General features: G+C 41.9%; 2 protein-coding genes across 6 annotated transcripts; both read right to left on the bottom strand.

The window, feature by feature from the left end:
- Positions 1-55957: 55957 nt before the first annotated feature.
- MRPS6 (mitochondrial ribosomal protein S6) lies at positions 55958-122005 on the bottom strand. The gene is made up of 4 exons (XM_073804465.1): positions 121851-122005; positions 121513-121712; positions 72274-72413; positions 55958-56521 (listed from the first exon to the last, which is right to left on the bottom strand). The coding sequence occupies exons 2-4, from the start codon at positions 121555-121557 to the stop codon at positions 56332-56334; spliced, it is 375 nt and encodes a 124-aa protein (XP_073660566.1). The 5' UTR covers positions 121558-121712; positions 121851-122005; the 3' UTR covers positions 55958-56331.
- SLC5A3 (solute carrier family 5 member 3) lies at positions 87880-121651 on the bottom strand. Of its 5 annotated transcripts, none has more exons than XM_019922814.3 (3): positions 121513-121643; positions 100582-100664; positions 87880-99495 (listed from the first exon to the last, which is right to left on the bottom strand). In XM_019922814.3, exon 3 carries the CDS (start codon positions 99154-99156, stop codon positions 97000-97002), a length of 2157 nt encoding a protein of 718 aa, XP_019778373.1. In that variant the 5' UTR covers positions 99157-99495; positions 100582-100664; positions 121513-121643; the 3' UTR covers positions 87880-96999. The 5 variants fall into 5 exon arrangements, with proteins under 5 accessions (XP_019778373.1, XP_073660565.1, XP_019778372.1 ...); XM_073804464.1 differs by lacking the exons at positions 100582-100664; positions 121513-121643 and adding exons at positions 107037-107230; positions 107930-117508; XM_019922813.3 differs by lacking the exon at positions 100582-100664 and having other exon boundaries at positions 121513-121651.
- Positions 122006-144179: the final 22174 nt, after the last annotated feature.

Raw genomic sequence — 144179 nt, 5'->3', positions numbered from 1 at the left:
CTCCTATGTCTCCTGGCTTCTCCCTTGCCTCTTCAGAACAGTTGCTCAGTGCCATCTGAGAGGCTGTCTTCCGTTCTTCGGAAGGTCCTGGAATAAATCAAAACTCACAACTCTTAGGTTGTGTGGGTTTTTTTGTTTTTTCAGTCGACAGTTGCACGACATTGTGAATGTACTGGATGCCACTGAAATGTTCACTTTCAAATGTTTAGTTTTATGTTACATGAATTTCACTTCGATACAAAAAATGTAATGGGGCTAATGTAAGAAAACCCGACTGAGGATTAAGTGTGACATCTATGGAGAGATGTTAGAGCAAGTTAAACACCTTATTCTTTGATTCCCTCTACCTTATGCCCTGGGTCACATGGATCCGTGAGAACAGGGGGCTTCATGGTGTTGATCTAAGCCCCAGCGCCGGAGGCTCCACAATGGCCTGTCTTGCAGGCAGGAAAGCCTCAAGGGACCATGAAAACCACCGAAAAAGTGATAAATGCTGGAGAGGGTGTGGAGAAAAGGGAACCTGCACTGTTGGTGGGAATGTAAACTGGTGCAGCCACTATGCAGAACAGTATGGAGGTTCCTTAAAAAACTAAACATAGAGTTTCCATGTGATCCCACTCAGAAAACTATAATTCAATAAGATACATGCACCCCAGTGTTCATAGCAGCACTAGTTACAATAGGCAAGACATGGAAGCAACCTAAATGTCCATTGACAGATGAATGGATAAAGGATGTGGTGCATATATACAGTGGAATATACAATGGAATATTATGCAGCCATAAAAAAGAATGAAATAATGCCATTTGCAGCAACGTGGTTGGACCTAGAGATTGTCATACTGAGTGAAGTAAGTCAGACAGAGAAAGCCAAATATCATATGATATCACTTATATGTGGAACCTAAAAAATGATACAAATGAACTTATTATTTACAAAACAGAAACAGACTCACAGACAAAACAAACTTACCGAAGGGGAAAGGGAGGGGAGGGATAAATTAGGAGTTGCGATTAATAGATACACACTACTGTATATAAAATAATCAACAAGGTACTACTGCATATATACAGGGAACAATATTCAATATCTTGTAATAACCTATAATGGAAAAGAACCTGAAAAAGAATATATATAAAACTGAATCACTTTGCTGCACACCTGAAACTAGCACAAGTATACTTCAGAAAACAAATACAAAAACAAACAAACAAAAAAAACAACGAGAATGCTGAATGATAGGATAGGAGTCTTTAAAATTTTTCATACAGGTGCCTCAGAGGAACAACCACAGAACCGGGGCTGTCTCACCACTGAGGCTGGGAGCCTAGTGGCCTGGGCTGCCAGCCCTCCCATTGCCCATGCGTGGGACCCCCCAGCTAAGGAAGGCTTTTGCCAAGAGTCAGTTTCCTCATCTGAACAGTGGGGCTCATTGATGTACCTTCAGCATAGGGCTGCTGTCAGAAGTCAGCGAATTAACACATGTGCTGGAAATAGAGTATATGCTCAACAAATGTTAGCAAGGAAAAGGTAAGCAATGACCAAGAAACACTGGGCGTGTGGGCTCTGTTGGGGGGCTGGTGGGATGAGGCAGGCAAGGGGTTACTTGGAGCACTTAAAGCAAAAGGGGGCGTTTTGAAGTTGTTTTTGAAGTTGCTTTAAGCAATTTGCAGCACTGCCGGGTGGAAGGGAGTAGGGGAAATTGGGGGACAGGACAATGTCAAGAAGGGAGAGGAGAAGTCGACCATCAAAGGGATTATTCTGAAAATTAAGGAAGGAGGAGTTGTCAGTACTGGGAGCGGCTCAGAAGTGGGGATGACACAGAAACTCAGGCGTCTCCACAGGGCAGGGGACTGGCTATTCTGTTTTAACAGTGAGAGAGGGACTGGAATTTTGTCCCTTGCGACAGGAAACTGGGAAAGTGCAGCTCTCCAAGCAGAATCAGCTGTGCCAAACAGGCTCCCTCAGAGGAAAACCACTAATGAACTCAACTCAGTAGAGTCCCGCCATGCAGGCGTCCCTGAACTCATCTTGTTTCCACCAGAGTTGAAAGTCTCATCATGAGAGTGAACCTTTCTGCAAATCAGCCTTCAGCAGCAAAAGGGAGGGTTGCATGGAGCAGAATTTAATGGGAATTAGAACATCTTTTGGTTTTCTATGGTGCCCCTGGCTTAGCATCTGTAATATCAGCCATGGTCCTCATGTCCTACTTCCCTCACTGTAACTGGAGGCCTCCTGGCCTGGCCCACCCGTCAGTGATGTGTCAGTGTGAGAATCCAGTGGTGCCCCAAAGAAAGCACTGGCCTGCAATACAGCATGGTCAGCCCGTGTCCCCAAAGCCCAGTTCCCCCCAGTCATAGGGCAGGGCACCCAGTGAACCGGCGCTCCAGAGAAAACAGGTCACCAAGCCCCCAAAGTATGTGACGTTTGGGTTTTGTTGGAAAGCATTGTCTTCAGACTTTCTTCAGCCTTTCATGTGTCAACTGAAAAAAAAAAATAAACCACACAACCTAAAAGTTGGGAGTTGTGGTTTATTCGGGGTGCTTACTGAGAACTATAGCCCATGAGACAGCCTCTCAGATGGTTCTGAGGAACCGTTCTGAAGAAGTAAGGGAGGAGCCAGGATATACAGGAGTTTTTATATCCTTGGAGAAAACAGGTAGTCGAACATCAAAAGATTACAGCTAATCACAAACAGACATCCAAGTTAATAATTTTGGTGCTTTTCTATATATGGGAAGATGCAAGAGTCTGGGCTCATCAAAATTATTCCTTTGATATGCATGTTAACTATCTAGGGCCAGTATCCTGTTCTCCAACCTGAATGCCCCTCAGGGTGCACCGCTGGGGTGACTGCAGTGGCTGATGGCTTGATGGCTGGCAATAGTCGTTGTTTACTGAAATGGCAGGCAACTTTTTTTTTTTTTTGTCCACACATGGATAAAAAGATAAGAGATAGCGATAACAAGTGTATCAATGCAATACATGTGCACACCTTAAACTTAAACAATGTTGTACGTCAATTATATCTCAATAAAGCCAGAAAAAAGATATAGGTACACAATACAGTTAACTGTTAACAGTATATAGATACTGAGAGCCTATGAAAGACGGAATGTAAAAAAGGGGAGGTGTCTGCTACTAGGAATAACTTGAAATCACAGTTCTACATGTTTCTTTTATGCCCATTGTATATCTCCCCTCGCGCCACCCTGCCACCCCCTGCCACCCTCCCTTCCCTTCCCAATCCTACCCCAGCCCTCTAACATTGACACAGGGAAAGTACTTTGCCTGGGATGGCAGGAAACTCATAGTTAAATGTACTAAGCAATTAAGAGGATTCAGTGATTTGGAGTCATAACTGATTTCAGGTGCATCTTAATTTTTTCAATATAAGTAATACATGTTTATTGTAGAAATTCAAAAAACACAAGTAAGCAAGAAAAAAAATTTTTAAACATTGAAGCACCCTGCCCTTGCCATTCGGGAATTATTACCATTAAAATTTTAAATTCTAATTTACATTGCTTTAATAATACTCGCGTGCATGTACATGTACTTTCACGCTTATGGGGGACCGACAGAGAAGGATGAGCTTGGGCGCCCCCATGAGCTCACCTGGGCGTGGAGAGAGCTATGAGGTTGGTGCTAGAGGCATGGAGGCATGGGGTCAGCCAGCATGTAGAAAATGAGGCCAGCGTGACTGCTGGCATGGCCACTGGTCCCCAGCCTGCCCAGAACCACAGCTCAGCCCTGTGGAACAGCCCCTGTTCATCTGCCTCCTTCTCTGCAGAACGCAGCTGACCCACCCTGCACAGGACCAAGGCAAGTGCGTGCAGCAGAGTGAGGCATGCACCTGTGGCAGACCTCTCTGAGGCACCAGCTGCAAGAGCGAGGGCTGGGACTGTCCTCGTGCACCTCTGCCCATGATGGAAACCCAGAGGCCAGAGAGAGAATTTTAGGGCTCATGGTCCTACTAGGTAGGAAACGCCCCTAAGCCCGCTCAGAGAGAACTGGGGGAGACTGAGGAGGAAGGTGCTACCATTATGCAAATGAGGTCACCAGCCAGGGGAATCTGAGTAATTATGATTAATGTGACTCCATTTTTTCCAAAGACCGGTGAAGCCTGGGAAAATTAGTGTATGTATATACTATATATATATATGTGTGTGTGTGTTTATATTGTATATAAATATAAAGTATATTTTAAATATGAAATTGGATCATACCATGATTTGATTGGTAAACTGTTTTCTTTGTTTAACAAGACCTCGTATTTTTTTCATGTAGATAAAGAGATAACTATAACAATGGTTTTCAAATGCTAGGGACTAGTGAAGGTGCTTCAGGGCCGCACAGAAGGGAGAGTAGATTTTGCAGGTGGAAGAGAAGATATGAGTTCCCACCCTCGGTTCACCCAGAATAGTCTACTTTTCTCAGTTCTGTATACTAGGATCCTATGAAAGACTGACTATTAGAAGGAGGAGGTGTCCACTACTAGAAATAATTTGAAACCACAGTTCAACCTGATTCTGTCATATGGTACTTCATTGCGTGGATAAATGATAATGTATTAACCAAAGCTCTCTTTTTGGACAGTTAGGTTGCATGTAAGTTAGGAGTTGTGTTCAGATGCAAATATCACATTCCTGAGACACCACAACTTAAACAAACTAGGATTTTTTTTCCTCATATAATGACAAATCTGGAAGGAGGAAGTGCTGACATTAGGTTAGTGGCTAATGGGTCTCCAAAATCCCATCAAGATAAAAGGGGGGAGGGGGGCAGAGTCATAGGTCAGAAGAGGGCTGGCAACTGAGCTGATTCCCCTCATAAAGGGCTTTCCTGGAGATGCCTCTGAATGATGTCTGCTTACACTTCATTGTCTACCTCTATTTGCAAAGAGTCCAGAAAACATTTTTAGCTAAGCACCTCACTCCTCCCCCCAAAAACTGGGGTTCTGTTACTAAGGAAGAAGATGAGAACAACTAAACCATTGTCTGAAAATCCTTTTTGCTATATCCTTGAAGCTACGTCACAACCTAAATTTTAACAAGATCAAGTCCCAGAAATGAAATTGTTCCCTTAAAGAACAATTCTGTGGTTTGTCCTAAAACTTCCCAGTGAAGGTACTGGTAACAAAAGTGACAAAGATATTGGTGTAATTTCTTTCTATTTTGAATCTTCGCTACTTTAATAAGCAAAATTTCTTCATGATTGTTTTTCCTAATTGTGAAAAATGTTTCTAAACAACGGAAGCATCTTGTTTCCATTCTTATCAATGGGACCTGAATGCTCTGGAGCAGTGCTTCTTACATTTTAATGTGTGTACAAATTACCCGGGATCTTATTAAGATGCAGGTTCTTATGCGACAAGGTTGGGGTCAGCTGAGAATCTGCATCACTAAGAAGCTGTCAGATGATGCAGTGCTGTTGGCCCACAGAACTCACTTGGAGTAGAGTTCCTAGTCGCCCCAGCATTGCAATTGCATCATAAGACAGCATACATCTGTATTGTTGAGTAAGAGCAGCTGTCTTCCCTTAGCAGAGAAGGGTCAGGACCAAACATCTCCAGTGGGGATTTGGTCCCCAAGTCAAATCTACACCCATACACTGCTGCAGAGGGAATAACTCAGTTCTGCTCAATTCAACAGGAGGTTTCTGAGTGAGCTGGGAGGTCCCTGGGAAAAGTGAGGGCTGCCTTAAACAGGTTAAAGTCTGAGCGGGCTGGGGGCAGGGTGGGAGGGGGCAGGGTGGATAAGAAACTCAATCACCTCTGCAGTTCTTGTCCAAACAAACAGAGACCCAGAGACTGGAACAGCCCAGAGCAGAAACCATGAGCGCCGCTGGTGGGCACCTGGGGATAGTGGCACGACATTACGGCAGGATCGGCTGTTAAAATACGAATTTGAGCCTGGTTCCCTTCTTCCCCACCCACAACCATTTCCAGCTGGTAGCCAAGCTTCACGCTTCCTGGCTTAGGGGATACAGGCCAGCTGAAAAGATTCTTCCCTGCTTTTGTAAAAGCTAAACCCCTGGATGAGATGATGCCAAGGGCCTGGAGGATGAGAGGAGGGAGAAAAAGCGGGAGAAGGAATCCAGAGTGGCGGGGCCGTGCAAGCACGAGCTGCGGGGTCTGGGGAGGCGATGGCACGTCAGAGGTCCTGCGGGGCGCAGTCAGAGGGGTGGTCCCAGGCACCGCTACCCAGATCCCTGTCCCTGTGGATGCAGCTGAACTGCAGGGTCTGAAGGACCCAGTGCCAAAGCGGTGAGGGTGCGGTGGGGTGGGTGAAGGGGGATGGGAAGGGAGCTTCGGGGGGCCTTACCTCTGTCTATACTCCTTATCCTGAAGCCTGCTTTGCTGGATCCTAAGATAGCCACACGAGCTCTCTATGTATGCTTTGAGTTTGCAGAGTACATAAGTATCCTTTTCATCAAAGAGAAACCAGAATATGGGTGAGAAACATTCCCTAGATTACAGGTTGAGGTCACAAGAGTGCAGTTCCCATGGTTACTGGATAACCTGCATTTCCAGCCAGGTGACCAATGTGGGACCTTTCAACCTGGGAAGTGTGTGTGTGTGTGTGTGTGTGTGTGTGTGTGTGTGTGTCCCCTGCCAGGTGGGCTTAGCCCTCACAATGCCTGTTTCCCTAACAGGACCTGAAAACAGTGAAGCCTCATCCCAGGGGCATGAGCACGCTTTAGTGGCCCTTATGCCACACCAACGAATATCACAGCACCACCTGCAGAGACAACAGACCCAGGATCCCAGGAAACACAGTCGAGAGACAGCTTCCATGTCTCAAGCTCAGGAGTTCTTGGCCCTGGCACCTTACAAGCCTCCACCTGAGAAGATTTTTGAAATGCTCACGCCCAGGCCCCATTCCCAGGTGATTCTATTCTGTGGATCTGAGGTGGGGCTAGGCATCTGAATTTTCTTTTAGTGATTTCAATTTGAATCAATATTTTTCAAGGCCACCTAGGTTCATCTAGTGTGCAATCAGACCCCTTTGCAGGCTGCAAATATTCCAGAAGGGAACCAGGTAGAAAGCCACCAATTTTATACAGCCAGGTATATGTTATTCTGTGCTGTTCCCAATGACACCAGGGCTGGCTGGCTGGAAGGACAACTCTGCCGAGATGGAATGTGACCAGGCAGTGCCAGGACCGTCCCGGCCAGCTTGGGAACAGCATCTGACATTGAGGCTCCCCGTGGGAGAGGATCACAGCTACCACGCATGGAACAGGAGCCCTGCTTGCCCCTCAGCAAATAATTAGCGCAGAACAACAGCATTACTTGATATCTATCTCCAAGGTCAATGTGAATGAATAGATCTCTTTGCTTGGTTTCTTCCCTCAAAGCAAATGTTTCAGTCGTCTCCATTTCCCCCTCGATTCAGAGTACATTGTCCAGCACATTTGAGTCACTCTGAAAACAAGCTTGTATGTGGGTATCATGGAAATAAAACCACTTCCATGAGACAGCGTTTCTTGTTCAACCCCCCTTACGAGAGCTTACTAAACTGGCAGAGAAAAAAGCAGCGATTTTCAAAGTATGAAAAACTACCCATTATTCATTAGAGGGAAGCTGGTGGAAGTCAAGAGCTTTGAGCTTCAGGCAGAACTAGAGTTTGAGGCTCATTTTCTAAATGGAAACTGCTCTTTTCTTCTTCGCTGCTCACAGCAACTAGTTCCCGGTATGAAGCCCAAACCAGACCTTTTGAAAATGATACTGTTCTAGGACTAAGGGGTTGGGAGAGACAGAGGTTTTCAAAGGATGAGAACTTTCTTCTGTCCTCTTGGCCAAACTGAATCCCATCCACTTATTCAGTCCAGGGATTCCTGCATTCATTGTCCCCAGGTGCGAACTTGCCAGATGTCATGAATTCAAACCAAAGCTCCCTGCTTGCAGGCACCAGGTCCCACCTGCTCTCCCATCTTTGCAGTATCGGTCCCAGCCCTTCCTTCCCAGCCACGCTTCTCTGCCACCAGCCTCTCGGCTCCTGCAGAACCAGAGGTAGGTGTGTGAGGGGAGTTGCACGCCTCACGGGGGTGCACCATTCCCCCATCCATTTCCTGCAGAAGTGTCAACACAAACATGCTTGGGATGGGAGGCTGGAGAAAGGGGGAGGGTCAGAGGATTGTGCGGGGATCTTGTGGCTGCTGAAGTCCAGAAGAGAATTCTCTGCTACTTAGAAACAGCAGTCAAAGGCCACAGCTGCCGCCTCCTGAACTTTTGACCACTTGATAAGAGCAGTTGAAGATGTTTAAACACTCCTTCACCAATCTTCCCTTCAATGAAGAGTCAGGATACATCTAAGTTTAACAGCTCAACTGCCAGCATGGACATTGGAAAGGCAAGAGGGGGCGGGGGCAGAACCCGAGTTCTCCTTCACTCTGAGACAAGGGTGGCTTGATAACACAGAAAGCCTTGAGAGAGAAGGGACTGAGTACTCACCAAGTGCCAGTGGTATCAAGGCTATGATACGTTGAACGGCCTTGGAGATTACATCCACTAACAAAGACAATGAGAGTTTGTCCTCGCCTACACAGAAGTTCTACTAGTCAGATATCCATGTCCCACTTGGGACTCAGTTTTTCAGAGAGTGATTTTATTCTCCAGCATCCCTTCCCTGTATTTACTGTGTGTGTCCAGGTGGGAGGTTGGGAAGTATGATTCCTCCCCTGTTGCACTGCTTTCTGTAGCCGGAATTTACAATGTGGAATTTGAAGAACAAAAAAGTTGCAGTGGCTCCTTTGTAGGGCCAGTACTCAGAGGCAGATCTTTCTGCATAAAAGAGGACTTGATGTCACAAGTCTGGAGATAAATGACTCTAAGTGACCCAGCTTTGCCACCCATGGCTGCTAGGTGGATGCCTTGGGGATGAAGCACTGAAAAGGCATGAGCAGACCTGGATTCTGATCTGTGTCCCAAAGTACGTGTGAAGTGTGTTGCGTACGTGTGTGTGCGTGTACGCGTGAACCTGCATGCACTCATGTTCACCTTCCAGGTGACAGTACCTGACCCACGCACCTCACAGGATTGTTTGGTAGATCAAATAAGAAATGAGTAGATTCAGGTCCTCCAGAAGAATAGAACCAAGATGATATAGAGATAGAGGTGGAGATGGAGAGAGAGACTTATTATAAGGAATTGACTCCTGTGATAATAGATGCTGACAAGTCCCAAGATCTGCAGGCTGAGTTGGCAAGCTGGAGACCCAAGAATGCCCATGGTGTAGCTCTAGTGTAAGTCCAAAGGCCTAAGAACCAGGAGAGCCACTGGTGAAGTTCCAGCCTAAAGGTCGGTGGGGTCAATACCCAGGAAGAGTTGATGTTTCAGTTCAAGTCCAAAGGCAGGACAGAGCTGACGTCCCAGCTCAAGCAGTCGGGCAGGAGGGGTTCTCTCTTATTCAGGGGAGGATCAGCCTCTTTGTTCTATTCAGGCCTTCAACTGATTGGATGAGGTCCATTCCTACTGGCGAGGGCAATCTTCTTACTCAGTCTACCGATTTAAATGTTGATCTCATGCAAAAACACCCTCTCAGAAACACTCAGAATAGTGTCTGGGCACCCTGTGGGCCAGTCACGTTGACGCATAAAATGAACTATCACAATGGAGCAAAAGGCAGCATGAGTTCTGAAAGAAGGCCCGTTTCTGGAGCCCAACAGCCCAAGGCCAAGCTCTAGCTTTGTCACTTGCTGGCAGTGTGATTTGCAGGTTACTCGAGTCTCTCCGGGGCTGCCGCCAATGCCTCTCTGGGAAGATGGGGGTAACGAAAGGGTCAGCATATGTACGTACATGACGCATGGCAGGCACCAAAGCATTAGTTGTTTTGGATGCAAAAAGGTACTGTTTAAAGGTTCGATTTGTCTCTTACATTTAACGTTTATTATTATTTTAGGCGAAAGAGACTGTTGGACATAGATAGGAGGAAAAGAGAGGCATTAATATCAAGAAAGAAAAATAACACAGACCTTGTCAGCACATCTTCACTGTTAAATTAGTAGGCCAGGATCTGGGGGTTTCAGGGAGACATCAGACCTACTGGACTGTGGGGCTCCTCTCCCTGAAGGGAAAATTCTTTATTTCCCCAGGAGGTTTGTGGGCTCATATTTACCATGGAGCCTAATGTTAGGATGGCTGTGGTCTTTGCAGGGTATGTATATGTTTTACATGACATACGTAAGTGTTGGTTGATAGGGAAACCTAATACATTTGGGACCTGATACCATCATCCTCCATAAAAGCAAAATATTTTCCCATCCAGAAACCAAGCTGGAAAACCTCTCTCACAGTTGGTTTGGAGTTTAAAATCACAGTAATGGCTGCAAAGATGGCCTGTTGGTCCAGATAAGACCAGAGCCAACCTGACACCTCATTGCAGGATTGGTCCCTCTTCCAAAGTCCTGTTAAGCATGTGGGTGGTGTTAACAGCATCCTTCTGGCAGCTAAAATGGACCAAGAGAACGGCCTAATGGTTAGAGAAAACCTAGATGGTACAGCAAGAAATGCAGTGGCTGGACCGGCCAGATGAGACTGCTGGGGGCCAGCAGGATGGCTGTCACAGAGTGTGAGATGTTTGGGGTTTGGCAAACCCTAAGAAGCTGGCTGCCAGACTCCACCGCCCCTTGTCCCCCTGGTGTATTTCAAAGGAAATTAAATCCACATGTTTCTGATTTTTGACACTTAAAGCTCATCCAAAGGTGGTTTTGCAAGAGTGGTTTGGACACGAGAAGCCTAGAGAAACTAATTATTATTGTTTTTTTCATTTTGAAATGCAGACCTGTATGCTTACATAATAAATGCCATGCCTACAAAATTGAAGCCCAGTTCTGCCTTACCCAAACTTTTTGTCCTGGGCCCACCAGAAACAGATAATTGGAGTCAACTAGAGAAGACAAACGGTGCCTCTAATATCCAATCTAGAAATCCATCTTGAAAATGGCACTTCCAATGACCCCTTTTGATGGGACTGCACTAGAACTGCCAAAGCTGAGAGCTCAAACATACAGGCACAGTGTGGACTGAGTCTATAGATTCAATTACTTCCTCAGACTCTGGCCAAGGGGACGAAAACCTAAATTCAAGATGGCACCCATCATACATCCTGGGAATCCGGGTCCAAGGATGTGGGGCATGAAGCCTCAGGGATAAGGAACCATCGCAAAGGTGTTCTGTGGAATGTTCTGAAATGTCCTGCCATGTACCTGAATGTAACCTAGACAAGCAGCGACCCAAATTCTACACTTAGAAAGAATTAGTGTTTCTGGATGTGACATGTGACCTCTCCAAGCTCAGTCACCTGAAAACTACTGGCCAGAGAGATCCAGGACCAAAGGGTCCTCCCCTTCTTAACCCGGGATTAACATTTTCGGTTTCTCCCATCTCTTTTTCTAGCCACTGCACGAAGCTTTTCCTGAAGATTCATCTCAGAGGCAGCCTTCTCCACTGCTCTGAGCTCTCCTGACCAAAGTCATGGCTTTGTTCTCTCCGGCTGTTCCCACCTCTTCCCCAGCCCTGGGCCGTCCACTGCTTGGTTGGCCGTTCACATGTTGGGCTCTGCCATTGGAACCCCCCAGCCCCTAGCTCGGGGTCTGGTACAGGTAAGTGTGCCTTAAATCTGTGATGGATGAGGTGGTGAATGCTGAGATGAATAACAGCTTAGCCCTCCCCCGGGTCCTCTCTCTGCTGCTGCTGGTGGATTTCTCTGGACATGCGGGGTACATTTCTTGCTCCCTCTTGCCCAAGAGCCTTCACGTGTGCTCCCCTCTCCCCATTTTTTTATCCAAGTAACCTTGCTTCACAGGTCAGCTCAGATGTCCCTTTCTCAGGGAGCCTTTTTCTTTCCAGCCCAGGTTGGGGTGCCACCCCCAGGGACGTGCCTTTTCCCCACCTCAGCACACTCGATAGAAATTCATAGTTAACTAATCAAGTACAAGGTCATCCGCGCTGCCTCCCTTCCCACCAGACTGCTGGCTCCCAGAGGCCAGGAACCAGGTCTGTCTCCCTCACCGTCTCCCCAGCACCTCGCCCTGAGAAATTGGTGCTTGTTCACTGACCAACTCCTCAGCCTAGAGCTGCATCCAGCCTTTGACACCAAGACAGCTCATGTCTATGAACTGTAAACACTAAGAACAATGAGAGGGTTTTCAGATGCTTTGAAACCAGTACCCACTTGAATTCGTTTGCAAGAGCTGCCGTAACAACATACCACAGATGGATGGCTTAGAACAGCAGAAATGGATTGGCTCAGAGCTCTGGAGGCCAGAAGTCCGAGATCAAGGTGTCCCCAGGTTGGTTCCTTCTGAGGACCACAAGGAAAGTGCTGCCCCAGGCCTCTCCCTTAGCTTCTGGAGGTTTGCCGGCCATCTTTGGCACCCCTTGCTTGTAGAAGATCACCCCAATCTCTGCCTCTGTCATCACATGGCATTCTCCCAGTGTGCACGTCTGTCTCTGTCCCAATTTCCCCATTTTATAAGGACACCAGTCATATTGGATGTGGGTCCACCCAGATGACCTCATCTTAAGCTGGTCATCTACAAAGACCCTAATTTCCCAATAAGGTCACTTTCACAGGTACAAGGGTTAGGACTTCAACATCTTTTGGGGGAACACAATTCAACTTATAATATCACTCTTCGGGTAGAGAAATAAAAGGCAGCTTAAAACTGACATTGAAGTATGGTAACTATTTATTTATAGTCCAAACTGGGATGTTTTATAAGAATGAAAGGGGGGTACCATTAATAATTTTGCAGGGACAACGGGCATAAACCAGGACTGTCCTAGGCGTGCAGTCTGAGACTTATGGCCTCCGTCTGTGGCGAGGTTCATTGTCCGGCCTTTCCTAGGCCAGGATGCACTGTACCTTCACTTCAAATCCCTCTTTGTTTGTGTTCCCAGCAAGTCCAGTCTGTTTTATACACAGACACAGCAATACTGAGGGATTAGCTGTATTCCAGCTGTAGTTAATTCACTGTTTCCAGTTACCAAATGCAAGCCCAATCTCAGCAATTAATTTGGCCAGATTAAATCAGGCCCTCTTACACCTGTTCCCCTGTTTAATTAGGCTCTAATCTTCCCAGGGGGTTGGAGGCACCGGGGACATTGACCTAAGCCTTAGATTAGGAGGGCAGCGTCAGACATCCCACCGTCACCATAATGGGACACCCCTGAAACAGCTCCAGCCCTCCAGTCCAGAAATTCGCCTTGACACCTGTGATCCCCCCAGCATGGCCGGGGAAGGATCCCCTCCTTTGTTACAGACTTCCTTTCATATCCTCCCAAGGGAAGGAAACGCTCCCGGTGGTGCCTCTCTCTGAGGTAATTGCTGGACAGGAGTCAGCCAGTTAAAGCTGCCCATTTAATTAACAGAGTCTGTTATGATTTATCGGGATAATGAGGTGGGGAAAAAAGACATCGATTTTTCTTTCCCTCCCTGATATTTTGGCCTCTTTTCTTCCTTTTGGAAGATGACCCAGCGTTAATGAGAAACGAGTCACTTATTGTTGGGGTGCAAATAGAGAGATAAATGACATCAGTAATTAAGTCTCAATCCCTCTTTGGTATACAGAGTCATTTGTCAGGCAATATTATTCAATTAATTAATTCTATTAGGGCTACCATACTTCCCCAAATCCAGCCATTCAACCATCAGCAAGGATAATTTGTATGGTACAAAAATAGAATGGTTAATAAATGGATATTGAACCCCCAAAGAAAGTATTTTAGCCACCACAGGAAACCTAGCTAGAAGCATTTGATTTGAGAACATGTAAAGTGCTCACAGCCAGCCATGTACTTCTTTCCATCAAGGATTGGACAAACATTCCGGCTATTTCTGAGTTCGAATGCCCAGAAGGAAAAAGGGGGACATCGGATTGGTCCAGCTCATCTTCTTGCACCGTATCAGTAGTCATTGTCAAGGCCTCTGGTCAGCTGCCCATCTGTGGCCAGAGACGGAACAAGATGACATGAAATGTGACTATTAAGGGCCAATTCTAAGGACAATATGACGGGAGGGAACACTTCCAGAACAGGAGCTCCCAAACTGTGTGGTCAGTTGGTCTGCTTTCTGTCTTCTCTCTGCCCATCCATCTCTCACTGCTCACAAGTTAATTTTGTCTCCGTTGATGCTCGTGTTAATAAAAAGCAAGCCCACATTCTCTTTGATTCCCTCACTCTTTCTCCTCTCCTTTTCAACTCTTGCCAACTTGTCTCGGCATTCTTTACCTCCCTCCTAGTGAGAAATTTGACTTCAGAAAAAGATAAATTAACGGTCCAGAACCACGTTTAAGACAAATCTAATGAAAGGAATTAGTCTCATGACATTCTAAAGAGAAAGGCCAGCCACTCCGTTATAATCTTGACAAATCCCCATTTACCTCTTCATCCACCTCCAAATCAACCTTTCCTTCCACCACCAATATTAGCATAAAGAAAATACTATCCCTGTTTCATTTATTGCCCTATTCTGTTTTGATTGGTTTCTAATGCTACAGGTGCATCGTGATCTGCCCTATTTCATTGTGATGCAGCAATATTTCAGCTGGATCCAGGATTAAATACGCTGGCATGGGAACATATCTATCACTCCCAGGAAGACAGCTCATATTCCAAGCAGCTGACTTCCAAAGTCCAGAGCATAATCTGTAAGTTGGGTAGCTGCCTACACAGCCCTAGCCCCTTTCTGATCTCTTGGCTAATCAAGTAATCTTTTGTTCCCTAAGCCCATTCTCGGGGAAGGAGTGTGAAATCAATATTGAAGACCACCAAAGCTCGATAGCCAGGGTGTGAAGGGAAAGCCCCGGGGCCATGGTTTTCAAACTTGAGCCGGCATCAGAATCACTTGGAAGGCTTATCAGAACAGATTCCTCAAGATCTGGGGTGGGATCCAAGAAGTGGAATTTTTAACCTCCCTCATGTGGAAATGTGCCTTCAGAAAAAGATGGTCTCTTCCAGGGGTCAGAAGTACTGTATTAGATCATACAGGTACAGGGAGGTAACTAGATTTTCAGAATCCCGAGTGTCCAGCCAACAACCTGGCTGATGCAAAGGCCACGCTTCCCTGGAATGGATCATGACAGAGGCAAAGAAGCCCTCCCTGACTGGGTCTCCTCCACTTTTACTTGTAGACAGACACCATGCCTAGAGTGAGATCAACAATTTCCTTCTAATAGGCCAGCATCACTTGCAGTTTTATAATTAGATCTAGTAATAGTGCAGAAGTCTACCAGGGTAGTGGGATTTCTGAATGTTTCTGCACTGTTTGGTTTTGTTCTCTGCTTCTCCTCGATGTCACACGTACTCACAGCTGTTCAACAGGCTTGACAAGGCTTGGGGATCTTCTCCTACTGTTCTTCGTGTAAGACTCAGGCACTCATGAACCTGTTAGAGCTGGATGGGGACCTGACAATTCTAATTTTACATGCCATGATTCCAATGGCCATCTGGTCCAGGGTTTCCCAGACTTCTCTTTGAACCCCATGCACAGACATACAGAACCCAACCAATCCCTTAGCAATTCGTCTTCTGTCTTCATTCTAGTGTATCCTAGCATCTTACTATACCCTGTGTTCTCTACAGAAAGCAGAGCTTTTGTAAAGGAAGGTTATTTTGGAGAGTGGTCCCAGCAGACAGGAGTCAAGGGCAGGAGGGAGTGAAGGGGGGAAGGGGGGAGATAAGGTGGCCATGTGGTCTATCATGTCTCTGGCAAGGACCCTCTAAGAAGCTGTGTAGAATGCACATCAGAATTTTCAGCCTGATGGAAGAAAAAGAGAAGCTTTAACCCATAGACTCCTATTCCCTTTCGGAACGTTGTCACATGAAGTGCTGACACCCTCACAACTTCCAGGTTGCACACACATGTATATCAGCATACCGTCCCAGAGAAGGCCAGGGCTGAAAGGGAGACACAGGGTGCAGCTGAAACAAGGCACCATCGGGTTGCACCTGCACAAAGCTGGTTCCCCAGCAACAGCTGGCATCAAAGGTGGGCCAGAAGGTGAGAGACATGCACAGAAGATGTCCAAGATGGTGTACTATCAAAAAGAAGAAACTAGGAGTAAAAAAACATGTTTATATTTTATCCACATATATTATAAATCTCATATTAGTATAATCTTTAATATTCAGCATATTTAAACATTTAATTAAATGGGAGGATTAACATTGGATTTCAGGAGTGTGTCTAAAACCCAGAAACCTTCCAGTGTGCCTACATGCCCTATTTCTAGAAACTTGTACCATTTCTGCACCCAGTGTCACTAGGAAACACTGACTAAACAGTACGTTTTCTGATCACCACCATCAAGACCATCAGATACAAGGAGGAAGTAAATAAAAGAGTTACTTTGTGTTAGCTGTTTGGCACTCACATTAAAATATAGGTTTGGAGCATCAAAACTTGCTTTCATGACCTCATGTCTGAAATTCTTATATTTTGTGCTTAAAAAATCAACTAGTCGCTATTTATAATCACTTCTGTATGATCGTTTGTTCTTGATTAAGTGAAAACCAAATTTAGACATAATTGTCACTGTCTTTTCTTTCTGTAACACTGTTGCTGAGGTCCAGGGGCCTCTTCAGAGGGACAGATTTTGACGCAAAAAAGACCATCTTTAGATAAAGTGAACATTATCGTCAGGCAATTTACTGAATTATTAACATGAATTTCAGCATCTGTGTTGCTAATGCTTCTAGTCTTTAACAAATGATCCATTCAGGATATGGACCAAAGAACATATGGCGAAGAATAAAGGCCATTGGAAACCGTATCAATACCTCCGTTAGAAGCCTTGTGGTGGGAGCGGGGGATTCAGCTCCCCGTGAAATCGGCCGAGGCCACTCCAGAGCGAGCATGCTCAGTCGAGCCCCCCTCCCTGCCGCGCATGTGTACATGATACCCACCCGCGGGCTCTGAGATCGCTCTGACATGAAAAATAGAAGTATTTACATACTTTCTAAAAACTTTCTCTCACTGAAATTTTCAAAAATATACAAAGTATTAGAATAATGGGTCCTCAAATACCTCACCCACCTCGATTATGGGCAACCTTAAATACGTTTTCTTTTTTAAAAAATTTTAACAGGCATCATTTTTGCTTCTAAAGACAGGAAACCCGGGAAGATTTTCATGACCCCCTGAGGGTTTGTGACCTGCTGGTTCTTTGGTTCACTGACCTCGTTCAATCCTCTCTTTATACAAGGGAACGCTCTGCGTCTCCCATTCTCTCTGGCTATCTCTCATGCTTGCAGCCAATTAAGTGGACTCTGTCTATGATTTCAGCAATGGTGACATATAATCCCAGTGTTAAAGCATGGAATTTTCCAATGCAAGAAGCAGCAGAAAACGAAACGAGGAAACGTTGCCATGAGCAAAGGCTTCTCAACACAGTATCTCCAACTGCGCTACAAAGCAACCCAGCTTTTGGATGAAGAGAAAAAAAAAAAAATCTGACAATGGAGTGATTGTTCTCCCTCCACAAGCAATCCTACTATTTCTAACCCCTCCATGAGCTGTGCTGGCAAAGGCAGACATCGCTTAGGTCTTCCTCAAGTGGCCGGTAACCCCAAAGGCAAAGGGGAAGGGACCCATTGTTTCCAGGAAACCAAAAGCCCACGGCAGGATCGGAGCCACCACGACCTTTCCTCTCCAAACAAAGAGGGGGGATGAGCAAGGCGCTACTCACCTGTCTCATTTGTTCAAAGAACCCAAAGCCAGCAACATGGATCCGTTTCTTGCTTTTTGTCCAACCACTTGCCTACTACTAGAAAAACAACCGAGGTCTGCCAAGAATCTGCAATCTTCTGAATCTCAAAATAATGACTAGCCTATCCAGTGTTTCCATCCAAGGAATTGTTGGTTCCTATACAAGAAAACCCTTTGGGGTGAGAGTCAGGAGTCCAAGAAGGCATGTGGTTATTTTTTGCCACACTCTGGAAAGAAAGGGAAATCTATTTTTGACATCAGCTTTCGGATTTCAAATAACATCAGCCTGTAAAGCATACCTAATTTAAATGTTGCTTCCAAATTTTACTTTAAGGTTTTCTGGTCTCCTCTAAGCTATTGCTTCAAGCGCACACACACACTCTCACACTTACATTCTCTTTTCTTGGCATATCTGAGCAAAAGTTTTAGAATAGGATAAGGAATTAACACCCCCATTTCCATCTGACAACTTTCATCTTTAAAAAAATAACAATAAACAGGAGTGGAGAGTTTGATTGCTTCATTCAAACTAAAACGCTTCTAAGTCTGGTCATGGCATTCGAGGCAATGAGTCGTTAAAGAGTATGTTTATGAGCTATGATGGGAAAACGAGCTGCAGAGGGGTAAGAGGGAAGCAAAGGACTCATACAGTAGTTTTGGAATATTCCAGCAGGTGTGTGAGTCATTACATGTCAACCCTGAACTGAAGGCAGAGATCAGACATGAAGTTCACTGAGGGTTTGTGAAAACTAATAAGGATTGTAATATCGCTGACAACCTAATCACCCCATTTGTATACAGACACGAAAATGACTTCTCCATGTGAGGGCCCCTTGCTGGAAGGGAAAGCCAAGAATATACGTTTCATTGTTTTATAAAGAAAAAAAATTATATATATATATATATATATATTTCCAATATTCATGAAAGCATTTGCAATCCAGAGTTCAGCTAGCCTTTTAACTGAAAAACAGAAGGCTACACCAAAATGATTCCTAACATGAAAGAATGGAGTTGTTTTTGCCATTAACTCATTTCAAAGGCAAAGAAAATTACTTTTCTTCAGAGATGTTGGTTTTCATTGTTTATCCAAAGTAAAATAAAATTACAAAATGAAAGCAGCTTTCCCTGTCCTCCTCATCTCTGCTCTACCAGCCACCCACCTTCTCTGAACCTCTGGAGACTGTGGTGGATGCTCTGTTAGGCTACCACCTTATCTTCCTCTAGCCATTTGTGGACAGGTCTTCTCACCCCTGGCAGCCACCTTGACCTGTCATTGTAGCCCCCTACAGGGCTTTAAGTAGGAACTTAATCAGTGTTGTTGAGTGACTGAATTGAATGGATTTAGTAACTATAAGATTTAAGTCATGTTTGTCAAATTAACCTCTTTCAAAGAAAATAGGAGAGATGGAAGTGAAAGAAAATAAAAGCCACAGTTGAAAGTTTAGTATCAAATTTAGACATGGAAATAGTAATGCAAATATTAAACTAAAAAGAAACAGAGTTAGAACCCCTATTGGGTTCTATCGGGTGAGCAGCCTTGCCAGTGTGCCTGGGAATGCTCGCTCTAGGACTGAAATTCCCACGTCCCAGGAGACCACCCAGTCCCAGGCAAACCTCGAAACAGTTGATCACCCTGCAGGCTATCAATGACTCTCAGAGACCAAAATTCAAATGTTGACTTAGTTGGAACTCAGCAAGATCTCAGAGAGCTCATCACAAATGCACGATACACCCTACCCACACCCCACCGTGAGTCTCCATCTCAACCCACTCCCGTTTATTTCCTTCGTTGCACTTTAAAAATGTGATTGTTTTTCTGTTTATTCATTTATTGTCTGCTCTCCCTACTTAATGTGAGCTCCATGTGGTCAAGGGAGTCCTCTAGCCTGTCTTCCACTGTAGCCCTAGAACATTTCCTGGCAGAGGACATTCAAGAAATGTGTCTTACATGGAAACAACCTAAATGTCCATCGACAGATGAATGGATAAAGAAGATATGGTATATATATATATATATATATATATATATATATATATATATATATATATATATAAAATGGAATATTACTCAGCCATAAAAATGACATAATGTCATTTGCAGCAATATGAATGGACCTAGACATTATCTTACTAAGTCAGTCAGAAAGAGAAAGATAAATATCATATGATCTCACTTATATGTGGAATCTAAAATATGACACAAATGAACTTATCTACAAAACAGAAACAATCTCACAGACATAGAAAATAAACTCGTGGTTGCCAAGGGGGAGGGAGGGTGGGGGAGGGATGGATTGGGAGTTTGGGATTAGCAGATGCAAACTATTATATACAGAATGGATAAACAACAAGGTGCTACTGTATAGCACAGGGAACTATGTTCAATATCCTGTGATAAACCATAATGGAAAAGAATATGAAAAAGAATATATATATATATATATATATATATATATATATAACTGAATCACTTTGCTGTACAGTAGAAATTAACACAGCATTGTAAATCAACTGTACTTCAAAAAAATAAATTTATAAAAAAGAAACATGTCTTAGGGGCAGAACTCTCCCAGATCATGGAATCTAACAAAATTGCTGTATTCTACTGATTCTAAGATATACAGTTTTGCAAAATTTAACATCTCTGGAATCCGGTGCATCTGAGTCAATGGTGCCTTTCAAAAGCCATCAGCCACCTGGCGGTCATGACATGGAGGCCATGGCCTTTGTGTATGCATTCACTTGGTCATAGCTGTTTACACTGTCCTCACTTCAGCTGAGGTATGTGCATCTGTTAACTTGTGCACTTAACTGTCATTCAGAATGTCGTCAAAAAAATTTTCACTATGATTCAGCATTGAAATGACAAGCTATTTTGTACTCAGAAAGGCACAGAAGCCAAGCAGTAGGATGTCAATGTGATATTAGTGAAGAGTACTTGTCATAGAGGAATGATCATAAGTCCACATTTTCTTGTAAAGGAACAACCAAGTACCTTAGAATCCGCAGGAAGGAAGATACCCACAAAGTCAGGGAAGCTGTGTTACTTTCTATTATCAAAATATTTGCTTCATTGCCAAATCCTTCAGAAGAGATGAAAATTAATTTCAAAGGAATCTGATATGATTGATTCATATGTCTCTCGGGACTGTTGTTAAAGGCACCTGTCATAGTCTATTGGAAGTGATTTTCCTTTCTTATTGGTGCATAAAATGATGGTAGAGCTTACAATCAAGGGCATCTTAGACTTGACTTAATGAAATGAGGTATTAGCCTCTTCCAATCTTTTATTCAGGTCTATGGATCACCAAGGAGAGTGTTGGTACATGATAGGGTCAGTGAAGTGTAGCAACTCATCCAGTCTGTGCAACTTTTCCAGAACCTTCTGGTGATTGAGTTCTCTACCAGCCCCTGCTACTGGCTGAGCAGAAGGGCTCTCCAGTTCCAATTCCAACTTTAGCTTTCAGGTCTCCAGAAATTTCCCATTGGAACCCCCCATGCAAAGTACCATGTGTGCTTGCTCAGTTCTGCCCCTCACCCAAGACTCCCTGTTAAGCCTGAATGATTCCCGTTTGCATTATTGTCTCAACACTGCATCTACCAAGTCTTGCCCTACAGGGCATGAGAAATCTCAAACACCAATTTCCATGTGTACTTTTTAAAAAATTAACTAATTTATTTACTTACTTATTTTTGGCAGTGTTGGGTCTTCGTTGCTGCACGTGGGCTTTCTCTAGTTGCAGCGAGCGGGGGCTACTCTCCGTTGCGGTGTGTGGGCTTCTCATTGCAGCGGCTTCTCTTGTTGCAGAGCACAGGCTCTAGGCACACGGGCTTCAGTAATTGTGGCTCACGGGCTCTACAGCACAGGCTCAGTAGTTGTGGCACATGGGTTTAGTTGCTCCGTGGTATGTGGGATCTTCCTGGACCAGGGCTCGAACCCGTGTCCCCTGAATTGGCAGGCGGATTCTTAACCACTGCGCCACCAGGGAAGTTCCCATGTGTACCTTTTTTGGACAGTTATTTACCATTTTGATGACAACAGCTGCATAATTCTGGAGAAACGATTTGTATATTTAACTATGGTCCCTCTACAGGATGGAAGAAGGAGATGCTCAGAAACAATGCAGGTACCACAACACAAGACAGGAGAGTCAGTGGAGAGGGTCCAGGGCATAGTTATCAAAAGTGAGCATATGTTGGGTTAAACAAAATATGTCCATTTTTCTTAAAGTCTTTAGAGTCTCTCAATGCATCGTTTTATGTTTAATAAGTCATTTCGTAGTTCATTCATTCATTTATTCTTTTATTCTCCAAATAACTGAATGCCTACTGTATGCCAGTCCACTCTACTAGGCTCAGGGCATAGAAGGATAAAAAAAAAGAGACACTTTTCTACACAGTATATAGCACAGAATGGTTTTTAACCTAGAGCCCACAGACCCTCTCCCAAAGTGGTTCATGAACTTGGATGGGAAAAAAGTTACAACATTGTCTTCACTAACCTCTGACTGCTGGCAAACACTGATTTGTCTCCATCACTATCATTTTAATTTTTCATATAAAATTCTTCATAGAATTTCATTTAAATGGAATCATGCAGTATGTAGAACTTTTGAGATTGGCTTCTTTCCCTCGTCATAACAACTTCAAGATTCATCCAAGTTGTTGGGTGTCAGTAGCTCATTCTTTTTTATTGCTAAATTGAGTAGTATTCCATAGGGATGTACCACAGTTTATTTACCCATTTATCCATTGAAAGACATTTGGATTGTTTCTAGGTATTTATGATTATGAGTAGAGCTGCTATAAACATTCATGTACAGGTTTTTGTGTGAACATACATTTTCCGTTCACTTGGGTAATTCCCTAGAAGTATGATTGTTGGGTCATAAGCTAAGTGTGTGTTTAGCTTTATAAGAAACTGCCAAGTGGTTTCGCAGAGTAGTTGTGCAATTTGCCCTTCCAAACTGGCGACGTATGAGAGTCCCAATTGGTTTGCATCATCCTGAGCACTTGGTATTGCCTGTAGTTTTTAATTTTCACCATTCTATTTTGCCATTCTAGGTATGTAGTTATATCTCTTCAGGATTTAATTTGCATTTCTCTAATGGTCAATGATACTGAGCATCTCTTCATAGGCTTATGTACTGCTGGATATTTGCCAATATTTTGTTGAGAATTTTTGCATCTGTGTTCATGAGAGATATTGTTCTATATGCTTTCTTTTATTGTACCATATTTCTCTGGTTTTGGCATCAAAGTAATGCTGGCCTCATAAAATGAGTTGGGGAGTGTTCCCTCCTATTCCATTTTCTAGAAGAGACTGTATAGAATGCATTGTATTTCCTCTCTAAATATTTGATAGAATTTGCTAGTGAAATTGTCTGGGTCCAGGGATTTCTTTTACAGAAGGTTTTAAATTACAAATTCAGTCTTCAAAATAATTTTAGGGCTATTCAACTGATCTATATTTCACCTTGAGTGAGTTTTGGTAGTTTGTGTTTTGGGCAGAATTTGTCCATTTAATCTAAATTGTCAAGTTTATGACCAGGGTCTGTAGTGATAACTCCTCTTTCATTCCTAATACTGGTAATTTTTGCACTCTCTTTCTCTGCAGTCTCTGTATAGATTTATCAATAATATTGAACTTCTCAAAGAACCAAGTTTTAATTTCACTGATTTCTCTCTATTGTGTATTAAATTTTATTCAGTTTCATTGCTTTAACTCTTACTTCTATTATTCCCTTCCTTTTGCTTGTTTTGGGTTTATTTTACTCTTCTTTTTCTAACTTCTTAAGGTAGCAGCTTAGGCTGTTGGTTTGATACCTTTCTTTATTCTAATATAAACATTTTAATTGTATAACTTTCACTCTAAGCACTGCTTTTCCTGCATCCTACAAATTTTGATATGTTATATTTGGATATTCATTCAGTTCAAAATATTTTTCTAATTTCCCTGAGACCTCCTCTTTGACTCATGGATTATTTAGAAGTGTGTTGTTTAATTTCCAAGGGTTTGGAATTTTCCCAGTCATTCTGTTATTGATTTCTAGTCTAATTCCGTTATAGTCAGAGAACATACTTTGTATGATTCCAACTTTTTAAATTTTAAAAAAAATTATCTTATGACACAAGATATGGTTTATATTGGTAAAGGTTCCATGTACACCTGAGAAGAATGTATGTACTGCTGTTTTGGGCTGGAGTGTTCTATAAATGTCAATTAGAACCAGTTGTTTATAGTATTGCTCAGTTTTGTATACTATATACTTGCTGGTTTTCTGTCTGCCAGTTCCATTGATTACTGAGAGAGGAATGTTGAAGTCTCCAGTTATTACTGTAGATTTGTCTGTTTCTTGTTTCAGCTCGGTTAGTTTTTGTTTCATACATTTTCAAGCTCGTTTACTTGGTACACATCCATTTAGGATTGCGTGACTTCTTGTGTGAATTTACCCCTTTATCACCATGTATTGTCCCTTTTTATCCCTGGTAATTATCTTTGCTCTGAAATCTGATTTCTCCGATATTACTCTAGCCACTCCAGATTTCTTCGGAATAGTGAAATATATATATTTCCATCTTTTACTTGTAACCTAGCTAAGTCACTATATTTGAAATGAGTTTCTAATAAACAATATATAATTGAGTCATTTTTGAAATCTGTTCTGACAACACGTCTTTTAATTAGTGTGTTCAGTTCATTTACATTTTATGTCATTATTGGTATTTAGGTCTACCGTTTTATTATTTGTTTCCTCTGCGTCTCTCTATTTTTAGTTTCTGTATTTCCCTTTTTCTTCCTTTCTTTTAGGTTATTTAAACATTGTTTAGTTTTCTGTTTTAATTTATCTGTTGCATTTTTACTATTTTGTGTAATTTTTTTCATTTTAATTTTTATATTTTTTATTTTTTTAAACATCTTAATTGGAGTATAATTGCTTTACACTGTTGTGTTAGTTTCTGATGTATAACAAAAAAAATCAGCTATATGTATACATATATCCCCATATACCCTCCCTCTTGTGTCTCCCTCCCACCCTCCCTATCCCATTCCTCTAGGTGATCACAAAGCACTGACCTGATCTCATTGTACTATGCGGCTACTTTCCACTAGCTATCTATCTTACACTTGGTAGTGTATATATGTCAATGCCACTCTCTCACCTCGTCCCAGCTTACCCTTCCCCCTCCCCATGTCCTCAACTCCATTCTCTACATCTGTGTCTTTATTCCTGTCCTGCCCCTCGGTTCTTCAGAACCATCTTTTTTTTTTTAGAATCCATACATATGTGTTAGCATATAGTATTTGTTTTTCTCTTCCTGACTTACTTCACTTGTATGACAGAATCTAGCTCCATCCATCTCACTACAAATAACTCAATTTCCTTTCTTTTGAAGGCTGAGTAATATTCCATTGTATATATGTACCACCTCTTCTTTATCCATTCATCTGTCGATGGACACTTAGGTTGTTTCCATGTCCTGGCTATTGTAAATAGAGCTGCAATGAACATTGTGCTACATGACTATTTTTGAATTATGGTTTTCTCAGGGTATATGCCCAGTAATGGGATTGCTGGGTCATATGGTAGTTGTATTTTTAGTTTTTTAAGGAACCTCCAAACTGTTCTCCATAGTGGCTGTATCAATTTATACTCCCACCAAGAGTTCAAGAGGGTTCCCTTTTCTCCACACCCTCTCCAGCATTTATTGTTTGTAGATTTTTTGATGATGGCCATTCTGACCAGTGTGAGGTGATACCACATAGTTTTGATTTGCATTTCTCTAATGATTAGTGATATTGAGCATCCTTTCATATGTTTGTTGGCAATCTGTGTATCTTCTTTGGAGAAATGTCTATTTAGGTCTTCTGCCCATTTTTGGATTGGGTTTTTTTTTGATATTGAGCTGCATGAGCTGCTTGTATATTTTGGAGATTAATCCTTTGTCAGTTGCTTCATTTGCAAATATTTTCTCCCATTCTGAGGGTTGTCTTTTCATCTTGTTTATGGCTTCCTTTGCTTTGCAAAATCTTTTAAGTTTCATTAGGTCCCATTTGTTTATATTTGTTTTTATTTCCATTTCTCTAGGAGGTGGGTCTAAAAGGATCTTGCTGTGATTTATGTCATAGAGTGTTCTGCCTATGTTTTCCTCTAAGAGTTATATAGTGTCTAGCCTTACATTTAGGTCTTCAAAACGTTCTGAGTTTATTTTTGTGTATGGCGTTAGGGAGTTCTAATTTCATTCTTTTACGTGTAGCTGTCCAGTTTTCCCAGCACCACTTATTGAAGAGGCTGTCTTTTCTCCATTGTATATTCTTGTCTCCTTTATCAAAGATAAGGTGACCATATGTGCGTGGGTTTATCTCTGGACTTTCTATCCTGTTCCATTGATCTATATTTCTGTTTCTGTGCCAGTACCAAACTGTCTTGATTATTGTAGCTTTGTAGTACAGTCTGAAGTCAGGGAGCCTGATTCCTCCAGATCCCTTTTTCTTCCTCAAGACTGCTTTGGCTATTTGGGATCTTTTGTGTTTCCATACAAATTTTGAAATGTTTTGTTCTAGCTCTGTGAAAAATGCCATTCGTAGTTTGATAGGGATTGCATTGAATCTGTAGATTGCTTTGGGTAGTATAGTCATTTTCACAATGTTGATTCTTCCAATCCAAGAACGTGGTATATCTCTCCATCTGTTTGTATCATCTTTAATTTCTTTCATCAGTGTCTTATAATTTTCTGTATACAGGTCTTTTGTCTCCTTAGGTAGGTTTATTCCTAGGATTTTTATTTTTTTGTTGCAGTGGTAAATGGAAGTGTTCCCTTAATTTCACTTTCAGATTTTTCATCATTAGTATATAGGAATGCAAGACATTTCTGTGCATTAATTTTGTATCCTGCTACTTTACCAAATTTATTGATTAGCTCTAATCGTTTTCTGGTAGCATCTTTAGGATTCTCTATGTATAGTATCATGTCATCTGCAAACAGTGACAATTTTACTTCTTCTTTTCTGATTTGTATTCCTTTTATTTCTTTTTTGTCTCTGATTGCTGTGGCTAAAACTTCCAAAACTATGTTGAATAATAGTGGTGAGACTGGACAACCTTGTCTTGGTCCTTATCTTAGTGGAAATGGTTTTAGTTTTTCACCATTGAGAACGATGTTGGCTGTGGGTTTGTCATATATGGTCTTTATTGTGTTGAGGTAAGTTCCCTCTATGCCTATTTTCTAGAGAGCTTTTGTCATAAATGGATGTTGAATTTTGTCAAAAGCTTTTTCTGCATCTATTGAGATGATCATATGGTTTTTCTCCTTCAGTTTGTTAATATGGTGTATCACATTGATTGATTTGTATATATTGAAGAATCCTTGCATTCCTGGGATAAATCCCACTTGATCATGGTGTATGACCCTTTTAATGTGCTGTTGGATTCTGTTTGTTAGTATTTTCTTGAGGATTTTTGCCTCTATGGTCATCAGTGATATTGGCTTGTAGTGTTCTTTTTTTTGTGACATCTTTGTCTGGTTTTGTTATCAGGGTGACAGTGGCCTCACAGAATGGGCTTGGGAATGTTCATCCCTCTGCTTTACTTTGGAAGAGTTTGAGAAGGATAGGTGTTAGCTCTTTTCTAAATGTTTGATAGAATTCGCCTGTGAATCCATCTGGTCCTGGGCTTTTGTTTGTTGGAAGATTTTTAATCACAGTCTCAATTTAAGTGCTCATGATTGGTCTCTTTATATTTTCTATTTCTTCCTGGTTCAGTCTCGGGAAGTTGTGCTTTTCTAAGAATTTGTCCATTTCTTCCAGGTTGTCCATTTTATTGGCATATTGTTGCTTGTAGTAATCTCTCATGATCCTTTGTATTTCTGCAGTGTCAGTTGTTACTTCTCCTTTTTCATTTCTATTTCTGTTGATTTGAGTCTTCTCTCTTGTTTTCTTGATGAGTCTGGCTAATTGTTTATCATTTCTGTTTAGCTTCTCAAAGAACCAGCTTTTAGTTTTATTGATCTTTGCTACTGTTTCCTTCATTTCTTTTTCATTTATTTCTGATCTGATCTTTATGATTTTTTCCTTCTGTTCACTTTGGGGTTTTTTTGTTCTTCTTTCTCTAATTGCTTTAGGTGTAAGGTTACGTTGTTTATTTGAGATGTTTCTTGTTTCTTGAGGTAGGATTGCATTGCTGTAAACTTCCCTCTTAGAAATGCTTTTGCTCTATCTCATAGGTTTTGGGCCATCATGTTTCCATTGTCATTTGTTTCTAGGTATTCTTTTATTTCCTCTTTGATTTCTTCAGTGATATCTTGGTTATTTATTAGCGTATTGTTTAGCCTCCTTGTGTTTGTATTTTTTATGGTTTTTTTCCTGTAATTGATATCTATTCTCATAGTGTTGTGCTCGGAAAAGATACTTGATATTATTTTAATTTTCTTAAATTTACCAAGGCTTGATTTGTGCCCCAATATATGAACTATCCTGCAGAATGTTCCATGAGCACTTGAGAAGAAAGTGTATTCTGTTGTTTTGGATGGAATGTCCTATAAATATCAATTAAGTCCATCTTGTTTAATGTATCATATAAAGTTTGTGTTTCCTTATTTATTTTCATTTTGGTTGATCTGTCCACTGGTGAAAGTAGGGTGTTAAAGTCCCCTACTATGATTGTGTTACTGTCGATTTCCCCTTTTATGGCTGTTAGCATTTGCCTTATGTATTGAGGTGCTCCTACATTGGGTGCATAAATATTTACAATTGTTATATCTTCTTCCTGGATTGACCCCTTGATCATTATGTAGTATCCTTCTTTGTCCCTTGTAATAGTCTTTATTTTAAAGTCTATTTTGTCTGATATGAGAATTGCTACTCCAGCTTTCTTTTGGTTTCCTTTATGCCTGGAATATCTTTTTCCATCCCTTCATTTTCAGTCTTTATGGATCTTTCTGGTTTTTGAGTGGAGCTGGGTCTTAGCGTTGAGATGGAGATCTCTGGGAAAGCTCTCGCCAATTGATATTATTTGGGTCCTGGAGGTCTCTGGTGGTCCAATGTTCTGAACTCGGCTCTCCCACCTCAGAGGCTCAGGCCTGACACCCGGCCAGAGCACCAAGACCCTGTCAGCCATACAGCTAGGTACGTGGGGAGTTTCTTGCCTTCTGGGATGTATGAGTTCTGTCAGCATTCAGTAGGTGTTCTGTAGGAGTTGTTCCACATTTAGATGTATTTTTGATGTATTTGTGGGGAGGAAGGTGATCTCCACGTCTTACTCCTCCGCCATCTTGAAGGTCCTCCTGAGTTAGTGTGCTGATGGATAAACTGGTACTTTGGCTGCCGGCAGCCAATGAGAGCTCAGCGACTGACTTGTTGTAGCACCAGATACTGTAGTACCGCAGACAGAAGAAGGGAACACCAGCAGGAAGAAGGGAACATGAGTTCCTTTTTTTTCTTCTCAATTGCATTTAGTCCAGTTTCACTTGCTCATAGGGTACCGCATACAGAGGTCTTGCCCTCAGCTTCAAACCAAAGATCCTTCAGCGAATAGCTATGCCCGATACCTCAGCTCACAGAAGTGCTGTGGAGACACTGCAATTCAAAATGGCTGGGGCCATGTACCACTCTTTTGTGTAAGTTTTAAGCTGCTGTTCTAGGGATTAAAATATACATACTCAACTTTTCGTAGTCTTTGTAGAATCAATATTTACCACTTCAAGCGATATATTACCACTGTGTAGGCACCATTACCCTCCCTCCTTTATGTTGCCATTGTCGTATTTGTTACCTTAACATACACTGAAATCCTACTAGACAATGTTATAATTTTGGTTTTTAACCATCAAACACATTTAAAGAACTCAAGAGAAGAACCGTCTGTCATATTTACCCAGGTATGTGCCACTTCTGTTGTTCCTCCTTCATTTTTGATGTTCCAGCTTCCATTTGGTGTCATTTCTCATCCTGAAGCAATAGAGCTGGTGACAATGAAGTCTCTCTTCCGTGTCTTTCACCTAAGAATGTCTTTATTTCATCTTCATTTCTGAAGGATATTTTTACTGCATATAGAATTGTTGGTTGACAGTTCTTTTAAAATATTCTTTAAAAATGTTCCATTTCCTTCTGGAGAAATCTATGGCTATTTGAATCATGTTATTCTATAAGTGAAGTGTTGTTTTTTTCTGGTTGCTTTACATGTTGTTTTTTCTTCTTTAGTTTTTAACAGTTTGGTAATGATATATCTGGGCATGGATTTCTTTGGGTTTATCTTCTTTGGGGTTTCTTAGACTTCTTGAGTCTTTAGATTCATGCCTTTCTACAAATTTGGCAAGTAGATTTATGCCTTTCTACAAATTTGGCAAGTTTTTAGCCATTGTTTCTTCATACATTTTCTATGCACCATATCCTTTCTTCCTAGGACTCCTAGGATAAGATCGTTAGAATATTTGACACTTTCCCACCAGTTGATGATACTCTGTTCTTTTTTACTTTAATCTTTTTTCTCTGTATTGTTCAGATTTTATAATTTCTATTGATAAACATTAAAGTTCACTGACTCTTTCTTCTGTCATCTCCATTCTGCTATTGAGCCCTATCCAGTGAGGTTTTTATATTGGTTGTAGTATTTTTCCATCCTAAAGTTTCCTTTTGGTTCTTCTTTATATGTTTTTTTTCTTTTCTAAGACTTTTAATCCCTCATTCATTTTAATAATGTTTGTTCTTACATGTTGGAGTGTTTTTATAATAGTTGCTTTAAATTCTGTGTCATCTAAGTATTGGCTTCTGTTGACTGTCTTTTCCCATACAAATTGAGATTTTCCCAATTCTTCATATGTGCTGAGTAATTTTTAATTGTTTCCTGGACATTTGGATGATTATGTTACAAGACTCTAGATTTTATCTAGATCCTATGGAGAATGTTGATTTTTTTTTTTTCATCAGAGTCTACCAGGTTGAGTTCCAACCAGTCTTCCATGGGTTATGATTCTAATATAAGTCCTGTTTTACAAGATTTCAGATCTGAAATATTTTACAAGATTTCAGCCTGTGTACAATATTCAGTAGCCAGTCTGAAACCTAGGCAGTGGTCTATTTTGTAGTTCTGTTCTCAAAATGTATGGTGTGCTATTTGAGGTCAGGTCTATTCTTGTGCATCTCAGGGGTGAGCCCAGAAGTTCATCAACAACTTTCTGGGGTTGCTTTCCCTAGCTCTTCCTTCCCTATGGTAGTTTCCAGTTCCCAGGGGCTCAACTTTTTGGTCCCCTGGCCAAAAAGCTGGGGCTTTACTTAGCCTGCTCTTCCATGTATTTTCCACAACTGCATCTGTGTCCAGGGACAGTAGTGGTAGCAGAAAGGGGAAAAAAAGAAAAAAAGCATTGGGAGTTTGCCCTATGCTCTTGGGACCACAGCTCTTCTGATCAGAGGGATGATTATCCTCCCTCAGTTTTAGGATCCTACAAGCTCTCATGCCCCTGACACCACAGGATGGCTTGGAGTCTGGGGCACAAGAGAATGGAGAAAAGGAAAACAAAACAGGGGATTTCTCCACCACTTCTCAGTATTAGGAGACCTCCTTCCTGCTCCCTATGGAAGGACCTGAGTGGGACTCTCTCTATAGGCACCAGTGCCCATTTCTGGGTTTAGCGCTGTACTTACTTTAGGCTGGGGGGTTCTGGAGGGGAAAAAATGGTAACTCACCACAAGTTTGGGGATTCTTCAGATTCTGTCTTCTTCACCAGTTTGCAAACTACCATTTGCTTTTCAGACAGGTTGGAATGTGCTTACTCCATCTTGCCCTGAATCATCTTGCCCTCCCCAATGTGTTTTATTTCATGCACTTAAAACATAATTTTGAGGTAAGATCCATAGGCCACATCAGCTTCCAAAGTGGTGCCTGGCATAGGTAGGATTTTTAGTCAAAAGGGAGAGACAGACATGTCAGCAACGACTTTCGAATCAGCATTATATATGCTCAGAAGGAGCGGCTAGGACCTTTGGGAGCCCTTGGAGAGCACGTAGGCTAGTTTGGGATTAGGAAAGGCTGCCCAGTGAGCAGGGGAGGAAGAGTGTTCTCAGCAAATGGAAAGTCATGCTCATGAGCCAGAAAAGAACCAGAGTGTGGAAAGTGTGGATCATAGCGAGTAGTTTAGAATGGCCAGGACATGAACTCTTCTTGGCTTTTGAGACCATGGCAGAAGAAAATCACATTGCTTCATTAGACAGCATTGGTAGACTATTAAATTCAATGAAATTCTAAGCCCATTGGAAGCTGTCATCCTGATGATATCCATGGTAGAATCCAACTCCAAATCTCCATCTCAGTTCTATACATAGACTCTGCTGTGTAGGCATTTCACATTTCAATAAGGAATCCATTCATTTTGTATGCTTGGCAACAACCTCTGTTGTGGATACATATACCATTGGATGGCTATTTTAAATTGCTCTTTCAGAGATCAAAAATTCAGTAAGGAGACTGAAAGCAAAATACAAAAATTAAGAATGCAAAAGAATAAAATAGCCAAAGGAAAAAATTTAAATTCCATCTTTTCATTATTATAAACTCAAAGAACAACCACAAATAACTGACACAATCAGTATAATACATTTCTCTGTGCTTTTTGAAAAATTCAGATTTGTCAGAGCTGGGGGCAGAAAATGGAAATAAATACGATGAAACAGAGATAGTATGCCAAGAAATAAAAAAGGAACTCAATTCCCAAGGCAGGTAAATCCAGCATGCAATAACACAGATTCAAATCCCCACAGACAAACACAGGCCTGTTGTGAGAAATTCAGTGGCTTTGCCACAGAGACTATGGGCTGAATCTGACCTCAGGCATAGAGCTCATTTCATTACCATGCAACAGCAGGATATTTTGGGGAAAAGAAGAAAAAATAAAGAAAGGACTGTATATTCACACCACTATAGAGGTTTTTTTTACATAAAATATGACTGCCTACGGATAAAATAGACAATAAAGAGGTAGTTCATTTAATTTATCTTAAGAAAGCATTTGCCATTTCATGCATAACAACCTGCTTGAAAATCAAAATAGGGAAAGAGAACACACTGGGAGACTTTCATTTAAGCAATAAACAAAACTTTACTGAGCATCTACTACAGACCGAGCCTGCACTAAGGTCCAGGGGTGTGTTAAGGACTGAATTGTGTCCCCCAAACTTATATGTTGTAGCCTTAATATTTAATACCTCAGAATGGGACTGTGTTTGGGCCTTTAAAGAGGTAAATAAGGTTAAATGAGGTCATTAGGGTGGGCCCTAATCCAATCTGACTGGTTCCTTAAAAGAAGAGGAAATTTGGACACAAAAAGAGACACCAGGAACATGCACACATAGAGGAAAGACCATGTGAGGAGGAAAGACCCTGCGAGGACACAACAAGAAGATAGCCATCTGCAAGCCAAGGAGAGAGGCCCGCCAAACCCCAACCCTGCCAACACCTGACCTTGGACTTCCAGGCTCCAGAACTGTGAGATATAAATTTCTTTTGTTTAAGCCACCCAGTTTGTGGTACTTTGTCGTGGTAGTCAGCTTGAGCTGACTAATACAGGTGGGAGGTGAACAGAGGACATTGGCTCAGGAGGAAGCTGACACAGGAACAAAGGATAGCAATACTCAGAACTCAGGGTGGGGTGATAAGCAAGCTTATGGGCCCATAACAGAGCACAGAGGGAGAAATGACTTGATTCCAGGAAATAATTAAGAAGCTCTAAGGATAAACTCAACTTCAAAATTGTCAACACTGATACTTTCTCTAGAAACTGGATTCATCCTGGGTTTGGTCAGACTGAAGACGACATCTGAATCTGAAGCTGCCCCCTTGCTGATGTAGTCTTCTCATCAAGGGGTTTTGGATCCTCCTGCCTTCCAGGTATAAACCATCCCCAAGCAATTAGTATAAAAAGTGCTAACAGGGCTTCCCTGGTGGCGCAGTGGGTGAGAGTCTGCCTGCCGATGCAAGGGACACGGGTTCCTGCCCCGGTCCGGGAAGATCCCACATGCCGCAGAATGGCTGGGCCCGTGAGCCATGGCCTGCGCGTCCGGAGCTTGTGCTCCGCAGCGGGAGAGGCCACAACAGTGAGAGGCCCGCGTACCGCAAAAAAAACAACAAAAAAAGTGTTAACAGTTTCTATCCATCCCTCAGCCTTCCACTTTCTCATGATAGTGCCAGTAAACAACTTGATCTGAATGATCAATGATATGATTGACCCCAGAACATAGAGTACAAATTCAATAAAATGAAAATCATGAATAAAATAGGAGAGCTGGTGAGTACATCTTCAATAATATTGCAAACTGAGAGAATATTGGCTATTGAATATTGGGAGTTTCAGAAAAGGAGAGAAGAATGATATGAAGAAGCAAACTTGAAAAGTAAATAGAAGAAAACACCCCTTAACTGAATAAAGACCAATTTTTGGACCGAATGTAAATACACTCCAAGCACCAAGCAAGATAAATAAGAATAATTTGAAGAAAAAAAAAACTCACACCCGGACAAAGTCTGGTGAATTCCCAAACTCCAGCTGCTAGAGAACAAAAGCAAATATTTACATAGGGAAGGAAATTTGAATGGCACCAGATCCTCACTGGAAGTAGCTAGAGCCCCCAAGCAGTGGAGCCAGACTTACAGCTTTTGAGAGATAAGGCTCTGGTCCAAGATCCCTCTGCCTGGCTAATATCATGCATACAGGAGGCCAGGGAAAGACACTTTGGCACTTTGCAAGGACTTAAAAAATTTCTACCCATGTTCCACTTTTAAGAAAAGACTAGGAGTACATGGGATTAGGAAAAATCAAATCATAAAAGAAGATACACAGTTGAACTTCCAATTACCAATGAGCATGGCGACAAGATGGGTAGGAAGAATTAAAATCTAAAAACAAAAACCTTGACTACTCCAGGAAAAATAAGGAAAGTAAAAATAAGACACAAGAAGAAACTTTAATAAATCGTTAAAAAAAAGAGGTAAGATGAAAAAATGACCAAAGATATTAGACATCTCAATAAATGTGACTAGATTAAATTCCTCCGTTGAATGAAAAATATTCTGAAATAGAGTTTTAAAGCACTATTGGTTATATGCTATTTATGAGAAAGAGCCAAACAAAATTCTAAAGAAAGCTTGAAAAGAAAGAGATAGGAAAATATACTGGGCAAGAGTAAACAAAAGAATGGAGGCAACATGAAGATCAGATAAAGTGGAATTTAAGACCAACAGCTTTAAATAGGACAAAAAGCAATATTTTATAATGATAATAGGTACAACTCCAAATAGAAAGAGTCATGAACCATTATATATTCCGTATGACATTATTTCTAAATACATAGGGCAAAACTTTTCCAAGATAAAAGAAACGGATGAATCCGCAGTCCTTGTAGGGTAACAGCTCTCTTTGAAATTACCAGATCAAGTTGTCAAACAAGAAGTGAAGACGTGGAGACACTGAATACCCAATAAGCCAAATGCCATCTGCGTAGAACTTCAGACTAAATTTAGAAAACAAATTCTCTTCAAACACTCATAAATGATTTCAGGCTGCTCTAACAGAATACCACAAACTGGGCAGCTTAAACAACAAGCATTCATTTCTCACAGTCCTAGAGGCTGAAGTCCAAGATCAAGGGCCAGTCAGGTTCTTGGTGAGGGCTGTCTCCTCATTGTAGGAGAGGAAGAAAGAGAGAAAGAGAGACAGAGGTCTTTTGTCTCTTCTTATAAGGGCACAAATTCCATTCAAGAAGGCTCTGTTCTTATGGTCTAATCACCTCCCAAAGGCCCCACCTCCTAATACCATCACACCGGGGATTAGGGCTTCAATATATGAACTTTGGGGGGAAACAAACATTCAGTTCATAACAATTAGGCCACAAAGGAAAAGGTAAAAATAGATATAAACATTCTGTTCAATGTGGAAGCCTGAGATGATGAGAAAGAATGTCCTGCTCCAAATGGATGGAAATATAACAGAATTTTGTTACAATGCTGAGCTCGAAACCAAACAGAGAGAGACCAGAAAAAAAGGGGGTGACATAAAGCAGTGAGCGATAGCAAAAGTATTGAAAACAGTCCAAGGCCTCCCAGAGTCAAACATAGGCCTGGACATCTGGGGTGGGATTGGGGGACCATACTGGAAGAGGAGCCCAGGCTGCCGTGTCAGGAGAGGTGGGGAGCTGAATGAGCCGCCAGCATGAAGCCAGGAGTTACCAAGAGTGACTTGTCTCCAGAAACCAAATGAGAGAACTCTCTACCCATGGATCCAGGAAGCTTGCCTCAGAGCCAGACCAAGCCAGGGATGGGAAAACAGTGACCCATGGGTAATTGGAGTGAATGAATGAATATGCTACAAAGTTTCCTCCTGTCCATGAATTCAGAACTGCTCCCACATTCATTATTGGGGTGCAGGTGCAAAATTACTTCCTGGTGCCTGAGTCTTTTACCTAATTACCAACTGGAACTGTACCCATCAGAACTACAGAAACTGCATGTGTCTGTGTCTTGCTTCTTCATCCCAAGAAATATTTGTTGGAAAACATGAAACCACACTGTAACTGGTTCTTTTCATCATTACCTCCATACTGCTCTGCCCGCCCGAGGTCAAGTGCATCCTGCAGGAGATGTCACATTTCTGAAAATGCCATCATTGGTGCCAGTTCTGTGGCAGGTGACAGACATTTCAGAAACTCTAAGAAGGGCAGGCTTTGGAGATGAAAGTGCTGGGGGCTGCAGAAAGTATTCTTGGAACCTCAGTTTCCTCGTCTGAAAATGGGAATGATAATATGTATTTTTGAAGGTTATCATGAGAATCAAATGAGATATGTAGAATAGTAAGTATAGTAAACAAATGAGTATTATTCTTATTATCATTATTATTGTTAGGTGTTTAGGTATAAATAGGTTCCTTGATCTGAAGTACAAAAAATTGCCCCAATGATTTATTTTTATTTTTGGTTTACATAGCTTGCAAAAATTCTTTTTTATTGCCAAATAATATTCCATTGTATGGATATATCACATGTTATTTATTCATTCATCAGTTGAAGGACATTTGGGTTGTTTCTACTTTTCGGCTATTATGAATAATGCTGCTATAATATCTGTGTACAAGTGTTTGTGTGGATATAAGTTTTTCAGTTCTCTTGGGTAGAATCCTATGACTAGGATTGCTGAGTTATATGGTAATTGTATGTCTAACTTTTTGAGGAACTGCGACTGTTTTCCAAAGCAGCTGCACCAGTTTACATTCCCACCAGCAGTATATGAGGGTTCCAATTTCTCCATGTCAGTAGGATGCTTTTTAAAGTAACCAGAGAGCAAATGAACTACAGAAAAATGGGATATTCAGCATCCCCACCTCTTTCCTGGAGAGCATCACAAGTTGGTAAAGATCTGCTTCCCTTTTATTTGTATAAATTGAAACAGAAATAGTAAAGTTCAAAGTCTTTCTCCTAAATTGTGGGGATTCCTGGCAAGGCAAGCACCCTCCCCTGTGATTCCATTTTCTCTTCTAGAAATGAAGACAGACGCAGAAGCATCTCATGAAGGTACCTATTTAGTCCAAAATAGGTAGAAAACATGGTAGGATTGAAACCTAAGATTTAGAACATGTAACAAGGCTTCACGTGATATACAAACAGATCTTTTGCAAGCCTGCTTGAGCAATGAAGGAACCTCCTTGATTCCAAGGAGAGACGTTTTTCTTATCCTCCTTCCAGGACTAAGAAAGCAAAGACCAGGGTGATGGAGAAGTGACCTGGAGAGCCAAGGTGGCTATAAGCAAAGGGCAGTAGCAAAATGCTTAGTTAAGTAATGTCTTCAACAGGTTTGAATAGAAAAAAGAAAAAAGGAATAGCATGCCCAGACTTCTCTGCAGAAGCCTAAACCTTCATGCTCTACAGCGCACTGCATCCTTGGAGAGCATCATCAGCCACAGAAGAGGAACTTCCCTGGTGGTCCAGTGGTTAAAAATCTGCCTTCCAATGAAGGGGATGCGGGTTTGATCCCTGGTTGGGGAACTCAGATCCCACATGCCGTGGGCGACTAAGCCTGTGCACCATGAGTACTGAGCCCGTGCCTCTGGAGCCCAAGCGCCACAACTAGAGAGAAGCCTGTGCGCCACAACTAAGACCCAAGGCAGACAAATTAATTAATTTTTTTAAAAAATTTGTTTTTAAACCATAGAAGAAATGGACTTTGGGTGTGATGCATGGGGTTGGCCATACTTGGAATCTTATCTCCTCCCATGTTGAATCGAAAGGGTTCCTACAGAGAATTCTTTTGAGTGTAAAATGTAATTTTGCTGGTCGGGGCAAAAAACCATCATGGTACAGGATGACTAATCGGATGCTACACTTTTTTCCACTATCAACTACAGGAGGAAAACACACACACACACACACACACACACACACACAATGGAGTATTCTCTGATGCATTTCTTTCCTCATGCAATTCAAAACATAAGGTGGTAGAGTAATAAAAGTACATATGCCATAATGGAAAAAATAATCCCACTATAAATAAGCTGTGTTATTCCATCCAAGAAAGAAAACAGGGAGCTGGAGAGTGTGTGCCTCTTCCCTTTCAAACCCGAATCGTAATCAAAAGCAAACAGGTTCAAAAACAGAACAGAGATAAACCTGGAATTTGCAGCTGTGAAGAGAGACGCCCATGGGGTGAAACAGGCCACAGACAATGAATGCGCAGAAGTGTGGTGTTTTGTTTTATTCGGGAGATGCCTATGAGGGGCTCCGATCCCTGGAGCCAGGGCCCCAGACACTCCACCGTTGAGACCTGCTGTGTGATGTGACATCTGAGCCTCAGGCAGGGACCAGATGAGCAGCCCCAGCATGGGGGGCGGGGCACAGAGTCTAGAAACTGCCAGCCCAGAGTGAAACCCAGCCCTGCAGGTCCAAAGCTTTCAGCTGCTGTGTGCTGCCTTCTAAGGCCTGAAAGCGTGGGCCAGCGCCTCCTCAGCTTTCCCCAGCCGTGGACCCTTGTGAGGCGAAGGAGGCCTTTTCTGAAAAAGGCCTAGAAGGAGATGTCAACACCGTACAAGGTGGTGTCTGAGGTTTACCTGCGTCTGTGCCTTGGGGCAGGGCCGGCAGCGACCTCACTTGGACACTCAGCCCCGCTGTGTCACCCACACAGTTTTTACGATGCTTGGGCCGCTCATGGCGGACTTCCTCCCCTCCCGCCCTCACCCCGGGAGCTGCTGGTACGGCCCGAATTGTTATTCCTCGGGTCGCCAGTTCTCTACTGGCCCCTCGATCCCCCTACACAGCTCTGCAGTATCCCCGCCCCCATTCTGTTTAAAGGGGCCTTTCCTTGTCATCCTCGGCCCCCCTGAGTCCCTCCACCTTCTGGCCATGGCTGAGGCCTGGCCCTCCTCCAGGTACCCCACTCCCTTCCAGCATCCCAGGGTCAGTGCTCCTGTTGCCACTGCCAGGGTCTGTCACCATCAGAGAGGAGTTCAACATCCCCACACGTGGCTCCTTTGGCTCCAGGCCACCTTCCGCCTGAACTCCTTGATTCCGGTGAATTTCAGTCCCCACTTCAGCCACCTTCTCCCACACTCACATCAGGACCTTGACCTCCCCTGAATCCCTCTGCCTTTGAAATCTTATTCTCCAGTTTGACGTCTGCATCCACCAGGGTTTTCATTTCAGACCCCTAACCGTTCTACTGCGCAGAATCCCCCACACCCAATCCTGCAGACCGCATTCTCAGCTAGCTGTCAAGGCTGGAAAAAATCCAGTCACCTCTTGCTCACCAAGGGTTGTCTCATCATGGATTACACGGAACTGACGAATCCTTTTCCTTCCAAGAATGACCACAGAAACATCTATACAGATGAGAACCAGTGTCATGCTCTTAAAGCTATTCTCCTAATGTTAGCTCTCCTCCTTCCTATCCAAGTATTGATTTTCAAAAAGTTAAGCCCATGACTCCCATAAAGACATAGAATGAACACGTGTCCAAGATTTATTTAACTCGTGAAAATGAGCCAACCAGTAGGACAGGAAAGATGGTTCAAAGAGCATTTGTGGAACTTACTGACCTTTAAAAAAAGAATGATGGTTGGATCATTTGTTAGATACAAAACTGGTTAATGCCCTATGTGAGAATAAAACCATAACCTTCGTGGTTATCTTTTCTAAGGGACAGAAATTGACAAGTTAACATGCAACTTTACTGTGTCTGGGCTTGTCAACTAGTAAATAGTAAAGTCAAACACAGGTACATTCTCCTCAAGAATTAAGTAATCCTTGGGTGAGCCTGTTTAACAATGCCTCTGTGTGACATGGAGAGGACATGCCCTTTTGCCTTATTTCTAGGCAAATAGTTTGGGATAATTTTTCTTAACAATCCCTAAAAGAAATTCTAAACTAGTTATCTCAAAATCTCCACATTTATTCCTTCTTGAACCTAAGAATAGAAACAAAGAAAACCCTAAGTGCATCACTCACACTCCATTGGGCTCTTGATGACAGAAGAATGATTGTCACCTGGTAGAACTTCAGACAGCATGACTCAGTGGGAGGACTGGTATTCTGGCAGCCTTCTCATCACATAGATGAGATCGCCACCAGCTCTCCCAAGACCAGTCCTAGCCAAGGACACAGACACGTCGAGTTCCAGGATAGGATGTTCAAGAATGGATTGGGTGAGCTTATACCTTCATTGAGACATCATAGGATTGGAACTTTAAGGAACCTTCTGGAAAGTCTCCCTGGATTTTCTAGGACAGATGGTGTTTCCTATATTTAGTCCTCCCAGGACTGAGAAAGCCCACGGTCAGGTCAGCCCATGCCAGGCTCTCAACAGCCTCCCTAGCAAGGATCTCTTCTTCAAGCTCTCTCTTAATCAATTTAAGGCCATTTCCTCTTCTGTCCTCTGTGAAAATGATTCATAATTGATCAGTGTCTTCATCTAAAACCTCTTTACTCACAATTTTTAAGCCCCAATTTCTTCTATGCTAAATAATCCAAACTGTTATCATCTTCTTAATTCTATTATTAGTTGTGTTTGCTGAGCCCTCTTGGGTCTCTCCTAAGACCAGGAAGAGCTTAATAAAGCCCCCAGAGACGATGACTTCACAAACCATTTCTACTATCCTCCGTGCCATATGAGCTTTCTCTGAATCATATTTGCAGAGTAGGAAAGTTGCTGTGATGACCCTTCAGGTTGTTTCTCGTGCTGTTTTGCTTGCTTAGTATTTCTTCGTTGTTCTTGCAAATATTTCTACTGTGTTCTTCAGCACATAGCCATCGTTTTTTAAAAATTAGCAATGATAGTTAACAAAAAAAAGAAAATCAAAAACACCATCATGACACTTCTCAGAGACTACTGTTGGTAGGGTGGTACTCAGCACTTCGGTCTTTTATCCTGAGTTTTTTCTTTTTTTAAGAAGAGATCAGACTGGACTGGACTGCTCTCAAGCTACTTTTTTCATCCAATAACAGACGGGGTCCCACGCTGTCCCCCTGCTCAGAGCCATCTCACTCTTTCCCGGCTGTTGGGTCACCATCACTACAACCCGCTTCAACACAAAAGCAGCTCCTAGTCTCAGAATCAGTCCTAGCAGCAGTCCAGATTGGCTTAGGAGGCAAAATGAAATGAATCTACCAACGCTGATTTATTTAACCTGAAGAGGAACCAGCCCAGTACATGGAGGGAAACACCAACAAGCACTTGAGAACACTTGGGCTGAGATATTTATTCAAACCAAAACCTCTCCTTTGTTCCATCTTCTGAGTCCACCCAGGTTTACACGAGAGACCTTCTCTGGGGCACTCTGGTCCCCACAGTGGGTTTACCGGGCTGCTCCATAAGGGCCCTCGCGTGAGCACCAGTGGATCCTTGCTGCTGAAGGGTTGGCTGTCGTCCTAGACTAGCTTGCTGAATGCCTACCCAGTCCTTCCTTGTGGGTGACCCTCAGGCTGGTTGCTTTTCTTCCAATTTGGTTGCCAACCTCATGCTGTTTCTGTGCTCAAAATTAGACCAGACACCGATTTTCTACCATATCCGTGAGCTCTCATTGATATTATATTGACCCATCTATGTATTTTTTCCTATCTTTGTCAATCTGGTTCTCTTTTTTGGGGCAAATCTGTTTTATTTTCATATTAAGCTTATGTATCTAAGATACCATTTCACTTTACTCCCATGGATATGTCATAAATATTTTCTCATGCTGTTATATGTTGATTCTTTTAATGGTGTCCCAGTAAGTCCATACACAATTTATTTCAATAGTCGCCTACTGCAGAACATTTAGGTGATTTTTCAACTTTTTGATTTTATCAAAGAACAATGTGGTGACCATGCTCATACCTTAACTCTGTGCGCCAATCATGATTCAAGGCAAATGCCCACAAGTGGAATTGCCGGGCCACAGGCCATGCATTTTTTGGTGTTTTTGTCACCTACTGCCAACTTTCTCTTGGTAGTTTGAGATTTTACATCCACAGGTATTTTGCTGTACTCATCCTTATTCATCTTTATCCAGTTTTTGACCAATCCATTCTGCCCCTTGGGACACATGGAAGACAGGGCCACTGACGTTGGCTCTCTTAGGACGGGAGGTTTCAAAGTCTAGGACACTAACTTTAGATCTATCATGTTCTCTTAGAAAAGTCCTCTTCGTTCATCCAACAGCAATGTGCCAGGCACCACCTCAGGCACTATTCATGCATCCATGAACCAGCCAGATAAAATTCATACCCCAACAGAGCTTACATTCCACCTGGGAGGAGACAGACACTATAGATACAAGTAAATAACACACGTATCAGATGGCAAAACACGTGCAGTGGTGAAACATACAGCAGAGGAAGGAGGTGGGCTGCATTTCAAAGCAGGGTGGTCAGGAAAGGCCCCGCTGGGAAGGTGATACTTGGCCAACCCCTCAAAGAGAGGTGGTGCTGTGCCCCCCTCAGGATCATGCACTCTGATCGTTCACACAAGCTGTGTGGCCTTGAGAGAGCAGTTTAACTCCTCTGTACCTGGGTTTCCTCCACTGTAAAACGAGGGGTGTCAGCCCCCATGGCAGAGGGATGTTCAGAGAACAAGAAGAATTAACTAAGTTAATGTTCATAAAATACTTAGAACTGGGTCTGGCCTATAATAAATGTTACATGCGTGTCTGCTAAATAGGAAGATTCGAGGAAGGGCCAGGCAGGCAGAGGGCACTGCCGGAAGCCAAGGCCTGGGAGCTGGTGTAGCTAAAGCGGAGTGGGGGAGGGGAAGAGAAGGAGGTCGGGTTTTAGACCATTAGAAGGACACTGGCCTTTACTCGGGTGAAACAGGAGCCTCTGGAGGGTTTAAGCCGAGGAGCCATGTGCCCAGGCTGTGGGCTGCAAGTCAGAGCAGGAGGTGCTGAGTAGGACGAGGGCACCTGAGACGAGGTGGAGTGGATTGAACAGTGTCTCCCCAAATTCACGTCCCCCGGAACCTCAGAATGTGGCCTTATTTGGAAATCGGCTTTGCAGATGTAGTTAAGGATCTTTAGGTGTGATCACCCTAGACTAAATGGTGGGCTCTAAATCAAAATCCGGTATCCTAAGAGGAGGGGAGGGGACACAGACACACACGGGGAAGGAGGCCCCATGAAGACAGAGGCAGGGATGGGAGAGATGCAGCTACAGACAAGGGACGTCGGGAACCACTTGACGCTGGGAGCATCGAGGAAGGATCCTCCTCTAGAGCCTCTGGAGGGAGTCACATTTTAAGCAATCATATTTTCAATTTATATATTGAAACCAATATATAATTTCTTAACAATATTTCTTAATATTATTTCTTAATAACATTATGACCAAGAATTTTATCGCATTCATTTTCAGGGCAGTTTGTTGTTTAAAATAATGTAATCATCAAAATGATACATATTGCCACACGGTTGTTAATTAGGCTTCCATATATCGGTGTTTATTTCCTTGTGCTAAATGTATACTTGTCAATAAAATAGCTGCAAACCTTGATTTCATACTTCCAGCCTCCAGAATTGTGAGACTAAATTCCCATTGTTTTAAGTCACCCAGATTGTGGTACTTTGTTACAGCAGCCCCAGGAAAAGAATAAGGGAATTGCTTGCTGTGGTCTAGCGGGGAGATGATGTGGTCTGGACCCTGGAGGCGGCTGTGGAGGACATGAGAACTGGTTGGACTCCAGATACGTTTTGAAGGTGAGAAAACAGGATGGGGACTGGATAGGGGATGTGGAGGAAAGTGAGGAGTACAGGATGTTTCCAAGGTATAGAGATGAATATATATTTAAAACCAGAAGCGTGGTGACATCACCCTGGAAGTGTGGGCGTGAGAGCAGCTGGAGGAGAGGTCTGGCCTGAACCTGGAACAGCCTGACGCTGAGTCAGGGAAGTTGAGGAGGAACCAGCAAAGTGCCCTCGGAGGAGAACAGAGTCAGGAGAAGCGGAGTCTGTGATGCCTTAGAAACCAAGCGAGGAAGGCTTTTCAAGGGGGAGGGAGTGAGCAACTGTGCCAGTGCCTCTGATGGGAGAGTGAAATGGGGCTGAGAGGAGCAGTGAGTGAGGCAGGGGGCAAAAGCGAGTTCAAGGGGTTGGGGCGGGGGATGTACTTGAATACAAAAGGCTGGGCTTCTTTTTGCTCCTTTCACCATTATCTTCATTGAGACTGAGAAGAAAGGACGAACGTGGATAACTCTTTTGAGAAGTTTTTTTCAGAGAGAATCAACAGCATGTTTTTGCTGATGGGAATGACCAGAAGACCGAGAAATCTGATGATGCAGGAGGGAGGGGGGAAATTTGCTGGGTGATGCCTCGGTAGGCGCGAGAGGACAGAACTCTGGGCACAGGGAAGGCGTGAGTCCTCTGTAGCATCACGGGCCGTCCACCCAGGACAGGGGTTGGAGGATGTGGTTACAGATGCCGGGAGGACAGTAGGTGTGGTTTGAGCATTTGTGGAACTTTTCTTCTAACTGCCTGAATTTTTTCAGTAAAATAGGGAGTGAGGTCATCAGCTGAGAGTGAAATTGGGCCAAAAGGACACTGGAAGTCTGACAAGGGAAGGAAGGAAATATCTGCCTGGGGGTGCAGAGTCAATGGACTAGGGGTGTGGCGCTGTGCCAGGTCTCTGAGACCGGTCAGCAGAGATGGGTTTTTCTCCAGCCACATTCAGCTGCACAGGTGCAGGCATAGAATGGGTGAAGCATTTGACTGTAATCAGCAAGAGAGGATCTAGAGACTTGAGGGGTGACCACAGCGATGGAATTTAAGCTGGAGTAGGGAGGAAAGTGATGGCGTGAGGGAGACGAGACACAAAGAAAAGATGGTAGGATCGGTAGGTCCCGGAGGGGTTGACAGAATGGATTGTGGAAGCTGGGGTTCAAGAGGGAGTGACCTAGAAAGGTAAGAAAGGGAAATTGAGATGTTGGGTGATGTAGCTATTGGTAATGACAAGGTCTAAGGTATAACCAGGGAGCAGGTGACAAAGGGAAGATGGATGGTATGACCACTGGAGCAGAGGAGATGATCAGGTAATGGAGAGGCCAGCGTATCAGAGAGGATCACCTAAGTGGATACTGAAATCACCCAGAATCATAAGAAATTGGGTGGAAAGAGTAACAGTGAGCCAGGAGCTGAATTCATCAAGGAACAAGAGGGTGTAGCCTGAGGTCCTCAGATGACAGAAGTCTAGGGAGTTTAGGACAGGACAGGCAATGGTCTGGATGGGGCAGAGAGCCAAGGAGGATGGCTGCTCTGCCTCTAGGCCAAGTGGGAAAGGGGTGATGGGAGAGAAAACAGTCACAATTGAGAGGGCTCCAGGGGAAGCAGGGGCTCAGGGGCGATCCCAGTTTCAGCTGGGGCAACAAGAAGAAAGAGATGTTTTAGAACAAGCTGAAGAGATAAGAGATCTGACTGATGACTGTGAGTCCCAGGGGCACAGAGAATAGGTTTTGAGAGTGGAGGGAGAGAGGTGAAAGACGGTACGTCCTGAGCTAAATGTGGACTGGGTTGCCGAGAGTGAGGGATGATCTGGAAATCCTAGCCTGCTCGTGGCGACTCTCATAAACCAGAATAAAGGGCATCGTAATATTAGTCCCAAATTCTCACAGCAGTAGCAGAGCCAGGCTGGGGGGAGGGGAGGAAGGGGGAAGGCAAGAATGAATGCGGGTGTTGCCAGAAGCATGTAGAATCTGGGATCTGGGACGCCCTTCTTCATTCCTGCCAGTGGTGGGGTGAAGCCAGGGTGGGGTCTTAGGCCTTCTTTTGAACTGCACTTGTATAGAAAGCATTGCCTTTGGTTTCTTAGGTTAGAAAAATGACGAAAAATCCAGGAAGGAAATTAACGAAGTATATGAAAAGGCAATTAACAAGGGAAAAAACAGAATGACCAACAGCGTGAAAATAAGCTCATGCTTATTAATAATAGGGAAAAATGTAAGTTTAAAAGAGAGACAGCTCTCGACACTTGATTGGTAAAGTTTTTTTGGTTTTTGTGGGTTTTTTTAAAATAACATGATCAATACCATGTATTGGGGGATGTTAGAAAACAGGGTCTCTTCAGGAATAAAGACACAGACCTACTAGAGAATGGACTTGAGGATATGGGGAGGGGGAAGGGTAAGCTGTGACAAAGTGAGAGAGTGGCATGGACATATATACACTACCAAACGTAGAATAGATAGCTGGTGGGAAGCAGTCGCATAGCACAGGGAGATCAGCTCGGTGCTTTGTGACCCCCTGGAGGGGTGGGGTAGGGAGGGTGGGAGGGAGGGAGATGCAAGAGGGAGGAGTTATGGAAACATATGTATATGTATAACTGATTCATTTTGTTGTAAAGCAGAAACTAACACACCATTGTAAAGCAATTATACTCCAATAAAGATGTAAAAAAATAATAATGACTAAAAAAAGAAAGAAAAACAAAGAAAGAAAACAGGGTCTCTCAAATCTGGCTGTTGGGTGTGTCAACTGGTACAATGACTTTGGAGAGAAATTTTTCAATAACTAGTAAGGATGAAAATGGAAATACCCAATGAGTCAGCAATTCAATGTCTAGTGAAACACTCACATGTATGCCCTAGTAGATATCTGCCAGCAGGTTCACTAGAGCTTTGCTTGAAACACTGTAAACTTAGACATGCCCATTAAGAGGCAAGTGGCTGGACTTCCCTGGTAGCGCAGTGGTTAAGAGTCCACCTGCCAATGCAGGGGATGCGAGTGCGATTCCTGGTCGGGGAAGATCCCACATGCCGCAGAGCAAATAAGCCCGTGCACCACAACTACTGAGCCTGCACTTTAAAGCCCGCAAGCCACAACTACTGAGTCTGCATGCCGCAACTACTGAAGCCCACAAGCCTAGAGCCCATGCTCTGCAACAAGAGAAGCCACCAGAATGAGAAGCCTGCGCACTGCAACAAAGAGAAGCCCCTGCTCACCACAACTAGAGAAAGCCCACAAGCAGCAATGAAGACCCAAAGTAGCCAAAAAACAAACAAAAAAAAAGAGGCAAGTGACTAAAGTGTGTTGTAGTCACACATGGTACCTTATAGAACATCAGAGATCAATGAACTAGATCTACATGATAGATCTCAAGATGATAGTGTTGAATGAAAACAAGCACGTTGCTGAAGCCTCCACATCCAGTTAGTTCATTAAAAATCCAGTTACTTCATTAAAAATCCACAAAGCTGGGCTTCCCTGGTGGCACAGTGGTTGAGAGTCCGCCTGCCGATGCAGGGGACGCGGGTTCGTGCCCCAGTCCGGGAGGATCCCACATGCCGCGGGGTGGCTGGGCCCATGGGCTGTGGCTGCTGGGCCTGCATGTCTGGAGCCTGTGCTCCGCAGCGGGAGAGGCCACAACAGTGAGAGGCCCACGTACCGAAAAAAAAAAAATCCACAAAGCACTATCATGAATTATGACCAAATATGTACATAATAAAACATAAAAGATGGATATAAATGATGCACACTGACTTGAGAATGATGGCTACCTCTTGGGAAGGAAAGGAAGGAATAGATGAGAAGAGAGACAAAAAAAGGACTTCAACTATATCTAACATTTCATTTCTTTAAAATAACTAAAAGAAATACAGCAAAAATACAATATCTGTTCAATCTGAGTGATAAGGACCTCAAGTTTGTTATAGTATCTTCTGTTCTTTTAGGGATGTTTGAGTTCTTTTTAAAGTAGGATGTTTCTAGTGTATCAATCCATGTGAAGGTTTTAAGAAAGCAAGCAGAGTGTGAATAGTGCTGTAAGGTGAGGACCACAGTTGTTAGAGCAATCACGTTTCATCACAATAGAGATTTAACCGAGAATCATTTCAGGATTAGGAGGGATAAGGGAGTATTGAGCAAACAGAGATTCCTTTAACATTTTGCTTAACCACACTAAGTAACTTATTCCATATTATTATATTTAGATCTGGTAAGAGATAAATGGAAGAGGAACAAGCTTTCAAAACATTGGCCATAACTGCCTACTTCATAAAATCAGCATCTTTAATTCCTTGTGATTCTGCTTTGTGAACAACTTTTTGCTGTTGTTTTAAAGGTAATTAAAATGTATTTGATTGGGACTTCCCGGGCGGTCCAGTGGTTAAGACTCTCTGCTTCCAATGCAGGGGGCACGGGTTTGATCCCTGGTCAGGGAACAAAGATCTACATGCCGGGGGCTTTCCTGGTGGTGCAGTAGTTAAGAATCTGCCTGCCAATGCAGGGGACACGGGTTTGGGACCCTGGTCCAGGAAGATCCCACATGCTGCGGAGCAACTGAGCCCATGCACCACAACTACTGAGCCTGCACTCTAGAGATTGCGAACCACAACTACTGAGCCTGCATGCCACAACTACTGAAGCCTGCGTGCCTAGAGCCCATGCCCCGCAACAAGAGAAGCCACAGCAATGAGAAGCCCGCGCACTGCAATGAAGAGTAGCCCCTGCTCGCCACAACTAGAGAAAGCCTGCATGCAGCAATGAAGACCCAATGCAGGCAAAAATAAATAAAGAAATAAATTTATAAAAACAAAAAAAGATGCCGCATAGCCAATAAGTAAATAATTTTTAAAATGCTATCTTTAAAAAAAAAAGTATTTGATTTGAAGAGTGTTATGAAAACCCTTGAGATATCACAGAGTCCTGGGAAGGGGTTGCTCCACTGCTAATCTAATTGTCCCTTAACTAAACCCACTGAATCGCCTGCTTCTAAGGCTGGGAGACAAGTGGACAGTGTCCAGGCTCTTTCTGGCCACATCACCAAACCTTTCTGTCAAGGTTCTTTGTGCTCCCCTCAAAGAGAAGGCCCCTGGCTCATGCAGACATGTGGCTCTCTAGTGGATGGGAGCTGGTGGAGGAGAATGAAAGTGATGACGGTGGGGGAGGCAGGATGGTGAAAGACAAACCAGACAAGCAGAATAAGAACAGTGGTGGGAATAAAAATCTCTGTTGCAAATAAAAGTTGGGGAATTATTGGAAGATGTCAAAGAGGTGCTCAGCAGAAAAACAAAGCACAAAACCCACGTCAAATACAGTCAGTTCTCGTCATGCCTGATACTTCTGTCATATACAGTTGCTGCGAATGCTGATTTAGAGAACAATAAAACCACTGCTCCTAGAGGAAATACAGGGTTAGGCGCCTGCGAGCCTCTGGGCACAACATCTGTGTCAACCCGTCAATACATAATCTTGCTTTATCTGTGTGTTTCTTTCTAATGACCCCTTACTTAATATATATTGTTGATCCTTTAACATTGAACAAGGCCTACAGCACCATAACTTGGGCCAAAACAAAGCTAACCTAAGACATGTATTTTTTACGTAAGACACATCCCAGCCTTTTTGTGCTTAGGGACAACAGATAGCATTTCAGCATTACACAGTGGGCGGGGCACACGGGTAGGGGCATTTTAAGCAGTAAAATCACCAACAAAAAGCACGCAAATGCAAAACACACGACACTAAATTGACCGAGAAAAAGACACGTGTCTACAGTGTTAAGACTTGCTCATCCTTGGCTACGAACAGATTCACCGGAGACTCAAAATTTTGCCACTGTATCTGTGAATGACCACAAAGACACCGTATGGATTTGGGGGCTACAGATAAATTTTTGCGAGTAGGCAAATTCACAAAAACAGAATCTTTGAATAATGAGAATTGGCTGTACCAGTTAATCTCTGTCCAAAAAGCAAAATCTAATCTTCCACAAAGAGGTGCTCACATTTGGGGATCCACATGGACGAACAGTGCTACATCCAAGTCACATCATTTAGCTCAATACAAGTTTATGGAAACAACGGAGTCACCCACTTATTTGGAATGGAGAGGTCAAGAGCCCATTTTGCACAATCCTGACTTCTGGCATTATCCACTGAACAATGTATCCTTGTCTTCACTCACAGTGCAATCATCTCGGGGCAAATCTCTGGGAAATGAAGTGAAATCACATTTCCTTCCCCCAGAGGAGACACAGCTTAGCCCCAGGTGTTCTGGAGAAAAGGGTTCAGTTGCAGTACACATATAATTCTGCCCCTTTGCAGCAACCCAAAGGTCTTGAGCACTTTGGACACTCAGTCTGGCTTCAGGAGTTTGACTTTTGTTAATCTCCCTGTTGGGTTGCGGGTAGCTGGGAGTGTGCAAGGTTATCTAGGTATTGCTGCTGTTACTATAAACTTAGGGGCTGATTTTTGGGGTCATGGCGCAGCTCTCCAAAAACAAGACCTCACCACCACCCAAGAACTTCCTGGTCACCACACCATTTTCCTCCTGTGGACTCACAGGATGCCTTGTGCCTATGTTTGGGTCTAAGTCCAGATGCCTTAAAACTCTGTTCTCAGAGCAAAAAGAATGCTGGCAATTCAAGCCCAGCAAATGACCATGCTGGCCTCTGGAGCTCCCTTTGCTGTTTTCTTGTGATCAAGTACAGCGCCTATTCTGTTTAGAATTAGAGTAAGAGCCTCACAGAACCCCCTGGCAGGCTGTGGAAACAGCTATCCTTACCAGAAGATGAAGAGTGTGCAAAGCCTCTGAGAAATTCTCTTAACCCTTCCCCATCTCCTTATCCTGCCAACCAGCAGGATGACTGAATAACCCTCCACCCAAAACCCCACCAAACTGGGGGGACAGTGGACCTGGTCCAGCGCCTGATAGGCTTGGGAAGGCTCTTTGAGACCAGCTTGTGCACTGGAGGCTGAGAGAAGATAAGAAACGGTCCATGATCACGTGGTCCATTGAGGAGGTCTCTGACCCAAAGTTCTACGCTCATCCCACTACTACGCTTTTTTCAAGGTGACTGAGAATCTCACAAATTGCCCTGGAAACTCCCCACTATCAGCACCACACTGGCCTGTTTCCGGGTGCAGAAAACAGGGCAGGGGGTGGCAGGTGGCCTTCCAGGTGGATGCCAGGTGCAGTCATCTCTCACTGAGCCCTCCAGACCACAAGGAGAGGATGCTGCGTACTTTCCAAATGCTCACTCACGCCATTTCAGAGCGCCCCCAGGTCAGGTAGGGGCCACGGGGCAAGCACTACACTGTCTAGTCCACTCTGTCTACTGCTGGGGGACATCTGAAAACCTGGCCTCAGCCCTCTTTGTACTTCTCCATGATGAGTCTGTATAATCATTTCGTTCTCACGAACATGTGGGCAGCATGGGGGGTTGGTCAATTAGGAGACACCTTTCAGAACAAGTTAATATGCATAGCACTCATTCTTGGTTCTTCAAAATGGTCCCTTCACTTCAAGAAACCCTTAGCAGCCACAAAATGTCTCTTCACCAACAGATGGTAACTTGGACCCTCCCTGAATTTCCAGGCTCTCCTGCACCCCAAGCCCTTTCCCGCCATCACACCATACCTGCCCGTTCCCAGGTGTTTCCAAAGCACACCTTAGCCACCTCCCATCTCCCACCACCCATGCTCCACACTAGTTGCTCCCATGCCAGCTTAAACGCCATCTCTGCTGGAAAACTCCCCACCTCCCCCCACTCCAAGTACTAACGAATCCGGTTCTCCGTTTCCACAGCACTTGGTATGAACCTCAGTGATTGTTTTTATTATGGCCTGTCTTCAGATGGCTGAATATTTCCACCTCCCCCATCTGTGAGAGGCTTGGGGTCAGGGACACAGCCCATTCGTCTTTGTATCCTGCCCAGGGCAGCACCTGCCATGTGTGTGTCCTATAAACACACCCCTGGGGAAATGTGGAGAGAAAAAAGCTCTGTGGGAAATTATGGAGCAGTTTGGAAAAACATGACAAAAGGAGGCCTGATCTCCAGGGTATGCTAACTTTTCTTCCAGTGTTCTCAGGACTTCCCTTTGAAGATCTGAGATTAAAAGCACTCCCAAGGAGTCCCAGATCCACTGTCTCCCCTCCTATAGTGATGAAGCCCGGGGTCTTGGTCCAGGTGTGGGACAGGAAGGGCACAGGGTACCAGGTCAGTCAGCGTGGCCCGGGCTGCAGGGACTGGCAGGGGCCACCTCTAGAAGGCTGCAGTGTGCCCAAAGTGGACATTCAAATTCCCAATCCCAACTCCTCCCTTGGTAGCTTTGGAGGAGTCACTCATTTTCTCTTAGCACTTGGGTGCCCCATTTGTAAAACGGGTATAACACTGGCCTCAGGGAGTTGTGAGGAGGGGAAAGGTATAATGTCCATGTTGAGCTTTTGCTGAAGGTGTGTGTGGTATCCCTCAGGTGTGTCAGGGTGGATAACTACTCTTCTAGACTCAACCAGAAGCATGGACACGCAGCTCATGCTTTCAGTGCTCCTCTATCTTTTAACTGGTATTTCATCTCAATCAACACAAACCTGGTCTTTCAGCAAAAGGCTCACTTGGGCCTAGTGGTCCTTCCTTGTGGACATTCCACGGGACAGGACTTCATCGTCTCGGGTTCAGATGCTTCCGTGACCTGACAACGTCTCCAGGAAGCAGCTTCCAAGGCACCCCTGGGACTAGCTTCTTGGGTCCACAGCCTCCATCTTTCTCCACCTTCCTGAGCCCACCTTATGCAGGAAAAAAAAAAAAAAAAAAAAGGATTTCTGGAAGCTCAACCCTGTTCCAAGTGGACCACAAATAGGGTAACAAATCTGAGGAAGAGGCCCCCAAAGGGAGCACTCTGGAGTTGCTGCTTCACCCCGACACCTGGCCTCTTATGCTTCTGCGTCTCCTTTCACTTCAGCAGACTCCTATCCCTTCGTGTTTACTCTCAGGAGTTTCCATCCAGTCTCCCAGATCTGGCCCCCCAATTCCTCATCCTGCCCGCTCCACCCTCTGGTCTCCAGCTCAGGACCTCGAGGCATCTGCACGTGCTGTGCCATCTGCCGACACCATCACATCATGGGACTGGCTCCGCATCCTGCGGGTCTCGGCTTCCCTGTCCCCTCCCGACCACGTCCTCTGCTCTTGCCCTTTGCAGCGCCCCCCATGTGGCAACACCCACACCGCTCTGCCTTCCCAGCTATCAGCCCCGCAGGACTGTCTTTGCCCACGCTCTACTCCCAGCACTTCACTGATAACCGTCCACTGAAGGGGCAAACCACCCAAACAGTGCCTCTGCCTGCCGCCAACCTGGGCAAGAGGACCCAGGGCAAAGAAGCAGCCCGGAGGTGACCTGCACATAGGCCCTGCTCAAACCCTGGCATCCCAACAGGCTGCAAGGGGGCAAGGGCCCCTTAGCGGCTGAAGGTCCAGCTATGAATCAGCGCCTCAGGGGGAAGGGACAGTGGCTTCATTTTGGAGCTTCCTTTTGGAGGGGAACTGGCACACAGCACAGCTGTCCTACTTAGCCAGCCTCCTTCCTAAGCCGCTCTAAACTGTGCCACAGGATTCCGAACACTCGATGACCTGGAATGCCCAACGGGGTCCGTCGATTTCCTAGGGGCTAGCAAGTGCAGTAGAAGAAAGTGTCCGCACCACACTCAGGACACGAGGACAACTGCTACTATCTGAGTGACACTAGCTCACCCCTGACACCCAGGTGCCTGGTTTAACCAGAGAGAACAATGACAACCTCAGTGCTACCGGATGGAAAAGACTCCATGGCGTCAGGGTCCCCAGCTCAAGATCCCAGCTGTCACTTGGTACTGGTGGGGTCAAGTTCAAATCTCTTGGAGTCTGTTTTCTCATCCAGAAAACAGGGGTAACACCACTCCCTCACGGAGCTGCTGAAAGGGCTAAATGAGGTAACAGATTAAGTGTGTGCAGCAGCACAGCATATGGCACGCAGCACGCACATAATACACCGTAAGGAAAACGCAAGACGCACCTCAGATAGCACCTGAGTGACAGTACATGGAGACCCAAGCCATTTGGTGGAGGAGCTTGTGATCCCTCGAGCCCTGGCTGAGAGCCTGTGCTTTCAGGAAATCCCTAATGAACAGGAAGAAGCATATTTTCCCCGATAATCTCCACTTTATCCCTTTTATTTCCAGTGTACAGTTCTTAATGACCCTCTTGACTGAACTATTGCTCTTCAAAGAGACTTTTTAATAGTTTTGCTTCTGGAGGAAGTTGAAGCTGGATGCTGCCCGGGCTCTTAAGAATAAGCAAAGGGCGGAATCTGATCGTCCAGGGCAGAGACAGGCAGCATCCTGGAGGGAGGAAGCCTTGGACTAGTTTGGAGCTGGGCTCCTCCTGGCTCTTGGGGCACCTCTCTTGCACATCTGTCTGTGCTTCAGTCTCACCATTAAAAAGAGGCAGAGGCCAGATCTCTGGGCTCCCTCCGGCTTCAATATGATCTGACTGTGTAATTAGTACAACCAGAGATTCGACTTAGTAACTGGCACCTCCCCCAACAACTTGTGTGCAGAAGCTTTGTCATTTGGGCTGCTGATGGACGCCCTATGCAGGGCCCCGCTGTGGGAAGATGGAAAGGCCGGTCAATTTCTTCCAATTCACCAGCTCTGAGGAGACTGAGGAGGAGATGCCAGTGACTGTTCCAGCAAAAAGCCTCATCCTCATCCACCACAGAAGCCAGCCCACTGCCAGGGACCCCAGGTCCTCAGCATCCCAGGCCTGGGGCAGAGACCACATATGGAACTTTTTAAAGGAGAATTCTCAGACTGTGGTGTAAATTCAGGCTCACAGAACAGATTATCTGGCACTGACCAGAAATGAAATTTCAGTTGGTTTCTAGATCAGTTTTCTGGTAGGTTGAGGGCACAAGGGTTTGGGGCACATTAAGGCACACCCACCGGGTTCTCTTCCATAACTTGCCTCGTTGCCAGTGTGGTCAGCTGAAGCCAGGATGCTGGATGTTGACTTTATTTTCTTCTCAGCTTTGCTGTCTCTGGCTTGGTATTGATTATTCCTCTATGTGAGTTATACCAAGGTTACCACATAAAATACAGGACACCCACGTCAATCTGAACGTCAAGTAGACAATGCATCATTTTTTGCTGTAAGTGTACTCCTTGCAACATTTGGAGCATACTTATGTGGAAGCTGACTCGTTATTTATCCAAAATTCAAATTTAATTGGCCATCCTGCATTTTTATTTGCTAAATATGATAACCCTAATTAAATCAATTTTAAGCAAAGACTAGCTGCTTCTTAGTCTCAAAGTACAACAACATTTCAAACCCAACTTTTCCCCTGCTAACAAAAATCTCTCAAAGCAAAACCTGTCTTTTTATTTCCAGGACATGTTTTTAAAAATATGTCTATGAGTATCAAATAAAAACAACAACAAAAAAGATGGATCTTCTTACAAGTCCCCCTAACTTAAGAGCTCAGCATGCCACTAGCCACAGGCATGGCGCCAGCTAGCTCTCTGGGCATCCCCAACTCAACAGCAATTGGCTTATGACTCATCAGGGTAACGGGCAGAAGGGAGGAGGTGCAGAGTTCACAGGTGGCCACTTCCCCAAAGAGGTCTGCAGGCCCGAGGGACAGTGAGAAAGCAGTGCTACTGGCAGAGGAATGACAGGAAGCAGCGCCACCACCAACTGCCACAGAACACACACGCCCCTCTACCAAGAGCAGCCCCCACCACAAGGACAAGTTAACTGTGAGAGGAAAGGAAAAGTGACTGCCCAGGAGTCAAGGGACAGACACATCCCACCTGCCCTCACCGTGGCTTCTCCCAGTCTTGAACCTGCGCTGGTAACCGGGAGCCCCGCCCACACGCTGCCAGCATTCTGGGCAGACCGGAGCTGTGAGGCTTTGGATGGGGCACAGTGCTGGGGGAGGTGACGAGGCAAAAGTTCTTTAAAATCACAGACTTTCACTCTGATCAAAAGTTACTCATATAATACGATGGTCTTAAATTTTTATTTTGCATGGTGGTATACAGTCTGAATGACTAGCGTGTAATCCAAAGTGGTTTTTATAATCTTTGCTCTTCAAAGCAGTGTTAGTGCTGCTGTAGGGCAAAGTCCTCACTGACAAATTACATTCGTGAAACGCAATCGAGCAGGGAACGCTGATGCCATATATTACAATGTGGCTCTAAGGAGGCCATTCCCCGACTTTTCACAGCAAAGGGGATCAAGAACTAAAAGTACCTTAGAAAAATCAAAGGGCACTGAAAGCACCCTCTTACATAAAGATCAGGCTGGTCAGTTATTAATCCATGGTGCTCAAAAGTGAGAGAATTAAACTGAAGGCTAAAATCTGGTGAATCTTCTCACTTCCTCTTCTTGGTGGAATACAGCTTTTCTTCAAGTGGGACTGGGACGATCCCTTCACACTCTTTCACTTCCTGGGTCAGAGGGTGTTTTACAATATTTGGTCTAATCACATCAATGTCTCGAGACAAATGCTCCATTATGCCTTCAACAGTTGTTGTCGGTGCGTAAAAATCCACCAAGAAATACCTGCAATAAAATAAAAATTTGTGAATGTGCTGCATTCTGAAATACAGTAATCTCACTATTTTGGTCTATGTTTTTGTTTTACTCCTCTCCACATACAGACATCAACTACCTACAAACACACATACACATCTTTGTCAAAAGAGAAACTGCGAGCTGACCAGCTGAACCCAAGTGTAGTGCTGTGCCTGACCTCCCTTTTCCTACGGCCTTTCCCATTACACTCCACTGAATTTTTCAATCCATTAGTTGATGATTTTTGTGAAAACTCTATGAGTCTTCTAATTTTCCAAAGGATTTTACAAGTGACTTAACGCACCTAAGAGATACAGTAAGCATCAGCCATACTTCACAAACTAGAAAAAGGTTAAGAAAGGCCTGGGACTCATCTAAGACTATCCAGCACATTCAAGAACTGACAAGGAACAAAAGAAAAGTACTTGAATCTTGGGTGACAGAAAGAATTTAACATTCATCTACTCAGACCAGACTAATACAGACAGACATCTCATACAGCTCACTGGTCTTCAGTCTTAATAACTTTATCAGTAGTTGGCTGTATGCCGATGCAAAGGAATAAGTGTCTCTATTCCCTGCCCACCCCACCCATGCTCTGTTGCAAAAGTTGAAGCCTCACTTGTACTGTTTGGTTTGGACCACGGTGCTGTTAAAGGACAGTTTTCAGCGCAGTATTTCAGAATTCTACAATGTTCCAGCTGGTTCAGATGACCTTTGACACCACTTATTTGATTCCAGCCACACTCTTCTCCCAAGCATATTCCCATCCTAGGTCTTTGCACTCTTTGTGCCTCTACCAGAAATATTCTTCACCCTAGTTCCACACAGTTCATCCCTCACTTCCATCACGTCTTGTCCAAAAGTCACCTTGTCAGACAGCCCTTCTGCCCCACCCACCCAGCCTCATCCCTCTTACCTCCCTTTCTTAATGCTTTATTTTTTTCCCCATAGCACTTTATCACCACTAACACAGTGTATATTTGTTTACAGTCTGTCTCACTCCACTGAAACATAACTGCCCTAGGAAGAAGGACTTTGTTGCTACATCCCCCAGCACCTTGAGCATAGGCTAACGTACATCAGGTCCACAGTAAATATTTCACAGTGGTGTGTTGGCATGAAAGGTGGAATTCTCACAGAAAGCAGGAAAGACCAAAGTAAAAATGAACAAATTCAGCAACGAAGAACGTTATTAGAAAAAGTATGGCATTTTGTGTAGTTCTACACAAGGAGAGGGTTCAAAACTCATATGAAAAATTCCCAACTTCCCATGTGACCATTCACAAGCCTAGTGGGAAAGTTATTCAAGTAAAAATAATTAAAAGTTAAAGCACAGAAAAATATATATCATGCAAAAACACTAACCAAAAGAGAGTTGAAGTGGCTACAGTAATATCAGACAAAGGAGACTTCTGAGCAAAAAAAAATTATCAGGGGAAAAAAGAGACAATACTTAACGATGGGTTCACCAAGAAGACGCAAAATTCCTAAATGTGTACTTAAAGATAACAGAGTTACAACATACAGAAAGTAAAAACTAACAGAACTGAAAAGAGAAAGAGACAAATCCACAATTATAGGTGGAAACTTTTAACATTCCTCTCAGTAATCAACAGACCTAGTATACAGAAAACCAGCAAGGTTAGAGAAGAAGCAAACACCACCCTCAACCAACTGGATCTGACATTTATAGACCCCTCCACCCAACAACAGCAAGATACATACTGGTTCTCAAGGGCATACAAAACATTTACCAAGGACGACCATATTCTGGCCATAAAATGAGCCCAGAATATGGGCTCATTTTCAATACATCTAAAGGGATTCGAGTCGTACAGAAAAATCTTGAGAAAATCCCCAAATACTTGGAAACTAAACATACATCTAAATAACCTATGGGTCAAAGAAGAAATCAAAAGGGAAATCACAAAATACTTTGAATTGAATGAAAATGAAAACAACACATCAAATCTGGAGAATGCCACTAAAGCAGTACTTCGCAGTAAACTTACAGCACTAAACATCTCTGTAAGACTAGAGGAAGGGCCTCAACTCAATGACCTCAGCTTCCACCTTAAGACACTAGGAGAAGAAGAGCAAATTAAATGCAAAGTAAGACCAAAAAAGAAAATAATAAAAATCAGAGCACAAATCCCTGAAGCAGGAAAAACAATAGAGAACATCAGTGACACCAAATACTAGTTCCCTGAGATCAATAAAACTGATACAATTCCAATCGGATTGATCAGTAAAAAGAGAGAAGATACAAATTACCGATATTTAGGAATGAGAAAGGTGAAACGACTACAAAGTTTACAGATATTAAAAGAATGGTAAGGGAATATCATAAAAAAAACTTTTGCAATAAACTGACAACCTAAACTGACAACTGAAATTCCTTGAAAAATACAAACTATCAAAACTCACTCAAAAAGGAACAGATGACCTGAATAGCCCTATATCTATCAAAGAAATTAAATTTGTAGTTAAAAACCTTCCCCCAAGGATAACTATAGGCACAAATGGTTTCACTGGCAAACTCTACCAAATGTTTAAGAAAAAAATACCAATTCTGATACAAATTGGTCTGGAAAGTAGGACAACACTTTTGAACTTGTCCTATGAAGTCAGCATTACCCTGGTACCAAGACCACACAAAGACACTAAAAGAAAAGAAAAAAACAGACCAACATCCCTCATAAACGTAAATGAAAAGATTTTAAACAAAATTTTAGCAAATTGACTCCTAGAATATATAAAAAGGACAATATATCCTGACCAAGTAGGATTTAGTCCAAGAATGCAAGATTGGCTTAACATTTGAAAGTCAACAAAAATCACCATATTAACAAACTAAAAAAGAAAAACCATGTGATCATTCCAATAGATGCAGAAAACAGCATTTAGCAAAATCCCATATCCATTCCTGATAAAAACTCTCAGCAAGCTCGGGAAAGAAGGAATCTTTTACACCCTTATAAAAAGCATCTTTGAAAAACCTACCGCTAACATCATACTAACTGGTCAAAGTCTGAATGCTTTCCCCCTAAGAGCGGGAACAAACAAGAACGTCTACTCTCATTACTTCTATCTACATTTTACTGAAGTGCCTTGCCAGTGCAATAAGGCAAGAAAAAAAAGAAGTAAAAAACATCCAGGTTGGGCTTCCCTGGTGGTGCAGTGGTTGAGAGTCCGCCTGCTGATGCAGGGGACACGGGTTTGTGCCCCGGTCTGGGAAGATCCCACATGCCACGGAGCGGCTGGGCCTGTGAGCCATGGCCGCTGAGCCTGCGCGTCCAGAGCCTGTGCTCTGCAGTGGGAGAGGCCACAACACTGAGAGGTCCATGTACCGCGAAAAACAAACAAACAAAAAACATCCAGGTTGATAAGGAAAAAGTAAAACTGTCTTTATTTGCAGATGTCACGAACGTGTATACAGAAAAATCTGAAGAAGCTTATGGAAAAGATACCAGACTGTAAGTTTAACAAGGTTGCAAGATACAAGATCAATAAACAAAAATCAACTGTATTTCTATATACTAGCAACAAATAATCAGACCTTGAAATTAAATATTTAGTGATAAATCTGACAGAAGATGTGCAAGACTTGTAAATTAAAACTATAAAACATTGCTGAAAGAAGTTAAAGAAAACATACATAAATAGAGAGGTATACCTTGTTCGTGGGTAGGAAGATTCAACTTGCTTAGTTGTCTGTTTTCCCAAACTGACATAAAGAGTCAAAAGAATCCCAGTCAGGGGCTTTCCTGGTGGTGCAGTGGTTGAGAGTCTGCCTGCCGATGCAGGGGGCGCGGGTTCGTGCCCCGGTCCGGAAGGATCCCACATGCTGCAGAGCGGCTAGGCCTGTGAGCCATGGCGGCTCAGCCTGCGCGTCTGGAGCCTGTGCTCCGCGACGGGAGAGGCCACAACAGTGAGAGGCCCGCGTACCGCAAAAAAAAAAAAAAAAAAAGAATCCCAGTCAAAATCCTAAGGCTTTTTTGTTAGAAATTGACAACTGATTCTTAAGTTCACATAGAAATTCAAAAGACTAAGAACAGCCAAAACAACTTTGATAAAGAATGAAGTTGAAGGACTAACACTGCCTGATTTCAAGACTTACTATATAGCTATGGTAATCAAGACAGTATGGCATTTATATAAAGATAACCAAATAGATCAATAGAATAGGGAGTTCAGAAATAGATCCAAATGCACAACTGATTTGTGACAAAGGTGCAAAGGCAATTCAGTAAAGAAAGGATAGTCCTTTCAACAAAAGGTGCTGGAACAATTTGATATCCATGGGCAAAAAAATGAGCCTTTGATCCATGCTTGTACCATATACAAAAATTAACTCAAACTAGAACCCGAATCTAAACATAAAACACAAAGCTAGAAAACTAGAAGAAAACACAGGAGAAAATCCTTGTGACCTTGGGTTAAGCAAAGATTCCTTAGACATGACACCAAAAGCACAATCCATAAAAGAAAACTTTGATATTTTAGACTTCATCAAAATTAAAAACTGCTCTTTGAAAGACACTCTTAAGATAATAAGAAGACAAGCCATGCACTGGGACTTGCAAACTCATATTTGATAAAGGACTTATTTCTAGAATATTAAAAACTCTCAAAGTTTAATTAAAAAAACAATTTTTAAAAATGGACATAAAATTTGAAAAGGCATTTCACTGAAGATATACAATGGCGAAGAAGCATATGAAAAGATGCTTAATACCACTAGTCGTTAGAGAAATGCAAACTAAAACCACAAAGAGTTACCTACTAGAATGGCTAAAAAATGACCATACCAAGTGTGGTGAGCATGTAGAGGAACTGACACTCTCATACACTGCTAGTGGGAATGCAAAATGATACAACCAACTTTGGAAACCAGTGTGGCAGTCTCTTAAAAAGTTAAACATACATCTGCCATTATGATCAAGCCATTCCATTCCTAGGTTTACCCAAGAAAATTAAAGCATATGCCCACAGAACAACTTCTACATCGATGTTCATAGCAGCTTTACTTGTAACAACCCGAAACTGGAAATAACACAAATATCCATTAACATGTAAACTGATAAGCAAACTGTAGTATATCCATAAAATGGCATACTACTCAGCAATAAAAAGGGATAAACTATTAATACATACCACTGATGAATCTCATAATAATTTCACTGAGTAAAAGAAACTAGAGTAAAAAAGAGTACATACTGTCTGATTCTATCTAAATAAGATTTTAGAAAACATAAGCTAATCTATAGTGAAAGAAAGGAGATCAGATGGTGGATAAGTGGAAGCAAGGATCACAAGAGGCAGGAGGAAACTTTAGGGTGACCAATTTATCATCTTGATTGTGGTGATTTCATGGGTTGACATATATGTGCAGTTTACTATGTGTCATTTATACCTCTACAAAGCTGTTGATTTTTAAATGGTATGTAGAAGTTGAATGAGCAGGACTTGGTGAATGACTCGATATAGAGTGGTGGTGATGAGGAGTAACTACAGCTGATGAAGACGCCGAGGGTTTTTCAAGAAATGAAATAAAGGACTTCCCTGGTGGCGCAGTGGTTGGGAGTCCACCTGCCGATGCAGGGGACACGGGTTCGTGCCCCGGTCCGGGAGGATCCCACATGCCGCGGAGCGGCTAGGCCCATGAGCCATGGCCGCTGAGCCTGCGCGTCCGGAGCCTGTGCTCCGCAACGGGAGAGGCCACAACAGTGAGAGGCCTGCGTACCGCAAAAAAAAACAACAACGAAGAAATGAAATAAAAATGCCAATTCCTCCACGACCTGGCAAACTTCTTGATCACTGACTTGCACGTGTGCTCACCAATGAGACCACCATTTGGGCTTACTCTGAAAATTACACACCAACTTGGCCAAATCTTCCAAGGTTTAATTCTACTTGTTTATTTCTACTCCACAAAGCAGGCACTACGGTTGCAATCACCCAACTTAAGAACTGCTCATTTGTTCAATGGTTAATTACTGATTACTTACCTTGAGTAAGGCTCTGAATTAGAGCTTAAAAAATAAGTGTATGAAGTACCTAGGGGTAAGATGGGAATAAAGACACAGACCTACTAGAGCATGGACTTGAGGATATGGGGAGGGGGAAGGGTAAGCTGTGACAAAGTGAGAGAGTGGCATGGACATATATACACTACCAAACGTAAAATAGATACCTAGTGGGAAGCAGCCGCATAGCACAAGGAGATCAGCTCGGTGCTTTGTGACCACCTGGAGGGGTGGGATAGGGAGGGTGGGAGGGAGGGAGACGCAAGAGGGAAGAGATATGGGAACATATGTATATGTATAACTGATTCACTTTGTTATAAAGCAGAAAATAACACACCATTGTAAAGCAACTATACTCCAATAAAGATGTTAAAAAAAAAAGTGTAATCGACCTTAAATTACCTTCTCCTTGTCAACTCTCAGCACTTTTCCCACTCCTCCAACCCCCAATAATTATGGCCGCCTGGTGGCCAGGGCTGGGAACGCTCTCATTCAACATGGCCTCCAGCATCTCTCTTCCCTTTTTTTATCCATCTGTTCTTTCATCCAGTATACATCAAAATGTCTTGCCTAGCTACCATGGACAAGTTATGACCTCACCCTCTGTCTGTTAACATCCCACAATACTTCGTTCTATAGCGGCAGTTCTTCTTTAAACACATATACGTCCTCTCTGAGCTCCCTCCTCTTTCCTTGCTTTTCGTCTAGTTTCCCTAGAAGTATCTTCCTCTTTTGCTTTACTCCACTTAAAGCCCTGATAGCCGGAGGCAGTGCACTGTGAAATGCCATCTATTACACAGGGTAACATATGGAGGGAAATGCTTAGCGAGGGCCTGACATGCTCTGGGCACAGTTACCACTGCCAGCCCTGTAAATGCTCCACACCCCCCCACCAGAGAGTACACAGGTGTCTCTTGCTCTAGTGAGTTAAGCCTGCCCGTCTTTACGGTCAAGTATTCAAGTTACTCAGATAGCATATCTGGGGTTCAGCAAGCATTGTCTTCTTCCATTTTCCATTCTTCTACACCACAGAGGTATTTTTATGGGCTAGCCTCTGAGTCTAAACATGTTTCTAAGAGAGAGTGTGTCTACGATAGCCAACAAGCAACTCATCTGCCCACAAATCAGTTATCGTGCAGTCTTCCTGAGCAGTATCCTCCATACACTGGCACTCACCAAATAATGCTAAGAAATAACCCAAAGCTTTTTGGATACCATTTTGTGATAAGGGTAAAAAGAATACCCAAGGATGGAAACTAGAGGCCAGATATTATTTCAGAAATGTAAAGGCAAGTGTCTTAGATAGAACTTTCTTTTAAACAGTTCCTGAGGGAGAGGAGGAGGAAGTGGAAGCTCCACTCCATGTGGCAACTCAGGAGGTGCAAGAGGAAGTGGTGCTGGGTGCTGGTGTGGGCCCAGCAGCCTTCTCCCCAGCAACAACTAGCACTGTTCAAAGTGGTTTCCTACACATTATCTCCTTTGAATTTTATAATGATTAAGTCGTTAGTTCAAGGTCACTCAGCTACTAAGCGGCCTCAGCCAGGATTCTAAGAGTACGTCTTTTGACTCCAGGACATAAGAAGCCACAGAGAACTTTGGGATCACTGGGTTACAGAACCTCAGTGAATGGGGAGAGGACCATGAAGACGACGCAGTCCAACCCCTTCCGCTGCTTTCAAGGGAACTGGTCTGCACCAGGTCACAAAGGGAGAGGCAGGATCCAGACTCCAGACCCCTCAGCTCCCACTCTGTCAACTACATCTCTTGCTAGCCAGCAACTGGCATTCTGAAGGTTTCTCAAGGATAAAGAAAAGCACTAGAAAAAGGTCTGAGAACCCTAAGTTTGGCTTCAGGAGGCTCTGTTACTACCAAAACCCCTCCAGCCTTTACCTTCTTTTAGCTACTCTGCCTTCCCTCTACCAGTCAGGACACTCATCCAGCAACCAAACCCAAACAAAAGCACTGGCCAAGATGCAAATGGGTTAGTGCCCACAGCCACAGCTGTGACAGTCACTTCATGCTTATCACACTGTTGATCTACGCCTGGGGCGCATGTGGGCAAGACTGCTTCTACTCCCATGCTCCTTATTGCACTGTGGAAATTTCCACAAAAAGGAAACACCACCAAGACAGAGAAGGGGCTAGGAGTGGCTCAGAGATGGGCAGATCTTACTGTATTCAGAGTTGAAAGCTAACCTTACATTCACAGTTGAAAGCTAACCTCTTGGACTTCCCTGGTGGCGCAGTGGTTAAGAATCTACCCGCCAATGCAGGGGACACGGGTTTGAGCCCTGGTGCAGGAAGATCCCACATGCTGCTGAGCAACTAAGCCCACAACTACTGAGCCTGTGTTCTAAAGCCCGTGAGCCACAACTACTGAGCCCGCGAGCCACAACTACTGAGCCCGTGTGCCACAACTACTGAGCCCGTGTGCCACAACTACTGAAGCCCACATGCCTAGAGCCTGTGCTCCACAACAAGAGAAGCCACCGCAATGAGAAGCCCGCGCACCACAACGAAGAGTAGCCCCTGCTTGCTGCAACTAGAGAAAAGCCCGGGTGCAGCAACGAAGATCCAATGCAGCCAAAAATAAAACAAATAAAATAAATTAATTTAATTTAAAAAAATAGCTAACCTCTTACCTCCACATCTCCCTCCAGGGAACCAAGCTGTCCCTCCCCACTGTGAGGGAAACAAGCAGGAGTCCAGGACAACCTCTATCTGCCTTAGCGGCCCAAGCACACAGGTCAATAGTTCTTTAAGGCTTTCCCACACAGAGATGCACTGACCAATTCTTGGTTACTGCCAGGATATATTCTTCTTCTCACTGATTTATCTTGGACAAACTTAACCATCAATGAACATCTACTATGGGCAAACCTCAGGAGACTAAAAAGATGAGGTACACATGGCCTTGACCCCCTGGAACATTGAGTCCAGCTGGGGAGAGAAGTCACAAGGGCCACAGTGTTAGCAGAAACCCAGGCTTCCAAGACCTGCACACATCTCCCAGTCCCGCAGGAGACTGTGGAAATGACGCGGCGGTCATGGACACCTCACTCCTAGCTACTGGGTTTTTCTTTTCTTTTTTGAATTTCATTTTATTTATTTTTTTATACAGCAGGTTCTAATGTTAGTTACCTATTTTATACATATTAGTGGGGTTTTCTAACCACAGGTGACCTAAGGAATGACAATGAGAAGTGAAGCCCAGAAACAGCCTACTTGGAGTTGTAGGTCTGGGCAGCTTCTGATGCCTACAAGGATCCCCTTCCCATGACAACACAGGTCCATAACAGACCTGTAAAAACAGGAATTAGGTTGACAAAACAACCTCGGAACTCCCTACATCCCACTGAAATCTGCCATGGAGAAGCCATTCTGAAATACAGATGAGCTGCTGTTCAAGGAAGGGGGCCAAAAGAGGGGCTCGGTATCTCCAGAGGAATCTGCTCCACCTTTATCCCACAATGAGATAACAATATTTGCTTCTTCCCCTAACCTAGCTACGCAGAATCAAAACACAAGACCAAACGTCGTAACACGTCTAACATGTAGACTCGCATCTCCATTCTCGGGATAAGCTCCTCACTCAAGGTAGTTTACAATTATGACTATAATTACAACTGCCTAGACATGCCCAAAAGCTGACATTCCAATAAGGAAAAAAAAAAAAAATCAAGTTCTCCAAATAGCCAGTTTTCCATTCTCCACATTTACTCTAATCGGTGATTAAATCAATATATGAACCAATCATTTTGGAAAAATCCAGTTTAGCAATCTCAAATCTAACTACAGTCTACATTCCCAGCACCTCCAACTACATGTTCAGTAGCACCAGTGAAATGGTTCTGCACACCAGGTAGCCAGGGTAGCACTGCTCTCGCCTTCAACACAAATCCCAGTGGTGTTGACATTTCAAGGTGTATTGTCCCACATGTGGTTCTCATTATAGAATCACTTCATCCGCAAGGTAGACATCAGCTTCTCTCTTTTCTATAGAAAAGCACTTGGATTTTAGGTGGCACCAACGCTGCAGAAGTAGAAGCAAGGAAATGATGGATACCGGCAAGGAGAGAAAGGACAAAAAAAGGTTTAGTACACTAGTGCCTTTCTCATCACAGTCCCATGTTCAAAAGTTGGAGGAACAGGGAACCATCTCGTAGGCAGAACTGCCCACGTGGTCTTGAAGGTAACAGTTAACCCTTTCTATATTTCTTAAGACACACACTACAAAACTCTCCACTACATGACTGAAACCCCACAGAGATCTGAGAAGACCCAGAGAAAGGGCTTGCCCAGGACAGACTGAGTCCAGTGCCACCAAGCATACTCCATCCCCAGCTCAGCTTCTCGAGGGAGCCAGCAGCCCTCAGCGTCCTTTCTGCCCTCCTCTCTAGGCAACAAGACCAGCAAACCACTCAGTGGCCTCCTGACACAATGCTCTGCAGCCTGCCAGACCTCACCCACCCGAGTGGCTTCTTGCAACGCACCTAAACACTAAAGGTTCTATTTGGTTTTTATTTCACTTCCGTCTTCACCCTACAGTTACAAGTTGTCCATAGAAAGTGCCTGCTTGAATGTGAGTTTTCTTTGTCTGTCTCTCTCAGTCACACACTCACTCACAGCCTCGCCCTCCCCCTCGCAGATGAGTGGAAATTTCCACTGAAGCGCTCAGTGGCTCCCCGTGAGTGGGGTGGGGGAGGGAGAGGAGAGGGATTTGCAGCCAGGAAGCCTCTTCAAGCCTTTTGGAACATAGGAAACAGATCCGTTTGAATGCCAGTTCCTAGACTGTATCCGTTAAACCTTGCTGGATTCAGGCTTCACTGAAGCAGTGAATTATTCTCCTTAAAAGCAAGACAGCCTCTGCATGGAAAAGCCCCATTCCTTTTTTAAAATCCGTTGGGTCTCATACATTTTAAAAACTACCAAACCTGCTGCAGAATTCTTACAAATCTTGGGACACTGCCACTAAAAAGAAACCTCCAAGGCCACAGCAGCCCTGCCCTGAAACCCCATCGTGAAGCACCTACACACAAGAATGGGGTCAGGATGCTGGCCTGGACTTAACGCTGGCAGGAAAGCACAAGAACATAGAAACGTTAGCTAACGGGAAAACTACAGAGGAGAATCAATCTCCTCTAGAGAGGGTGCCAGCACTCTTGGAGTTAGCTGCAGACACATTTGGAGAGCAAGTCAGTAAAATTCCACTGATTCACCATAGAGCCAGTTATTTTTATCATTCTGCTTACCCGTAAACAGAAGGGCGTCTTATATGTAGGCCCGCAGATCTTTGCTATAAGCACCTATTCACATTTTAAACACATGAGAACAGACAAAGGAGGGACAAAACAGGCAAGAAAAACCTCCTTCACTACTTAAGAGTTCTCATACACACACATTCTGAAGTCAGCCCAATCGCACTGCAGTGAAAGCAGAGGTGGTAAAAACAGTCAAAGCAATCTGGGGCATCCTTTTACAAACAGGCACAAGCCCATCGCTGCATTATAGACTACGGTTTCTTCTAACGTTCCCTCTCCTGCACCAGAAATCCCTCTTAGTCTCAGTCCAGCCCCATCTAGTGGAAAGAGAGCCTTAAACCAGTCTGTGCAGCCCTGGAGGAAGATGCTAAGGCAGTTCTGGCAGAGGGTGACTGATACTATGATTCAGTAAAAACCTGCCTCTTCTGAGCAAGGGTCTAAATGAGCACTTACTCCCTTCTGCCTGTGTAACACTGTCCCCTTTTAGACACCAAGGAATACAGAAAGAATTTTCCACAACAACCACCTTGCCTTTCTCAGACAGTTGATGAGGGTACGAAGGTGAGCATGTGAAAGCACAAAGGAAAGATAATCTGGGGGGGCCCCCAGGAGACCAAAGCAAATCCAGAGCTGAGAATAAATTCCAGCCCCTCTAAGACCATCCCCCCCCCCGACCCCCCACTCTACCCCCAGCTCTTAATCATGCTCCAGTGGTTTCCAGACACTGCCTCGTGAAATGGGTGGTGAGTGAGGCCAGAAGCCTCTCTCGGGAAAAACGGTCCGAAGACCCAAACTTCCCAACCATCCCAACCTGGCCCAAACAGCAAGAGGGCATCCGGTCAACTCTTCCCTGTCACTAGGGGACATATATGACTCGTCCAATTCTATTGACCCTCAGAGATTATGCGTTTAAGTAAGTTTCTGTGGATCAGCCTGGGAACTTAACCATCAAGTTGTTCCAATGGGAAAATAGGTTCCCAGTTATAAACAATAAACTTACAGACAAATTCCTGGAATGTAACCTGTTCCCAAAGTCAGGACTGACTACATTAATATTTGGAATATAATGATTATTTTTTTTGGCATAAACTGGTAATAGGCTTGATATAATAATAAACACCAGGTACCACTTTCAAGGTACCACCTCCTCCTTTTGGAAAGCTTCCCAAATAACCCTAAAGTAGCACTATCTCTCCTACCTAAGCACTCTCTCAGTCCATTCTTCTTTCGGGCAGGCCTACTTGGCATGTGTGTAGTAGGGGTATGGATTTGGGGGAAGGAGGTGAGATGGGAGGCAATCACTCAACATGACGGAAGTAACTGCAAGAGAGACGCCTGGCTGTCAGCCTCGGTCAGAGGGACGGCTCTGTGCTGGGCCCCTGTGCTTACAGCCCCTTGATTGGTGCCTAGGTTAGCCATATGCAGTCATGTCTTTAATTCAAGTGAAAACTCCTTGAGATCAAGAACCACAACGATCCTAAGAACCACCCTGAGACCTAGGAATGCCACTAGGATATACCATTTGTTCCCACAAAATGTAAAAGCAACAAACACTTAAAACCAACAGGACCACAATGCAATGTGGATTCATGGAGGGCATCTAGGGCTCACTCGTTAGCCAGTTAAAAAACCGGCTCTCAACATATCAACCTCAGGAGTCAAACCAGTGCCCCACCAAAATTACAGATACGTTTCACGGCCTCCAGGGCTGTTTGAAAAGAGCCAAAAACTTCTGAATGCTAATAAATGCATAACACACAAGTCCACCCTGTTTCTTCTCAACCACTTCATAAAAGTGAACCTTCCCAGCACCTAACACACCCTGGCACATAGTCTCCTTCGTACATGCTTGTAATGCCTTCTGTGGCTATGTCAGTGCACAAAAAGAACTTGACAAGTGAACAAAATGCCTACTACAAACGTCACTGGGGTTAGTGACTATGGGAGGACTGGCTGCAGCTAAGGGAATATCAGACTAAACTTAAGCTCCACAATGCAGCCATCTGACACGCCACTCAATTTTAAATCTCCAAACCAGGGAACTCCCAACTACACTAGCCCCTCGACTCATTTACCAAAAGCCACTGTGAAGAACATTAGTGAGTGTTACAAAAACAAAGTAACATGGTCAGGTAAAATTGACAAACTAGGGCATCTTATGGAAGGGCTTCTCACCATTTATACGCTAAGGTGTGTTGTGAATTTCCAGGATTAGATCATGCAAGGCTTCCCACATCTTTTTTTTTTTTTTGGCCGCGCTGCGCGGTATGCGCAGCATGTGGGATCTTAGTTCCCCGACCAGGGATCAAACCCGCGCCCCCTGCAGCGGAAGTTCAGAGTCTTAACGGTGGACTGCCAGGGAAGTCACTTTTTTTTTTTTTTAAGGCTTCCCACATCTGACTGATCACACACACCCTCCATTTTTGGTGGAGCATATCTGTATCACTAGCATTTCAGAGACCACACTTTGGAAAATACTACCTCAAGAAAATAAATACCAGATACTGATTTATCCTCAGAAAAGCAAACTTAAAACATGAACCTCCCCCACTGGGGCTAGGCACCACCTTTTTATGTTGATGTATAATAGACACAGTATGGTATATTTTAAGGATGCTGCTGCTTCTTCTCTGAGGAGTCTGAAAGTAAAAAAACAAACCAACAGAAAAACCACCCAGAAGTAAAATCCTTAACTATAAATGAACTAAGTGACGGCAACACAGCCCTTGGTGGGGCACCGGCACCTTGTCAGGAATCTGGAATGGAGGTCTGGGGTTGTCAGCAGCTCTGGCTTGATTCCAGGTGAGCTCTTCCCAGATCTGAGTTTATTCTATCCATAAAGGAGAAAGAGTACCACCCTACCCCAGCACCGCACACAGAGGCCTGAAAACTAGATGAATTAATGCGGCAGTTCTCAAAGCGTGGTCCTCACAGTAGCAGCAGCAGCGCTACCCACGCACTGTGAGAAATGCAAATTCCAGGATGCTGGTCACACTAGCCCTCAACAAGGTCAAATCCTCTACTTGGAAAGGGAGCAGAAGAGAGCATTCCTACTGTACATCCCTGAAAGCACATAATGAGGAAACTGACTTCTCTCCCTGTTCAGTGCCTTCCATACATAACAGAACCTGACTAATAACTCTTGGCCAAATTTTATATGCTTCTCTTAAAAAAAAAAAAAAAAAGGCAAAAGGATTCATAGCCTTGCTATTAAAACCAAACCCCTTTGTTTGGTTTAAGTTTAAAAAAAATGTTATACACACAGTCTCCATTGCTTACTGTTGTTATGATTGTGGAGAGGAATAAGCCACCCAGCATTTCAGGTTGCCTAGCAACGCCTCAGGCACACTCTTCAGAGGTGCTCTCAAGAAGCTGAACGCTAGCACAAAACAAGGTGAAGCAATCAAAAGAAACGTGCAGTCTGTGCCACATCTCGGCAGAAGGTTTACAAGCAGTAAGAAAGCCCGGCGTCAGGTGTGACTTTACTCGGGCCCATCACGTGTAGCAAACCTGCACAAGGCTGCTCGCCCCACATGACTAAAAGCAGCATCATACAACACCCAGTACTGTCCACAGAGCACATCTTCAGAGGTTATTTCATTTGACCACTGTGACAAAGTGGATGGGAGAACGACCACCTGAGTTCAGTATCCAAGGAAGCCAAGTGACTTGGTCTAGGCCACACAGCTGGGAGCCCCAGAAGGAGAATCAAGTCTTCTAGTCCTGGACTTTCCCTGCTCCGCTAAAAACTGATTCCCGTTTCTCTATCACCTACTTCTAGGAAACCCAACAAAATAAGATTCTTCCTCCAAACCAGAAACCTTGGGCATGAGTTTAGAGAAGCGGCAAACCAACCCAACAAACTGACCTTGAAGAATTTCTACAAGGATAGGTATCACTATAAAATCAAATCCTTGACATGTTTGAGGAACTCGCTATATACTATGTGAGAAAAAGGTCCCATTACAGAAAATTGTGATTAAAATTGGCTGGAATAGGTAAAACCATGTTCCTATTGGGGATTTTAGGCTCTGGTTATACACATTAGTAATAAGTACATTTTGCTTGTTATCTGCAACCTTCATATTTACAAAGGATGCACTGAGTAGGTGGACAACACATTGCTCAATGAGGTGTTTTAAAGGCCAAAGTTAAAGAAATGCCAGGGGAAAACAGTGCTTAAGTTGACGAGAAAAGTTTCCCACAATCAAAAGCTTATAAATGTATTACTGCTGGCATGACCTCTTTGGGAGCTCTGATTAGCTTACTGTGGGTCAGCATAAATGCATCCCATCTGCAACACAACATTGCTGGGGCACGTAACTGCACGCCACCTGGCGCAGTGGGGATCTGACTATGAGCGTCTAATAACTCCTGAGATGAATTACACAGCGCACCTTACGGAGCCCACCAAAGGCACGTGTCCAGTGACTCACGAAGGACTTACCCTCCCCTGGTGTGCTGCTGACTGTGGGCGGAGATCCTATAAGGAAGCGCACGCTCGCCCAGGTTCTCCAAGTTCCTCACCACAGCCCCTCTGTCCATCAGGGTTTCAAGTGTACGCTTCAAAGCAGCAGCGGTCTCTGGCTGGTTTTTGTTTTTAAAAAGAAGAAAAAAACACATCAGAATCAATGTAAGAACTAGAATGATCAAGTGTGGTCAGTTCCAATCATAACAGCTCTATTGGTAGGGATCTTTGGGTAAAAGCAACAGAAACTACTTTTGGCTAACAAAGTTTAAAAAAAAAAAAGAGAGAGAAAGACACATTTATCATAAGGATATGAGATAGCTCACAGATACGAAGGAAAATCTGAAGCAGCAGGCCTTGGAGAGTTCAGGGACCAGAGCAGCTCCAGGGATCTGGGAGGCAGGAACTAATGAGTGTTGTCTTCAGAGCACCTTGGCCAGGATGAATCAGCGCCAATCACTGTCAGTCCTTGTAGCCCATGATTCAAAATTCAAATTCCAGGGAAAGAGCATCCTCTTGGCAGGACACTTTGACCATCTCACCAAAACCATAGACAGCCAGTGGGAAAAGGGGTTGTCTCCCAAAGAAAAACTGAGAGATTGTAACCAAAAGGGAGAAAGGATGAGTAAGACCCAATCTCTGCCCGCATGGAGCTTACAATCTAAGAAAGACATGAACTCAAAAACCCATGTAAGAAGGCCAGAAGGCAGAACACCGGAAGTGACATAGGGACCAGAGAGCTCATGAAAAGAGAAAGCACATTCAGTTGGAAGAAGGGTTCCATTAAAGAAAGCGGTCTGGAGGGGAGCCCTGGAAAATGACAACAGGAGATGCAAAGAACAAACAAACCAGGCATTGAGTAAAAGAGCAGAGACAAGAAAGTATTGAGGAAACAGCTAAGAGTCCCATCTGATGAAGTACAGGACAAGGAGGACTGAGAAGTTAAGATCGTAGGTTGGGTCCAAGTATATAAACAATCAATACCTGTTACTAAAAACCAAAATTGAAACAATATAAAATCCCATCATCCAGAGATAAAGGACTTCAAATATTTTGGTGAATTTCCTTCCAGATAGCCCTCTATGCACATGTATACACCAAAAACTTTTGGAAGAACAGACAATTTATAGGGGTAAACTTGAGAAGACACAACTAACGGAATGTGGAAAATGAGGGAGAGGCGTGGCAAAAGAGGGGCACCAAACATGGTGGCTGGGAGAATGGGGTTATTATTAACAGCTAAAGGGAAATCTGGACAAGCTGGCTGGGGACACAAAAGATGACTCTGGTTTAGGACATGCTGAGTCTGAGATGCCCACAGTTCCTCCAGGCTGACCTCTCAAGATGTAAACCTTAAGCTCAAAACAACAGGGCAGGCTAGAATTACACATTTAACAGTCATCTGCAGAGAAAGGCTATCTGAAACCCTGGGAGGAGTGAGGGCACTGAGGGAGGGGGTGGGGAGAGAAGAAAAGAGACCAACAACAGAACAGGGTGCGGGGGGAGTGCAAACATTTGGGGGCTGACAAGAGGACTCAAAGCCAGAGAAGCAAACAGCAAAAGGAAAACCAGACCTCCCTTGTCACAGAAACTAAGGGAAGAGGCAGCCTCCAGAATGACAGGATGGAGATGAAGAAAAAAACCACAGCACAGTGACTGCACTTAGCAAGATGGGGCTAAAAGCTAGATTGCAAAGGTAGAGGTGACAGAAAGAGAAAGCTCTAGAGCCTGAGGGGCAAACAAATTTGAGTCAACTTTGAGGAAAGAGAAAACACAAGGAAGTTAGCAGTTAAAGGGGAATGAACCAGTCGAAGGATAAAATGTCGGATGTTTTAAACATCATCATCGATGGCCAATATGATTTGCTGCGTAACTGCTACGTGATCAACACAGATCTAGTGTTTTATTGGTACATATTTAATCTTCACCACACACAAAAAAAGGAGCCAAGAAGGTTGATAGATTTGGAAACTGGGCCTCTGAGAGATGTCATGACTTTGAGATTACATGGCAGTTAACAAGTGAAAGAGCCTGATGCAAAGAAAAGGAACACTGACAAAAGTCAAATCGGGGGAGGAGGCCAGAGGACACCCTGGCAAGGAAAAGAGTACTTCTCCTCAGACATAAGTGAAGAAATGCAAGCAGAGAAATCTTCAAGGCAGGAGTGAACTTAAGAAAAGGCTACCTTCCAGTGGCTCATTTTGGATCAAATGAAAAGAAAACTGCAGAACAATTTTAAGTGTACACTCTAGTAACTGAAGAAAATCCCCTACATACCTGTATATTTTCTTTCTGACAAATACTGCTAAAATGCTGTGAATGCACTAAGTATTAGTTTAAGGTGTAGAAATAAAATTTCTACTTTTATTTCATATTGTAGTCTACTAGGGATTTTTTAAATTCCTACTGAAAATTATGTGTATTTATATATTTAAGCAGCCTTATGATAAACAGAAACTTCCTGAAAACAAAAATAAGGGCCAAAATCTCTTTGCATTAACGCCAACTAGGTAAAAAGTCTATGGCAATTTCTCCTTACGATTGTAAACAAATATTTTTATATAGTTCTAAATCAAACAGAGCCTAAATTCTTCTCACATTTCATTAGTTCACAGACGTTCCAGTATTTTGCAGAAACCTCATTACTAACAGCAGGGTAATATTTCATTTCATTAAAAATGCTATTTCTTGACTCGATATTGCATCAATTAAATTATGATAAGTAGATGAACAGTCTATCCAAATAAAGAATGGGTAAGGGAGAACACAAACAAACAAACACACACACACACACACACACACACACACACACCACACTTTGATTACAGTCTTCTGATTAGCTACCCAAATCATAAATTTTAATTCAGTGTTGCCTGATTAAAAAGGAATATATCTCAATGCCTCTTGTTTAAATTCCAACTGAAGAGTTTACAGTATGAAACATGGAGCATCCTCTTCTGAAGTAAGAGCTTGTATAATAAGATTTGCTTCTGTCCAAAAAAGGGGAAAGGCCACCTAACAAGAATGTAACTTGGGAAAATATCAAAACACATTTTAACTTCGGCATGTCAAGGTCAAATTGCAGACTGTTTGAATGGCCACATTCATTTCACTGTAATTCAAATTACCCAAAAGTTAAAAAGATGAAGGAGGGGTTAAAAGACTTCCTGTTTATTAAGGGAGCTGCTCAACTAGTCCCATATACCTACCTTGTCACTCTTAAGTCAAGGGTCAGCAATCCAGGGCCTGTGGGCCAAATCTAGCTCACTACCTCCTTTCGCAAATAAAGTTCTACTGGAACACAGCCAGCTCATGCATTTACATAGTGTCCATGGCTGCTTTCATGCTAAAAGCAGACTTGAAATTACAGCAGAGACTATATGACCCTCAAAGTCTAAACTAGTTACTATCTGGCCAACCTCTGCTCTACAGTGTAATGGACTGAGGGAAGCTGGCAAGGCCTCAATCCACTCACCCTAAAATGTACCACAGATAATACCATGAGCCTGGGCCACTGAGCTACAGACAGTGAGTTCCCCATGGGATGGGTCCGCAGGCAGAAACACAGGGCGCCAACCTAATAAGGAACATCAGCCTGACTGTTCAAATCACCACAGGATTCAGAAGGGATTCTACAAAATCACCATTCCACCCACCAAGCTCCTAATCTAATCAATCCAGGCTTTCAACTTCCCTTATTGGTGAAACTTCTAAGTCTATTAAAATAAAAATTTTAGGCTTCCAAAAGAAAAAAAAAAAGCTCTGCTCAACACAGCACAATGTTCAATTTGTAAAAACATATGGTCTACAGGAAGCACACGATCTTGCTGGCGTAATTCTCATTTACAAGGTCTCTGAACCCTTTAATTCCAACTATTCTAAGAGAGGTTGTGCGCATGTGCTCCTTACGGGCTTCTCTCACCCCATCTGAAAGCAGCTCCTTAAGACTTTCCTCCAACCCACCATATGTCAATGAAACACAATTCTGTTACAGCACAGATTGGAGAGCCAAAAACGTTCACTTGGACAAAAAAAGTATGGAAAAGAAACAGTGAATGAAATGTGAACGGGAACTAGGAAACCTGGACTCCAGTCGCAGCTCCTTCACTAATGCTATGCCACTCTTTAAATTATTAAATTTAATAATAAATTATTAAAATGTATCCATTTTAAAGTTGTGCCTCAGTTTCCTCATGTGCTAAATTAGTGGTTCTCAACAAATTTTCTGTCTCTATAAGCCTCTCACAAACAACATTTATGTCACAATTCTCAAAATATCCTGGGGGCACAAAGTTTTTAAAAAGTCTCTCTTTTCTTCTGATATCCTCATCACCCCAGAGTGCCCCACCCACCTCAGGGACTCTTTATGTCATTCTCATTTACTTCTACACAGCAACTTATGAATATCCTTTCATCACGGGAATGTAAGCTTCAGGAGAGCAAGCACTTTTGTCTATCTTGTACACAACTGTACTCCCCAAATCTACAAGAGTCTGGAGCGGGCGCTAGAAATGGTGGTTGAATAAATTAGTGTTATCAAATGTACCTCCCCAACAGGGTCTCTTGCTTACATACTCTCATTTTCCCCCCTGAGGGACTGGAAGTTTCCTCGTTTCTCTAATACAATTTGAAGCCACTTTTCATATACAACATACCTCACTATCAGGGTAGTGACCATAATACTGAAGCAACATTACAGTACTAGCGTTTTTCTGTTTATTTCATGTAGTGCCAAAACGCTGTTAATACCAATACTACGGTTTAAAAGAATCCAGAATTCATCTAATAGAAGTGAAACTAAATATTTCATGTATTTCAGAAATATAAAGTACTAACATACATAAACATAAATGTTAAACCTGGATTGCTCTAATTATCTGTGATAAGATATAATACTATCCAAAGAATTTACACTAAACAATACTTAAAGAAAGTTCATCCTAGACAAAATTAAAACCAAATTTTGATATTATTATTATTAATTACTGGACCTACTGGTGTTCAGGCTACAAAAGAAGGCTTTGGGAAAACCCAACAGCTAACTTCAAATATTTTCAGGGCTACTATGTAAAAGATAGGTATGTTTTATTTGGATTGGACACTGAGAAACTGGAATCAAAAGGTAAAAATTACAGAGAAACAGAGCACTGATGTATAAACAAGAACACATTTCTGAAAATTACAGCTATATGAGAGTGAAATAGGCTGCCTTGTGAAGAACTGACCTTCCCATCACTCGAAATGCAAAGATATGGGATGACCGTCATTTCAATCTTTGCACCAGGTGGGAAGTTAGACTTTTCGACTTCTAAAGGCCCTGCTGAGATTAAATTCCAATACTATTCTGACACCACTCATCATTCTGAAGGACATTCTGAAGTGCAGCCGCCTTTTTACAAACACTACAATTGCATGGTGCTGAGGAACACACTACTAGTAAAGTTTGGTGGTGGTGCCTAGATTTATGTGAAGGCACCAGCTGTTTTACCCACTATTGCTTTTGCAGTGACCCCCTGAAAAGGTCTCTGGGAAGTCCAAGGCTCCTCAGATCACATTTTGCAAACTGCAGTTCTAGGGATTCTAATGGGCAAAGTTTCTATAAAAAAGAATAAAGAGCAAGGAGATGAGGAAAATAAAAGGAAGGACATCTCTACTTGCCCCTCAAATAAAACCCCCATTCAGTAAGGTTATTTATAAGCTAAGAATTCATGGGACTATCATAAACACCATCGGTCAACGACCAGTGTTTAATCTAATTAAACTTATTTTCATCCCAGAAGAGAAGCTTTTCAACAAAATTATCTTGCAAATTAGACTCTCTGGCAAAGACAGTTTTGAACCAGTGGCCCTCGGGTGCACCCAGCTATCACTACAACACCCTCACGGCCCACCAGGAAATGAAAACCACATAGAATCCACAACATTTAATGGCGTGAAGCATCTACCTACACCTCACCCTTCTCACTCTACAAAGAGTAGTGCAACTCCCAGGAGCAAGGAGGATTTAGGGAAGGTGGAGCCAGGTCAGAAAACTGTCAAAACCTGTGAAAATGTAAATGTAAAAGCCTTTCCCAACCAACGCTGCATCTTAATTCCAAGGTTAATCTCCTTAAGAAAATTTCCTTGAAATTTACATTTCCAAATAGAGAGAATGTACCTGGAAATTCTGCATTGAGAGTCTCACAGCGATTTGAAAAAGAAAATCTGTGAGCACAGCTTTCAACAGAAGAACCAGCTTCCAGGGAAAGCTCTGCCACTAGCAGACCTCAGTTGGAAGCAGAGAATGGACACCACCTACCTCAAAATGTGTGAGGTGCCAGCCCTGCCTAACATCTACAGAGCCCAACTTTGGGAATGATTCCATGGGAACTGTTTTATCAAATATTTTTATGACTCAGTAGAACCTCTTTGCCCCACAATTTATTGAATCAAGAGCTGCAGTCCTCCCAGTAATTAAGGATAAAAATTACTAAGCACAGAAGCTATTTTAAAAATTAGAATAAAATTCAGTAAGGGCAAGTCTAGAACACTAAAAAAAGTAAAGATACATAAATACATGCTGGAACGTGATTATACTTACCTATAATGAACTATTATTATACACTATTATAACCTGTAGGTAAGTGACTAGAAAAGTAACTCTTAAAGATTTTTTAAAGGTCAACGATAGAAAACACTTGAGATCTTTTAACTGCTCTACTACTTTGCCCATGAATCATTAAACCATTTATTTAAAAAAATATAAAATAACTACGAAAAAAGACTTAACAGACTTTAAAAAGCGGGGGAGAGGACAGGAGAAGAGACGGGAACCAATACACATCAAGTGTACTGGGAAAGTAACAAATACTCTAATGAAGTGAAAACCTGTTTCTTTTTATAAGCCACTGTTGTGTACTCTGCAAACCGAAAATATCTCAAAATTTTAAAATAATGTTAAATACTGCAAATTCACAGTTCAGACATATCAAGTGGTCATTTAACCGTTAAAGCAATAGAGCCCTAGGAGTTGCTGAAGCATGTACTAAGTGAAAAGCACTCATGAATATGATATTCAATATACACACTCATATTCATGAGAAACAAGTATGCGGGGGCATCTAGAACTCTCCATTGCAGAACAATTTTAAAATAATCTTAATGGCATAAATCAGCTGTAAAAGAGAAGGTGTATACATCCACATCTGGAAATGGAGTGAGTACAAACTGGATGACTTCTTATAAATATATCAAACTCTGTGGGTATCAGAACTATAGGTTGAACCTTACGAAACTGCCATTTGGGAGGATCAAGAACAGTCCAAATACTGACCATTTCTTAAGGCTCAACCTAATAGCTATCCACAAACAGTCCTCTCAAAGTGCCTCCCTCAAGACAGGTATTTCCAAGTTGCTCACTGTGAAATCCACCTCCAAAAGGATAGCCACGGGGATATGAAATACAAAGTCCCTGCCCTTTAGAAGTCTGTGATGTAGATATGCAGACACACATAAGTAACTAATAAAGGGAGAGTGAAACTGGTGGTTTGGAGATGGCAGACCTCAGCCAGACTCTAAAGGCTGAAGAACACCTCTTCAAGAGGTAGAAGGAGCGTTAGTTAGGGTCCTCTCAGAGCAGGTCTGGATTAAGAAGGTTCTGATGGAATTTATATTTGGGGTAGAATCAATGTGGACACTGTACTCGGTACAGGTAGAAGCCATTGCTTTTTTCCACTCGCGGCAATATTTTTTTTGCCCAGAACGTTAAGATTTAGTTTCTTCAAACACACTTTTGGTAAAAACGTAAACTTTCTGGAGGACAATTTGGCAATATATATTAGTTTAAAATATGTATGCCTTCAATGCTACAGCCACTTCTAGGAAATTGCTCTATGAAAACTGTCATACCCAGGCACAAGGATTTAGCTATGAAAATACCACAAAATTATTAGGATAGTGAATAAATGGAAATGTAGTTCTTCATTAATAGGAGTCTGGTTCAATAAATTATTTTTACTGATTGAACAAGTACTATGCAGCCATTAAAACAAAAGGAATGCTGATCCTTACATACTGACATGAAAATATTATAATAATAAAGAAAAAAACCCAGCATGTACGGTCAGTCCAGTTTTTTCCAAAAGAAAAAAAGTACTAAGATACATATACTTTAAAAGTCTGGATGAATATACAGCTAAATGATACCAGTTTTCCTTAGGTAGTAAGATGAGAGGAGTATTCTATTCTCTTCCTTCTGCACTTTATTACCTGATTTCTCTCACAATGAGCAATGAAAAGGTGATTTAAAAACTTTTGGGGTGGGGGTGGAAGCGAATTCAGTTTTGTTCTGTTTTAAGAAGAATTTCTTCCCCTGAGTCTATGCCAATTGCTATCTTACTAGATGCCACAGTTTGTGAATTCTGTGTCAAAGCCCTGAAACTATGCCTCAACATTTAGAACTCACGCCATATCCATACTGATTCCATACCCATATACGTTTTAAAAAATTAATAATCAGGGAGGTATAGATGGGCAGCTTTTCAGCGGTTACTGAAAGCGCCTTGTAAGCTATACTTCCAGCATCATGAGCTCTTACAACTGGCTGCTCTGTCTCTTGGGAATCAGAGGAAAAACTGGAATCTCGAAGTCAGGAGCCCAGAGATCTCTGATCTCTGATTCTAGAATCAGAGCAGACCAAAGAGATGTGATGGGAAAAGGCCAACTGTGGCCTTGAAAACACAACAGCCAATGAAAGCAAGATGATGTGAAAAATAAGAGGAGCCTGCCCATTCTATTGCCATGCAGCCAAGACTCAGATTCTTGAGATCTGGGAAATCTGACACAAAAATGTATTCTTTGGATGATATGATGAAAATAAAAAGAACCCAGGGAAGAATGGAAGAAAAAAATCAGAGGAATAAGGGTCCAACAACTGCCAGATTCAGCATAGATTAATGCCGTGCCAACAGCAAAGTGCAAATGAAGTAGAGTCACAGTTCGTAGCATGGCTGAATTTGCAAATATAAAAATGATAGGATGGGGCTTTCCTGGTGGCGCAGTGGTTGAGAGTCCGCCTGCCGATGCGGGGGACACGGGTTCATGCCCCGGTCCAGGAAGATCCCACATGCCATGCCGCGGAACGGCTAGGCCCGTGAGCCACGGCCGCTGAGCCTGTGCGTCCGAAGCCTGTGCTCCGCAACGGGAGAGGCCACAGCAGTGAGAGGCCCGCGTACCGCAAAAAATAAATAAATAAAAAAAATAATAATAGGATGATCGGTAAAGTAACTTCAGCTGCAAGGTAGGCAGAATGTCTTTAAATCATAAACTGGACTTACCTTAAATGCAATGGGCATCCAAGGGACCCCTGCAGCTAGTCCACATAGAGACATAAATACCGGCATTGGTATCAAAAGGCTATAATGAATAAAGTTAAAGAACTAACACAGAGAGAAAGAAGGAAGTCATGATTACATGAGATCCAACTTCACATGAATTTACTAGTTGTCAATTACTTATGTGCCTAGGTTATCAGTAAACATGAGTAGTTCAACCATAATGCAGTTTTGTTCCTTAATAAACCCACTTCTTTCCAAGGTCTCAACTCAAAGCATGCCATTCAGAGGCCATTTAAGGCCAAAAGTGGGGGCTCATTTGCATATAACCAACCATTCCCTTTGTGATTCGGGTAAGTCAAAGGAAAAGGGCAAAATTACCAAGGCATTCCTCTAGAGCACATTAGAATCATCTGGGGCGCTTTTAAAATGAGATGCCTATGTCTCATCCTCAGATATTTTGATTCTATTGGTCTATTGGGGATTCAAAAATCTTGGGCACTAGGATTTTTCAAAGCTCCCCAGGTGTGGACAAAGGTGAAAACCACATTCTAGTAGGAAGCTGGCTAGCCTCTCACCACTCCAAAGATGAATGATTCTGGCTGAACTGTAGTTTATAAAGGATTTTCAGCAATGATCTCCTTCAACTCTAATTTAAGGAACATAAATGCTCCACTTTTCTCACAGTAATAATGGAGCCCTCCCTGAATGTGAAATGACAATCACAACAGGTGACTACTTGTGGTTAATACTGCCTGAACAGCTGGGAAAATGCCAAAATTAAGGTACCCATGTTTGCTACTCTGAGAACATTCCAAAATCCACAATCCTTTTACTGAGAGATTTCCATTTCTTTCCTCCTCATTCCCCTCCAGATGCACTTACAGATGAATAAAAGATGGGAAACAAGAAGATTGGCAGGAGTCCTGGTTACTATGGCAGCAAGTAAATGAAATGCCACAGCTCATGAAACTGATAGTGAGAGCAGGCATCAGGTAGACATCATGGAGCTGTACCTGTCTTGTTGATTGCTCTCCTTCATGCACAATTCAGTTCACTGCCTCCGCCTTATATTTCATCCTGTTCAGAGAGTAGAAGGGGGACAGCACTGGAATGACAGGGAGACCAAGGAGGTAAGAATCAGCAAAGGATATTGACAGTAGAGACAAAAGGGTTATGAGAAAAGCCAATTTAGATTCTGTGAATCTTCTAAGCATCAGCGTATGGGTTTAGCAAAAATATCAGTCTGACTGGGTTAGGAGAAATTTTTTTAAAATATGCCTCGAAATAATCAGAACCTTGGGCTTTGGCAAGACAGTCAGATTTGCATACCTTGCTGAACAACACACCAAAAGTGTCATCACCAACTAAGCCACTGCAGTGGTGTGTATTAACTCAAGTGGTGGGAGGAAGGTACTTACGGGACTACACTGCTCCAAAGAGCAGGGAGGAGAAAGGGCATAAAAGCACAGAGGAACTGAAGGGATCAAAACACCCTTCGAGATTCAGCTACTTCCTAGGAAAAGTGTGCCTTTCCTCCCCTAATCCTATCTTGCAAGTGTAATTATTTAGAAGTACATGTCCTTCCCTAACAAAGCCTCTTCAAGGTTGCTTCCTCTTCATCTTTACTAGATGCTGGAGATGCAAAGAACCTGGCACACAGGATGCATTCGATAAATGTTTGATGAATACGTACATCAAAGAATAAATGGAAAGACAGATGAGAGATGGAAGTTACTAACTGTACTTAATTCAACTAGAAAGGAAGAAAGGATTAAACCAAAAAATGAAATAAAATTCAAGGAGAAATAAGATCTTCATTGCAAAAACAAAAACAGCATATATATATATATAAAATGCATATATATAATGTGTGTGTGTGTATATATATATATATATATATATATATATATATATATATATAAAGGCAAAGATACATAATAAAGTTAAGCATATCCTGTTAGTCAAAAACAGAGATGTATATGGTCAAGGAACTAGGAACAAACAGGTGGAAATAAAGACATAGTGGGCGGGAATTCCCTGGTGGCACAGTGGTTAAGAATCCACCTGCCAATGCAGAGGACCCGGGTCCGAACCCTGGTCCGGGAAGATCCCACGTGCCGCGGAACAACTAAGCCCGTGCGTCACAACTACTGAGCCTGCGCTCTAGAGCCCATGAGCCACAGCTGCTGAAGCCCACGCACCCAGAGCCCGTGCTCTTTAACAAGAGAAGCCATCGCAATGAGAAGCCCACGCACCGCAACGAAGAGTAGCCCCCGCTAGAAGCAACTACAGAAAAGCCCGTGCGCAGCAACGAAGACCCAATACAGCCAAAAATAAATTAATTTTAAAAAAGGGGCTTCCCTGGTGGCGCAGTGGTTGAGAGTCCGCCTGCCGATGCAGGGGACGCGGGTTCGTGCCACGGTCCGGGAAGATCCCACATGCCGCGGAGCGGCTAGGCCCATGAGCCATGGCCGCTGAGCCTGCGCGTCCGGAGCCTGTGCTCCGCAACGAGAGAGGCCACAACAGTGAGAGGCCCGCGTACCGCAAAAAAAAACAAACAAAAACAAAAAGAAAAACCATAGTGAGAGACACGTAAAGGTGCCTCCAAACTTCTGAAGATTCTTGGGACTACTAATAAAACCAATGGACATTCGACTCCTAGAGTGTACCAGAGAATATTACAACAAAACTCAGCCTCCAAAAACCTATGAAATCTGGTAACTTAGTCAGCAAGCCTTATGTAGAGACAATAATATTTTACAGAGAATCTGCCATAGGGCATGACAATAAAATTTCAAATTAGAATTGGAAGGAGAGTAAAACCCAAAGTAACGATAGCCCCATTTTGTTGTGTTTATTTCTCCCTCCAGTCTAAAATCAGCAGCATCTACCCTGGAGTACTGCATTCAAACTTGGAGGTCACATATAACTCCTAAGATAAGCAGAATTTTTAAACTCCCACTGTGCTTCTGGTTGACAACATGTTCTTTTAGGATAAGGCAGAAACTGGCAACAGGCTCTGAAATTTTAAGCTTCAAATGCTAAGTGAAGAGTGGATACCAGGATTTCCAGTAAGTTGGAGTATTCAACATAAGCATGTTATGCTCCCTCCTGAAAACCTACTAGAACTACTGTAAAGGAGTGGTTTTTTTGTTTGTTTTTTTAACGTACAACTTTGCAAGAATGAGGGAGAAAGGAGGGGAAAACAGCAATTCAATTTTAGAAAAAAAGCAGATGGAGAAAAGCAGCAATGGGGAAAACCAAGAGTCAACCATATTTACACTGTAGAATTCCCCAAAAGATCTGGGAACTGGCAACACTGAGTACACCTCGGAAAATAGGGGTGAGTGGGGGACTAAAATAAAGTTGGTTGAAAGTTTATGAAAGTTGGTTGGACCTCTAGATGCATGTTTGGAGGTTGATTCTCTGGAGTCGGTAAAACAGAGAAGTACATGGACTGCAGGACACAGGCACAGCTGTAAGAGGAGATATTATACCAAAAAGGAATTAAGAAAAAAAGGCACACTGCATGCTGAAGACCCCTGTACTCTTCCTCCCGACTGGCTTCCAGAATGATGGCCCAAGGCCTTTTATCATTCAAAGAACTTTCTGTGGGGAATCTGACCTGTTCTAAAGAGACTGCAGTAGTCATTCAACCAACAGCCAGGCCCTGAAGGCCCAACAATGAGGCCGACAAACTCCACCCACACACTCAGAGCATTTTTTAGTCCACCCCGTTAAACACAAGCAAACCACCAAAGATCAGAACACATTTGTGAAAAGCCTTTAACATGTGAGACCAACACAAACAAAATAAAAACTGGAGGAAACAATGCAGAAGGAGAAAACTTAAGCATCTTCAAAGATGAGAAAATACAGCATACATGAAAAAAGAACAAGGCTATAAAAAAGAAAGATTTGGGGAACAAAGGATCTCTTAAAAATTAAAAACCTGACAGAAATTTAAAAGAAATTCTTTTTTAACATAAGGGTTGGAAGATAAAGTTTAGATACACCTCTAGAAAGACCAAAAAGACAAAGGTGAAAATTAAAAGACTGTATGAAACCAAGTGGACCAGTCCAGAAGATCCAAGACAAGAACAAAAGTTCCAAAAGAGGAGAAAAATTACCCCCAAACTGAAGGACACGGGGTTGACAAATTGAAAGAGGCCACTGAGGGCCAGTACAAGTGGAAGAAAAGCTTTCTTCAAGGCACATGATCATGAAATTTTAAAACACAGGGATTAGAAGCTAGAAAAGAATGGCCTTATGTTTACACATTTCTGAAGGAAACTACTTCCCAATCCAGAATTCTATATTCAGCCAAACTTTCAGACAAATGAGTAGAATAAAAACACTTTTAGACATGCAAAAACTTTAATTCTAAGGCACTGTAAAATTGAAAAAAAATAAGTAAATGTGTCAGTATTATCAGATTTCTTGCTGTTGGAGAAGGGAGATACAAACATAGAAAGGGGAGGCTAAAAAGAAACCTCTGGTGCTGGTTTACAACTGGAGGCATCAGGAGATGTGTACGCGAACTTCCTAGTTCTGTACACTGACCATGTTTACCTCTGTAAGAATGAGCACACCCAGACCTTAGTTTCTAAATACCATACCCTACTAAATGCCTGATCCTGAATGGGTCAGGGAAAGTACAAGATGAGCCTGTAACACTTTGTTGTGCTGGAAAATAAGGAAGTACTCAAAAAACGATGGAACGTGCCACAGGACACAAACTAGCCTGAAGGGAGACCTGCTAGCTAAATCTGGAAACATCTGAGCAAAATAATGATAGTAATGAATTATAACCCACTAAATAATACATGAGTTCAAACTGATAAATAAATGGGGAAAAGGGGAAACTCTTGATTTCAGTATAGTAAAAAAAAAAAAGTTAGAAAAATCACTGTTTCACACCACCACAGTAATAACTTACTCAGGCAAGAATTATCAATGGGGCTTCCCTGGTGGCACAGTGGTTAAGAATCCTCCTGCCAATGCAGGGGACACAGGTTCGAGCCCTGGTCTGGGAAGATCCCACATGCCACAGAGCAACTAAGCCCATGTGCCACAACTACTGAGCCTGTGCTCTAGAGCCCACAAGCCACAACTACTGAAGCCCATGCGCCTAGAGCCCGTGCTCCACAACGAGAAGCCACCGCAATGAGAAGCCTGAGCACCTCAACGAAGAGTAGCCCCCTGCTCACCACAACTAGAGAAAGCCCGCGCACAGCAACGAAGACCCAACACAGCCAAAAATAAATAAATTTATTTAAAAAAAAAAGAATTATCAATGGATGCTAAAACTAGGGATTCAAGTTTGATGAGAAATAAGTTATTTACATAAACTCTAATTATCTCCCCACAATTTACTTACTACCAAAGGGGAAAACATTAACTAGACAGTGGAGAGACCTGGTAGGTACCACCCCAATCAAGTATCAAAAGTTAATGTCAATAATAATGAGACAACACAACACATGCCTCTCAGTGTGAGGCTTTGAGGACATATTATTGCTTACGTTGTAGTCCTGCCAAAAATGCATAGTGTGAATCAAATCACGAGGAAACAACCCTAAATAGGGGTGGCATTCACGAAATGACTGGCCTCTACACTTCAAAAATATCAATACCACAAAAGACAAAAAGAACAGCTGAGGAACTATTTCAGACTAAAGGAGATAGACATAAGAGCTAACTGCAATGAACTGGTTTCCAAACTTAAAAAAAAAAGTTGCTATAAAAGAACATTATTGAAACAGCAACATTTGAATAAAGACTTTAGATTAAAATATCGTACCAGTTACTTTCCAGATTTTGATTATATTGTGATTATCCTTGTCTTAAGAAATATATCCCTAAGTACTTAGAAGGTAAAGGGGAATGATGTCTGTGACTTGTTTTCAAACCGTTCAGGAAAGTGTCTGATGAGAGAATGACAAAGCAACTGTGGCAAAATGTTAACCTCTGTGAATCTGGATGAAAATGATTCCTGGGTTCTTCAACCTATTCTTGCAACTTTCCTATAATTTGGAATTATCTCAAAATTAGAAATGAAAAAACCAAGAATATTTTTATTTATTCAATGTTTTATATACAACTCAATTCTCAGTCAGTATTTGCAAGTCCATGTTTTCCAAGGTAAAGAATGGCAATAATTGGTGGGGGAAACCCACCGGAACTCTTCATGAGCCAAGAGAAAAGGAACTGAGATACAACCTTTTGAGGGTAGACATGTGTTCGTATTGAAAATACTTAGTCACAGAAGTGTAAATTTTTCATTTTATTCAAAGTTGGTACAGAAGTGCTAACATTTCCATAAAATAATTACTATACTTCAGTTACAGGACAAAATACCACAGAAAGGAATATACTTTGCAAGAAATGTAGTTCATCTTAAGTTTCCAAATACTTTTAAAGGCTAATGCAGCAGCTGGCAAAATAACACATAGTACACAAAGAACAGTGTATTTTACAGAGTCAGTAATGAAAACTGACAGCTCTTTAGCAGATTTGCTTCATTTTTTTCATTTTTAAACAGTTAACACTTTTAAAAACACATTAAACCAAGATCATACATGTCTACAATTTAAAAAATAAGATTGTATACAATAGGTTAGAATAAGTCAAAGTTAGAATTGTCATGTATGGTTAACAATCCTAAATCTACAATTTTAATTGTATTCCTTTCAATATGGAAGTAACCTGGTTTATATCAAATTCTACTTTCTGCTTGCAACTAAAACATTGTACAGTGAGATGGACCTGATCAGTCAAGCCTTAAAAAAAAAAAAAATGCTGTGGACAATGAAGGTACCCTGGAAATCAGTTTACAATTCAAAAAACTCACCAATAACCCAACAACTTCACTTAAAATCACATTTGGTCTACAATGCATAACTGACAAAACAATCCATGTATACAATACACAACCCCAGTGCACAGACTGGTCTCTCACAGAACATTTGAACAAAGCTTAAGAGGCAGGACACTGGGAAAAACATTTTTCAATGTAGACATCTTTTAAAAATGCATTAATACTTACATATCAAAATTACTAGATAAAAGCAGCAGTACTCTGCTGACATTTGGCTTAAAAATAAAGGAATGAATGAAGCAATTTCACAGGATATTAGAAAAGGAATTGGTTTTCTTCTTGAAGAAGACTACTAACTTTTGCACAGCAACTATTTTTGATATCCACCTTATCAAAAAAAAAAAGGAGAAGAAGAAGCACTGAGAAGCATAACATAGTTCATATGTGATTGCCAACATAGGTCCAGGCAACAGAAAATGGGATGTCCAAGCAAAGAATGGGTAAATCCTCGCTTTATTTTGGAACTCTGTTGGCAATCTATAAACTGAAGCATTATTGGTGGGGGAAAGCAGGGCAACAGATTCCATACCATCATCTGACACTAATGTAATATGTCATTATTTAAAAAATAAAGCTTTTGCATTTTAACAACCCCACAGAAAAGTCCATGAGCAAAAGACCTGTTGATCTGTTTGCCACTCAAAAGTTAGAGATCTCACAGTGAAATTAGAAAATTCTATTTATACATATTTACACCGCTAGGACTACTTTCACCTAGACTAATTAAAGCAATTTTCCATGGAATTACAGATGAAAGATATTCTGCCAAAGGAATCTTCAAAAGCATCCTTTAAGTTCTTAAAAACTATTTTAAATTTAAAAACAAAATTTAAAGGTACAGAACACATTCTACACAGGACTAACAGGTTATTACTGCTTTGCCTTATCACATATTGCTAAGCCAAAGATGTTCCTCAAACCTCTCCTTTCTCCTGCATTTCTGGTACTCCTCTCCAGTAACCCCACCGAAGCCTGAGGTTTTACATTCTTAAAAAATGCTGCAGGTCCATAACCTGGCGACTTTTGGCTAGAGGGCGTAAGTCTCTCCCTCAAAGTGCTCAGGTTAATTCTTCTAAAACATGTTCCATTAGTCTATACCAGCTTTAATCTTCATTCCATATATTATTAAAGATGATTATCCCTAAGAAGATAAACATACAAAATAGAGGAGAGTGGGAACAAAGCTAGTCACTTCTCTCCATCCTGAGAGTCCTTCCATCTTTTGACATACAGGCAAAATCCAAGACACAAATGTATTTATTCATTGTTTACAAACAGGGACTATTCAGGTGTAGAAAGTGAGGAGTAAAATAAGGATAATGTCGATTTCAAGAAAACACATTATTTTCTTCTTTTGCATGCATATTCACAGATTTCATCTAATCTAGTCTTGAAGCGGGTAATGAGACAGGCAAAAGAATCCTTTAGACTCTTACAACCATTGTGAAAAGCAAAGCACTTCATTTGGCAGATCTGTCTGTTAGTTTGATGCTCGTAACACTTGGATCAAATTCTCCTCTATTAAAATGAAGTGCAGTGAAGCATATGAAAAAATAACTTCATTAAGTTCAGATTAAATTTACGCAAAGATTAAAGATTAGTATTTGCCCTATTAAAATGTGAGATTTCTCCATGTTTTCAAGGTACTATTGACGGGAGGTAAAATTTCCTAAAGATGTATGATTAAAAAAAAAAAAAAATCCAATGGCTCTACAGCTTAAAGCAGAAGTTTGTCAAAATGTTCCACCCACCAAAAACCTAGAAGTCTGTCCCTGTTTCTCAAGTTCCAGATTGTAGGAAAGAGCCCACAGACCCCATTTTAGCTAGTAACCCCCCAATACAATTGCAGCATTCTTGACACTGGTATTCTCTCCTCCACCAAAGCAGTACAAACGTACTCAGATTAGAACACTGAATCCCTTATGATTTAGGACCCCTATCTTAGGTACCTCACTGTCTAGGGCTTTCAGTACTGCGGTCCTCATCCTGACAACTCGAGACAAACCCATGGTGGGCTTTTTATGCCTGGCACTTGTGGGACAATGAGAATACTGTTAGTCTTGTGCTTTCTACATGTGGAGTTACAAATATGAGGGAACATGGTTTTGTGCTTTCTATGGACACTTACTTTCAGCTTTTTCCTTATCATGGAATGTGAAACGGTTGTCACATATATGTTCTCAGATATGCCTATCCAACCTACACTGGAAAATGATAAAGTTAAAATATACTCACAGAATAAGTAACCTTAAATTTTTAATTAAGGATATAAAAGAAACAAATTCAGATGAATAAATAACATTTAAGCTGCAACACAAACCAGACTTACCTGGTTCCTTGAACTTAAACAGAGGCTGCATATAAAGTATGTAAATATAAATGTATTTTCTTCACTAGATATAACGATATTTAAAAAGAGGAACTGTAACAAATAAGAGTTATCTATCAAGAAAGGGAAAGGTGTGAACTAGCAGATTCAGTATTGGCAGCCAGAAGGCACTAATCAAAACATAAATTTCAGAAGATGATTATATTATGGAATATACCCTACAGAATGGCCTTTGCCAGTTGGGGGTTTCAATAATATAGATAGCAATGAGCTTAATTTCAGTTTCCAACTAGTGTAACAAAGAAGTGAGTTATTAAGGAACATTCCACTTATAGAGGTATAGGCTACACTGATATATTGGAAAATTATCCAGAGTAGTTTGTCCAGAGGCAATAAAAAAAGTAAACACTCCTTTATCCAGCAGCACTAGGGTACAAGGTGAATTTCCAATATAAGTCTCCAACAAAGGTGTGGTTACCTACTGTCAACTTGTGCTGTTGCCGAAATCACTGGAAAATGTATTTCCCTCAATGACAGAGTTCACTTACTGTAAACTGTCTTGAACTGGGGTGGGGGGCTCCATTATCCTAGGCAACAATTATAATACAGTGCTTCTCTGAGGAGAGCAAAGCACTGCTCCTACACTAACAAGAATCTGAGACCACTGTGCTTTGTCTTGACTTATTTATTCTAGCATCCCTCTCTGCAAACACACTATGTATCCAGGTAACCAAACCAAACTTTTAAAAGTCATTACATAAATTAAGGTTATTGGTTTAAGTCAAGTCTCAGATTATGGTTCTCCCCGAAAAAGTAAAGTGCACGAGATGAGTAATGATACAGATACATCAAACCTTTTCTGTTTACTTCTGAGTAAATACTATATGCCAATGGTTAAGCCTGTTGGTTATCAGATAAATGGGGTGCTTAACCCAAAACAATAAGCTAAATCCTATCTTTTATAAAGGATTTGAGATGGAAACAAACATAAATTATATCAATTCTCTTAACATTCCTTTAAAGGTGAATCAGTAGTTTAAAGCCTTATTCCCAGCACTGGAGAGAAGTTTAAATAAAAACATTTATATGACAACATGAATAATGGTGTGGGACTCAGTGCTGGCAAAGCCCATCAATTATTTTGAACCTTAGCTAAATTCTGTTCTGGAGTCAAAGTAGTTGAGTATCTATCTACTCTTCCAACAGAGGTGAGAGTTTGACAAAAAGCATACCAAATTAAGAGAAGTTAGCTTAATGGAGGAAAAGGGATTTGCAGCCCTGAGTTAAGTCAACCAAGAAAACCAAATGTAGTGATCAAAAGATTACTTCTTTTGTAATCCAGCTTCATACCTAACTAGTACAAAAGGGTTTCTCTATATGCCAACTGACTAGTTCCAACTTTTTACCTTTAATTACTGCAAGAACAAGGCTTTTCGGCATCAAAACAAACTCCATTCCTCTCTACATTGTGACACCATCATTTCAAAGGGACTGGTGTGAATTTAACTATTCTTGCCTCCTAATTTTTGAAAACTGAGTTTCGAGAATAAAATACTGATGAATTATTAAGGGCTTTTATTATTAGTGAACACAAAGTCTAAGAAAACAATTCTTGAGAACAGTTTAAGCTAATAGAAATTTAGTATATTTAAACACAACTATATTTAGTGAATCACTATTTGGATCCAGACCTTCAAATATGGGGCAAAGCAGCACTTCTGCACACCATGACAATAAGCCTGAAACAAAGTGAATTAAGCTGACAAAAGATCAAAATAGGAATCTGTTAAGTGTTGAAAGAATAGGTGAATAATTAAAGCAATGTGAGGGAAGACAAAGGGGGAAACCAGTCTCTCTGAATGGTAGGTAGGCATACACACAAATAGGAATATATCCCATTTGTAAAGTCTGCTCGGGCTAATGTCAACATTAAAATGACTTAAACAATTTAACACCTGGCTAATGATAAATCTTATGAATACTGAAACCTAAAAGTATTTTTTCTACTAAAGTATCATTATGAAATATCAGTCATTTTAACCTCAAATATGTTAATAAACTCATACTTTACGATATTTAACATCAAACCAGGGTTTAACAAGCTTGATCTTATTCACTGTACCCTAATCTATATGCGGAGGGGTTTAAACTAGCTGATAGCAAAGGTACCTCAAGTTCTAGAGTTCAATGAATATGATTCTACATCTAACACATTTTAAGCTAATTTTGTCTTCTGTTAAGTCTGCATCACCCAGGTACTTCTCAGCATCTCACTTAATAGTGTTTCTGACTTCTTAAGAAAATTTTGTCCTGGCAAGTCTCCGTACTCATGGAATTTAACAACAATGGTCTTTATACATCTCTCAACCCAAACTCAGGAAATGCTGAGGTGTCACTACTAGATACCCATGTGGTCATTTTCAACCATCATACCTCAGATGAAAATGACGTATGGGAGTAAAGTATAAGAAAAGCAAGTAAGCTGAATACTGCCAAGTGGGAACATTGATGGGTCTAACCTTTTAATAGCTAATAATATAGCAGCTCTATAGGGTGGTAAAGAATGAGAATAACCCATAAGCTACATTAAATGATATCTAAAGAGAGGGGAAGATCCACACACCGAATATAGGGAAGACAGCAATGGACTGAGAAATGTAGAGACTTAAAGGTTCTAATCACCCTGGACAAGACTTTCAAGCCCCCACTTAGCCTCAGGTTAGAGACCTGAGTAACAACCTTCCCACTCAATTCTTAAAATGTGAAGTTTCATGAAGTGATGGGCCCCCACTAATTACTTGACTTGGCCATCCCCAAGAGCTAGGGCTTTGTGACCCAGGCCAGCCTCTTTGCGCAAACAGACAATGGATCCTTTGAGCCAAGTGAAAAAGAAGCCTTGGGAGATCAGATCTGCTGGATTTAGGCCAAAGGACACAGCACCATTGCTACTGCTTGATGCTTCTCTAACCAAAAGATAAGAGTGATAACCTCACCAGGAAAGAAAGGCTGGGGGAAAAGACTGGCTCAGCTGTTTCAAAAGCCGCTTACTGTCTTGGGTGGGAGGACAAAATATTCTGAGATGAACAGGGAAATTAGGGGTACCACAAAGGAACCAATAATCATTCTGCATGTCAGGGTAATAAGCTCTTCTCATCAGATCTGGAGACTAAGATTGCCTGAGAGGACAAAAATCTAAGAACTGGAGATACCATTAACAGCAGATAAGACAATATTTTTCTCCACCTTTGAAGACCAGTGTCCTCGCTTCATTCTGACTCGTAGCTAACTACTGTAATCAATCACTCTTAGCCAATTCTGAACCTCAGCTTGAGCCAATATGAAAACATATACATGTTAATGTCTAGGTATCAATGTCATCATTTAGGACCCATTTAGTTTGTGTAAAGTATGACTATTTTGCTAGCTTTAAGACAGACCATGTATCATTCCATGAACAATCATTCTAATGAAATACAGACTGAAGAATGGTCCCCTGAAATGAAGTTGCAATCAGAAATTCACATACTTATTCAAGCACATTATCTATTACTGGGAAGCAATAAGAAGGGCAAGCTTCAGGGACTTCAGTCTAAATAAAATGTTTATACTGGCAAGAATAAACAATCCTAATGGATATGCTAATAATCATTCCTTATTTACAAACATTAGTACTCTAAACTTGACCTACTGCTATATACACATGAATAGACACAAGATGATGTATTTTATGTATCATACTAAGACAACAGCAGAGAGAAGGTAGGGGGATGCTAATATCCCAAACTATTAGGAGTCAACATTAAATAAAGGGGGGAAAAATCCACTTAAATACCACCTATTCATTTATGCTTTTAATAGAAGGGGTAAGAAGGCTGCTCAGCCAATATGTCAGTCCTCACTGCTGAGTTACACAGCAAGGTGTTCAGAGTCAGAGAAAAATTTTAATTCCTACAACTTAATGTCAATTTGAAAAATCTAAGATCCTGTTATTTCCCCAAATATCAAAAGGCTGTCTCAAAGGAAGAACAGTTCCTTTGAAAAAAGAAGAGGACAAACCATGAATCCAGATTTGGACACCTGGTTTTCTGTTCTTCCCAACAGACTTTGTAACCTTGGACATGTCACAGCCTCAGCCTCCACACAAGAAAAGGATGGTCCTTATTTTTATTTGGCCCCCAGCTTATAAACCTTAAGAATGAAATTGAGAACAAAATTCCACAAGGCACTCTAATAAGCTCTCAGAAATCATACTATTCGTACATGAATTATTTTTTTCATCTACAGACTCAGTCCTTCAGAAAGCCCCCTGGAGATGGGAAGACATTATGCTACCTGACAATTTCTAAAATCAACTTTGAACTAATCAAATCCATCATAAGGAAACTAGTTTATAAATACAAAAAAATTTAAAGTCATTAGGACTGAGTTTTGATTCAAAATCTACAAAAATATCTAAAAAAGTAATAATTTTCCCCTGAAGAATAAAGGTTAATAAAATCATGCAATTTAAAAAATATCAGAGATTACAGAAAAGTCAAAGTAGATACACAATTAGTTCCTTCATCTGTCATGGAGGAAAAAGGACAGGACACACAAAGAACTACCTAATCTGTAGAGCTCTTCTCAAACGTCTTTTGTACCCTGTCCTCATGAAGGGAATCACTCTGTGAAAAATGGATTCTCTTCCAGGAAGGCTGTAACTGGGTATGAAGCCATGTCAAGATAGAGGGTCCTACAATTAACGCAAGTCCTGTAATCTCCTCTACAAGACACACTACGAAACCCGTAGAAGTTCTTGTTCATGGCACCTCTTGAACATGCTATCCATTCTACAGAAAAACTATACTGACAATCCACCAATGGCAAAGCATGCACTCTTGAGTTTTCTGTTACTGATGGTCAGTTTGCATCAAAATATCATCACACTCTAAGTCACTGTTAACTTTTTAAACAAAAATGTAGAGGCTGTGTACACATGGCAAGTCTTTTGAAAAAAAAGTAAATCGGGGAAAAAAGACTTATCAAGGATACAATATGATCTGAGAATTAAATTTTCACTCTAAAAACTCAACTGCAATATCTCACGATCTAATCAAGTAGGGCAACCCAGCACAAAGGCAGAGTTAATTCTTCTTCAAATTTCCGGACATATCTTCCAAATGGATCCACTTGGGAAGGTACCTGGCTAATAAAGAATATTACCAAATGACAAGAACAAAGCTAGAGAATTAATGAAGTATGAAAACATGAAAATTCCAAGTGATCACACGGCAAAAAGTCCAATATTTAGTATTAGACTATCACCTGTTCAGCTTAGTCGATCAAATGCTGCTTAGGGGATGCTAATTTCCAAACTATATAAATGATCTTAATTTGGTCAGTAAATCTGGGGATCATCAGCAATGTTTACTTCATTTTCTCCCCCATAATCATGTACAATACAATCATGACATACAACTTTATAAAGACAGACTTGGTGGTCGTTTGAGTATGGTTCACTTAAACTTCAAAGTAGGAAAAAAAGAAAAAAGCAACTGGAACAAACTTTTTCCCAACATTCCATATACTGGTGGTACAAGAATAGCTACAGGAAAACATTCTTCTTCCTTTCTTTCAGCATTCAGAATCCATAGGCTCATGCTAACAAAACGAACCTGGCAAACGAACTTGCCCTGAAACAAGCACATGTTAGCGATTTTCAGTACATAATTGATTATACAATGTCTACAAATTCAGTTTTTTAAAATGGAAGTAGGGATTACAGAGAGAGAAAAAACTTTAAAATGAGCAAGTCTTCTACTTCAGGGTAAGAAGGCCTACCAAGGTTTGGCAGTGCAGACAGTATATCTTATTCGTGATATCTTAGCATATATTCTGCTCTAAGTGCTCTATGAGAATAATTGGTCTCTCCTTACTTTGGTATGGAAAATTTTAAACCACATTTGCACAATTCAGTCTGTTAAACAAGTTTTACTTCATTTAGATTGAAATTTTACTTTCATCCATCTCTGGGAAAATAAAGTCTTGCAAATAGATGATTTTTCTGCTAAGTAAAATTTGGCTAAAACCTACAGCGTAAACAATGCCTGAGAGATGCAACAGTTACATAAGTGTTTTGTTTTTTTGTTTTTTTCAAAGACCAGTATTTTCTTAAGTTAGTGTCTCATCATATCCTTAAAAGTTCATAAGGAGAAATAAACAAACATGAAAATTCCAAGTGAACACACAGCAAAAAGTCCAATATTTAGTATTAGTTTTACTTGTGGAGTTTCTTCCAACATTTGTAAACAAACAGCCTCCTCCTCCATCAGGTCTCTGAGACTCCTCTTGCTGAGGCTCTTACTTTTAAAGCCACAGAACCAATCTATGAACTTCCAGTACCGGCCTCCATCCTCTGTTTCCTTCTTTCTCTCTTTCTCACCCATGAGAGCTGCTTGCCCATTGGAATAAGCATCTACAGGTGTTTCTGCCTCTGAATGTCCTAAAGAAGCCACTGGGTTGCCCTCCTCTCTGCAGGTCACCAACAGATTAACATCTTCAGGCTGCAGGCCCTTAATGCTATCTTCAGATTTCCCATTGGGAATGACGTGGTTGATGGCCTCACTATTCTCACTGCATCTCAGGATGCTCTTCTCTTGCATTTTGTACGGTTCTTCTTTTGGGGAGCAGCTCTCCTTTACCACCAGGCTCTTCTTAGACCAAAAGGTGGTGGTACGAATCTGTTCCTTCGTAGGAGGTGGCGTGAGAAGGCTAACAATTACAGTAATGAGTCCTGTGACCCAAAACAACGCTGTGGCCACGTACATGTAATGGATGTCTTTGATGAAGCCTGGCCTGTTATCAGGTTGGTCACATTCTGGGGCACGGTAGGCAAAGGCCAGTGTCAAACGGACTGCTCCAAGAACAAAGCCAGCCATTCCACCATAGAAAGCCCCTTGTTCATTGCAGCGCTTCCAGAAAATTGCCAGAAGGAATAGGGCTGCAACTGGGGGCGTCAGGTAATCTGCTACCTCCTGAATGTAAAGGTACATCTGGCCTCCTTGCATCTCCACGATGATGGGCACCCACGCAATGCTGATCACTACCATAAAAGCCACAAATATCCTCCCCACAATCATTAGCTCCCGGGAGCTTGCACTCTTGCGGATGAGTTTGTACACATCGAGGGTGAATATGGTACTGGCACTGTTAAAGATAGAGTCCAAGTCACTCATCAGAGCTGCAATCATCACTGCCATCATTAAGCCCCGGAGGCCCACAGGAACCAGCTTCATCACCAGGCGTGGGTACGCAATATTAGAGCACCCAGCTCTGCTTCCACACACTTGCATGCAGTGCTCTGGGTTGATGCAAGCTATATCATCAGCAAACAGTATCCTGGAAATCATTCCTGGGACAACTATGATAAACATTGGCAGAAGCTTCAAGAAGCCAGCCATCAGAGTAGAGCCTTTGGCATGAGCAATGTTTTTAGCCGCTAGGACCCTCTGCACGATGACTTGGTCAGCACACCAGTACCACACCGAAGCTGGGGTCTGCCCAAGAATGAATCCAGGCCAAGGAACATCTTCATCTGTTGGATTCCGCAACATTTTCAGTGCATCTTTCTTAGGGTGGACATTACAAGAATTTGTGTTGGAAAGGTTGTATGTCAACAAGATGGAAGTGACATTGGGTGAGGCCAACATGTACCTTCTCTTAACTTCCTCAAACCCGCCAATCTCCATCATGCTAATAATCATAAGTGTGAGTGCCCCAACGATCATGAGCAGAGCCTGTAGAGTGTCTGTGTAGATCACTGCAACAAGGCCTCCGGTGACAGTCAGCAAAGCAGTCATGCCAATGAGGAGGATGACAGACACATAAAGGTTCCAACCCAAAGACTCCTGGATAAAGAGGGCACCCGAATACAGATCCACTGAGAGCTTGGTGAAGATATAGAGAATCAGAGACAACGCTGCAAAATAGACCTGAATCCTATGGCCACCAAATCGCTTGGACAAGTATTCAGGCATGGTGTATACCCCTGACCGGATGTAAATCGGGATGAAAACCCATCCCAGAAGTTGCAAAAGCAGTAAGGCATTGAATTCCCATGCGCCCACTGCAAATCCACTTGCAGCTCCAGATCCTGCCAGCCCAATGAAGTGCTCACTCCCAATATTGCTCACAAACAGAGAGGCACCAATTGCTACCCAGGTCATAGAGCGCCCCGCCAGGAAGTATCCACTTACAGTGCTTCTATTAGATTTCCACATGGCAAAAAAACCAATGCCCATGACCAGGATAAAATACAGGGCCACTATGGCAATGTCTGCTGTCTCCAGCACAGCCCTCATTTTGGTAACTTTGTGAATAAAAGTGTCCAATGACAGAAGTGTCCAACTTTTTATTTACTCATTAGTAACCCCAGCCAAGTCTGTAAACCGTACGTGAACTGGACTACACAGAGCAACACAGCAGGTCAAAGTCTTTGTCCTTTGGTTTGCTGTCTTGATGGTGGCGGTTGTGATAAACTTTGAAGGAGACAGTTTAAATTTTCCTCCGCTTCTTAATTGGGATTGAGAACTTAGCTCGTACTCTTAATCCACTCTCCACAAGACCATCAGCATTTACTCAGGTGCTGGAGGAGAAATTCTGAGTTGCAGCTAAGTCTAGTGAAGCCTACTGTACCAACCCTGCAAGGCAGCAAAGACAAAAGACAAAGATTGAATTAGAGGAGGGGCTCACCAAGCGATGAGGAAACTTTCAGTCTAGCAAAACGGCGCAACAAGACATTATAAAAAGAAAAAAAAAACTTTTAAAATATATGTACTTTAGTTCCACAGGAAAGAGCGATCCATACTATCACATCTGATACTTAAAGTCAGGGAGAATATTTATCATTTTGAAGTAAGAACAAAAATTAATTGACCTCCTAACTAAGTGGCTTAACTTCTCTGGCAACTAAGAAATGCCCACCATGACACTGCCCTTTCTTGTCTTAGTGTGGTAGTCTCATATTGGAAAGGCACCAAGGTCTTAAAGCACTTTGGGGGCGGGGGGATGACACTAATTATTCATAATAAATAAGGACACCAAAATGAATCTTCAAATACTGTGAATCCTGAGAGTAATGTATTTTATAGCCAGTTAGGGTCCTGGACAGAACAGGTATTTACTAAATATTATCATCTACCCCCAAACACAATACCAAGTACTGCTTAGTCTGTGCAGACTACTGTTACAAAATTTTCCTAAATTCCTACTACAAATGTACATCTGTGCTAGTCATCATACATTAACCTAGAAATTGTGACATGACTCCTGCCCTAAGGGGAAACAAGATGTTCCACACAGAAAAACTAGGAACATACCTAAACAACCCTAAAATTTTACTCTGCTAGCTAGAAGGAAGACATTGAAAAAAAGATTTTTTTAATGTTACAGAAAGTCATTTCCTTCCCTTCCATTTCATCAGGCATTATTTCCAAGAGAACCTCTGAGATGATAAAGGCACTGACTCAAGGTTTGATTTTGCTGAATAATTTTTCCTTTTAATGCTTTCTTGTTGAAGGGTATACAGAGCAAGGAGAGGAGGAAGAAATAGAAAATTTTTCTGGAAGACTGAAAAATAACGTCATTATTATTATTATTATATCTTCCAAACCTAAACAAAACAGACATCTATAAACCATTAGATAATAAATTGTCTTCAATAAGTCAATCAGATCTTTTCAGTCCTGGATTAAGAAAATCATTGAAAAACAGACATTTAAATTTACCTAAAATTGAGTTTATGAATATGACGGGTTTTCTCCTGGAAAAAGAGACAAATTCTGAATCTTCAAAGTTATTATAATTGGAGCTGAAAGACCAATATGAAAAACATTTTGTTATTCAACCTAATGCCTTCCACATGTTAACTCCTAAAGTGATTTCTCCTTTTGAGATAAGGCAACCTCAGAGTGTAATTTTTTTTATGCTTGACAAAGCAGATGCTTTTTGATGAATCTAGATACTTTCCTTTAAAAATCATTAAGTCCTATAAATGATACTAAAAGCCACCTCTTTTCCAAATAGACCACAGTACTAAACACTTAACAACAAACCTCTTACTGGTAAGGAAAAGAGCTGGAAATAATGCTTAAAGATAAACATGCTACCGAATTAGGTTATTAGGTCTAATTAATAATGCTGCCACGTAGAAATGTCTTAAACCCATCTTTATGCCTTTTTAAGCATAAAGCACTACAACAATTACACCAAAAAAAAACTGACTAAAATCTTTCCTCCTAAAAGCCAGTGTCAATAATGACTGGCATGAGTAAAACTGCCACACACAAAAACATAAAATACACTAAAAGTTGGTATTTGTATCACTTCATACTTGCCAAAACCTGAAGCTGCTTGTATTTCTATGACTACTTTCTCTGACCCCCAAATGTTCAAGTTATTAAAAAAAATACTTGGACATTATTTAGGAAGAATTACCTAAATTTTTAATAAAATCTAATCAGGTGACTAATAAATATTAATTATTTAAAAGGGTACCTGTAACATTTCAGTATAAGGGTTAGGTCCTCAATTACAAAGAAAACTGTAGTTGGCAATTAGGAGATCCCTGCCTCCAACAGAGCTCCCACTGCCATCCAACATCCAAGCCATACCCTTGCCATTTTGTTCCAACTTACACACAGATAAGCCTAGCTTACTGGTCAGAACGGCCATTTCAAGTGTCTCTCTTCTCAACAGCAATACTTGACTATCTGTCTCCTCAAGAAGGGACAAACACCCAGAGTGTTTTTATTTTTGTTTGGAGGGAAGGTGGAAGCGGGTATGTGTTGTAGTGGCTGCTGCAGCAGCCTATTTGTTCAAAGAACAGAGTGCTCAGAAACAAAACAAGCCCTTCCTTCTCCGATCACCAGGAAGCACTGCTAAAATAAACAACACTGTTTCCCATTGTCAAATATGATGCAAGTAAGATATCCAAGCCATATTCTGCTCCCTGATGAATGCTTACACTGGTCTAACCCCTAACTTCCCTAGAACAGCTGGCAGGTAAGCTAGAGAGAAAAACCGTTGGGCCCACAGGAGAGGCAGCAGGACGACGCCAAACACTAGCTCAAGGCCGAGTTCTCAACTCTTTCTGCCCCCTCAGATCCTTCAAAAGCCACTGCCAACAGTCCCCATCTCACTGGATACCATATCAGTCTGGACAGATTTAAGATTTTTCCAACTTAAACAAAAAACATCCAGAGACCAGCACCTAGTAAAGACTGGAAAAGGAAACAAAAACAAAAACAGATCAAATTAGTTTACAGAAAGATATAAAATACTATAATACAATGCAGCCAAATTTCACATTCTAGTCATTAAGAGAGACTGTCACAGGCTTTCAGGAGATAAACTGTGCAATTCTTAAAAAATGGTTCCAAATAAAATATACAAGTTTTGCATATTTTTTCTCACTCTTTTAAAGAAGTAAACATTTCTACAACAAAAATATAACGAACACTATCCAGAGTTCCTTTATTGTTAGAAAGAATATACATGGAAAAATTTTTTCTCCAGCTAAAATGAAATTTTTTAATTTATGTTTTTATATTTCTAGGACTAAGCTGGTTTACGGTTCAGATAAATCCCGTAAGTGAGAAAGGTGGGACAAGTAATAAAAGTAGGTATAGTAATGATAAGTATGTGGGTTGGCTCCTTGGTAGTGCATTTTTAAGAAAATGATTATTTCTATAATGAGAGTAATAGACGTAGAATGTATAAAGAAACGGTCCCCTAGTTATGATGGCCAGTGTAAGAAATTTAGCTGATTTCAATCAAACACAAGGGTGTTGTGAAACTGAGAGACTCTCCCCAACAGGAGGGGGCTTCTGTCTCAGAAAGCAGTGTTTCGTTGATAGTTCCGCACAAAATTAAAATACAATCTTGGTACATGAAAGTACTATTTCATTTACTTGGATGAATTAAATTACAGTTAAAGAATTAATCCAAATAAAGAAGTGTACACAAATATTTGCTGTGTTTGAACTAGAAAGAGTAAAATAGGTTAAGACCAAATTTAAATCAGCTATTAAACCCCTTCAGGTAATATAATCAAAACATAATTAGTTATGACCAAATCTAACATCTCTCTTCTATTATCTAGGAAAAACATATAGTTTATCTTCCAAACTAGGAAACTATTCTGGGACATTCTGTAAAATCCAGGATGTATGGTCACTCTTAAAAGAAAGTCATCTGCCATAAAAACCAAACAAAGAACAAGAAAAACAAACCTTAAAGCCATCAGGGCTGCAAGTCATAATAAACTCAATGAGGCTAGTGAACTACCAAAGAGTAGAACAAAGTGACCCTCAAAGTGACCAAACCACAACCTTTTTATCTTTGGGGTCGATTTAAAAACCAAACATTCAAAAGGACAATCTGAATAGGCAGAGCCCACTACTGTCAACAGCAGGCTTGCCAAGTCTTGCTCATTTTGATCCAATGGAAAATATTCCCTTTACTAACTAGTAATTTAAGGGGTACAGAATACACCAACACATCTGAAAACTTACATGTGTAGGTGGCATGGTCAAGCAAGCAGACGAGCTTTGAAGGGCTGGGGGTCCAAGCTCTGTCACTTCCTAACTGCAGGATCTTAGGCAAGTAACAATCTCTATGAGCCTCAACTGTCTCATCTGTAAAATGAAAGCACCATGCAGCTCCTAATGGTTTAATAAGGAATAAGTAACACCTAGAAAGTGTGCTGCCCAGTGACACAGGCAGGTGCTCAGTAAACGTCACTTCACTGTCTACAACTTGCATAGACTGGAAGTGGTGATATCGGTGCCTTTCAAATTAAACTGTCAACGATACCCCAGGTGTTTTAAAAGCCTCATAAAAGTTTATAGATAAAAAGAACTAAATAAAATAATGTATTAAATATGCAGTTCTCTCACAAATATTTTAAACAGGCTCCCAACCACCTCAACTATTAGCTCCTATCTACATCACTTCATTCAAGTTAAATACAAAAAAACTCACTAAATTTATATAAAATTCTACTTATGGACTTTTCAGACACATTTTCACTTCTGTTATCTTGATTCAAAGTCCAGCAAAGCAAACTCCTCTAGTGGAATAGGTTACTGGCGCTTGGTATATACATACTCATAACAGGGCCTTCCTCAACCCTTGCTTAACTTTAAAATTGTAGAGCTTGGCTATGATAGCAGTTTATCAGTGACACCAAAAGGAAAATGAGTGTTTCTAATACAACAGATATGAATTCCAGCCAATTTTAAATTACAAGTGGAGCTGAAGACATGTAATCATATAATAGTCCCTAAAACATTTAAGGAGCTTGCCCTTAAATTTCTTTGGCAAAACATTTCTACTATACCTACAATCTTGCTATTCAAGTTTTTGGAAGTATGTAAGAAATGTATGAAACCGTGATTGAACTCAAATGGCATTCAAACTATATTGAGGGTTCCTAGATGGGACATGGGGGTGTCCCATCACAGGGGTGGGAGGTGAGGCAGAGTGAACAGGGATTTAAGCCCCCCTCCAGCAACCCTCTACCAACCAGAACAGCTCTACTTTTAGCAAATTATTGGGGGTGGGGGGTTAGGAGGGATGGTTTCCCATGTAAGTAAGCCATTTCTTCAAATAAAATCTTATTCACCTAGAAATGTTCATAAATCACTAGATTTATCATTTCATCCATATACACACATCCCCCAAGATACAGTCATTTTAATTTGCTTCTAAGAATGTAGAAGTGTGGCTCACCAGGGGTCTTTTTGGTTTTGTTTATTTTTCAAAAGAAGTCTCAGCAATGAAGACCTTTTGGGTATGGGGGTAAATTTGAAACTACCACTGGTTTCAATATTTATGTGGATGATACCAGAACATGTGTATGGAGCAAACTCCAATAACCTATATTTTTTGAGAGAAATGAAAATGTAAAGTAAGGGAGTAGAAGAGCCTATGATACCATATCATGTAATCCCAATGACTAAGCATTTTGTGTTAACTTTTTATGGGAAGAATTCAAGAGGCTCAGCACTATTTGCTTGCAAACGACTAGTTATCATAAATGAGTTATAAATAATGGAGATAAAAAATAACTACCTGGCACTAAGTCCTAACACCTTGTAGGTACTGTGCCTAGAGTGCTGTATGCATTACTTTAATCCTCACAACAATTATGGGATAAGTACAATTATTATGATCATTTTACACACAAAACTGAAACCAATGAAGTAGTATAACACCCCAGGATACAGTGATTTGTGTTTACATCTGGATTTGCACTCCCATCTAGGTTTAAATTGCTTCTTCCCTTAATCACTATGCAATACTATCTTTCATGAAAAGGACATTTATTAATAGAAACAAACAATATTAATAAAAGATCATTCAATATCACCCATGTTTAAAAATTTTGAGTTTGCAGAGAAAACAACGGAGATGTATATATAACAAATGTTAACGAAAGTGACTGCAAAGAGTGTACAGGATAAAATCCAACTGAAGTATTTATGTATGATCATTTGTGATGAATATATGTATGAAGAAAACGAAGAGATTCAAAACAAAAAGTAGTCCCAGGCACAGGCTTCTCATATAAGTAAAAACACACAGAGCAGGAAATTCGGCTAGAAGATCAAGGCTCAACCAGCTTCTCACTCTCCAAGTCCAAGGCTTTTGCCTCCATTCTCTTTTTCAGTGTTAGAATTAAAAAATTAAGTCTCAAAGTCTATTCTACATCTGACCTTGTTACCACAGGCTATATGAATCTCAGCCTTCCTTCATCTGCTAACTCTTACATCCTTAAGACATTAGGTTAAAAGAACTGGCTATATGATCTATAGATATGAGTTCTCATAGCAAAATCTATGGACCACTGTCCTTACCGAATGAAGAGTTTGTAACCACCTACCCTTTTCCTTGGGAGTGTGAATAATTTGGCTCACCCCCTTAAGCTGTTCCATTCTCAATCTTCCTCACCTCAGAAAATGGCGACTCCATCCTTACTATTGCTCAAGCCAAAAATTATCAGTCATCCCTGAAGGTTTGCTCACTTTCTCTCTCAACCCACTCATAATCAATCCATTAGCAAAATCTGTTAGCTTTCTCTCAAAAACTATATCCAGAATCAGACCACTCAGAATCTCAACCACTAGCACCCTGCCCCAAATCACCATTCCATCTCATCCAGTTAACTGCCCTAGCCTCTTAACCTGTCTCCAAGCTCTGGCCCTTGGCCCACTACAGGGCATTAACACAGCAAGCAGTCACCTCTTCACTCACAATGCACAATGTACCAAACATGCCTCGGGACCTTGACACTAGCTGTTCCCTATGCAGGACACACTCTGCACCCCCAGATTTTCACAAGACTTGCTCTCTTCTCATTGTCTTTGCTTAAAAGTAACTTCCTAACCATCTCAATCTCTCCTTATCCTGCTTTATTTTTTTTCCACAGGACTCAACACCTTCTAACATACTATACAACTTCCTCATATTTACTGTCACCTCATTACCAAAATGTAAATTCCATGAGGGTAGAGACCCTAGTCTCTGATGCTCACTGATGTGGGTCTGTGTCTAGAACACTATCTTGCACACTGCAGGTGCTCAAATGTTTAAATAAATGAATCAAATATTAATGACTAAACACCTGATCAAGAGTGTTAAACTGGGCTTCCCTGGTGGCGCAGTGGTTGAGAGTCCACCTGCTGATGCAGGGGACATGGGTTCGTGCCCCGGTCCGGGAGGATCCCACGTGCCGTGGAGAGGCTAGGCCCGTGAGCCACGGCTGCTGAGCCTGCGCGTCCGGAGCCTGTGCTCCGCAACGGGAGACGCCACAACAGTGAGAGGCCCGCGTACCGCAAAAAAAAAAAAAGAGTGTTAAACTTCCTTCCAACACTCTATATAATTATCAACAGTGGGATTTTTTTAAAGCAGAAAGAGAAGGCAGATTAAAAGGCGAAGAAGAAGTAAAGCATTTCCTCCCCTACCAAAGTGATTTGCAATCTGAAACAGCTCTAGTTGAGTGTAGAATGATAACAAGACAAATCAGACTAGGCAAGCATGCTGCCCTTTGTTCAGATAAAAATCTCAAAGGGCCGTGACATAGTAAAAACCTGTACCTGGAGCCACCATCTCATCCTCCCTACCTACCTACTTCCCTTCATTGTACTAACTCCATTTCAGAATGTGTTCCAGATTTTACCTCTTCAATTGTCAATATCCATTTCACAGTGTGCAGTGATATATGCTTCGTGTATTATGGTTGTTTCCATGCAGTCAAAAAGGACAGCCTGGTGTGGGCAAGCAGCACTTCGCTCAGCTCACTCTATACAAATTCAAGCATCCTGCTGATGTCAACGCATGAAGAACCTCTCCCATCTCTGCCTCTCCATTACACTTGAAGAATTAAATGAAAAAGTTACTTTAATAACTAGCGCTTACCCCAACATGAGTGCCAGGCACCATTTTTAAGCTACATGTACCGGACCATTTAATCCTCACAAAATCCCCAAGAGGTAGGCATAATTACCCCCAAATTTACATATGAGAAAATTGAGGACATATTACAGAATTACTAAGGAAGTCCAGAACCATCCTCTGTAAAGATGAAGAATGTATCCTTTTACAACTCTCCCCAGGAAGGTATACATAAAAAAGTGGAAATAAACACAGGTCAGAAAAAAATCTGCTCATCGATACAGAAGGAATGATGCAATCTGAGAATCACCTTTCGTAATCCCTAATGAAGTAATGTCCCTAGGCAATGATTACAATGCATGCTAGAACTAGAACGCTTAGGTGAAAGAAAGTTTGATGGGAACTTCAGAATGGATGCATGAAGCTGTCAACACCTACACCCATCAAGAATTAATCTTATCTCTAAAGGCAGACATGAATGCTATACCCAGGAACACTTGCAAAAACATCAAGTAAATACAACCTGTGGATGCTTGGATTCAGATTCAAGCAAATCAACTGTAGAGAAGCAACTGAGACAATTCAGGGCATCTGAATATGGATATTACATGTTAAGGAATTGTAGTGAGGTAGCATAAAGGCACTGTGGTTTTTTGTTTTTGTTTTTTAAGCCCTTACCTTTTAGATACATGATAAATATTTATAGGAGAAATTTTATATCTGCATCTGCATTTGCTGCAGTACTCCAGCAATAACTGATTCTGAATCATCAATAAATGCTAAATCCAGTGGAAGACTGCTGGAGAAAAGAATATGAGTCTCAATCAAGTTTGTCACTCCATAAATCACTTAATAATTACTAAAGGAAAAAAGGTACATTTATAATGGAGCAATCTGGTGGATATCACCTAAACCAAATAATTGTTTGACATCCCCAACAGTGGGACAAACTGACATCCCTATGTAACATTCCTGCCAACAATGTTTAACCTAATCTCTAATCATGAGAAAGCAGCTAGACAAATTCAAATTGAGGGATTCTCCCGACCAAAGGGCCTGGACTCTTCAAAGTGACACTGTCCTTAATGACAAAGGCTTGAGAACTGCTCTAGATCAAAAAGACTAAACAACAACCAAATACATGAGCCTTGACTGAATAACAGACTGAAGAACTAAAGGATAACACTGGAATAACAAGGTAAATTAGAACACAAATTGAACATTCTATAACTGTATTGTACTGATGTCAAATCTGAGTGTAATGGTCATGCTATGGTTAGGAAGAAAGTCCTTATTCCTATGGTTAGGAAGAAAGTCCTTATTCCTAAGAAAGGCATGTCAACAATGCCTGCAACTCTCAAATGATAAAAAAAGAGCCAATATGGCAAATTAGTGATCTACGTGAAAAGCATACAGGTGTTAACTGAATGGTTCTTATACTGGTAACTCTTCTAAAGGTTTAAAATTTTAAGATAAATACAAAATACTCCAGCAAAAAAAATAAATAAATAAAGGGAAGGGGTGGTGGAGATAAAGCAAGAGTGGTAAATGGTGATAACTGCTGAAACTGGGTGATGGGTACAATATGGAGATTCGTTAAACGAGTCACCTTTACGTATGCTCGAGTCCACATCTTAATTCTCACTTCCATAAAATGAGAAAAACATGTACCTCAAGCCAAATTCATCAAGATAGATTACTAGATAAAAGTCCTGTGGAAAAAAAGTAAGCATTAAACTGTCATATGCTGTCAATTCTTTCAGGAAAGCTTGAAGACGACCTATAAAATAAAAGCCTGCTGAATTGAATGCCATGTTAATATAACCACTCCAAGACCTCTGCACTCATCCCTGCTCTTCTGCCCCCAGTTAATGGCCATGGCTCGCTCCCTCACTTTAGTCTCAGCCTTGCCTGAGCACTATAACGAAAATATAAGGCCACATTTGTCCCCTCATCCTGCTGTTTCTCTTCACAGCATTTGCTAGTTTGTCTCCCTCATTAGAATGTAAGCCCTATGAAAGCTGGAACTTTGTCCTACAGTTTAACCCTCTGTTCCCCAAACACATGGTCGTGCTGGCACCTACTAGGCACTCAAAACAGGTATCCTTCAGTCTAAAGGGACTTTATAGCTCTAATAACAGTACAGTGTACACTGTTTTCTACAGATGCAGTGATCAAAAGTATAGCTTCTAGTTTGAGACTGCCTTTAGGATCCTGACTTGGCCCCTTACTGAGCTGTGTGGTCCCGGGTACCTTTCTGCTTCAGTTTTTTCACGTGTAAAATGGAGATCACACTATCTAACCCTTAAGATGGCTGAATATTCAAGGGGTGGAGGGAATACACACACACACACACACACCCTGCTTAAACCAGCCACTAAGAATTAGGTATTACAAACCATAAGATTTACAGGTCTCGGACATCCAACCAGGTCAACTTGGTGGTTTACCGTCATGTTTTCTGTTCTCATCCTACTTGGCTCCAATTTTATGTTCCTAGAAGAACAGAGGCCAAGAAGTTTCTCATTTTTCCATGAGACTGAGGCCAGAAAATGTAAACACAAGAGTCTTCCTGGTAGACTAGATTCTAATTCTCCCAGGAGGCCAAGTCATAAAATAGAAGATCCTGAAATTGCGATGTTTCCTCAGGCAGATACTTTTGGTTAGAAAATTTTAAAACCTTCTCATCTTCTCCAAGGTTTAGGGAATACAGGATTTTCAAGTAGTAAACAATAGGACCACGAACAGGATAACTTTAACAGAATTTGGAAGGACTGGAAGAAATTATGCCCTGAACTGAACCTAAGAAGTGAACATAAAACTGAGGCATGGTTTTGTAGATTACAAACGCAGCTGGATTTTTCTCTTACATTTCAAAGACAGAACTAGTAGACTGGTATAAAAATCCAGAAAAGTAAGATCAGAAGTGCTTTCCTTGGATGTCAGAAGGTAGGAGATGTTGAAATTATAAGTAGCTTCCAATTATTTCATCCTAATCAGATAAAATATTTAATAAAGGAAATGGTATTAGAAGGAATTTCTTTTCTTCACTTTAATCTCCTTAAACTGAATTTGCATAAAATCCTGGCCCTCAGTCTATACATAAGAATGGCATTCCTGAGACCAATCATGCTACTAGAGTCTGGTGGACTAAAGATCATCCCTGATAGAAACTCAGTGTCTAAGGTTTTCAAGGTAGTATACTTCACAAAACTGCTTTCTCATGTAACTGCCAACAAAACAGAAGGCAAGCAGTATATCAGCACAAAAGAATGACAATCAAAACAACCTACTACTGGGTCATATATTTACTTAATAATGGTTGAAGCAATTTTTTTAAAAGGACACTTAAGTACACCTTCCCTGCAACATACGCCTGGCAAAGACCTTACCGCAAAATTTCGCTTTTTATTCAGCAGCAGAAACTCACCTTGAATCCGAATCAAAACCAGTACTGAACAATGTCTTATATTCATAATTTGCACACAGGACACCTAAGCAACTGAAAACAGGACAGGTATCTGGGACTTTGGTCCTCCATCCTTCTAATACAGGCAAAGACTACACATGGGTCCCCACACGAGGACCTTCCCAGCACCTGAAATCCAAGCTCAGCTATGACCTGACCACCACACAGTCAATGTGTTCTCATACTGAAGTATATCCACAGCAATCTGGCTGTTATAGCTGCACTTGGGTTTCTACACCTGACAAAATTAAAGCGTTATAATAGGCAAGGTAGGTGTCAAGGAGACACTGAAGTCTAAACAAAGACAAAACCAGGAATTTTTTTTTTTTTTTTTTGGCCACGCCACATGGCTTGTGGGATCTTACTTAGTTCCCCGACCAGGGATCGAACCCTCGCCCTCAGCAGTGAAAGCACGGAGTCCTAACCACTGGACTGCCAGGGAATTCAGAACCAGGAATTCTTGATGCTAGGACAGAAGCAGGGAAATGCCACTTTATGAGCACTGGGAGCTCCAGGTCGAGGTTTTAAGTCCCTACTTTCACTTGCAATTCCATTTTTAAGCTCTCATCCACATCAACCTCTACTGAAATGTTCCCAAAGTGGGTAAGGATTCCCTTAACTAGGGCACTGTAATCATAATAAAAATGATGGGGGAGAGGGATGGGAACAAATCAACTATATCCTGGACTTGAAAGGTAGGGAAGAACAAACTGGACCTGAGTTTATTTGCACTTTTGCTGTTATGTATCTGGAGTGAGAGTGGGGAAGTAATAAAGACAAAAAGGGCAAGTCAGTCAAGGTAATGACTTGGCTTCCATTCCATGGAAACATGAAGCCTGACCAAAAATTATAATATTGTATCATCCTCTTGTTCTATCCTCTGACTAGAAGAGCACCTAATTTTTTTCATAGTAATACTATATTCCAAGGATCATGTGTCATATAAACTAATGTGAATTTCACAGATATACCCTGAGCAAAAAAATGTCATTTTCTAGATAAATCTGTCTTTTCCAGGAAGCAGTATTTCAAACCTGTAAGGCTTTAGTACAGTGGGTGTAAACCTTGCTTAAAATAAGCAATCACCCAGACATCTAAAGAAAAAGTGGACTATGAATACCAATTTCTGACAGTTCATACTAAGTCAACGCCTCAGTCTTTGTACAGCTCTCTGAAGTCTGTACGTACACTTAGCCTAAATGGGCATACATAATCCACGAGTCCAGAACTAGAAACTGATACTACTTTTAAGCATGAACATGTCTGCCATTTACTAATTATAAGTCCTACTGTAAATCAATGACCAATTAACTAGATGGTTTCTGTCAATGTGTGAGCAGCAATTTTTGTAACCTAAATGCTAAAAGAGTTCTAAAGGCAATTAAGGATGTCTTTAAAGAACATCTCAAGCCCATCATCTAAATCAGAAATTACAAGGTGGCAGCCATACCTGACCAACAGATACATTTCCTTAGGTCCATGGTGCTTAAATATTTTTAGTTGCGACATCTTAAAAATCAGACTTCCTGTAAAATCTGGATTTCTGGCTAATAGGATAGAAAAGGACAAGCTGGCAAAACCTGGCCCACACTCCCCATGGCAATAATAGACTGTAGTGGTAAGCACCAGCACCACAAGTATGTGTGCACCCACACACATGTACAGACACACACACACACACACACACCCCTACCTTCCCCCCACCCCTAGCAGCTCTACCATTTTACCACAGGCCCACCTAACTCCTTTCAGTCTTGAATTACAACACTCCAAACTATGACAAAATAAGGCTGATTCATACTTACCCAGTTTTTAAAACACCGTAGTCAAAAGAATTCAACATATAACCTTTCCATTTCTTAGGCAACTTTGTTAAACAGCTTTCATTAACTCATGAATATATTTACACTTCACATTGCCATCTCCAAACACAATGAAAATGATTTCAAAGTTAGCAGCATTACTATTCGATCTTCTTGGTCACATTCTTGTTTCTTCATCCACTATTATACGCTCACACACACATATTTCTCAACCCTGCTTCATACAGCACCCAATACCCTACATCACCCAATATTTCATTATGCAGCTTCAGAGTAAAATAATCAGGTAGAAAAAAAGTCACAAATTAAGTCTGAAACAAAGTTGGACTTAAAAAACTGACAGTTAAGTACACATCAATACAATATGTGCATTCTCTTGTAAATGGTCTTATTTTTGACTTGGATCACAGGTACCCCTGGCTTACAAGACAATTATTTAAAAATCAATCAAGCGTGTTAATGAATGTTAACATGTTAATGTTAATGAAACATATACATTCCAGCAACATATGCTATGTTTAAAAAATAATACTGTTGTATTTTAATTCCTTTGTAAGAAAAAAATCTGTACCAATAGGAGTGGAAAAAAATCTCTCAAAATCAACAATTAAAAGGAAAGATGTAGTTTTATAATACATAGCTCCATCAAAAATGAAAAGTAAAATACTAACTGAAGATATCACATAGCAGCAGAAATCAATTAGGCTATGATATATCTGCTCCATGTATTGATTTTACTGAAAAAGGGTCATCCCTAAAGATTTAGCAATTGGCAATTAGCAATCAAACATTTACTGAAGATTAAAATACTAAGTTTTCCATCCACCTGCCTCAAATCACCTGGACACTTAGCCTATCTAAAGTAATTCTTTTCTTTAGATTGTTCCCTGTTCTTCACTTTTCCCAACCTTCTCACTTAAAAAACACATTAAACCTAAGTACTAGTTATACAAGGTCAGATGAGAGAGATGAACACAAAGCCCACTTGCAAACAGTTTAGTTGTTGATGAGGAACCCCACTGCACTCAGACTGGGAAAGGCCAGTAGCTACTGAATAAACGCTGCACATCTGTCTGACAGAGAGGCTGTTCCAAGCAGTGGAGTTCATTCATGGGCTCCCTCACACACACATTCTACGTTTCACGGATGCAGAAGCTAGACCTTGCTTAATTAGCATGCAAGCTATTATGCAGTATGGCTCATGTTCACTAATACAAAAATTTCTGAGCAAGTACTATATTCCAGGTTTGATTCAGTCTTGGATTCTGGTAGCTTACACATAACAAAATTTATCTTTTGGAGTCTCTTCATTAAGAAAGTGGGAATAATGGAAAACTACACAATAAAGTTTGATAACTTGCCTGAGATCACAAAGCTACTTTAATGACATACTGAACACCTACTACCTCTAAGGTCGTGTTACCATTTTATCTTCAAAGACGCTCCAACTGAGGGATCACTCCCGTCTTACAGACAGAAATGAGGATCCAAGAGGGTTAAGACTCCTAGTGTAGGTGCCAGGAACCAAAACCAGGTTCATTGTTTCTAAAGCTCTTTCTGCTGTCCCAGTGTCAGTTCTTTGTTTATTCCAACATAACACAACCAGGATCTTCATTTCGGATCTTAATTTCTTCCATTCATTTAGAAAACAAAAATCGGAGCACTTATTGAAGCAAAAGCCTTTGTATCCAAAACAATCATATACAAAAGTAGTAAGTAAAAAAGGGATTAAGGCTAAAATAGGAAATCAAAAAATCATACATACATAACATTTTATCTACATTTAACACATAAACGTATTTGCCAATCTTAATATGGGGTCAAGCACTTGGAGAATGGGATTGATGATGTGGAGCTCCTTGCTGACCGAAGTTTCTGCTGCTTGATCTAAACTGTACCTATAAATGCATCATCTACAATCTCCATTCCAGTTTCATTAAAGTGGAAAGCTTTAAGAAATCTTGTAAAGCAGTCTACATACAGAATCATCCTGGATTATTGTTATTCTTCCTCCAAAACTTTGGTATTACAGCCATATCTAATTCTACAGCCGTTATTTTAGTGACTCACCTTTATCAAGTTTTTCCAAAGAATCCAACTTGGTTTTCAGGAAAAAAAAAAAAGTTTGCATTCATTTCATCAGTTTACATATTTAAATTATTATAAAAGCAAGATTACCTGCCATGAAAGAGTCTTGGAAACCAACACAACTTCTGATAAGCATACAACTCTCTCAGTGCAAAGTGTACTGACTTGAAAGCAACTTACTAGCACAAGAGGTCAGCATGCTATCTCACATTCAAGAACTGTTTTAGACAGATAGAAGAGGATTCCCCATAAGGCAGCTAAGTGAACATCAACCTTGTGTGCAAAGCAGAGCAGAGGACAGAAATGAAACAGACCTGACCCTCAAGAACATGTAACCTACCAAAGGAGATATGAAACATTCACCAATTAACTGTAATACTAAGTAGAAAGTGGTCCATGTGATAAGACACAGAAACACACCATGCAAGTCCAAAGGAAATATTATACTCATAACAGTGCAGGTCCTCAATATTTGTTTCATGTACCACATGAGTTAAAATGAACTTGAAGCATGTTTTCATGGAGATGATGGGGTAATACAGGAGGGCATTCCAAGAAAAGCAGTGTGACACAGGCACCGAAGGAAATAAAAGGGAATGGTATTTATAGGGATCTACAGCAATTCTCTTTACTTAGTACTATACGAAATGGAGAATGAAAGAAATTGAGAGATGAGGTTTAAAAAAAAAAGACTGGAGTCATATCACAGGTGGCCTTGGATGCCAGACTTCATTAGGAATATCTTTGAAAAAGAGCACATTTCTGAATGTGCTGTAATTTGGCAATGGTGTTGACACAATCAACTGATATGGGACGGTAATGATGTAATCAAAAAGGCATCATTATACAATGCTTTGTGACAATGATTTGTGTTATTTCCTTAAAAATGCATCCCAATTTAATTCTTTCAAAGTACCTCAAGAACTTATATTCTTGCACTCCAAAAAGCATATTTACAGGCATTGATTATCCTCCCCCCAGCAATATGTTAGAGAGACCACCTAAGAAACTGCAAGAATCCAAGCAAGAAACATAAGTAGTTCAGCTAGGGCAGAGAAGAGACTATATGGGATTGAGACTGAAGGAACAAAGAGTTGGATTGGTTCAGCCACATGTGATAGAAAACAGAAGCTACAAACAGAAATAAGTTAGACAAGTTTTGGGGTAGGCAACTCATTAAGTTTGAACCACACTGAGTTTGCAGACCCAAGGGAACATCCAGGAGGCTATAACCAGCACAGAAGAGTACAAAATGCCAGAGTTCTTGACTTGTTACCAAAAAAAAGGCAAACCATATGAAGGTCAAACCACATGAAGGCAAAGGTACAGTATATAAAGAGGAGGGAAAGGAAGGAATCAAAGCAGAAATCTCAGAAAACAGCACTGTAAGAAGCTAAGAGAAATGGTGAACCTAGGAAATCATGTGTCTGTAAATAAGGGATCAGCAATTTTTTTGTAAAGGACCAGATAATAAATATAAACAAATGAATAGGGTTATGTTCCAAAACACCTGCATTTATGGACTCTGATATTTGAACTTCATATAACTTTCATAAAATACTCTTAATTTTTTCCCAACTATTTAAAAATGTAAAATCCTTTCTTAAGCTCACAGACCATACAAATGCAGGTGACAGGTTGGATTTGGCCTGTGAACCATATAGTTTGCCAACTCCTGCTCTAAGTACAACAAGGATAACAGGACTGGATTAACTGTCTTTTTCCGAACTTCTGAGGGTAGTTTTTCCTTTAGATAAATTGAGAACTTACCAAACATTCATTAAATTTGAATGATTTCTTTAAATCTGACTAATTCCTTAAATTTGATTCCCCTAAGAGATTAACTACATGTGTTGGTAACATTCCTTGTTGGTTTAGAACTGCCTTCCACTAAAAAGACGTATTCCTCATCTTGAACAGACAAATTCTACCTGAACTACAAATACAGTGAAGGTACTAGATGAAAAACATTACTTCAGAATTTCCTCAATGCTTTCACACTCAGTTTTCTTTAAAGTGATTTTATAATCTAAAGGTGAGAAGATTCAACAGCAGTCTGCATCTGAAACATGTAGATTCTAAAAAGCAACAAACAGCTGTACTGAATGTGTGAGTCACGAATAACCAAAGAATTTAGTGCAGAATGTCAAACTTCTGACAAGCAGTCTTCATACATACAAACCATGTCTGGTGAGGAAGGATTCCTTACCCCCAAGCCACTCCTTGTACCTTAGCTGTAAGCTCAGGGGCAGGAACAGGACTCCTTCTTCAATCACTTGCTGCGGCAATAAGCTGTAACCCAAGAAAACTTTAGTACCAAGTGAAAGTACAACATTGCCCACAAGGCTCAAGTCTTTCGTTACTGGATAACTATTTTAAGTTGCCTGATTTCAAGTAGACAAAACACAAAGGGTGATTATTAAAGATACAAGCTAAGCTGTTAAGGGAGGGCTCACAGAAGGAAAAAGAGACTAACTTAGCCATCTGACAACTAGAACAAATATGTTTCCATTTGAACTTCTGTCTGCCACCAACTGACAACAAAAGTATCACTAGCTCCTAGTTATCAAATGTTGCCAAGCAAGTCAAGCTACAATGACATACGGTTGGCCAGTTCCATACTTGAGTTCATTATTAGACCCTATGCCTACAAAAAGTATCTAAAATGCAAACATTTTGTAGCAATTACTTTCACAAGATCCTAAACTTGGGACACAACTCTAGAGCACACAACTTTTGCCAGGTTTTCTAACCCAAAAGGCTTGACTGAGGAGAAATAGAAGAGACTCTTCACTGCATTATCAGAAAACCTACTGCTTTGCACAGTTTTAGGAATATCACTACACTCCTATTTCTAAACTTATAAAACCCAAGTCATAAATTAAACTCAGTACATCGTAGAACTCTTTACTTACAAAGAACTAATTCAATGTTATCGTAAAATTTAAAATATAATCTGATTTTCAATGAAATTAAAAATGAAGGATATTAAACATAAAATAACTTGTGAAATCTCTTTTAATGAAAAAGAATTTGATTTCCAAAGTAGCTATCTACTTTTATTCTTATTTGAAAAATTATGCCAGAGGATATATAAATGCTATTTTATTGTACATACCTATATTCACTTAGAATTAAACTAATTATTATTTAAACCATTAACCTTTAATTCTTCATGTAAAAATTCCTAAGTAGAAATGAGAAGACTTCAGGAAAAAATATTTTCCCAGGGCTTTCACAACTCTAAATATGCCAATTGTGATCATCCTCTGGGCAAACGTGCTAAGACATGATAAAGTGTTCCTAAACTAAGTAACCAAAATATATAAATGTCCTGCATAGATCTTTTTTTAACCTCAAAATTCCTCTTCCTGAGCCTATCCCAAACGTAAAAATTTTCTACGAAGTTCACACAGCTTTTCAACACAGTGTGTGGCTTTAAAATTCAAAAATTGTCTTTTCAATCTATCTTTTACCTAGCTGAAATGAAATACCAATGTGTTAAATCAAATTTCAAAGTGAAATCAAAGGACAAGCCATTTCTCAAACTCTCAGGGGACCTCAGAATTCAGTGTCATATCTCACCTACCAAATGCATGACCCCTCCTCCTCTATCTACCTAAACATTCCCACTGCAAGAGGTCAGGGTAGAGGTGGAGAGAAAACTCACCATCTCACAGGCAATTCGTTACTTTTTCAGTTGTTAGAAAAGGTTTTCCATATGCTGAATTGAGACTGCCTGGAACCCTGCAGCTTGTGATCTTTCTTCTACAGCTATGTCCTTCCATACTACAGCCTTGAAAACCGTGTTTGCCAGAAAGGAATAAAACTCTTACGATGCTGACCGATGACAAGACTTTTCAATACCTTTTTATTCTGGAGACACGTCTACCTAACAATCTACAACTGGTCTAAGCAACCACCTTTTCAAATGGCTTTAGTCATCACCTTTAAAAGTCTGGTTTCACAACATCCATTACTCTACTGCATCAACTTTCAGAATTAACCACATTTATCTACTTTTCACGCTAAATTAAAAACAGGGGGAATACAGAAAGACAACTTTACATACACACGTTTTAATAAAATTCAAGCTAAATGGTACCTGCAAATAAATTTCTTCTTGGGAGGGCTGGTATCTACATTCGTTAGTACACAAACTTGAAAGCGCAACACAAGCAGCGATTCATTATAATGGACTTCCAATTGCAAACTGAGAAAAAGATAGAACTGAAACTTCTAAGTGACTAACACACAATTGTATGTAGTTCAATAAAGATTCATTCTATATACTACACCCTGAAATCTTCCAATGGGGACTCCCACGAGAGTCTGTGCTACAGTGCAGTGGGTCTTTAACACAAGAAATGCTGTGAGAGCCTCAACACAGTACCTGCATCTAAAGTTTTAAATCTCTTCTATGCTCAGTTTTCACCATAAAGAGAGGAGGAATGCTCTTCAGGCCTACAGAGTACCACAAAAAAGAAACAGGAAAACCTCTCTGGGAATCCAAGAAAAGACTGCAACTTCCACATCTTTTACAAGAGTTGTCTAACATTAGAATATTTCCTCAATTCCAAGATACATAAATGATCTGAGGAAGGTGGGAAAGGAAAATAAGTCATCAAGGGGTACACTAAGAGGTATACATTTCAGAATCTAAAAATATAAAAGATATGCGTCTTAAAGTTGAGGAGTTACATAGAATAGGCTACCTGCAAGCGGACCTGCAAACCACTGCATATTAGAAGGAAGGCTTCCCCAAAGCCTGTCAGAGATATACAAGCTCATGGTGGCATTTTTCATTCATTTCCCCCAAAGTATGGATCTTATTTTAGGATCCAATTTCCCCAAATGGAAAGCAAGCAAAACTGTTCAAAACCAGTAAGTCTTTGTGTTTGTTACCCATTGACAACCTACTCAAAAACAGGTTTTATGAACAATACAAAAAGAGAAATTTTTTGTTGTTTAATCTTACTTTATTTAGGTCAAGGATCTCTTCAACACAACTTCATCATTGTTACAATGTCCTTATCTGTAGCCATGGAGGCCTCCGCCTCCAGGGAGGAGTTCACCTTGATTATTTGCAAAGGGCCCCTGCCCAACCTCACCAGGATTTCAAGGAAGGTTAATTGAATTATTATTTTAAATACACTGTACTATGTGGCTTATCTGAACTGGAGTAAAAAATGTATGATCCACACCAAAGACTGTGAATCCTGGTTGTTACAGGATACAAAAAAAAAAAAAGGAACACAGAGGAAATACATTTAACTAACATACTTGAAGCTCTGTTGACAAATGTACAGTACTTGGCAGCTATGCTAAAGACAAAGAAGAGTTCTGAATTTTCATTCCAAAGGTTTATGGAATGAACAAATACTATGTCTATACGTTGACTCAAATACATTGACTGTTTAATGATACTTGTTTTCTCCCTAAAACAAGGTGAAACAAAAGAAATTTCAGTATCTCCATTTCCCAGGTTCTGATAGCTCCTAAAACGCATAACTTAAAGGGAGGACTTAAACTGCCACATAATTTTAAATGTTTCCTTTTTAATACTGTGCTTTTCTTTTCTTCATTGTTCCCATTCTCTTTAAGCAGTGCATTTCAGTATAGAGAGAAGAGGGCCAAGAAAGGGGCAATACTCAGGAGGCTAAACAATGCAATCTTACCCTCCCCCAAATTCAGGGAGAACAAGCTTGGGGACACAATGGCATGCCTGACCAGACTCTCCAGACCTGATCGAGAGACACTGGTGTCTTTTCCACTTTACAGTGTGCAAAGAACGGAACGATTTTCTAATGCTCTGTGATTGGCAGCGTTTCAACAGCGCTTGGACCAAGACCCCAGGCTTAACTTCCTAACAGCTCCTTTTCAAAACTGACCCAAAACATGGAATGTGCCCAAGCCTCTGGCGCTGTAGGAAGCTATCTTCCCAAAGTTCGAACATCGAATTATTATCATTTTTATTATTATACCTGGAAGGGAAGGGGGGGAGGAAAAAAAGCACACACCACACTCTACGTTACCGAATTCACGGAAGAATGGGGATTTCGGCGACGGCTTGAGGAGTACCTGACCCAGAACAGAGAACGAAGAGCTGCCTCCGGGCCGCGGGTCCCTGTCCTCGGCCACAGCGTTACCTGGAGTGAACGGACTGCAGGATCGCTTAACATCCCTCCAAACCTGAAATCCTCTACCTCAAGAGCAATCAAAAGCAGAGGGAGCCAAATTTCTTCCGGAAGGCGCAAAAAAGGCCACAACTTGGATGAATGAAACTGGGCTAAGGGCACCCGGAGCAGGGCTGTCGCTGAAGTCAGAAAACGAGAAGTCAAAGATTTTTTTTTTGACGTGAGAGCCGGTTCTACGCGACCGTGGTCCAGACAATCGCACAAACACGCTTTGGAGAAGGTTTTATTGAGCGCGGACAGTTCCGGGGCGGCCGGCGGAGGCGAGGCGGAGGCGGGTGGGCGGCGGAGCTGGGCCGGAGCGGGCGGCAGCGGCGGGGCCGGCGACGAGGCAGCTTCGCGACGGCGGGCGCGGGACCCGGGCCGGGGTCGGGCGCTGGCGCTTGTCCTCCCGCGGACCTTCCACTGGACTCCCGCGGGCCGCCCCGCCCCCCGTCCCCCGCCCGCCCGCCAGCCAGACCGCCCGGCGGCCGCGTGCGAGGCACACCCTCCCGCGGCCGCGCGCACGCGGCCTCGCCGGGCCGGCCGGCCCCACGCGCCCCCTCAGCGCGGACGCCCGCCGCCCGCAGCCCGCGGCCCCGGCCCCCTCCGGCCGCGCGGGGAGGGCGGGGAGGGCGGGGGGCGGCGGCCTAGCGGCTGCGAGGGCGCCCGCGCGGGAAGGCGGGTTCTGAGGGGAAGGTCACTTACCCGCTGCATGGCTTTCAGGATCAAAGCCAGCTCGTAGCGGGGCATGCCCGAACACGCAGCTCTCGGCTCCGAACCGAGCCGGCTCCCGGGACGCAGGAGGGCGGGGACCGCACGGACCGGACAGGATGCTGGGCCGGAAAGCTCCCAGGCGGCGAAAGCACACTCCGGCCGAGCGAGCCCGGGCTTTAAGGCTCTGGCAGCTGCGCAGACGGGGCGCCACGCCCCCTCAGCGAGCCACGCCCCCGTAGGCCAAGCCACGCCCCCTCTGTAAGGCGGCTGCGCCGCCCCCCTCCACAGCCGCGCTCCCCGCCGCCCGCGGTCCCCGCCGGACCCCCCACCTTGGCCCCGCAGGTGCTGCGCGGGGGGAGGCACCGCGGGTTCGGCCGGGAACCTCCAGCGCCAGCCGCACGCCCCCTCCAACCCTGCCGCCGCCGCTGCCGCCGCGCTTGCTACGTACAGTTCTCGAACCAGCTGGAACTTTCCATGCCTTCCGTCTCATCCTGGGCGGCGGGCGAGCCTGCGCCCCCGTGTGCGCGTGCGCTGCGGTGCGGTCTGGCCCGTGCGCGCGCCCCTACCCCGCGACTTATCGGCGTGAGGGGCCTCCTCCGTGGCTGCGCTGCTCCGTGCGGGATCTCGGCCGGACCAGGGGCTCTCTCCGCCCCCGGCCGCGCACCTGGGTTCCGGAATGTTCCCGCTTATGTCTGCGTCCCCCACCCGCACTCCGCGGGGGATACAGGGGCTGGGGGGCCGGCTACCCCTCGCGCCCTTGCCCACAGCTCTCCGTTCCAGTGCGGCTGCTGGCGCGGCTTCCCGGGGCCCCTTCTGCGGCGAAGTGGGCGCCAGGCGCAGGCAGTGGGCCGCCGGGTTCGGATCGTGCCCGTCCCTCGCCGGCTGCCTGACCTTGGGCAGGCTCCTACAAAAAGGGGATGCGAAGGGCACCTACTTCCCAGGGCTGTGATGCCTTTGAGTGAGTTGATGCTCTTAAACCGCTGAGAACGATGCCTGCACAGACCGGCATTTGTTATTCTATGAGCACGGCCTGACCCACGTGCTGTTGCTAAGGATAGGCTAAGACTTTGGCGCAAATGTTTACTGGGCGTTCATTTAGAGAACCAGCTGAATGCTTGGAAAGCCACTTAGTAACTGTCCAGGATCGTGCGTGCCCTGGAAGGAGTGGAGCCTCATCCTGTGTACCCCTTACCCCCTCAAGCACGAACGCAGAGGTCACCTCCCTCCAGCCGTTGGCAGTACTCTCCCTGACAGGAGTTGTACTAAATGCATTTGTCTCCAGCTGCACTCTTTAGAGTCGGAGTCCCCTGCAACTGTAGCCTCTGCCCATGCTTGCCCCATTAAAATGGTCCGTAGGCGAAATGTTTGTCAACTTTTAAGTGCTTTAATAATAGGTAAAACTTACTGAGCACTAACAATGGATCAGGCACCACGCTACGATTTTTACATTGCAATGAGGCAAGAACTATTCTTAACCCCACTTTAGGGATTTAGAAATACAGACACGCAAAGGTTATGATAGTAACAGAGACAAAGTTTGCATCCAGACTATGGAGACTGAGCTCATACTCTTATTCAGTAGACGTGCTCTGTGTGAACCAAGAACGAGTCCCTTTGTCACCTTATCCAGACACCTTTCTATTTCTCATCCCCAACCTCCCATCCATCACCAGAGATGAGGATGGTTTGAACACAAACTCTTCTGTGATACCTGGATTTTAACATTTTCCTTTCGTGGACTACACCACACATATTCTTCCAAAGAGAAACCATAGAAGTATTAATACAAATTACCTGGTTAGTGTAATTTCGCCTTTGGATATAAAGAGTAGAATATTGTAAATAAATAAAATAAGGAAGTAAGGAATTTTCTGGACCTTCAGAAGTGAGTTACAGGTTTCCCAGGATGGTCCCTACTTCAACTGTCCCTCCTGTTATCAATCATATGTCCCCGTTTGAATGAGAACATGTGGACCCCAAAGGAATATGCTGAGCCAAAGACCAGGGCAATACCAAGAGCTGACTTCAGCTTTTAGCATTCCACCTAGGAAGCACCACAGTTTCCCCCAGTGCCCAGGGGTGAGTGAGAATGTGGCTGCTGCTTCTCCTCCTCCCTCTAACCTGAGAAGTAGCATAAGGAAATTAGCCTGATTGCCTAATGCTTCAACACAGTCAGCACCCCCAACTCTCCCAAGCTGGTGGCTGCCTGAGGGCTCATTCCATTTCTTCTGAAAAGGAGAAAATGGAACATTGTACTCCTTTGATTATTTGAAATGCTGATTAAAACAGGCCTTCTGCAGCGAAACTTGTAAATAAGGAAGTATCCCATGTTCAGTAGCTGTTTACTGTTCCATCTTTTGTTGTTGTTAATAAACTTTACACCCCTTCAATTTTTTTTTTTTTTAAGCACAGCTGCAGAATGCTGGCGGGATCATTTTAAAATAATAATAAAATCATAGAGAATGCTGCTGCGAATTTAGTGTCTTCCTACTGTAACTATAAATGTAAATTCACCAAAAAAGATTTTTGTGCAATGTATAGTCATCATTTAGAATTATAAAATATTTCTTCAGTATCCATGTATAAATTTTAAGATTGCTCTGATGCTTAAGAATAAGCTTAACCAAAAAGGTGAAATGTCTGTATACTGAAAACTACAAAACACTGATGAAACAAATTAAAGCAGACACAAATAAATGGAAAGATATCCATGTTCATGGGTTGGAAGAATTAATATTGTTAAAATGCCAATAGTTCCCAAAGCAATCTACAGATTCAGTGCAATCCCTGTCAAAATCTCAATGACAATTTTTAGAGAACTTCTTTAAAAGAATCCTAAAATTCATGTGGAATTTCAAAAAAAACGCTGAATAGCCAAAGCAATTTTGAGCAAGAAGAACAAAGCTGGAGGCATTATAATTCCTGATTTCAAACTGTATTACAAAGTTATAGTACTCAAAATGGTACTAGCATAAAAACAGACATACAGACCAATGGAACAGAATAGAGAGCACAGAAATAAACCCACACATATGAGATCAATGGATGATTTTCAACAAGGGTCTAAAAATACACAATGGGAAAAGGATAGTCTCTTAACATATAGTGCCAGAAAAACAGGATATTCACTTGCAAAAGAATAAAATTGGACTTGTCTTACACCACACACACACACACACACACACACACACACACACACACACACAAATCAACTCAAAATAGGTTAAAGATGTATATATAAGACTTGAAACCATAAAACTCCTAGAAGAAAACATAGGGAAGAAGCTCCTTGACATTGGCCTTGGTAATAATTTCTTGGATATGACACCAAGAGCAAAGATAGACAAATGGGATTGCATTAAACTAAAAAGCCTCTGCACAGCAAAGGAAATAATCAACAAAATGAAAAAGAAACCTACAGAATGGGAGCAAATATTTGCAAACTATATATCTAATAAGGTGTTAATATCCAAATATATAAGAAACTCATACTATTCACAGCACTAAATAAATAAATAATAACCTGATTTTAAAATGGGCAAAGGAACTTAACAGACATTTCTCAGCAGAAGGCACGCAAATGACCAACAAGTACATGAAGAGGAGCTTGACATCACTAATCATCTAGGAAATGCAAATCAAAGCCGCATTGAGATATCACCTCACACCCGTTAGAATAACTATTACCGAAAAGTCAAGAGACAACAGGTATCGCGAGGGTGTGGAGAAAAGGGAAACCTGTACACTATTGGTGAGAATGTAAATTGGTGCAGCCACTATAGAAAACGGTATGGAGGCTCCTCAAGAGATTAAAAATAAAACTCCCATATGATCCAGCAATCCTTCTTCTGAGTATATATCTAAAGGAATGAAATCAAGATGTTAATGAGATATCTGCACTCCCATGTTCATTGTAGCATTATTCATAACAGCCAAGACAGGAAAGCAGTCTAAATGTCCATGAGTGGATAAAGAAGATGTGGTAAATGGGACATTATTCAGCCTTTAAAAAGAAGGAAATGTTGCCATTTGTGACAACATGGGTGAACCTGGAGGACGTTATGAAAGTGAAATAATCCAGACACAGAAAGACAAGTACTATATGATACCACTCATATGAGGCATCTAAAATAGTTCAACGCATAGAAGCAGAGAGTAGAATGGTGATTGGGAGGACCTGGGAGAAGCAGGGGAAAGAGGAGGTATTAGTTAGTCAAAGAACACAGTTTCAGTTCTACAAGAAAAAAAAAATTACTCTGTAATTTAGAGTCTCCTAAAGATTTGATATGGTATACATTTAAGATTTGATTAGCCAGAAATTATAATACATTTTCAAGTAAGTTTTTATGAGAGGGAATAGAAAAGAAAAAATAAGAAGTCAAAATCTGATCCTATTTCAAAAAAGTAACCTCAGCTTATGCCCTACATAAGTTTAATCACGTTTACCCTTTTATTTTATATTACAGTATAATGAGGCTTGACCTTGAGTCACACTAGATCATTAATTCTCAAAGATATCTCAAAGAGTCCTGTATCTCTAAATACAACCCTCAGAAAGTGAAGAAATGTGAATGTTTTCAATCAACGGAGAAAATAATCCCACGGTGGAATCAAGTCATATTTAAGGCTGTCAATCATCACTCTCATCAGCCTATCATCTTCTTGCTGATGAAAGGGAGCCACCATTTCTGGCAAATGTGAGCTCCCCATCCTGTATCTCACTTCACTAAGACCTGAGATTGTTCCATCGCTAATTGCTCCCAGAACATGGACCTGTAAAATCCTGTTTCTCTGCCTGGCTGCTCAGTACGTACCTTTGTTCCTCATCCGATGGCCCACACCCAAGTGACAACATTTCACGCTTATTTTGTTTTTAAATGATTTACCAGTATACCGGTGGTAATTCCTAAACCCCCTACCCACAGCCTTGCCCACCCTTTTAGATCCTTTCAGCCTTGTTGATTTGCCTGTGATTCTTTCTGTCTTCTCAGCAAGCCTCTAAGAAATATCTAGGCTAATCTTTACCTCTCTCACCCCGTCAGCTTGCATGTGCTATTGGTTGTGTGCCTTGCAGAATGAAATCCTGTGTGCTACATATGTTGTTAGGTCAGGCATTTGGGGAGTTCCCTAAACATCTTCCTCTCTTTTAATTCCCCAATTTCCAAGTTTTGTTTGTTTGGTTTTTTTTGCGGTATGCGGGCCTGTCCCGTTGCGGAGTACAGGCTCTGGACGCGCAGGCTCAGCGGCCATGGCTCACGGGCCCAGCCGCTCCGCGGCATGTGGGATCTTCCCGGACCAGGGCACGAACCCGTATGCCCTGCATCAGCAGGCGGACTCTCAACCACTGCGCCACCAGGGAAGCCCCCAAGTTATTTTTTTAATCTTGAAAAAATAAGGGTTTTTTGGGGGGGTGGGGGGGGGTGCAGCTCAAATTTGGGCTCCACTTATAAGAAAAAAAAGAAGATAAAGCAAAGTTTGCCTAAAATGGAATGTTCTCTTACTTGCACCCTTGCCTACCCTCGCCTGCAAATAAATTATGGGATGTTTGTGGGAGATGTTCTCCTTACCACAATATCTTATTTTTTAGGAAAGAAATGCTTAATGTATTTTTTAACTTTATGACTTTAAAAAGACAAAATACTTTCTGCATCTCCACTTATTGAAGCAGTTAGTTTTTCTTCTAACATTATTGTGAAGTATCCCCAACTGCCTATTGCAGGCCCAGAATTGTTCTTTTTTTTTTAACATCTTTATTGGAGTATAATTGCTTTACTTTCTGCTTTATAACAAAGTGAATCAGCTATACATATACGTATATCCCCATATCTCCTCCCTCTTGCATCTCCCTCCCACCCTCCATATCCCACCCTTTAGGTGGTCACAAACTACTGAGCAGATCTCCCTGTGCTATGCAGATGCTTCCCACTAGCTATCTATTTTACATTTCGTAGTATATATAAGTCCATGCCCTCTCTCACATCGTCCCAGCTTACCCTTTACCCTCCCTGTATCCTCAAGTCCATCCTCTACATCTGTGTCTTTATTCCTGTCCTGCCCATAGGTTCTTCAGAACCACTTTTTTTCTTTTTTTTTTTTTTTAGATTCCATATACATGTGTTAGCATACGGTATTTGTTTTTCTCTTTCTGACTTACTTCACTCTGTATGACACACTCTAGATCCATCCACCTCACTACAAATAACTCAATTTCGTTTCTTTTTATGGCTGAGTAATACTCCATTGTATAAATGTGCCACATCTTCTTTATCCATTCATCTGTCGATGGACACTTAGGTTGCTTCCATGTCCTGGCTATTGTAAATAGAGTTGCAGTGAACACTGTGGTACATAATTCTTTTTGAATTATGGTTTTCTCAGGGTATATGCCCAGTAGTGGGATTGCTGGGTCATATGGTAGTTCTATTTTTAGTTTTTTAAGGCACATCCATACTGTTCTCCATAGTGGCTGTATCAATTTACATTCCCACCAACAGTGTAAGAGAGTTCCCTTTTCTCCACACCCTCTCCAGCATTTATTGTTTGTAGAGTTTTTGATGATGGCCATTCTGACCAGTGTGAGGTAATACCTCATTGTAGTTTTGATTTGCTTTTCTCTAATGATTAGTAATGTTGAGCATTCTTTCATGTGTTTGTTGGCAATCTGTATGTATTCTTTGGAGAAACGTCTATTTAGGTTTTCTGCCCATTTTTGGACTGGGTTTTTTGCCTGTTGGATATTGAGCTGCATGAGCTGCTTGTATATTTTGGAGATTAATCCTTTGTCAGTTGCTTCGTTTGCAAATATTTTCTCCCATTCTGAGGGTTGTCTTTTCATCTTGTTTAAGTTGTCCTTTGCTGTGCAAAAGCTTTTAAGTTTCATTAGGTCCCTTTTGTTTATTTTTGTTATTATTTCCATTTCTCTAGGAGGTAGGTCCAAAAGGATCTTTCTGTGATTTATGTCATAGAGTGTTCTGCCTATGTTTTCCTCTAAGAGTTTTATAGTGTCTAGCTTTATATTTAGGTCTTTAAAACATTTTGAGGGCTTCCCTGGTGGCGCAGTGGTTGAGAGTCCGCCTGCCGATGCAGGGGACATGAGTTCGTGCCCCGGTCTGGGAGGATCCCACGTGCTGCGGAGTGGCTGGGCCCGTGAGCCATGGCCGCTGAGCCTGTGCGTCCGGAGCCTGTGGTCAGCAGCAGGAGAGGCCACAGCAGTGAGGGGCCCGCATACCGCAAAAACAAAAACAGAAACAAACAAAAAAACATTTTGAGTTTATTTTTCTGTATGGTGTTAGGGAGTGTTCTAATTTCATTCCTTTACATGTAGCTGTCCAGTTTTCCCAGCACCACTTATTGAAGAGGCTGGCTTTTCTCCATTGTATATTCTTGCTTCCTTTATCAAAAATAAGGTGACCATATGTGTGTGGGTTTATCTCTGAACTTTCAATCCTGTTCCATTGATCTATATTTCTGTTTTTGTGCCAGTACCATACTGTCTTGATCTGTAGCTTTGGAGTATAGTCTGAAGTCCAGAAGCTTGATTCCTCCAGCTTCATTTTTCTTTCTCAAGATTGCTTTAGCTATTCGGGTCTTTTGTGTTTCCATACAAATTGTAAAAGTCTTTGTTCTAGTTCTGTGAAAAATGCCATTGATAGTTTGACAGGGATTGCATTGAATCTGTAGATTGTTTTGGGTAATATAGTCATTTTCACAATGTTGATTCTTCTAATCCAAGAACACGGTATATCTCTCCATCCGTTTGTATCATCTTTCATTTCTTTCATCAGTGTCTTATAGTTTTCTGCATACAGGTCTTTTGTCTCCTTAGGTAGGTTTATTCCTAGGTATTTTATTCTTTTTGGAGCAATGGTAAATGGGAGTGTTTCCGTAATTTCTCTTTCAGATTTTTCATCATTAGTGTATAGAAATGCAAGAGATTTCTGTGCATTAATTGTGTGTCCTGCTACTTTACCAAATTCATTGATTAGCTCTAATAGTCTTCTGGTAGCATTTTTAGGATACGCTATGTATAGTATCATATCATCTGCAAACAGTGACAGCTTTACTTCTTCTTTTCCAATTTGTATTCCTTTTATTTCTTTTTTGTCTCTGATTGCTGTGGCTAAAACTTCCAAAACTATGTTGAGTAATAGTGGTGAGCGTGGACAACCTTGTCTTGTTCCTGATCTTAGAGGAAATGGTTTCAGTTCTTCACCATTGAGAACGTTGTTGGCTGTGGTTTTGTCATATATGGCCTTTATTATGTTGAGATAAGTTCCCTCTATGCCTACTTTCTGGAGGGTTTTTATCATAAATCGGTGTTGAATTTTGTCAAAAGCTTTTTTTGCTTCTATTGAGATGATCATATGGTTTTTCTCCTTCAATTTGTTAATATGGTTTACCACATTGATTGATTTACGTATATTGAAGAATCCTTGCCTTCCTGGGATAAACCTCACTTGATCATGGTGTATGATCCTTTTAATGTGCTGTTGGATTCTGTTTGCTAGTGTTTTGTTGAGGATTTTTACAGCTATGTTCATCAGTGATATTGGCCTGTAGTTTTCTTTCTGTGTGACATCTTTGTCTGGTTTTGGTATCAGGGTGATGGTGGCTTCGTAGAATGAGTTGGGGAGTGCTCCTCCCTCTGATATATTTTGGAAGGGTTTAAGAAGGAAAGGTGTTAGCTCTTCTCTAAATGTTTGACAGAATTCACCTGTGAATCCATCTGGTCCTGGGCTTTTGTTTGTTGGAAGGTTTTTAATCACAGTCTCAATTTCAATGCTTGTGGTTGCTCTGTTCATATTTTCTATTTCTTCCTGATTCAGTCTTGGAAGGTTGTGCTTTTCTAAGAATTTGTCTATTTCTTCCAGGTTGTCCATTTATTGGCATGTAGTTGCTTGTAGTAATCTCTCATGATCCTTTGTATTTCTGCAGTGTCAGTTGTTACTTCTCCTTTTTCATTTCTAATTCTATTGATTTGAGTCTTCTCCCTTTTTTTCTTCATGAGTCTGGCTAATGGTTTATCAATTTTGTTTATTTTCTCAAACAACCAGCTTTTAGTTTTATTGATCTTTGCTATTGTTTCCTTCATTTCTTTTTCATTTATGTCTGATCTGATCTTCATGATTTCTTTCCTTCTGTTAACTTTGGGATATTTTTGTCCTACTTTCTCTAATTGCTTTAGGTGTAAGGTTAGGTTGTTTATTTGAGACATTTCTTATTTCTTGAGGTAGGATTGTATTGCTATAAACTTCCCTCTTAGAATTGCTCTTGCTGCATCCCATAGGTTTTGGGTCATCATGTTTACATTGTCATTTGTTTCTAGGAATTTTTAAATTTCCTCTTTGATTTCTTCAGTGATCTCTGTTATTTAGTAGTGTATTGTTTAGCCTCCATGTGCTTGTATTTTTTACAGATTTTTTTCCTGTAATTGATATCTAGCCTCATAGCGTTGTGATCAGAAAAGATACTTGATATGATTTCAATTTTCTTAAATTTACCAAGGCTTGATTTGTGACCCAAGATATGATCTATCCTGGAGAATGTTCCATGAGCACTTGAGAAGAAAGTGTATTTTGTTGTTTTTGGATGGAATGTCCTGTAAATATCAATTAAGTCCATCTGGTTTAATGTATCATTTAAAGCTTGTGTTTCCTTATTTATTTTCATTTTGGATGATCTGTCCATTGGTGAAAGTGGGGTGTTATATTTCCCTACTATGATTGTGTTACTGTCGATTTCCTCTTTTATGACTGTTAGCATTTGCCTTATGTATTGAGGTGCTCCTCTTTTGGGTGCATAAATATTTACAATTGTTATATCTTCTTCTTGGATTGATCCCTTGATCATTATGTAGTGTCCTTCTTTGTCTCTTGTGATAGTCTTTATTTTGAAGTCTGTTATGTCTGATATGAGAGTTGCTATTCCAGCTTTCTTTTGATTTTCATTTGCATGGAATATCGTTTTCCATCCCTTCACTTTCAGTCTGTATGTGTCCCTAGGCCTGAAGTTGGTCTCTTGTAGACAGCATATACATGGGTCTTGTTTTTGTATCCATTCAGCCAGTCTATGTCTTTTGGTTGGAGCATTTAATCCATTTATATTTAAGGTAATTATCAATATGTATGTTCCTACTACCATTTTCTTAGTTGTTTTGGGTTTGTTATTGTAGGTCTTTTCCTTCTCTTGTGTTTCCTGCCTAGAGAAATTCCTTTAGTATTTGTTGTAAAGCTGGTTTGGTGGTGCTGAATTCTCTTAGCTTTTGCTTGTCTGTAAAGGTTTTAATTTCTCCGTCAAATCTGAATGAGATCCTTGCTGTGTAGAGTAATCTTGCTTATAGGTTTTTCCCTTTCATCACTTTAAATATGTCCTGCCACTCTCTTCTGGCTTGCAGAGTTTCTGCTGAAAGATCAGCTGTTAACCTTATGGGGATACCCTTGTATATTATTTGTTGCTTTTCCATTGCTGCTTTTAATATTTCTCTTTTACTTAATTTTTGATAGTGTGATTAATATGTGTCTTGGCGTATTTCTCCTTGGATTTATCCTGTAAGGACTCACTGTGCTTCCTGGACTTGATTGACTATTTCCTTTCCCATATTTGGGAAGTTTTCAACTATAATCTCTTCAAATATTTTCTCAGTCCCTTCCTTTTTCTCTTCTTCTTTTGGGACCCCTATAATTCGAATATTGGTGTGTTTAATGTTGTCCCAGAGGTCTCTGAGACTGTCCTCAATTCTTTACATTCTTTTGTCTTTTTTCTGCTCTGCAGTAGTTATTTCCACTATTTTATCTTCCTGGTCACTTACCCATTCTTCTGCCTGTTATTCTGCTATTGATTCCTCCTAGAGAATTTTTAATTTCATTTATTATGTTGTTCATCATTGTTTGTTTGCTCTTTAGTTCTTCTAGGTCCTTGTTAAACATTTCTTGTATTTTCTCCATTCTATTTCCAAGATTTTGGATCATTTTTGCTATCATTATTCTGAATTCTCTTTCAGGTAGACTGCCTATTTCCTCTTCATTTGTTAGGTCTGGTGGGTTTTTACCTTGCCCCTTCATCTGCTGTGTGTTTCTCTGTCTTCTCATTTTGCTTAACTTACTGTTTTTGTGGTCTCCTTTTCACGGGCTGAAGGTTTGTAGTTCCTGTTGTTTTTGGTGTCTGTCCCCAGTGGCTAAGGTTGGTTCAGTGGGTTGTGTAGGTTTCCTGGTGGAGGGGACTGGTGCCTGTGTTCTGGTGGATGAGGCTGGATCTTGTCTTTCTGGTGGGCAGGACCACGTCCGGTGTTGTGTTTTGGGGTGTCTGTGACCTTATTATGATTTTAGGCAGCCTCTCTGCTAATGGGTGGGGTTGTGTTCCTGTCTTGCTAGTTGTTTGGCATAGGGCGTCTAGCACTGTAGCTTGCTGGTCGCTGAGTGGATCTGGATCTTAGCGTTGAGATGGAGATCTCTGGGAGAGCTTTTGCCGTTTGATATTACGTGGAGCTGGGAGGTCTCTGGTTGATGTCCTGAACTCGGCTCTCCCACCTCAGAGGCACAGGCCTGACACCCGGCCGAGCACCAAGACCCTGTCAGCCACACGGCTCAGAAGAAAAGGGAGAAAAAAAGAAAGAATGAAAGAAGAGAGCAACCAAACCAAAAAAACCGATCCACAAATGATAACAAGCGCTAAAACCTATATGGAAAAAAAGAAAACCGACAGACAGAACTCTAGGACAAATGGTAAAAGCAAAGCTGTACAGACAAAATCACACAACGAAGCATACACATACACACTCACAAAAAGAGTAAAAGGAAGAAAAAATATATATTGTTGCTCCCAAAGTCCACCTCAATTTGGGATGATTCGCTGTCTATTCAGGTATTACACAGATGTAGGTACATCAAGTTGATCGTGGAGCTTTAATCCGCTGCCCCTGAGGCTGCTGGGAGAGATTTCCCCTTCTCTTCTTTGTTCTCACAGCTCCCAGGGGCTCAGCTTTGGATTTGGCCCCGCCTCTGCGTGTAGGTCGCCAGAGGGCGTCTGTTCTTTGCCCAGACAGGACGGGGTTAAAGGACCCGCTGAGTCGGGAGCTCTGGCTCACTCAGGGCGGGGGGGGGGGGGGGGGGGGAGGGAGGGGCACGGTGTGCGGGGCGAGTCTGCGGCGGCAGAGGCCGGTGTGACGTTGCACCAGCCTGAGGTGTGCTGTGCATTGTGCCGGGGAAGTTGTCCCTGGATCCCGGGACTCTGGCGTTGGCGGGCTGCACAGGCTCCCGGGAGGAGAGGTGTGGAGAGTGACCTATGCTCCCACACAGGCTTATTGGTGGCGGCAGCAGCAGCCTTAGCGTCTCATGCCCGTCTCTGGGGTCCGCGCTGTTAGCCGCGGCTCGCGCCCGTCTCTGGAGCTCCTTTAAGCGGCGCTCTGAATCCCCTCTCCTCGCGCACCAGGAAACAAAGAGGGAAGAAAAAGTCTCTTGCCTCTTCGGCAGGTCCAGACTTCCTGGACTCCCTCCTGGCTAGCCGTGGCGCACTAACCCCCTGCAGGCTGTGTCCACGCCGCCAACCCCACTCCTCTCCCTGCGCTCAGAACGAAGCCCGAGACTCAGCTCCCAGCCCCGCCCGCCCTGGCGGGTGAGCAGACAAGCCTCTCGGGCTGGTGAGTGCCAGTCGGCACCGATCCTCTTTGCGGGAATATCTCCGCTTTGCCCTCTCCACCCCTGTGACTGCGCTCTCCTCCGCGGCTCCGAAGCTTCCCCCCTCTGCCACCCCCAGTCTCCGCCCGCGAAGGGGCTTCCTAGTGTGTGGAAACCTTTCCTCCTTCACGGCTCCCTCCCACTGGTGCAGGTCCTGTCCCTATTCTTTTGTCTCTTGTTTTTTCTTTTTTCTTTTGCCCTACCCAGGTACAAAAGAAAGAGGGTTATCTTTTGGAATGATCAGTTATTTACAAATCCTCTTGCTTTTCTTCTTTTCTCCTCTGCACCAAAATGTTCAGCATCTTAATGAGATGGCCTTTGGGACCCAGAATGACACTTTTACCTCAATTAATAATATGACCGATGGACACTGGGGAGTTTCTTGCCTTTTGGGAGGTCTGAGGTCTTTTGCCAGCATTCAGTAGGCATTCCGTAGGAGTTCCATGTGTCGTTGTATTTCTGATGTATTTGTGGGGAGGAAGGTGATCTCCACATCTCAGTCCTCTGCCGTCTTGAAGGTCTCCTCCCACAAGTATTCTTAATGTTAAATGTCAATAATGTTGAAGATATTAAAAAGCTTTATGTTCTGTCTCCACAAGTGCAAAATACAGAAGAAAACATGTGGAAGGATTTGAGATTTAGTAAAATAAACAAAGGCCAGGAGCTGGAGAAGCTTGTGGGTGGATGAAACACATCTACAGGGGTCTTGGAGGGGCAAAGCTTTCTGGGAGAGGTGGGAGCACCCTGCAAAATAAGCTAGATGGGCAGTCATTCAGGGGAGGCCTGAGAGGGGCATGAGCCTGCCCTGCTCAGCACATAGGAGTTTCGAGGCTGGAGGTGATCAGGGATGAATGGATTCAAAGGGGGCATGTGTGCAAGTGAGCACGTGTGCAAGCAGGGACAAGCTCAGAGGGCACTGTGCAGGCCAAAAAAGGGGTGGAGTCTTGTGAAGGTTGAAGGCAGGAGCGTTAGGGATAGAATCTGTAGGATTTGGAGACTGATCAGTTATCTGAGGGGCAGCTAGCGAGGCACGTGTCAACAATGGCAACAAACATTCTCGACTGAATTTCCTTTAGTTCTGGTCACACCCCCATGTGGTGTTTCCTCAGCTTCTGGTTCATAAAGCTTATATTACAACTCAGTGTGTTGGTGTTTTTTCTCTGACTGTCTTACCTTCATAAATCTTCATAACAATGTTATAATCTTCTGGAGGACCTAGGTGATATCTTTTATTGCTCAAAATTGTCTCCCTGTTCAGGACTTTAACCAAAAGAAGGAAAGTGACAGTCCTGAAGCCTGCAGGAGAAGCACCACCTAAATGATCTGGCCACCCAAGGAATGTTGAAAGGTGGGTGTCATGACACCACCGGTCAACACTTCCTGGTAAGAAAGTCATACATTCAAGTACCATCTCAGAGTCTAGCCCTCTGTGAGGATTATCCCACTTTGTGTTTCTGGGGCTCTGTTGAGTCACGTTTGCAAGAACGCCCACATTGTCATCAGACAGGACTGAATAGAGCTTTAGTAAAAGAAGCAAAGCCCATGGGCTTCCCTGGTGGCGCAGTGGTTGAGAGTCCGCCTGCTGATGCAGGGGACATGGGTTCGTGCCCCGGTCCGGGAGGATCCCACATGCCGCGGAGCAGCTGGGCCTGTGAGCCATGGCCGCTGAGCCTGCGTGTCTGGAGCCTGTGCTCCGCAACGGGAGAGGCCACAACAGTGAGAGGCCCGCATACTGGAAAAAAAAAAAAAAAAAAAAAGAAGCAAAGCCCATAGGCACTAGATTACGCCTAATAGCTGTGCAGCCCCCGTTGACTCAGGGTCAAGTTTGCCTTGGCAAAACAGAGTTGTGCCCTTGATCTGAACTTCGTTGACTTTCCCTTGACAAAGGAAGATGACAGCTGGGCAAGAGGGTGTAGGAGGCAGAGGGAATTCCAACAGAGAACATATTCAGGAGGTAAATGATTATTGTCACTGGAGAAGGTATTTAGTAGGTAGCCAACTTCCTCCAAAGCTGCTATGAGGAAGACTTTATACTTTAGAAAGTATCAAATCTAGATATATTATTTCAATATTAGAGAGTATCTACTTTCTCAGATTGCCCATATTTTAAAAAATAAACGCAATGGCAACAATAGCAGCTATCCATGCTGCCAGTAAGAAAAAAATTTTCCTCACATGCAATTAAAATTACAAGGTAATTGGGAGCCATTAGGTGGTTCCTCCCACAATAAATCATCTTGAACTTTCAGCCTAGGTTTACTGAGGCCTTAAGAGAACATGCAGGAAATGTCTTGGGAATTTAGTTCCTCACTTGAATAAAGAAGTCCACAACTGACCTTAGTATTAAATACATAATCATTAAGAAAACTTTCCCATATTAACCACATGCTCATCTATAATAGCACTGCAAATGGAACAGGTCATTTTAGTGATAAAGAATCATTACCTATAGTGCTATTATTAAATGATTCCTACAGAGGGTTATCTTTTGGAATGATCAGTTATTTACAAATCCTTTTGCTTTTTTTATTTTTTCCTCTGCACCAAAATGTTCAGCATCTTAATGAGATGGCCTTTGGGACCCAGAATGACACTTTTACCTCAATTAATAATATGACCGATGGACATTGGAGAGCAACCAGATAGGAGACTCTCCTCCTGTCATTAATGATTCAGTGGTTTAGAAATTACAAGTCCCTAGGTGCAGCAGCATAGCAGGGCAGTTAGTCTGATGGTGAGGAAGACCAGCCACCAGCAACACCTAGGATCAGGAACCCTTGTCCTTTTCTCACCTCATCGCCACTCACCTGGATACTGTGAGGCACATCCTTACACTGGGGCTGAAGGATCTTTCTGGAAATGTAAATCTGATTCAGTCTCTCCACAGCTTAAATACCTTAGTGGCTCCCTATTGCCCTCAGGGTAAAGTCCAAACTCCTCAGCAGGGGTTTATGAGGCCCCTCCTTCTGTAGGGGCCTCCTGTCTGCTTCCATCACTCTCGTCACTCCTTACCACATCACCCCATTGTGTTTGCAAGTCCCTGAGCTCTGCATGCACTTCCCCCCCTGTCCTTTGCCCTCTGCCTGGAACACATCCCACTCCCTCCACCCAGCCTACTCCTATCCACCCCCTTTTTTAAATTATGAAATATACAGACAGAGATTGCATGAAACACATATGGAGAATTTAAAGAAAAATTATTCAACGAGCATGCCAGAATAGCACATCCCAGAATCCTCTTCTGTGCGTCTCCACAAACACAACCCCAACTCTCCCCACTTTCCTTGCTTTTCTTTATGGCGTTACCATCAATGTATGCATCCCCTAAGCCGTAGCTTATTGCTGCCTGCTTTTTAAGTATTGTATGAGTATCTTGATTTTTCCCCCTCAACATTGTGTTTATGATCCAAGTTATTTAACGTAGCTGTAAATTTATTTATTTTCATTGCTGATACTACTCCATTGTACCACAATTCATCTGTTCTGCTGATGGACGTGGGTTGTTTCCTTTGTGGGTGGCTATCACAAATAATACTGCTGGGAACATTCTTCTACATAGAGACCAGTGCATATATGTGCACGTGCAAAGAGTTCCTCTAATTGCTGTCCCTAGGAGTGGAATGCTACCTCGCAGGGTATGTAAAACTTCAACTTTTCTACATAATACCAATGGTTTTCCCAAGGGGTGGTACCAGTTTGCACCTGCATCAGCAGTACGTGTGAGTTTGCTAATTCCTCTCTTCTTCTCAGGTCTCAGTTTTGACCACTGCACGGCAGAAAGCCTGCCCTACCCCTGAAAGTCTGGATTCGGTGCACCTCTTTTGTACTTCTTTAGTACCTATGCTCACCTCATCATGACACTAGTCATACCTTGTGACATGCACATGACAGATGTGAGAAGAAGCTGCTCAGATCCCTAGCTGCTGTCCCTCTGGACCGGCTGCTCCACTAGAGCTGAGGCCACATATCCCTCAGGTGCTCCCAGTCAAGGACTGAGCACAGTGAAGATACAAATCCAGGCTCACTTCTGTTACACACAGGACTCCTCTGATGGGTGACTTGGGCTCAGATACTTCCCAGGGACCCGGCACATCCTTTCTTGGAATTGCACTGCAGTGCAAAACTCTCCCTACCCGCTCCTCCTTCCTTCCCCCAGCCTTGCACAGATGTCAGACCGGTAATGCAGTCTGAAAGCTCCCCCCACCTTCTCTGGTTCCCTCCCTTTGTCCTTCATAGGCGTTTCCTCCAAGAAATCTCTTACATGTCTAATCCTATCTTGGTATCCACTTTTAGAGAACCTAAATTAACACAATGTAATTTCCTCTTGATTTTGTGGCCTTAACAATCAACAGAAAAATTATGAAAAAAGAAACTCTTGTGCCCCCAGTGCCTAATAGAGGGACTAGCGCATGGTAGGTGCTGAGTAAATCTTGGTGAATCAATAAGTTATTTATTTCATAAGTGAGATTCCCACTTCGGTGCTTCGTATGAACACATTTCTAGTGTCATCTGAAAGGCAGAAGAAAACTGCTTGGCCAAACTTGATACCTCCTTTATTTCCACAGGCATAGCCTCAGACTGTACTTCCTAATTAAAAGGTGTGGCCAGTGTGCAACAGTGAACGAAGCAGCTAAGATTCGCTTTCTTTCCATGTGCGGAAGGCAAAGATTCCTATTAGGTCATTGGCTCAGGAATACTCTCCCTGGCTTCTCATTCCATAGTTCAGAAGCCTCTGACCACAACGCTTCCTACCAGACTTGTGAGAATCTTAGAAAAGTGAAGAGACCTGTCATAAGTAGCTTCTCAGATGGTCTCCTATGGTCCCCACCTACTGGCATTATACTTCCTATAGTTCCCTGTCCTTGAGTGTGAGCCAGATTTAAAGACTAGCTTCTAAAGTACTGAATACAGCAGAAGTGATAGATGATAACCTCGGAGATTAGATTATAAAAAGACTGGGGTTTCCATTATAGTCTCAGAGATGGATTGGAAAAGACACTGGGTTTAGAGCCAGAAGACCTAAGTGTAGTCTTTATCTGTGTGACACTGGCCAAGACATTTCAGGGAACAATAATACCTATACCTATACCTATACCTATACAATAATCCTCTGACTGTTTTATTCAGGAAGTTATATAAGAGAAAACTTTTATTGAGTGTTGTTCTACAGACTTTTATTTGTATCAACACAAACCGATCACAGCAATCTGATGAGTGGATACTGTCATCATCCCCATTTTATAGATGAGTCAACTGAGGCACAGAGATATTAAAGAATTTGCCCAAAGTGATACAGCCAGTAAGTGCTAGAGCCAGGATTTGCACACAGTAATCTAGCTCCAGAGTCCACATCATGAACACAGCTCTATATCTGTGGGTGAAAGCACTTTATCTAAGACGTTATAGGAATATAAATCATGTAGTGACATATTGGTGTAAAGACAGACACAGCAATCATTAGAGCAGAATAGAGTCCATAAACAGATCCACACACATATGGTCAACTGATTTTCAACAAAGTTGCAAAGGCAATCCAGCAGAGAGAGGATAGTCTTTTCAACAGATGATTCTGGAACAACTTAATGTCTTTACACACACACAGAAATGAACCTTGATCAATACCTCATACCATATGCAAAAATTAACTCAAAGTTTATTATAAACCTATTTAGGTAAAACATAAAGTTATAAAACTTCCAGAAGAAGAAAATCTTTGTGACCCTGAGTTAAAGATTTCTTAGTTGCAACACCAAAAGCACAATTCATAAAAGAAAATACTGATAAATTGGACTTCATCAAAATTTAAAACTTCTACTCTTGAAAAGATATAGTTAAGAAACAAGCCAGAGACCATGAGAAAATATTTACAAATCACGTGTATGATAAAGAATTTGTGTCCAAATATATAGAGAAATTGAAACTCAAAACTCAGCAGTAAGACAACTCAATTTTTAAAATGGACAACAGGGCTTCCCTGGCGGCACAGTGGTTGAGAGTCCGCCTGCCAATGTGGGGGACACCAGTTTGTGCCCCAGTCCGGGAAGATCCCACGTGCCACGGAGCGGCTGGGCCCGTGAGCAATGGCCGCTGAGCCTGCGCGTCCGGAGCCTGTGCTCCGCAACGGGAGAGGCCACAACAGTGAGAGGCCCGCATACCGCAAAAAAAAATAATAATAATAAAATAAAATAAAGATATACAACAGATCTGAACAAACACTTCATCAAAGAAGATGACACGTGAAAAGATGTTCATCATTACTCATTAGGAAAATGCAAATTGAAACCACAGTGAGCTACCACTACATTGTAATGGCCACAATTTAAAAAACAAGAGCAAATATTGCTGAGGAGATGGAGCAACTGCGACTCTCCTACACTGCTGGTGGGAATAAAAACGGTGCAATCATTTTGGCAATTTCTTAAAATATTATACAGAGACCTACCGTATGGCTCAGCCATTCTACTCCTAGGTATTTACCTAAGATAAATGAAATCATGTATCCACACAAAGACTTGTACAAGTGTTCATAGCAGCTTAATTTGTAAAAGCCAAAAACTGGAAACAACTCAAATGACTATCAACAGATAAACACATTGTGATATGCTCATGCAATGGAATACTACTCAGCAATAAAAAGGAGTGAACTCTTCAACAACATGGGTGAATCTTAAAATAATTATGCTGAGTGAAAAAAGCCAGACAAAGAGAGTACATACCGAATGGTTCCATTTATATAAAATTCTAGAATTTCAAACTAGAGTGACAGAAAACAAATCAGCAGTTTCTTGAGGTGGAAGTGAATGAAAGAGATTACAAAGGGACATAAGGCAACTTTTGGGAGGTGGTAGATATATTTATTATCTTGATTAGGGCAATAGTTTCGTGGATGTAAACATATGTCAAAACTTACCAAATATATGCAGTTTTCATACCAATTATAACTCAAAATGCTATAAAAAAATAAATCATTCACATCATTATTATAGTCTGAGCAAAGTTATTTTAAGTCATTGTCTGACTTACTTCTCCCCTCATCTTCCCCTGTTTCCCCTTCCCCAAATTCCTGGATAAGGAGTCAAGACCATTTCCACCTCTGGTATTCATATCAATTAAGGAAAAAAAAAAAGTCCGTGTGGAAAGAATTTTGTTAAGTTCTACAGGAGATGCAAAGTTGGATAAGAAATAGTTCATGTCTTCAAGAAGTTATAATCCAGGTAGAGAGAGAAGATATAAGTGTGTTTAAAATTAAATTATCTAATAAAGTATAAGTATCAATTCTAAAAAAATAGAAAACATTGAAAAAGAGAGTGATTAACTGCCTAATGAAGAGTACAGGCAAAAATTTCCAAAGAGTTACTTTGGGCTGGGATGGTTCTAGAATGTTTCATGTAGGATGTGGGATTTGAGCTGGAATGGATAACATTTAGGAGGAGTAAAGAGAATAACCACAAGATGCTTTGATGGGGTCAGAGGATGGTGACATTGAGTGAATAAGTTGGATGGGAAGAAAGGTTTCTGTAGAAGAATCACAGGACTTACCCCTACAAAAGTGGGACCAGAGTTGGAGGGTCTTGAGCATCAGGCAGAGTCTAAGCCCCCAGCCTTTATTTCGTCCTAACATGAAAAGGAACTTGCGAGGTAGTGAACCTTTCATGGTTGGACTCATTCGGCAGAGAGTGTATGAGCATATGTGAGGAATATAGAAAGGAGATAACTTCCCTGAATGGACAAGTTCCTCCCAATCCCAAGACACGGGTCACAGATTCATGGGTTTTGAAAGAATCATTAGAAGTAGCACTGGATAGTTGTCTGATACTATCTTGGTTCCTCCTGGAGGTAGTACCTGACTTCCTCGTCAGAGTCAACAGGGACCTTATTTTCCCCTCGTCCACCCCGTATTCAGCCAGGGAATGGAAGATGATCTAGGTGCAACCATAAGTCTCTCTCTCCCATGATCCTGACACCTGAGTGAATGGCTCAGAGACGTGAGGACCAGTTAGAAGTCATCCATCATGCTGATTAGAACCTGTCTGCTCCATGGCTGTGGCTATGCTTCCTGCTAACCAGCCTTCCGGATAATCTTGATTCCTGGCCAGTATTCTGATATATGATTAATTCTGTGATTTCCCCCCGAAATATCATTCCAACAAATTTTGTTTTTGCCTAAGACATTAGAGTCTGCTTTGTTGCTTAAAGCCAAGAACCAGAACTGTCATGGAACTCTGGATCTTAGGGGTTCAATTCCCTGCATACCCTATTGGTCTTACTTCAGCCCCCTGGGGTCATATGGAGGAAGTCTATCCTCTCTTCCACATGAGTTCTTCCTAAATCTGATGACAGCTCTCCAACCTATCCTAACCTCTTCCCTCCATAGGCTAAATGCCCCATGTTCCTTTGGGCACTCCTCATTTCACATGAGTTGGATTGCTTCACCAGCCTGGACACTGTTTCCAAAGGTGATAGACTGTGACTCAATAAATATTTGTTGAATGAGTGAATTGCACAAATTTAAAGTTTTACTTTTGGCTATACTACCTTCTGTAGAAAACAATCATTCATTTCTGGTTTTTTTCCATGCAAAGACTGTGTTATAGTTAAGGTGCTGGCTCAGCTACTGAAACAGAAGTCAAAATAACAGGGACTTAAATAAGATGGCTTATTTCTCTCACATGGAAAAGTCTAAATGTAAGTAGGGCTGGAGACCCAGGCTCTTTCTAGACTTTTGCTTTCCATTTACAGCACATGACTTCTATCTTGTGGTCTAGCCTGGTCATTCCTGCTGCCAGTCTATGTTCACGTTCCAGAAGGAAGGGGAAAAGTAGACTTGGGATGTTCCTTTAAGGGAATGTTCTGGACGTTGCCGCCATCATGTCCACTCCTTTTTTATGGGTCAGAACTTAGTCTTATGGCCTTCCTTTGCCTTCAAGGGGGGCTGGGAAATGTAGCTTTTTCTGGGAGAGAATGGTAAACTAATAGTTTCAACCATGGACCATATAATACAATTTGGAGATCTTCCAATAGACTAAGTATAATGAGATGCTACAAGAGTCACAGGTGGTTAATTGTCTGTAACTTTCTTATACTCAGTGTTGGGTACTTTGCAAGTGATTATCAGGCCAGAGTTACTCTGAGTTGAGTTTTAGGTAAATTGGATTTTGTGGACTTACCAGGGGACATAGCTTGGACCAGTACTTAAAATCCAGAAGTCAGAACTACACTGGAAATTTCCTCTAATTGAGACAACTAAGCAGCTATTTCTTTTTAAAATAAAACCCATGAGTTTGCTTCATACGAAGAGTTTAATATCTTTTCAGGCATATTAGATAGTACTCTTTTGGCTACAAATAATAGAAACTGACTCTGTTTTGCTCAGACGGGAGAGATGAATTATTATTAGTGTACCAGATGTCTCCCAAGCCTCAAGGCAATGTGCAGCTGACTGGGCTTCTGGAACAGACTAGAACCCGATGCTCTCCATCTTTTGTTTCTGTTTATCTGCCATCAGCTTAATTCTTCTCTCTCTAAAAGGACCATTTTTCTCTGCTCACCAGTCTCCAAAAGTAGAGGATAGCTGTTCCCAGTTCCGTGGTCTACATATGATCCTTCTAGCCACCTAGATATAGTCTGAGGCTCTCTTTCAACTGGCACTCTTATTAGCCTTGCTTGGGTTAGTGGTTACCTTGGGCCAATAGTCAAGTCTAAATGGTGGGTCAAATCATATTACAACAGCAAGATACCTCTGAACCCTGTAGATATGGAGGTTTATGGGTGCAGAGAAACAGTATGCAGCAAAGAGGACAGGCATTCCAATAGGCATCTTCTCCACCCATGTGTGTTTGGAGGGTTGTCATAAGCAGAACAAAATTTAGAAATATAGCTGTGTGATCTATGACACTGAGACAGGCTAGAAACATGATGTAATGGGGTTAGGGGAAAAACTGAGTCTTCCTCAATACTTTTTTGGTTGTAAGTAACATAACCCATCCA

The sequence above is a fragment of the Tursiops truncatus genome, chromosome 4 (assembly GCF_011762595.2).
Source record: "Tursiops truncatus isolate mTurTru1 chromosome 4, mTurTru1.mat.Y, whole genome shotgun sequence".
Taxonomy (NCBI): domain Eukaryota; kingdom Metazoa; phylum Chordata; class Mammalia; order Artiodactyla; family Delphinidae; genus Tursiops; species Tursiops truncatus.
The sequence above is the reverse complement of the archived record's forward strand: the minus strand, read 5'-3'. Positions and strand labels throughout refer to the sequence as shown.

What these genes read in the sequence shown, in the direction of transcription:
- SLC5A3 (XM_019922813.3), bottom strand. Translation starts at nt 99,156, where the DNA reads ATGAGGGCTGTGCTGGAGACAGCAGACATTGCCATAGTGGCCCTGTAT.
- MRPS6 (XM_073804465.1), bottom strand. Translation starts at nt 121,557, where the DNA reads ATGCCCCGCTACGAGCTGGCTTTGATCCTGAAAGCCATGCAGCGG. An exon ending in TCCTGAAAGCCATGCAGCGG is followed by an intron (nt 72,414 to 121,512) that starts GTAAGTGACCTT and finishes AACAAAAACCAG; the next exon opens with CCAGAGACCGCTGCTGCTTT. An exon ending in CAGCAGCACACCAGGGGAGG is followed by an intron (nt 56,522 to 72,273) that starts GTAAGTCCTTCG and finishes ATTTTATTGCAG; the next exon opens with GTATTTCTTGGTGGATTTTT.